This window comes from Puntigrus tetrazona, chromosome 18 (genome assembly GCF_018831695.1).
Source record: "Puntigrus tetrazona isolate hp1 chromosome 18, ASM1883169v1, whole genome shotgun sequence".
NCBI classification, from domain to species: domain Eukaryota; kingdom Metazoa; phylum Chordata; class Actinopteri; order Cypriniformes; family Cyprinidae; genus Puntigrus; species Puntigrus tetrazona.
This window is the reverse complement of record NC_056716.1, coordinates 8,620,874-8,765,052: the sequence shown is the minus strand read 5'-3', so window position 1 is coordinate 8,765,052 and position 144,179 is coordinate 8,620,874. Positions and strand designations below refer to the sequence as shown.

General features: G+C 36.9%; 1 protein-coding gene across 3 annotated transcripts; it reads left to right on the top strand.

Annotated features, from left to right (window-relative positions):
* The first annotated feature begins 39,328 nt into the window (after positions 1 to 39,328).
* On the top strand, positions 39,329 to 133,570 carry mafa (v-maf avian musculoaponeurotic fibrosarcoma oncogene homolog a (paralog a)). 3 transcript variants are annotated; one of them, XM_043265121.1, is made up of 3 exons: positions 39,329 to 40,900; positions 46,513 to 46,570; positions 133,475 to 133,570. In XM_043265121.1, the coding sequence occupies exons 1-2, from the start codon at positions 39,927 to 39,929 to the stop codon at positions 46,538 to 46,540; spliced, it is 1,002 nt and encodes a 333-aa protein (XP_043121056.1). In that variant the 5' UTR covers positions 39,329 to 39,926; the 3' UTR covers positions 46,541 to 46,570; positions 133,475 to 133,570. The 3 variants fall into 3 exon arrangements, with proteins under 3 accessions (XP_043121056.1, XP_043121055.1, XP_043121057.1); XM_043265120.1 differs by lacking the exon at positions 133,475 to 133,570 and adding an exon at positions 120,668 to 120,784; XM_043265122.1 differs by lacking the exons at positions 46,513 to 46,570; positions 133,475 to 133,570 and adding an exon at positions 41,424 to 42,556 and having other exon boundaries at positions 39,330 to 40,900.
* Positions 133,571 to 144,179: the final 10,609 nt, after the last annotated feature.

Here is a 144,179-nt window from a genome sequence, read left to right as displayed (position 1 = left end):
CAACAAAAAAAAATCAAAAAATAGGTTCCTTTACTTTCTCTGCAGAACAGAAGGCTCAGCAATAATTTTAAATGAGCTTTTACTTTGTTGCAGAATAAACTACAATATCTGCCAAATTTTATGTGCGACACTACGTCAGATTTATAGAGCAGATTGCAGCTCTGAATGATTTTATTAGTGACAAAATTACGGGCTTGAAATCTTGACAAAGTAATAAAAAACGTTCAGGGCTTAAGCCGTAGAAGCCCACCCCCTTAGCACCGCCCACTGTGCCACCCATGCACTATGAAGCAGACTATATAGTTGTTTAATTAAATTCCACTTTTTGATATGTAATAACCACACTGGTCTATAGTGCCGTTTGGATTTTTTTTTTTCTGTAGCCCTGCTCGAAAACTCTAGCTGCAGACAGAATCATTTACTCAAGAGTACAACCTTTTGTGTCTAAACCTCTTCAGCAGTAGCTGAGTTAATTTAAAGTCAGAGACCAGTGTACTTAACCTTCAAGCACATAAATGAAACTGTTTGGGGGTTGATGCTCAGTTTAGATGAAGAGAACAGGAAGCCAGAGATAAGTCCTGGCAGGCGTTCACATTGACCTTGTTTGAGCAGGCGGCTGTAATTAAGACGCTAGCTGGAAACCTGACTCCAGTGTGACGCAGCCTGAGGCTGGCTGCAGAAGTGGAGGTCGGAAAAAGAAACGCGATCCTCGTCGGCTCAGTGGCTGCACTCGATAGTGCTGCCAAGGCCGAGGTTAGCCCACTAATTCGTCCAAATGAGCGCCCTTATTCATGGTATCTTTATACATGCAGACACACTCACATAAACACACATACCAGTGTTCCCGCAGACCAGGGAGAAGTGGAGAGTTATGATGGCTTTGGTTTTCCTGGGACAGAGGAGAGTTGAGTATGATGTCGGGCCGTTATGTTGTTAGTTCCTGTGGCAAAATATTAAAGGTACAGCAATGTAGTTGAATCCAGTGCTGCTTTAACACAGCATTAAACGTCTTCTCTAATGGATTAGGACTTTAAACACTCCAGCATGCAGAAAACAGTGGAGTCTGGTACATTCCTCTTGTGTGATTTGTGGTTTGTCCACACAGGAATGGGTAATTATGTACCTATCAGGATTAGGTAATTTTAAATTATGTTCGTCTGAGGCTGAGCATTCCCTAATACCTCCTTAATTAAAGCATTATTATCTTTAGCTGTCTGCGAGGAATCTCTGTCAATACCCCAGATGGATTTATTTCTGTCTTATTTTAAGGATAAACACATTGAGGAATTCAGACAAGACACTAGTTATCCTCTTATCTCTTACAATGAATGTATAGGTTTCTGTTCATGAAGCAAAATAATTAACTCTAATGTATTGTATAAAATAATAATAATTTCCCTCTTGCAAACAAACAATTTGAGTGCTCTAGGTCTGGAATACAAAAGCATTTTTGAAGTTATGATATATTGTGTCTGTGAAAGTCTGTTATATAATGCATTCCTGAGTGATACTGTGAATTTATTTACTTACACTGACCGATCCAAGGTTTAATATTTTCTTCTTCTTCAATTTATTAGTGGTAAATATAAATTGAAGATGCCTGGATGGTTTGAAAATGCTTTAAACTCGAAAGTTATTTTATATATGCTGATTTAATTATTTTAAATTTTTTAATTAATTTATTAATATGTACTTATATACATGCAAACATAACAGGAATTTTTACTTCTTGTTTAATGAACTGTTGTATAAAAACAATACCACACTCCTAACCGTGCTGTTGGTTTACACATACATTTTGATCATTTTAACTGGCATTCAAGCAGGTGCGATCCAACATGGTTTCAGTCAATAGATTTATTTGCTCAAGCAGACTTCCAAGATTGTTGTTATAGGACCTGAATGCTTAACTGTAAAATATAGAAATTACACTGCTTTATTGATATATTCATAGATTATCATAAGAACATTCTGGACCTCTTTCGTATATATGGCTCTCTGGATGGCTAACAATTTATTTTGATTTAACTGTAGACTGTATGCTTAAAATACCTCTCTTATGGGTAATTAATGGTTAATATTTTGGCTTTGTGAGTCTCCAAAAAACAACTCGATATGCATGCAAGGTAAAAAAATGGTAACAATTTATTTTGATGCTCCCTTATGAACATTCTGTTGATAAGTAACTTATACTCTAACATATACAAAGTTTGCTGACATGTAGAGACTATCAAAAAACTGAAAAAAATATTTATTGTTATTTTATTGTTTTCACCTTATTTGCTCAACAACTCCCAAATCTCTCAACAATTAATTTTTTAATTTACATTGACATTTAGTCATTTAGCAGACGCTTTTATCCAAAGCGACGTACAAATGAGAACCCTTCCTTTGACGCTAATCTGTGTTGATTAGTCCAGTCGATCTCATTTTTGTTTCATAATGCCTGTCCTGCGTTACAGAAGAAACTGCTATTTTTGTCGCTCCAAAAGCGACACCTACTGCCAAAGAGTGACTTTGCATTTTCATTCAGACCAACATGAAAAGACCAAGAAATGGGTGGGAAATATTCTAACTGTTCATGTCGTCAATATGAAATGGCTTGGGATTAGTTTTAAAAATGTCTCATTTCAATTATTCAGAGTAATAGCCAGTCACCTGAAGGCTTAATATAGATGCATCGCCTTTAAAAACACATTTTTGTAAGTCTTCGAATGGCTTAAAGGGATAAACCTGAAATGTTGTCAGCTCACGAGTTAACCATTGTTGTGGATCATTTACACCACAATGACCCGTGAGACATGGATAAACGTTGTTAATATAACTCCAATTACATTCATCTAAAGGAAGTCATATATATCTAGGGAGAATGCCTTGAGGGTAAGTAAAACGTGGGCTAATTTTCATTTTGTGTGAACAATCAGTTTCTAAGGTAGGTTACTTACAATATGTTACCCCAGACCCTACAATATACTACAGTGACTGTGGTGTAGGTATAATACAGTCAAATAATGACAAATTAAATTAAAGCACACACCTCCAGTCATAATTTGACCTTGGATATTTTTTTTTCTTATCCAAACACAACAATTTAGCATCTTGAACTTTTTATTTTTTTATTAAATAAAGACAAATTAAATAAAGACTAATAAAAGACTTTTCAGTCTTGGTTTCAGTATTGAGGACACGGTAGCTCAGCACTCCACCATTTCCTGTTTCACAGAAATGTTTGCACCCACGTAAAATCCCTTTGTCATTCATCATTACAGCTGAAAGAAAAGAGTTTTCGTTTGAAAAGACGCAAACGGTTATTACTCAGATCAGGAAACTATGCAAGTAATTAAAAAAATGAAAATTGCTAATAATAATAAATCATTACAGTGATTTTCATTGCGTTATTGACGCCTAAAAACCTTTTTTCCCTTCCTGGATGTTGGCCCTTGGCCCCCTGACACATATGAGTGGTGATCTAGGTGGACAAATAACAGGAAAAAAAAACATGGTTACAGAAAATACTATTAAGAAGCTTGGCATGTTCTAGCGAAGAGGTTGGAGATCTCTCAACACCTTTTCTTGGCATCTCCAGAGAAGGCTTTGCCAAAATAGTCACCTAAGCATGGCACTCTTAGCAAAATATTTATAGGTACATGCCCTACCCATACAAACATCTGATAAGTGGGCCACCTCATCACAGGGCCCAGGATAACCTGCGTCCCCATTTCTAGAACAGATTTCCTGGTTACCCCTCCCCCCTTGACAATGGCTTTGAATAAACGTAGAGATGTTGTAAGGGTACATATGAACAATTCAATATTTAAGTATATCACTGCGCTATGGGTCATTGTGCTCCCTCCTGTCATGTTTCCACTACCAACTTCCCTTGGAGTGAAATCCATCCATCAGGGCTTAAGTAGCTTTCCAACAGGACATTGACCTTGAGTACCTGGCATTGATTTCCTGTGGCGTCGCACAAAAAGGGGTCGTTACCACGTTGCCTAACAGCAGGGTGTGATTGGGAACAGATTCTTCAAATCCCGATGCACAGAGCTGATGGATGGCCTTTGTCTGCAGCACATCAATTCTCACCTGCCTCAGCGGAGGTGACACCTGCGCTGAATTTATCATAATACACCAAACTGACACATCAACCTGGAAAAGACGAACCAGAATGGAATTCCTAAATAAAAACCCTCTCGGAGGACTTGGGCCTGAAACACTCAAACTCCTGTGGGATTTGTGAAGACACAAATATATGCAAATAAAGCAAAAGATAGAAAAGTAACTTTCTCTTTTTATTCTTTGTTAATTTGGCATCAAAATATTTACTCCGGTTTAATGCAATTCAAATCGTTTAATACCACATAGTCTGTGTTAATATTCTTCATTACAAATGCAGCTCTTCTGAGACGTTACTGAAATATGGTGTCTTGGTAAATTAGCGCAGACCTTACTGAGATCTTACTGAGATCTCTTTTAAAATTAGGTCTAAGTAAATCCACATCAAAGGTTGCCATTTGCTATTTCTATTTGCTGATTATAGTATAATGATTGTGTATGCATGCATACTAATAACACTGCCAATTTCATCAACCATTTCCAATCACTTTTTTTTTTTCTCCTGCCCAGTGGAGCAATGAATGAAACTAAAGGTCTACATTGTCTGTCTGTGCTTGGACAAGCTAAGTGCAGAATTAACAGCCTGTGAAGAGATGAAGAGAAAAGAGTGTTTAAACAAACAGCTTATTTCTTTCTGCCTCTCTTCGTCTGTCTCTCTTCTCTCTCAGCAAGGCAACTCAGGTATTGTCTCTATGGCGACTGTAAGGGGGCCAGGCCAGACCACAGCGCCAGGCCCCAAACCACAGCCCATTTAGAATGGAGCAGACGAGTGTTTAAGCTTTACCCACTGGCCCCTCTCCTCTTCCCTCCCCTTAACAGCACAATGCCCCCTTTCAGCCTGTGAGCGGCCCTCCATGAACCAGAGACGACCAGTCTTCACCCCCCCCCTCCATTAACCCCTACCGCTAAAGAGCTTAACACTACACGGCAGCAGCTCAAATACCGAAAAAAGCAGATGTGCTGCGGTTTCATTAGATTTGATGCTTACATCAAGGTGTTTAGTGAAATTATATTAGTCATTATATTGTCTGTCAGTTTGTCTGTCTCTTACAGCAATAAAGCAAAAAAGGGAAATCCTGACATTACCTAATCACCCCCATTCCACTTCAAACTTTTTCAATCTGTTGTTTTTCTTCTCCATAGAGCAGCAGCTTATCGAAAGTCTGTTGAAAGTCTTCCCCTCCACAATCTTGTTATTTGTTTATTTAAATTTGAATTTATTTTTAATTTAATATATTCATCCATTATCATATCACCAAATGTGAGTTCCACCAAACACTGTTTTAGGTGTGTTCTGCTTTTTTGGTGATATGATCTATCGATTGCTAAAACAAACATATTTTAGTCTGGGCTGTTCAGCAGCTCTACGGATGTGTAGTTCGACCAACATGCCCACTGCGGCTTTAATCCCTCCGTCATGTTTTGTTTGGATTGTATTCTGTGTCTACAGTGATTTTGAAAAAACGGGCTCCGCTTTGCTTTGCCCTTTGAGACACCCTCTCCAGTCTACAGAGGGGCTTTGGAGGGCTAGAAGGAAGACTTTGGTCTGGAGACCACACACACACACACGCCAGAAGTGAGCTGAAGGCCATGTTCTCTATTCAGACTGTTACCATGTTATTCCACTCCAGTGTTCAGTAATGGGATGAGCAATTCAATGGTTATGATTTTCCATATTTAATGGAAGAAATTTGTCTTGCGTTATGCGAACAACTTGGGAAACTGCACTTCATTAACGAGGTAATTGATTTAGAAGAGGGTTTTACGTTACCTTGTTAAAGTTGAATTAGTGAAATGATCATCTTCGACACGTAAAAGAAAAAAAAAACCTTTGACAATAAAAAAAATCACATTTAATATATATTCTGTTTCATAAGAGATCTTAGGAGTGTCTCAAACTGCTCACATTCGCCAAGACAACCAAATAGGAATCGAAAGATCTCGGTGTGAACTTCAACACTTCTCAAAATGATCTTATTCCCATTCATTTTATAGCTAAATCAGTTATTTGTAGTTCTCTCTAAGAATTGAAGAATATAAACATCTGAGACTGTATGAATGATTAAATGAAACACAGCAGAGATCTCAGAAATCTTCTGAGCAATGAAAGAGCAACCTCAAAACATCCTATTTTCATCTGTGCTTTGTTGCAGAATCTTTGTTGTGTATTCCTAGTTAGAGTGAATGACATATCAAAAGCAATATGAACTTTGCTGCCTTTGTCTATATATGCAGATCTTCTTCTCAAGGCTGGATGTGTCTCTTTTCTCTTAATCCTCCAGAGACGTATATCACTCCCCACCCCCCTTTCTTTTGATCCTTTCGGTCTTTCACTTCCCCTGTAATGTTTGATTGAGCGGAGCATTAGACAGGAAAAATCTATCCACAGATGTTTGCCGGACCCAGTTGTGCTCCTGATTAGCATGCTTTGATAAAGAACTGCTTTGAATGATTCTTTAAAGTATCGATTGCTGGAATACAGCGATCAGGTAGCAGAGGAATTAGGACAAAGGATGGATCCGGGATTAGGAAGGATGAACAACCTTTGATTTGGAAATACTTTGTGGAGAACAAAAGTTTGCCTAAGGGAAAGGTGTATTTGTGTTTTGCTAATTAATTCATACCAAGTTATGATTCGCAGAAATTTAATGACTGGGACATAATAAAAGTTCTTTGTTAAGGTTCATTGTTAGTTCATGTTAGCTCAAGTACGTTAATTAAAATGAACAGAAAAAAAATTATTAAATACAAAAATGTGCATTAACATTAACATTTTTATACCTATTTTTTATACATATTTTTGCACTGTTGTTTATGTCACCTGATTTAGTTTACTAATAAAACAGACTGAACATTATTGAAAAGATTTACCGAAAACTTAATTACTATAAAATTCTCTGCTCATATTGGCTTGCACGTTGACAGACTTCTCTGCAAACTAAACATTATGCAGGTTTTATTTTTATACATGTTACTAAAGCTTTGCTGTTTGTCATCCACGCCCCTTAAAAATGGAAAGTGTTCTGGGAAGGCTTATTCCACCTCACCTGATCCATAAAAATGACCTGTTGATGCAAGGAAGGACTAGTAAACAATTATCTGAAACTACCGCAAATTTAGAATAAATAAAGGAAATACATCCTTGAGGTGGCTCGATGTAACTTGTATTCAACTACTTAATGTAGTTGCTCGATATAAATAAAACCTGTTAAATAACAAGATAATAGGAAATATTCGCAAACGATTTTTTTTAGTTCCAAGGATGATGAAATTGTGAAAAAGTCCCCCAATTACCAAAACGTTCACCTCATTCAGGTATCTATAGCCAAGACATCTGTCATTATTTCCAAGACTCTGATACCTAAATATTTGTCTTCCCTTACTTCACATATCCCAGTTGGTGGGCTGGTGGAAAGCTTGGATGTGTTCACAATCAGTGCGTTAAATTATTCAGTGTGTTAATTTGTCTCGGCACATATGAAAACGCTTGAAGAGTTTGTTTGGTTAGAGGGTAAGGATATGCCCCTGACATGTTATTTTTTCAGGAGACGCCTTTGGCTTACATGTGCCGTAATATGACCACATTTGTGCTACATGTTTTTGGTGGACTAGAAAAGGGAGGGTAGAGCAGAGTCTTAGCTTGTTTACACAGTTTAGCATTACTGTTGGTCCAGCCCCATTTGGCACTCTAGGTAACCCCCCCATCTCACTTCAAGAAATAAAAAAATAAATGAACAGCTAGTGTATTACTACTGTTAAAATATACATTAAAGAAACAGCCACTCAAAAAGGAAAATTCTGTCATCATTTACTCAGCCTCATGTTGCTTGAAACTCATATGACTTGCATTCTTCTGCAGAAAAGAAGATAATTTGGATAAGGCCTTGACTCAGCGGGACTTTAAAGCATAAATGATTATTTCGTCCAACTGTCACCTTTGTCCTCAGTTCTTAATATTTAAATTACTATCATGCTAACAAGAACATGCTAACAGGTGGAGATTTGTAGTTCCAACTACATAACTGTCGAATGCCATGTTTGTGAATGTTCACTGGAACTATAGTTTTAAGAAACACGAGATCATCAAACTATGTTTAGTTATACTCTTAGTGGAGCGGGCCCTGACACAAAGAGACCTCATAGGACAAAGCTATATGTGTAGTGTGACCGTATTGGATCCTCATTTGTTTTGGAAGAATTAAAATCAATTTGTTCAGTGACCTGAAACCGCTCAATGACAGGGATCAACTGGACACGTTTGATTAGGGCCTTGTTGAGATGCCCATGTTTACAGGGAGCCTACTTACTGTATGTGTCCCCTTACCCTCCAAAGAGGGAGGCAGGTGCCACACTCGGAATTTCTGCATATAGATTCTGCAAGATCCAGCTGTAAACAGTAGCTTCCTGAAACACTTGTGTTGTGTTTAAAGAAATAGTTTTGTGAGGGCAGCTCACTGCAGGAAGCAGCCAAGGGGCATTTTCTAGGGGGCAATTGCCGCAGTAATCTTTAGTGTCCTGATAACGTTGAAAGAGGGTGGAGGGAGGATGTCACACCGGGTGAAGACTGGAATTTCCCACTGAAAAGTTTTGCTTTTCAAACACAAACAAAAGCATATATATATATATATATATATATATATATATATATATATATATATATATATATATATATATATATAATTCCTTAACCAAACCTAAACCTATCCCTTTAAGAAAACCTGTTTGCATTGTTTTACTTTCAGATAAATGTAATGGGGCTGATCCCCAGAATCCAAAAATTTAAATTTGACATCCTTGTTGGGAAATTTGCTCCCCCCCAATGTAGCATAAACAAAGCATGCAAGATTTGTTCTTCAATCAATACTGCAGTCTATATGAGTTATTTCTAATATAACATTTCAAACATCCGAAATACTTGAACCTGGGATTTCCAGTACAGACTAGTTTTGTTTTGGTTGAAAACTTGATAAGATATTGAAATATAGAGATGGATTTTTATATAGATGAAATGTATATATAAATTTGTACAATCAGATCTTCGACCAGCAGTTATAAACAGTGTTTTCCTGAAGTAGCTATTGAAATTCTATTGAAACTAATCTCTGCATATAAGCAACATTATATACTGGAAATGTTATCACTTTAACTAACTTGCAAGAGCGACTAGCTATCTTTGATTAAGATATGTAATAACAGACACTGGACTTTTTCCTCGACGTTCAAACATTTGTGCTCTTTGCTCTCCAGACAGAGTGTATTGGAAAACCAGATGCTTCGTGGCCTTACATAACGATCCCTTCCATGAACAAGAAGCCATTTGTCAAGATACCATTTAATGCAGCTCAGAAGGTAAAAGGTGATATTATGTGTTATCCTAGGTGGCTACAAAGCTTGAATGAATCTCGGTGAATAGCTCTGGGTCTGCTTCTTTCCACCTCTTTGACAGCAGAGCAGTGTGAGTTGCAGCTCTCATGAGAGTACTTCTTTACCTTCTGCTCTACGAATAAGCAGCATATTGATTAAACGGCTGGCCTTAATTGGGCTGCGATCTCTGGCCTCCAGACATATGACTGAGATGAAGGGAAATAGATACTCCTCTGCCACTTGAAAATAGCCTAATTGAACAAAATATGTACTTTCTTTTGATTTGTCACCCTTCCATTTCCTTATTTCCTCTTTAGCCTGCATTGCACACATTTATAAAACCGTATACATGGTTGTTAAACTGTATACATTTAATACTACTACTATTATTGTATTGTATTTAAGAAGAGAACGGGATTTAATCAGCCTTCACTTAAATCCTTGCATTTCACTCATGAAAATATAGCATGTGCAACGTGCACTTGACACCATGCACATGCACACGAGACAAGCAGTTGAATAATTCTGACATGTAACACAATTTGAGAACAAATGCAGTCTAATGACCCCCCCTACTTTTGAGGACTACTTCTTTTTATAAATGCTACTACAGAGATTTACTTACTGCATATTGAAACCCAGTAGATATGACCTTCAGTTTAAGATACCACAAGGAATTTTCATCATGACATGTATTATTGTTTATTATTATTATTATTTTTATTAAACATTTTGGACATAGCATTGCAGGATTTTATGTTTTATGTCTTGAGGCCTTTTTTCCATAGTATTTGAAGAAGTAAGTCTTCTGAATTGGGTCTCAGGTTGGCAGTTTTAACGTCTGGTACTGTTTGACAGGGCAATGGCCAGATTTCAATGTTCCATGACCGCTACCATCTGAAAAAGCTGTTAGCTCTTGGTGTCACTCTAGGCAATGGTGGAATCAGACATACACACTTTGCCATCTCTAAACCACAAAGTCTACCTGCTGTGGCGTCCTCTTTTTCCTTTTCTCAGACACCTCATATAAATTCAGACAGGGCCTCTGTTTACAGTATTTTAACTGCATATTTATTTTATATGTTCCTTCAGCACTGCTCTCATTTAAAGGACATTATAAAGGACACGGTTATAACAGATTTGTCTGTTTTCCACAACTGTATTGAAACAGGAGCCTCTATGTGCATATTTGAATTTTAAATTCACAGCAGGTTTTGCTCATGTATTCTTGAGGTAAAATGTGAGTGAGCATTAATGGAGATAATGTTCTATGTAGAGCATTGAGAAACAGTCATTTTTTTAATTTAAATTTTAATATTAGGATAAAATTAGGCTGCTATCTATGCAGATAGTAGACAGTGAACCAGTTCACTAGATTTAAGAAAAGAGACAATGTGTAATAACAATTTAATTATTACTAAATATTAATATCACTATTAAATGCATGCATAGAAAACAAATAATAATCTACTGATACCAGATTAATGTAAACAGGTGTGAGAAAAGTTCATTTCATCAGAAAAATCATTTACAGTGATTTCCATACTAATAGTAATAGTAATATAATAGTAATGCAATAGTAATACAGTAATACAATAGTAATACAATATTTTATAATACGGAAAAAAAAAACTTGAAAATGCCTTCTATCTTTTGTCAAATTCTTTTTGTATGTGCTGCTTATGACATATCTGTTCACATCCTAAACCATTTAAAAAAAATAGTATCAAAATATAGGTACCCCCATACTGGTGACAAGCTAGAAATGTCAGTAAAAAATGAAAAAACAAACAACTAAGAACCAAATGTTGACCACGACCACATGTCAAGTCAATCATGTTTACACACTGCCTCTGAAACTTTCATCTATTATAAAAAGGAAAAGATTTTTTTGATTTTCTCTGTTTTTGCATCTGTAGCAAGCATTTTGATAGGAAAGAATGACAAATACAAAAAAAAATCGCTTTTCACAACCGAATGCTTTTTTGTTTGTTTACAGAAATAATTTTAATGTGAATAATATGATATGAAATACCAATTTGCAAATATCAAACATACACAGTTTTTTTGTATCACTAAAAATGACTGAACGTTTTGCATTGAAAGTATTCATGTACAAGAGTGAAAACTTGGGCTAAGGAATGATTCTGCTGGACAGAAGTGCTCTCTCTGGCAGAAGTGTCCACCCGCAGACAATCTCAGCACTCCTGTACTGAAAAGACTCATTGACTTGATTGTCTCAAGCCTGCTCCCATTAGACTTGGTGGAGATGAATGCTGTTCACCCTTGATGTGTGTTAATGAGAAAGTGTTTAATAGGTTGGTTTGGCGTGGGTTGAGGAGGAGGTGGACATAGGAAAAACCTGTCAATGTGTAGTGGAAGCTGGTGGTTTTGTGACTGACAGTTGTAAATGTGTCCATGGAACACTTGAGCCATCAAGTTTACGTCCAACAGGAATCTGCAATACTAACCGAAGAAATGAAATAAAAATACTAAATTACACAGGACAATGTGGCATGCATTAAACGCTAGAAAATGTTGAAGGTGGAGAAAGAGATATATCAGTTTGAAATCGAGATGGAATACTGCAGATTTGATTTCTGAAAGCACAACAGGACCATCTGAAATTCTTATTGGTCACATCTACACTAATCTATACTAATTACTGTACTTGTGTATCTTTTTAGTTGTCATTTTACTGAATATCGATATCTAAACCAAACAACTACCTTACTAACTATTAATGAGATAAAATTAGGAATTTACTGAGGAACAATTAGTAATCAGTAGTGATTTAGTGTTCCTTATTCTAAACTATCACTGGATTATTATTAATAATATTATAATGGCTAATAATACTAATGGGTTTTTGCACAGTACTCTACATCACACTGTTTTTAAATGAAATGTTAAAAAAAGGAAAGAAAAGTATAATGTGTTTTTCCTCTGCATTCTATTCTTGCAATGCATCATATAAATGAAAGGATTTGCAGTTATTCCCTGTTCATAAATCCAGGCATCCATTAGCTGGGTTATGGAATGTAAGACTCGACCACCCCCAAGCAGTGGTATAGGTCTTAATTTGTGTTTTAAATACGAACAAAGCTCTCATGGGTTTGTGTGTCTTGTGTCTGGGACCAGAGAAATTCCAAATGATGAATCCCATTTTTGCCTACACCGAAGTCAAGCGCAATGATATTCACTTTACAATGGAACTGGCTATCATGCTGAAACAGTCCACTTTCTGATGCCACAGAACAATGCGGACCTTGTAACAATGCACAGATTTCACAGAAGTCAATGGGATCAACCTGTAATTTCATCTTCGTACATTTATTAATGCACAAAGGAAACTGAGAATGTTGGCTTGCCTGCCCCCACGACACCCATGCGAAAAAAAGGGCAGCCAAAGAAGGGGCATTTAGAATCCTTTGACCCCTTTCACTGTGAGAAAAATTCTTCATTCACAATCTGGTATTTTTTTTCCTCAGCGCTGCAATCCGATGGCTGTGTCCCTGCAGTCAGTCTAAGACTGCCATCACTGCAGCTCTTTGTCCTGATGCTTCAGCATTCCAGGAATGCCCACATGCTCTAGATGCCTACTTCTTCCTTGTTTTCACAATTATGTATCTGTTTACTTTCAAAAGAGGCTTTTCTTGCACTATGTCTTGGTCCTTGTGTCCCACGCTCTGGTGGAAACCGGGCCAGAACCTGCAATGTACCTTTGGGGGAGTGGGGTTGGGTTGGTGTAGACAAAACTTTCCCCTACCTCCATGTTTCAATATGTATGTGCCAAATAACATGTGCCTGTGCTTTGAAAGGCCAACACTTGTTTTTGTTTTTTGGTAACACTTTATCTTCATGGTCCCTTTTGAGCAGTCTGATCCAGTCAACCAATCGGATTTGAGGGATAATTTTTCAGGAAATATCTGTTTTAGGGTAGAGTAAAGTTTAGGGGTAGAGGTTGGGATAAGTCTATATATTTAAAAACAAAAAATGTTGATCCAGGATCATGTCTTACATGGCAAAATCACGGCAACCTACAAGTCATACATTTAACAATCATTAGAAAATTATTACATTGTCTGATTAATATCTTCTAACTATTTGTTTTGATGGTCTCAACAGACATTCTACTGATTATTGAGTCAATAGTCTAGTACGTCAAGTACGTCAACTTTTTTGTAATCCTAACCTACTAATCTACTAATGATCTACTAACATGAGAATTAATAGATATGTAGGTGCAGTGTTACTTAGTCAACAGAACTAAAGAGATCATCAAGTGAAACCATTTTTTTTTTTTTTGTTGTTGTTCTCAAGGAGTCAATTTGTTTGAAAATAACTTTATCAATTTCCGTTATGAGAAAACCTTACAATGCACTGGCCAGAACTCTTTGATAACACTCTCAGAAGTAATAGAAGCTTTACCAACAGTATAACCACATCCTTCATTCGAATAATTTCGTGACAGAAACAGTGATGCGGCGGAGGTCAGTGAGGTGGACTGAGTTTAGGTTTAAGTCTAGGTTCACTCTACTGACTGCAGCAATCATGTCTTGTCCACTCAATGGCTCAAAGATCTTTATCACCGGATGACGGTGATTAGCTCAGCACCAAAGCACAGAGGTAACATGACCTTGGGCTGACTGCTTAGTACCTAGCTCTTGAACAAAGACACACATAAAGTTTCTCAGAGAATAATAGATATGATATCAGAAATGATCTTCACTTTATTATCAGGTCATTTACTGGGCCTCAGCATTTGTCTTCTTTTACCTCTGCACTGTATTTAGTGTTCTGGATTGATTTATTGCATTTTTATTAGTATTTTTGGGCAGTTTGGATGAACAAATAATTCCACTTGGAGATAATTCTTCTAATTTCCTCATACATAGTACCTAGTGAGTCAAAACAACATAGAAGATACAAAAAAAAATGCCTTAAAAGCAAAATTACATGTGGTATTATTCAGAGACTATACTATTTAATTATAGAGACTATTCAAATTATATAAATGGGTCTCAAAAAGGTGTCAATGAGTTCTACATGACCTTATCCTACATCCCTAATCCTACCCAATACCTACCTAAAGTCCATGTGAACTCGAAGTTGTCGACCGATTTTACTTTCATATTGTGGTATACTTATAATAGAAACAGAATATTGACACTTATTTCTACTTTGAATTGATTGGATATAGTAAAGTAGGCGTTTCATTCAGAAATGAACACTGACAGTGGGAGGTGCGTAGTTAGGGATTGTCATGCTCATTCCCAAGCCGTCAACTGATGTCATCAGAAAAGACATGTCATTTTACAAGGGAGGATCATTTTCAGATTTGTATTAAAGATTACAAAGACAAACTATTTTATTTATTTATTTTCTGGATTGACTTGCAGTGAATGAATTGTTCACCACAAAAATAGCAACGTGAGCTAACAAAATTAATATAGTCAGTTTTGATTTCATGTTGACCTTAACAACTACCTCACTAACTATTAATAAGTAGCAATTTAGGAATTTATTGAGGAAAAACAGAATATTAATAGTGAATAAGTGTTTCCTATTCTAAAGTGTTACCAGTTCATCTTACAATGACTTAATGACATCCACGTTTTGGTTACCTAGACTTTCAATGTAGAGACTGAAACCTCTCAGGTTTAAAGATGTTTTAATGTGTCTTAGAAGATAGAAGTCTCATGTGTTTGGAACAAAATAATAGTTAACTGTCTGTTAAAATAACTAGTGGTCTTAGATGTTGTGTCCTACTGTGAATTTCCATTCCCGTAATAAGTGGGAAAATTGCAGGGATTAAGATCTATCCCATGTAGTCAGTTTTCTGTCTATTTTTGGAACTTTCTGATAAAATGGCACTTTGCTATTTTCTGATATCTTCCCTACAAGCCCTATCATTTCTCTCTTTCTCAGCTCTCCTCCACCGTTCATGTTGCTTACCATAACCAGTCTGGAACCAGCCCAAAACACTTAGTTGAGCTAAATCCAAGTTCATGTAACAAGATCGGGACTTGGAGATGCCGGCCTACCACAACAAATTGGCCTTGTGGAGCGAGTGATAAAAGCAAGAGAAAAGGAGGCTCGGTTGTGTGTTGGGATCAGAGTTCGAAGATATCGCTCTGACGTAATGTGAGAGCTCTTGTGGCTGTTGCGGGTGAAGGGGCTCATCGCATGGTTTGGCTGTGACCCAAGACCTGAGCTTCAGTGACCAACATCACGTCTGTGTCAGTTAACCTTTGCTTGATGTCATGCCTGCATCTCTCTCTTCTTCTCTTCCTCTGCAGCGGATTTTTATTGTGTAATGCTGTTTACCACAATGTGTCTTTGTTTCATATCGAATAAATTACTTTCATGCTTAGACATTATATAATTTAATTACAGTGTTCATATTTCGATAGTTAAATCCTATGTTAGCTCCTCTTTTAGCGATTGGGGGGTTTTGTGCAAATGCAACTGCAAATAAAAAAATATTAATAGAGTATTAACAGAGCGTTACTTTAAAATAAACAATCTAAGTGCGAGACTTCATTGTGCTACAGTAAAAATCAGCAAAAGAACTGCAGTATTGTAACCAAACTGACACTACAAAGTGTTACCATCAGAACATACACTACAATTACGCCCCTATTGTCAACGGGACATTTTCATATTAATGTTTTGTACTCTTTTATCTTTGTCATAATTTAGGTTTCGAGTAGCTCACTTGATAGCGCATTGAGTTATATACAATGATTTTGTGATCATGCGACCCAGAGAATGCACGCCTTCAAAAACTGTTAAGGCACTATAAATCATGAGTTAGCAATTTTTCTGTGAGAGGTAAATTTAGTGGGAGTGGATTAGGTGTGGTCATTCGCATGAATTACAACTATTAAAAAATCCAAATTACAGTAAGATCAGTGTAAAAAGTCCACGCATTGCATTTAAATAAACAATCATGGTAATAACAGTAATACATCATTTCATTGTCATTTCATGCGCGTCACACAAAATTAGGATGTGGTGGGCTAATTTCTAAACCACACGAGGGGACCCTAGATAACATTAATTTTCATGGTATAGGGTTATAGACTGTAAAATGGACGTAGTGTCCATAACGTCACCCGTAGGTTTCTGAAGAATGTTTCTGAAGCTCAAAAATCTGTATTAAAAAAACTGTATATACCAGGCTGTAAACATATTTTAAAAAATAAAGTTGGGCATTTTAATATGTGGAGTGTATTTGACTGACTTCCTTTTGGCCAGCCTCTAGTGGTCAGTTTTAATCACTTTCGTGTTTCACAAGGAGGACCGTGAGGTTGCCGCTTGATCGTATTTATACGCTTATTACGGTTGTTTTTTTTTGTTGTTGTTGTCTATTTTGGCAGCCTAAAGAAATCATTGCTATGCCAGCTGGAGTAATGCAGTTTAAACTATATATTTATTGTATTTATCAGAGAATGACAGTAAAGTAAATCCTTAAGCTTGCATATTTGTTGGCTATAATACTCAACTGTTCAAACTGTGTTCAAATGCATCCTTTAATATACTGCCATCATTTATTACACACCTATCCATGAACATAATTTTCTTTACAAATTTCCAAATATATTAAAGCAAGGTTTAAAATCGTCAATGGATCGTATGACTTCAAAAAGGAACTGGGTTGATGTTTGCAACTCTTCAGATCAATCATTTCCTTTCACAGGAAGTTGCCAGTGAGGCCAGAGTCTCATTCTGATGTGATCAGACACAGCAGTACAGACACTGTATTTAGTTAAAGCTCCCAGTTTTGCTGCCTTATTCATTACTCTTGTGATGTTTACTGAATTTTGCAAACACCACAAATCAAATATGAGTTGCAATGATATGTCCTGGAAACTCGAGGAAGGTTATGTTACAATGACAATGGTTTTGTGTTTATTACATTAGCAATAACATTAGCAATTTCAAAAGGTCATTGGTTTTAACGTGTGAGTTATCCATGAACTGATTAAAATATTCGGATTCATTTATTACTGATTAAAAAATGATCTTGGACATGGCAAATTATCCTCTATAATGATCATACAGACATTGTCAAATACATTATACTACCCATCGCCCACCTCTTGGCTGTGGTATGGTAGTGTGTTTATCCTTTGGATTTGAGAGTGTTTGTCAAGATTTGGTCTCCTTAGTTGTTGCATTTTATGTCCTCTATAAAAAAACTCTCCCCCGTGGAGACCCACATGCATGCAGTCAAAACACATTTTAAGGTAACGGCGGTTTGCTGTATATTAAAGGCAGTATGTGATGCGAGCATGACCCAGCATTCTCAAAACCCTTAAAAACGTTTTATTAACCCAAAAACACGGTCCGTGCAGCAACACTGCTTTGACGGCTTCAAAATACATAGTTTTCACTCCTTCAAGCATATTTCCTTCTGATCAAACAAGTGTCTGATTTGTAAATTAATGTTGAATAGCACAGTTAAATAATATGGTTACACTTTATTTCAGCTGCCCACGTTAAGCGCTGGACTAACTATAGTAGCTTTGCAAGTATATTCCAGCTAGCTCTTATTAATTTGAAACTATATGCCAAGTTGACGTGTATTTACCTATTGTTATTACAATGGGACCACCAAAGAAAGTGTTAGTAGATATTAAGCAGACAGTCTACTAATAACTGATGGTTGATATGTACTTACAAATTTACTATAGCTAACACGGTAGTGCATTTCATTTGTGCATGTCAGTATACACAATTCACTTATTCATAAATTGACGAAAAATGTAATTATGTGTAATTTAATTTAAGTTCATTTACTAAATCTGATACGTGAGACCTACATAATGTGATTTAACTGAGATTACTTGATTATAAGTCATTTAAGGGGCACACATTTTCTTATCTTTTAACAAAGTGAGCACAAAGACAATGAGCCACTAATAGCGTTCAGTCCAGAAAACTGCCCACTGACCATATTTGCCAGACCACAGCAATGCTTAAATAAAGTACAAAACAAAGCCATCAAAAGCCTGTATGATAGTCAAACCAACAAAAACAAGACCCTTTCAAACTAACCAGGGAAACCTCCAGATACGGTTTGAAGGAATCAGACACAATACCATTGCGTATCTTATATGGAAGATTGCAGCGGCTGCTTTCAAGACTGTCTTCAAGACTGAACGAATCACTGTGTGGCTCAGGGATGCAGAAAGCGCTGAGGGTGCTTTCACAGAATTATACACACAACAATAAGTGTAATAAATAAATCAGTACAGTATGTTTTGTAGCATTTCAGTGTCAAAACGTATTCTGGTGGTTATAAAGTGGCTCATTCTGGTTATTGTATCACTGTATGTGAAAAGAGAAAATTGTATATACAACAATGAAACCGCTAGAAGCAACTGCACTGCCTTAATAGAAGACAGAAGAGTCTTCATTTTCATTTACAGTGGCCCTATCAGATAGCTCATCATTTCTATGAACTGCAGTTTCCATGTTGAACATCCCCACATTTTGTGTTAAAACTAAATAAATGAATTCAAGACACATTGTAACTGCAACACACAAACTGCAGTGTAAATGCAATGTTGATTCACTTTATCACAATATCCTATACATTTGTTATGTTCTTTGTTAGCACGTTTGGTTTAAAGCAAATACTTTAGGTATATTATTTGGAGATTATGCACAGACAAATGGAACTTCGTGTCTCCATGCAGCAAACTGCATGTAATTATTGCGGTGCTGTTGAGCGGTAATGAGAGAATGGAAGCTTCCAGAAGTGCAGTTTGTGCTCTCCAGATGCTATAAATGATTAATACGCTGCACCGCTTTGGATAGAAGCCACAGACTATATGACTTAAATTAAATGGTTAGTGCTAGTAAAATGTTTACAGCCCTTCATATGGTAAAAAGGATTTTTTCATCCTTTTTTCTTCCCTGTTTTCTTTTTAGTATAAATAATGTGTTGCATCATGTACATCAGGCACTTTTTTGTATGTTTAAGAGCTGGCATAGACACGTGGCTTCCCACAATAAACGCTTGTTGATTAACCAGTATCCTACAGTGTTTGGGGTGGGGCTAAAGGTCCTTGCGCACCGAGCCCAAAACTTTTGTATGCATTTTTTAATTATTTTTTTGTATTCATCATCCTTTCCTATCAAAATGATTTTTACAGATGCCCAGGTAAAAAAAGAAAAGAAAAGAAGAACCAACTTCCATAATGTAATTAAAATGTACTATTATATGAAAGATGGTTTCAAGTGTGCTATAAGTGGTAACTAAATAAATTTTTTAAAACAAAGATAGTATGTTAAAATTCATAATGTCTCAAAATAGCACAGTTAAGTACATTTAGATAATCTTATAGTTATTTTAAGACGTACTAATGAATCATTTTTAATATATTAAGTACAAAATTAGTGCGCAAAAATAGAGCACTTTAAGTCATCTGAAATATGAGCGCATGATATTTTTTTTTAAACCATATAAAATATCCATAAGCATAAAAATAAATAACACTTGATTTTAATGGTCCTAAAACAGACATAACTGTAAGTAACTGCATCTATGTCAAAGTACTTATTATACTAATACTCCAATGTGAATTAGTTGATGTGTAGTTACAAATGAAGGAGTCAGGTGAAGTAGTTGCAAAGTTACTTATAATTAGTAGAACATTAAAAAAATCATGTGTGACCACTATAAACAAACAAATGAATGAATGAATGAATGCATATTGTTTAAAGTCCATAAAATGTAGGATCAAATCAAATCCAATGTTTGCCAGATCTCCGTTTTCCAAACAGCCTTGCTCTAGAAACAATGCTATGCATATAAAGTATCAGGCTCATGAATTAGGCATGTTGCATTATTCACGATCATCTATATTCTGTCTTATATTTATTTATTTATTTATTGAACTTGTATAAAAATGTATTTAGATGTTACTATGTGAAATAGATTTTCAAGTGACATATTTAACTAACAAAACATTATGTTTAGTAGTTTATACAGTTGAATAGTTTAGTACATATACACATTATTTGATCCAAAGACATAAAATAAATGAAAAACCTATTTGGGAAAAAAACAAAAATAAATACAATTAAATAAATAAATAATAATAATAATTATAAAACAATGGAATAAATTGCCCCCTTTTCTTGCCCCCATCAAAGTGTTTCTGATTATAGGGCAGAGTGCATAACTGCAGTAACCCGCGGCGTTTAGGTGCAAGTTAGTATAGGGTGGCTGTTAGGTGGCAGTTGTGCAGCAGTCCTGAGAGCAGGTGTACTCTAACTAGACCTCCTCCACACATTGAATGATCTCTTTGTTTCTCCTGCCTCCCCTCCACTTCTCTCTCAGTGAGTCAGCCAAGAAGGTGTGTATTACCGGCACATCCCATCAAAACTGCTATTTTACTCCTGAGAACAGAAGAGTATAGGTGTTACAGACATAGACACACACACATACACACACCATACAGGCCGCAGTCACTCAACATCAGAACATCTTCTGGTCCGAATGTGATGATGTGGCAAATCAAAGACAAACGGGACAAATTTGACACGTTGCCAAATATCTGGACTGCATTTTGACTTGTAAAGAAAAAAAAAAATCCATGAACTGTTAACCGAATGTCAGTCGCAGGGTTTCAGTAACCAGACAGGATCCGAGAAATGATGCACTGCAGGCTAGACATCCTGTCATCTAGCACTAAACGTCTACTCTGTAGTCTGTGTATATCATAGACTCTCAACCGATACAAAAGTGTGCAGTGGATCACAGAGGATATGCACTCTGGTTTATTTGTTAGGAATGTACAGAGGTGTTTTCTATGTGTAACTCACTTCCTCCGAGTTGCTTTGAAAGACATCTCATGGTTTCAATATATGCTCTGTTGAGTGTTTTCTCTTGCTTTGCTTAACCTCGTTCATGTTCTAGAAATGATGTACAACTGTCCTATAGACCACATTAAAGGAATCTCAATATACATTTACATTTACCTCCGAAACAAAGTATAAGTCCATTTATAATGTAAGACAACATGGTTTCACACCAGTAGCTACACAATTTACATTTATCAAAAACAATATATACATCTCAAGAACAGGACCACCTACACAGACACAGATTAATGCCTGTGTCAAATGCCTCAACACTTTTGCCCAATTACTGAAGCACGCTATTGAATTGAAATATACTAACAGGAACACTTAGTTCTTAGTTGTGGAAAAATATCATCTGCATTCCTTCAGAAGGCTTCTCACATTTGTGAAGTGCCAGCAAGTGAATAGTGTCAGCAAGGCATAATTAATTGTCACAAGCTTTGCGAACATGTTTTTATTAATGTGGGTTGATGAACATTGGCGATGAATATTGTAAAATCATAATGGCACACCACAAAAGTAACCATGCTAATTCTAACGCTTGGTGTCAACTGCATAAAGACTTCACAATCTCCCTACTTATGGATTGTGTCAGGTCCAATCTAGTTTAGAACTGCCTCATTCTAACCTCATCGCTTTGCATTATGCTGATTCATTAAACAACGCATGCTAAAATGTGCCACTTAAACAGCATTTTGCACTGCAGGAACCATTTCGTAGTACCCAAACTAATTGTGGAACTACCCATTTTTTGGCGTGTTTGCGCAACAGGACCTAGAAATGATTTTAGTTACAGCTGCTCCATTTGGAGGAAGTAAATTAGCTCTAAAAAGTCTAAAAAAGAAAGTCTAGGAACAGTCATTTATTTAAGTGTAAGCTGATTGGCTTAACTCATACAAAAATGCCCTTACCATAATTTAAACCACCATTTAAACATATACTGAGTATAAATTGAAATCAACTTATTTCTTGTTTAAACAAAATTTACCGGAAGACTAAGGCTGAGAGAAACATAAAACACAGTAGACAATGACATGTAGCACTGCTAGTTGATGCTGGAGATTCTTAGACTTCCTTCCCGTGTTTTCAGTCGTTTGATGTATATGTCTACATTGAATGTCTATTATTGTGAAACCCTGAGAAGCAAAAAAAAACATAGCTCCGACTACAGTGTCTTCCATCCTCCTGTTGTTAACTTTGTTCTTCTTTGTTTCCTTTGTTGAACGCCAAGCACATATAATGTCACTGTCGACCGGATTTACTTTCTAGTACCCACTCTGGGTGCAAATGCAACCCTTTAAATGGAGAAATACTTTGAGCAAAATCATCCCAGTACTAGTTCTGGAACTAAATTTGGTGCGAAAGGCCCAGATTTCCTTTTTCTTACCCTTTGTATGTATGTATGTATGCATATATTTATTTATTTGTTTATTTATGTTTTCCAAATGAGCTATAAGAAAGCTCAGAGACTCATATCTTGTCCTGTCCTTGTGGCTGCACGGATCTTGCTTGCTGTTATTGACCACTCTGGGATAATAACACTACTGCCTTGCACAGCACCTCAACCCTCAGTAAAACCCCTTCTCTCCCCTTCCTTTAATTTGATGGCCCTTTAACAGAATTTAAAAGCAATTAGTGCTTTATTCCTTGGTCAGTAGATGGAGAGATGACACACCTGTGGGCAACTTTTTAATTTGCTGATGTGCTGACTGTTTATCGCAGTGGGAGACTTTGATATACTGAGCTGAAGCAAATCCTGTTAATAACTCTACAATCACAGAAGAACATCCCCCAGTGACCACCTCCATTTTAATCCGCGCTTTAACAGAAGAACCTTGCGAAAGCTCTGTAACAAATTATTAGCGGTGACGTCTGCCTACAGACAAAGCCCTCTTTCCCATGTAGGTGGGGGAGGGCAAAGCAATAAGAGGTGAGGAGAGTGAACAAGATGCAAGAGACTGGATAGTTTAATTAAACATGTCTGAAGCTAACCATTTGGTGGAAGACTAATTGAAGACCTATTTTGACACTGATTTTTCCAAAGACCACAACTTATTGCTCATAGTTTGACTTTTCCTTTTGTTTACCCAAAAGTCAAAATTCTGCCATCACGTTGTGTCATGTTGTCCCAAGCTCCAAATATGATACAAAGCCCTATAAAAGTAGTTCACAATACATGACACAGTGTTTAGTGGACATGTTCTGACAAGCTTGTGAGGGCAATGCAATTTCAACACTATAGACTTTGTCTTACTCCTCCCTCTCCTTCCCTGATAATATCCCACCACTCTCCACTGTATTCATCTAACAAAGAGCAAAGAGTCCAAAACTGTCTTCAGTTTACAGTTCCTTTTGTTATTGCTTTGGTTAAAGTAATAGGCTTCAATGCTCTAGGGTGTTATCTGGTGAGTCTTATGTTCAAGTTCACTATAATTAAGACATGTCCAGCAGGGTTTACATGTACACGCTTGACTCTCTCAGCCTTAGGGGAATAGATTTATGTGTTATCCTGTGGGTGGAGGCCTGACCCTGCATGATCTCTGACCTCTCAGTATATGTCAGCTCCAGTTTCTTTGCTGATCTTTTTGCAAGCCGAACTGAGGAGCACTTTCGTTTCGTGTAATGAATCAAGGCCGAAGAAAAAACGTGACAAATAACTTGTGCTTGGGTAATATAACAATACATAAATATGTGTTTTTCACATGAGTTATGTGTCATGTGCCTGTCTACCTTATACTGACTCTCTCTCCATATACTGTGGAAAATTATTAAAATAAATAACGTTAAAAAAGGGTAACTTGGTGTTAGCAGTTACTGTATCAAAACAAGAAATTAGCTCTTGTTTTATATCTTGTTTGACTGAGACTTTAATACCTACCATCAGACTTCAGGAGCATTTGCTTTTGATTTCACCGGCTGAAACAGGACAAAGACAGTAGTTCCAGATTTCCCTCCGTAAACTCTCTGAGGCTTTGCTGTCAACATGCACACCTGAGTAAGGATACCTAAAGGTATAATCAAGTTTTTTGTGAACATGGCTCACCTGTTCTGTAAAGAAACAGGTCACCTTTTGATTTTTTTTTTTTTTTTTACAAATTGGGTGTCAAATGCAGGTGTTTGCAACTAAATGAATAATACCACCTGAAAAGTGTTTTCAATTTTACAAGATTATTTCCCCTGTATAGTCTTGTTTGTGTGCAATTTTTAGCGAGACACGAAATGCGTATGTTATGTAGTCAAAAAGACAAATGGCGAAAAATATCAAATGGGTATGGCATAGCAAAACAAAAGAGTAATCCTAGGGCAAGCTGGGTTCTTCAATCGCCAAAATTAATCCAGGGGTGAAGCAATGAGAGATAATCCACAAACAGGAAATAATCCAGGCGAGGTGCAAACACAATCCAAATGACAAGACAAAAGATGAATCCAAGATACACAGGCAAGAACCTAAGCACAGTAAAACAGGCTAGGCAACACTTTGACTAGAATAGGCAAAAATTAGAAGAGCCTCCATAATGTAGCTATCAGCTATTACAGTGATATGCACTAAACAATACTCAGCATTGAGTGGGAAAATGTCCAAGGTGTATATAAGTGTGTATAGTGTGTGTAACTGAATACAGGTGTAATCAGTCTGTACAAACGAAGTATGGGAAATTACATTGCCTTGGCACAGCCTGATGTACAGTAAACAGATACTTGGCTCACAAAATGTCTGGTGCAGAATAGAATGAGAGCTCATTGATGGCCTCGTTAGCCAGGATAGGATAGGGTGAGAGTTCTGCATCACCATACCTGAAGCTGAGGCGAGCACCACCGCCACCTCAGAAGTAGTAGTGGTCATTTTAGAAAATTCTATGGCAGTGTATGCAGTCCAAACGCAATACAAAGTGACCCCCATCAAGTGGAGGGCTTCAGACAGGAGAATCAGTTCACAAACAGGAGGGCTGGTGTGAGTAATTCCGAAGAAACCAGCCTTGTGAACAGACAGCATTGGCTTTTCTGTAACACTAGATGCTAGGTGGTGAACGTAAAGGACTGAAGAAGATCTGGGTGTATTAGACAGGATGTAACGAAACTCTATATAAGATATGACATGACCTTGGCAGATCAGCGATGATTTGACATGACTGGCAGGGCTGACTGGTAAGAAATCATGTAGATTAGTAATGCCATGACTTGACCGGAACCATGAGGAACAATGGTGATTTGACCTGACTCGTGAACATTATCCGTTTTTTTGACTGGGCTCATGAAGCTCAACAGTGATTTGACTTCACTCATGACAATCAGCTTTGACCTGACCTGGCTCATGATTGGTAGCTGAGACAAAACGGGACGCTGTGGTGTCCACCATCTTGTAATCAGGCTCTGTTGTTACTGCCATCTTGTGAGTGGAATCGAGTGCATCAGTAGTGAATGCGGTGTCGCGATCCTCTGAGACACCCACAGTGCTCCGTAAAGTATCTATCAGCAATCACACTGATATATGCAAAACAATACTCAGCACTGAGTGGGAGAAAGTCCAAGGATTATATAGCGTGAGTCTGATTGGGAGCAGCTGTTTAATCGGGTGAGACTGTGTAATTGAATGCAGGTGTAATCAATCTGTACAATGGAGGATAGGAAATTAAGTCCAACAGTGGTGTAGTGCAAGAGCCAAAGGCAGTGACCTATGGTGGTCAGTGAACAGAAGTTCATAATCCGGATTCGTGACAGCGTACCAACAATTACAGATCACTGCAGATTTCAAAAGAAATGAACACTAGAGACAGTAAAACTCTGAAACCTCTTATTCCTTTTCACAGAAATGTAGAGTTACCATTAATGATTTTCACACAATTACTTGAAGAGTATCAGGTAACTTCAAAGCATGTTGAAGCGCCATGCACCGGATGTTTTGAATGAGTCGGACATTGTGGTGTATGAAAGAAAAAAAAAAATCAATACTGTCCAGTTTACTCTACAGACTGGTCATTTTGTGTCACTTCAACTTGATTATTTGCCCCACTCACCCGACTCAACAACCTCCATCTGTTTTTATGTGCACAACAAGCAATGTAACATTATTGCAGTCAAAATTAATTTTTCTAGCCCACATTTTTCTCTCTGAAATATTTTTACTTTTGGACTAAAACTGTAGATGCTTATTATAAACTGTGATTTTGCCAAGTAGGACATGTTTGGTCCGTCTTGTCCTAAGCCCAAACGTAACTATTAACTTTACCTAAAATCAGAAGCAAAACTGTAGATGTTGTAAGAAGCCCATAGGCCTACCCCTCTGATTGGCTGATAGAAACATTGTTCCACGACCAGCAAAGAAGTGGCTGCATTTCACAGTTTTTAAATTGTATTCTTTTTTAACATCTTTTGCCATTTTCCATCTTACCACGTGTCTCCAGCCCATAGCGTGTCAGTGGTGGTATGGCACATGGCCGGGATGCATTTTCAGTCTGTTAATGAGTCTAACAGCTTTCTGGAGTGAGACCAGGACACAACAGGAAAAACCCTGGCTGTCACCACCACTGCCTTCTCTGGCAAGAGCAAAAAGGAAATAAATTCATGTAGCGATTACTTTTCATGGTCCTCAGAAGTACTGTTGCCTCTTTGGGGTTGGGGGGGATGGAGTGGACCGATTGAATCCAAAACATGGCAGGCGTATGCATACTGAGTGAGTTTTATTTAAAAAATCCATATAGGAACATAAATAAAAAGTCAGTTTTGAGTGCTGCAGGGATGACATATTTTGTAGGATTGAATTAGCATTTAGTTATTCCGGTTTCACATTTTTTTATCAAGCGGTTGCTAACAGCTAAATGAGACTACCCAGGTTGTTTGAAACTTTAAAAGTCATCAACCCTGACAGCTAAACTCATCTCCTCACTAGTCTGCTTTTAAATACTGTGTATAATCACATTCTCGCAAACTATTCTAACTCAAACTTTCAGGGAAATTGTCATCGGAATCTTTGTGATGGCGATACTTACAGCACATCTTGTGACTCTAGAATATTCATTTAATGTTTAGTTTTCCATTTTTGGTTAGAGTATTTAGTGTGCAAAGTTTGAATCAGTTTTGTTTTTTCTTTAATAACTCCTAAATACCTGCTCGTTAATAGTTAGTAAGGTAGTTGTTAAGTTTAGGTATTTGGCAGAATTAGGGACGTAGAATGTATAGAATGCAGAATATATACTTTATATATATGTTATAATACTAATCAACAGCACATACATTAATCATAAGTGTTACTGAAAAAACAAGCCTTAATTATAGATTTATATTTGTCCTATTAGGAATTCTCAACTCCGCAATTGACTTTAGATGGTTGCTTACATTGGTTGAAATAGACTATGATTCAAAAAATACTGACATTGAACCTAAACACTAGCTATGCTAGCTTAAGTCCATGTGCCGTTGTGTTAATTTTTTGTGTTGAATTCTAAAGGTTGCTATAAGAGAGTAAGTAGTTGGAAAAACTCCTTTTCTACTTTTTCTACCTTTCTACATTGAAAAGTATGTTATGGGTCCGTGTGTATAGTCACAACTAATCTCTTGCAGATGTATTTCTACATTACATCTGGAATAATTCACAGCAAACTGAATTACATCCAGTGTTTTTCCCCACAGAATGGCTGTGCAGGCCATTAACACATAATTATGTTGTGTAAATATATCTGCATGTACCTAATACAAGCTTTTGGCCGGTGGTTGAACATTCAATCTTTTTTTTTACTTTAGCTTTAACTACTCAATGCAACATTACAGTTTGTTTAATACCAAATGACTTTGTTGTAGTTTTTAACTGGATAAAAAGACTCAAAAGCAGACTACATTCTACACTGGATTTTATTTATTTTCTTATTTAATTATTTCAGGGTCAATCACAGTTAACACAGCAATAACCTTCCCTTCCTCTCTGACATAATGGCACATTTCATTATCGAAGAACAAGTGGAAATGTCTTCACAATTTATTGAGTTAACTATGATAATATGATTTGAACGCTACTCTGGGAGGAGATTGCAGGGGTGACAAGGCCAGCAATCAGAGTTCCCTTGTTTTCGAACAGTCGGGGCTTTTGTCTGTCATGTGTAGGTGTTTTGGACAGGCCCATATGGCTCGGTTCTGTAATTGTGTCCAGGAATGCTGGCTGGTTTACGGTGCATATCTCAGACCACTGGAGATCATTGTTCAAGTTAGCCGGAGGATTTAGGCTCCTTGGCTGCTCCAAAGACGTGCCTGACATTGTGACACTGAAACTTGGTGTCTTAATTTCCTTAACCACACAAGAAAACACACACAGAGACTTTACACTTCACTTATCAGAGTCAGTGGGTTTAAGGACAAAAACTGAGAATTTTTTGTATTATTGTTATTATTATTATTATTATTATTTTAAGAGATTTCTACTTGTGAGTGGGAGAATATGTATATACTCAACGATAAAATGCACCTGTCTTCAATTTTTAAACTCAAAACATGCTCTGCGAATGCATATCAATGTGACATAAATGTGACAAAAAATAAATACATACACGCATAAATGTATATATATATATATATATATATATATATATATATATATATATATATATATATATATGTGTGTGTGTGTGTGTGTGTGTGTGCAGTCATATATATTTGTTATTATTATTATTATTTTGATTGATTGAGTTTTTTTAATTAGGAATTTTAGAAGAAACACCAGCATTTATGTTTTAAAGCTTAACTGAGAATTTCTGACTGATAAAAGTAAAACCTCCATTGAGAAGCTTCATATCATAATAGGTGAAAACTCTGATAAAAGATTATTGCGACACATCGATTTGCAACCAGTTTCAGTTTCTTACTCACAAATATATCACTTATTAAAGTCATTCTTAGAAAACCAAGAAAGTCAGCTTTAAATTATTTAATTTTTTTTAATTATTTTTTTGTATTGAGGCTATATATTATCCATGCTGTAAAACGTTTTCTGAAGCACCTCATTTAAGCACATGTAAAATAATGTGGCACACACTGACATTGGCCCCAGACGACTCCAGGTTCTCAGAAACTTTGACCATTTTAACGGACATCCGCCCACCCGCCCAGACACGAGGTGCATTTTCCTTCTTATCTGATCATGAACACATCCTCCACTAACAGATCACTCAGATCAGTCTTTTTTTCTAATCTTTCTAACCTACTAATTGTCTTGGGCTTTTTTTTCTTCCTTCATTACCAAGTCTTCTTACAAAGGACTAAAAACCACTAAAAAGATTGTCCTGTGCTGAACTGTTGGAAAAAAAATATCACAAATTGGTCGCTTTGTGAGTAAATGATACAAAGCAACCAACTTTAACCAGTTCATGATAACTAATAAAGTTACCTAACATTAACATTTGGTCATTTGTGCCAAGTTTCCTTTAAACGAGCATAGGACACTTGTTTACAGATTTGTTCATTTTTCATATTTCTTTTTTTAAACGTATAACTGAGAATACTGTCTTTCTTTGAAGAATAAACGAGCAAACTATGAGCAAAATATTTTACTCTTTTGCAAGCTGTTATATTCCAATGCTTTTTTTTGTTTTCGGCCTGTTGCGATTCTACACTGTCTCTCTCTGTCACAGTCTCATGGATGCCTTATTGTTTGACATGATGCCTCATTACCGAGCAGAGAATGGTTAAAAAGCCGTGTCTATACTAGACCAACCCAGATAGAGGCCCTTACAGCCCTTCTGTGGCTTCTACTGGGCCCCAGATTACACAAACAGGATTGGCAGATGCAAACATACATTCACTCACCCCAACCAAGATGGACAGATAGATAGAGAACGAACTCAGAGGGAAAGGGTTTGAGCGTACTGCACGAATGCCCACTGCACTAATCTGCTGGAATGTCTGGAGAAGGCCCTTGGGGAAAGCAGATGTTCTCTGGTTCTTCATAGAGAAATGGGGGGAGGGAGATTCCTCATAATGTATGGTGCAGGTGTCCTGAATTTTTAAAATGGGAATTTCCACAGCGAACCACAAGAATTCAGCTGGAGTCCACTTGAATTCACCAGATTCTGCATCGTGGGTGCATTTCTTACACAAAAGGAAATGTGTCGCATTTTGAGTTCACGCCCGTGTTAACAACTGCTACGTTCATTCATTCTGCCATTTTCAATTTTCTTACAGTGTAGTTAAAATATAGGTTTTATCAGTTAACTAGCATGAGTAATACTAGAATATTAGCCATTTATATACATATACACACACACACACACACACACGCACACACATCACATGTAATCACACGCAACAACCAATCAACAACTTTATCGTTTTAAAATTGAAAAATTAATATGATCAAAGGCTAGATCGTTTTTAAACTAATTTATTTCATAAAAAATACAATGTTTTAAAATAACACAACCCTTGAAATGTTCATCTTTAGTTAGCATACAAAAGAAGGCTCTCTCAGTCACTGCTATCGGTAGACAATCTCTGTCCAAATAATGAATGTAATAATTACATGTGGATGAAAACTGTAAATCATTAAATGACCCAACACAGGAGGTTATTTTTAAAGGATGATTCATCACTGTTCTCTTGGGGTGTGCGAGGAAAGGTCAGAGGATGTCTCATTATGTGTGGTGTATGTGTTTATGAGTTGGCATGTCATGTGCGCGCACAAATTTGTGTATTACTGGTGCAAAACATACATATCAAATTGCAATAACTACATTTTAACTTGGTCAACAAACAAACATGCGAGCCCAAACTGACCTTGACAACATTCATTGATTCATTCATTCCAGAATTACTCGACAAGTATAAAACATTTCATGACAGAAACAATACAAAGATACGATGATACAATAACGACTTTCAGAATGCTTTAATATATCTGGCTGGATCGAGAATTATTACAGATGTTTACCTCGACTACAGATGCGCAACTTACTAAACAGGCACCGTGGTGAGAATCTCCTGGAAAGCAAATGAGAAAGCAGACGATTACAAACTGCAGTCATTGCTGGGTAGCAAACAGCTAGTCATCTTTATAGTATTCAGATACACACAATTCCTGCACACAAAACCACTATAAGTTTATCAGTGAAACATATCTGAATTACTGACATTACAGATCCACTTGTGTAGGCATGCCATGACTGAATCAAAGGTGCGCTTTCTTGTGGTAAATGAAAACTGCTCTACTTTGGTCTCCCTAAATATATTTTCATCTAGCATGGCTTTGTCTGCATTTCAGCTGCATGGTGTTTTTCAAACTGATTTCGGAGATATAAATTAATGCAGGGCTACCAAGTCAACACATGCATAGTAGTTTTGTGAAAAATTTGATACTTGCTGAAAAATTCCTCCAATCATAATTCTCCCTTGTGCACTTTTAAAAAAAAAAAAAAGTAATGGCCTCATTTCTAAAGCAAAAACAGAAATAATTGAATGTAAATGCGTTGTAAACCCTTGATCTAAATGGCTGTATTCAGTCCAATGCGACCATTTACATAATAATTCACGCTGAAATTTGTTCCGCGTGAGTGTTTCAAACAGGATAGATTTGATATATCAGAATCTTTTCTTATTTTTGAATCTTAAAAGTGCGATTAAACCGGTTAACTGCGGTCTGCAACCTCTTGACTCCTCTGTGGCCTCAAATGTTTCGTGTCTGTTGATGGTTTTCTCATGGCTGTGTCATATTGATGGTTTACCGCTGCTTGTTTTGCGATGTGTTAAAAGAGCACAAGCTAAGGTCACGGTCACAGCTTTGAATCACGGGGTCAAACTGCTGTTATGTCTAGTCGGTGCGTTTTAACAATCAAAACCTCCCAAAATGGATGCCGATAATAGCATAAAATACCCAGCATAATGCCAGCCCTCTGGTTTTGGCCTCTGCTGCGGTCTCCCAGGTTGCCCGGGCAGTGGATGATAAATGGATTAATGTAATTACTCACAGCACTGCCCACATTCTGGAAGGCGGGTGAAAATTGAGATTCCACAAGGGCCCTTTTGCTTATCTGAGTGTAGGAACATCCGACTTGGCTCCTCTGTAAACTCTAAGGGAAGATCTTTGATTCATAATGGCATGTTTTTGTCACAGGGTGGTCTTACATTTCCAATTTTAACCGGTGTCAAGTGAATTATAGTGGATGTTTAGAGAAGAACTGAGGCTCTGGAAGGATTTTAGGACACCTTTGGGAATAACTCAATAAATGAAACGGTTTTAAACCTTTTCACTTGGAGCATTATAACAATTTATGGTTAACTCGGTTGTAAAACAAGATTCATAGCGTAAGAGGATACGTATGTCTAAATATTCGGGCTTATTTCCACAGTCTAATTAGATTGCTGCCGTGCGTTTCATAGAAAGATATCATCGAGAAAATAAGCTATGAATATAAGCATAAAGACTCTAAGGTAATTAAATGATTTGTAAAGAAGAAAAAGAAAATAGCTATTTTAGCTAATTAATTCTGGTTAAAGTATTAAATTATGGCATCTATTAGATTCTTAAGCTGCATGAAGACTAAATTGCTACAAATCATACAAATAAGCAAATAGTGGAAGAGTGCATTTGTTCCTGAATGCTGAGGAGATAAGTTAATTTTGCGAATAGTCATTTGGCATTAAAAAGCAAAATGTTTTATTTTCTGGAGGGTTGAAACATCTCTTGTGCCTTTCCCTGCTTTTCCAGAGTCTCTTTAACTTACTACAGGTAAGTCATTAAACTCTATTTCATAAAGTTCTCAATATAACATTAATAGATCACCCATCCTTTACGCTCCACCATGTTTCTCCAAACCCCTTTGTGACTTTTGACAAAAAAAAAAACACTTCTGGTTTGGATGACTTGACATGGTACTTCACATGCAATATGCTGCAAAACATGTTTTTACAAAACCAGAGCGGTTCAAGTGACCGCAACTGAGCGGATTTTTTTCTCTGTTTCTGTCATATATGATCATGGAGATAGTCCGTTTGAACATCACATCCTCTTCACTGTGCATGCAAGAATAGTTTCAGGCTCTGTCACGAGTGTCACGTCCTCGCTCACGTACTTGTTTTCCAACTTCCTCTACTAGTTTGTCTCTCTCTCACTTGAAATGATCACATATATGTTCACACAGGTCAACCCACATCACACATATAGGTCAGAACAGAAGCTTTGCAGATTTAGATCACAGAGTTTTAGAAACGGTGTCATTCATAGCCATTCTTGCTTGAGATTTTGATAATTTCTAGTTTTATTTAATACAATTTCAATTGTGCCTTCCACTAATATTGTAACACTCCCGGGGTAAATATGAGTAATAAAAAAAATATATATATATATATATATATATATATATATATATATATATATATATATATATATATATATATATATATATATATATATATAATTTTATAGGTGTCTCTCACATTGTCCCACAGAAATAAAAATAGTGTACGTTAGTGTACAATGGTGTATAGTAATAATTCTATTTAGTGTCCATTTCATTCATTTAACATATTTAATATCGGGGACAACCAAGTTATTTGGCATATAAATTTTTTTTAATGGAACAGTTATTTTCCCTAGTAATTAGTTACTTTAATAATAATGTAACTTAATTATTAAATCAGCTGCTGCTTGTGAGAAGTAACTATTAACTATAACTAATTACTTTTTTAAAGTAACATGCCCTTTTTTAAAGCTGGTGGCCATCAAGAACTAGAGAAAGCATTTATTTCACAATGATACCTCCTCCCCCGTTATCAGTAGTTTTATTTTAATTATAGGGTAGAATTTTTGTTGTTATTGTTTTTGAATGAAATATCAAACAGAATGATAACAATTATTTTTACAGCCGCCTTTGTTCATATATATACCAAGGTATATACTGTATAAATGATGCACTACAGGCGATAATACAAACCCTTTTTATGAGATTAAGTAAGGATTTAAATTTGAGCAATAGATATTGTAAGAGTATTTTTTTATTTGCTTATTATTTTTATGGTTTCGTTATCTCGCTTTTCTAAATCAGTGAGTGGAACCAGAGCACAACCGAACAGCATGAGATTACCTGCAGATTAATCAAAGTCAGTTTGAGCAATGCAGTTAGCCAAATAACGCTTATAGATTTATCTGTCCACTGAACAGTTATTTTGAAGGAAATCAATCTTCGTCTGAAGATCTGAGCTCTGAGCTCTGTTTATTTATGATGAGAAATGAGGTTAAAGTTCAAAGTAAACCTTTCGATCAATGTGAGTTGTAGCTGGTGGAATTTTTTACTGTAAGTCAATTTAGCTACGGACACAACTAAAGTTTAAAAAACTAGAGGTCAGTGACCTTATCCATGTGCCTGTAATGTATAGCCTCATTAGGATAACTTCATAATGTCACACAGTGTCTCACAGACAGAAATGCATGCATCATCATCATCATCATCATCATGTACGATACTCACTGTGGAGCTGTGAAGCGGTATTTTCACATTTGGTCAGCAGTTCATCGTCTACAAGACAACAGGGATGTCTTTTATTTGGTTAGACCTATCTGAAAAAGTTCATTAAAATGATCCGAATGATTCAAATGTTAAAGGAACAACATACTGGTCTCCAAAAAGTTATATATGATACCATGCGGGTTTCAAATCAAAATGTACGCTGTAAAACAATCATCGTGATTTTAAAGGCTACAGTAAAAAACTGGTAAACCAGAATTCACTGCATTGCATTTCAGATTTTGCTTGTGTTTGATGTTTTTTTCTTTGAAATAACTTAACTGGGTTGGTATATTAATAGTATATCAGCTGATGAAATTGCTGTATTTAACTGTACATTTAAACTGTAAAACCTAAAATGTCGTTACCGTATTTTTTACCGTATTTTTTTATCTGCATGCTTTATATGACACTTTTGGAAATTTATCAATAATGAATATTTTTATATTAGTGTACTAATATGTAAATATCGTGTCTTGTGTATTTATGTACCTATGTTTTATTATTATTATTATTTTTATTATTTTGCTAGTGATATTAGTTTCTCTTTTATGCGTTCCACATAAAGATTAAAGAGGACAAAAAGCTCTAATGTGGAAATAAAGTAAATAAATTTGACATTTTATAAATATAGACAAAAGAGAGTGCATATGTGTGAACTGAGCAGGTTCTGTTTGTTCAGGAGTTATTTTTAATACATTTCAAAATATATTCCACCTCGTAACCCAAGTTTTTATTATCATTATACTCACGACAGACAGAGACTGAAGCGCCTCGCTGCCGTGGGCACTAAAAAGGTTATACAAAAGCTTTTCATATTTAAACTTCTCACAGTCTTTCATAACTGCTGAATCAGGTCTATTGATGTAGAACCTTTGACTGGTGCTCCTTTATGTATTCTTTTGTAGCACACTTTTTTTTTTTTTTTAAGTATACCTGCATCTGTTGCATCTTCAAAATATGATTTCATACACGTGAAATATGAAGTTATATAAAGTAATTGAAGTGTCGATGTGAAATCTTTACTGAGCTTACAGCACGGAACATCAGCATATCTTCACTGCATACAATTTAAAACGGTCTACTTATCTCAAAGATGCCTTAAATATGCAGAATGCAGTGAATGCAGGATGACGATTCTGTCCACAAACTACACTGCAGTAAAGCCTCGTGTCATTTGGTATTCGATTGGTGAGCTGTAATTGTAAAAATATCAAAAGGTCCATTAGGTAAACCCTTTAACTCTCTGAAGTCATTAAGATTACAGTATTTTTGACAGTTTGTAGTTCTCGGGGACAAATGGAGACGTATAGCAGCTCTGCATGGTCGTAATCAATGACGCCTTTATTGCTCCGTTCTGATTCTACAGTACTGCTTTAGAGGTGTATGCTAGTGTAGTAACCTGAGAAATACAATGGCAAAAAAATAAATATATATATATACATACATACATACATATACACAAACACACACACACACATACATACAGCAAAACATCTTATCAATGTTATAAATGTTGAGTTCTGCATTTGTGCAGTGCACTAAACGCGTAAAAATCCGACTGGTTATTAACCCAGACTAGAGTTTGGAAAAGACTTGGATTTAACCTAATGGCATGACATGGGTGAGCAGTGACCATAAAAGATAATAAAGCAGCCCATCGGGATACACTAAATCCTTTATCTGTACTCAGAGAAGTGATGCACATGCTCACTGCACACAGAAGCAGATTGTACCATTTTCATCAGACGAACTACTCCTGTAGTGATAGTTTTTTAGACTGACATCGCTGGCTTTCGTACGATTTCACTGTTATACACAATGGAGTTTATTTGGCTCTGTTTTGGATTAACGTGTCAAATGAAGATATACATAAATAAATCTGAACAAAAGCAATATGAGCATTCGTTCACGACCTGCCACACTCGGGCTAATATTCCGGCTCTTTACCCACTTGCTCTTAAATTGAAGCGCTAACTTTATTCATTTTATGAATCTTTTTTTTTTTCCCCTCTTATAAGTGTGGAAAGACTCGATTTTTCTCAATTTCACATGTAACTGTTCCACCCTATCCATCCTATTTTCGAACTGATTGGGCTTTTGTAGACTGCAGTGGAATGACTTTGAGTCAGATACTCTTCTTGAAGTCCTTGATGCTTATCGTTTTTAATTTTCTCACCATATGACATAATTGAGATTACAGTAATTTGACAAATTTTTTTTTTTTTTTTTTTGCATCTGTGGTGGAAGTGTGCGGTAAGCACACAGTGTGGGTGTTTGAAAAGAAGTACAAAATACACTATCCATGCGTAAAGTAAATACAAGCAATGCGGAATTTGAAATGAAATCATTTGAGGTTACACTATATTCATCCGTGCACTTTGCTTCAAAATGCATCTATTTATTTATTTAGAGATTTGCAGAGTGCAGCTGGCTATTTCTGAAATAATAATAATATAAATCAGAAGAAAGTAATATTATTCTGATCGCAATCTGTTATTCTATGTATGTAACATTCTATATGCTCATTGGAATCACTGGACACAATTATTACAGTTTGGTCCGATATCTTGATCTACTTGCTGTATTATATTCATTTGATTGATTGAATTAACACATTCGATTATGCTGTGTCATTCAGCATTTTCACTTTCAATAAAAAAGAATACGTGAAATGACTAAAATCACTAATTAGAACAGAATGCAAAAACTAAAAAGCAAAATGTCATTCTAATATGACGCTGCATTGTTATGAGGCACAATATTTGCCAAACTTGTAAATTCGTGAAAATACGTATTATAATGTAAATAAAGTTGAACAAACTTCGCAACTGCTCCGTCGGAGCGTATGAAGAGCAAATGCAAATACAGTCCACATACACATACAGTAAGAGCTATTGATGTAATCATTCACGGCCAGCGGTCAGAGAGATCATTACACTCGTCTCAGTCCATCCTCTAAAAATACCAAGGATCCAAAGCATGAGATTATAGACTTTGCCAGAAAAGATACTGAGTAAATGATTATAGGCTTTTGTGCAGTGCATGAAACGGTGGGTGCAGAGTCAAGCCTAAGACAAGTCACACGAGTGCAACTCATTCGTGGATTTGAAATTCAGTTTTTTTTTTTTGTTTCTATTCTGCAGAGCGTGGCACTGAGCGGTTCATTTAGATCCTGAAAAGACGAGAATGTAAGAATCGTGCAAATTGAAGATCATTAATTAATCAGACAGGTATATTATGCAAAGCAAAAATGACTTTATAATGTGCTCCCTGCTAAGTGAATACTTGAAGAAAAGGGAAAGAAAAAAAAGTCGCTAAGAAATACTGCCGAAATCGACCCCTGACCTCCAGTAAAAGAGCAATGAATGGAAGAGTAGTTTAATATATGACTAGATGAGGCAGATCTCACAGAGCTGATAAACAGGTTTTATAGCTGTTCTCTTGATCTATGCTTGAATCATTTGGTTGATCACTGAACTACAGTCTAATGTATTTCAAGTCTGATATTAGGGTACAAAATGCGCAATTGTTAACTTAGGATCTATTTTTATTTTTTTTTGCTTTTTCCCCCCCCACCCTTCGACTGTCAATCCTGAAAAGAATATATAGCCTCTCGTAGTACATGAAATCACGCAAATACAGTTGTTTTAGCACAACTACAAATATTATTTTTCTGTGTATTGTTCAAGCCGTGAGGAAATCTATGCCTTTCATTCACATCTACGTAAACGTGAATAGAAAGTTTCGGTTTCCAATAGGTCTGATTAAATTACACGAAGGCTTGGTATATCCCCCACCTCCCCCAACACACACACACACACACACACACATTTGTTGACTTATATTGTATAATAGTGAATGAGTTATAAGTGCTATAAAATAACTACTAAAACAAAACTTAATTTACATTATTTGTACAGTGTCAACAAAATGTCATTTGAAGGGTGAGGGTTTGTCAGATTAAGTTGACTTCTGTAATAATTTTTTTTTACCAAAACTACGTTCTGGTTAAATAAGTACCTACATCCACGCACGCACGCACACACACACACACACACACACACACACACACACACACACACACAATTCTCTTTTTATCCAAGAGGTGGCACTGTTGAGTTTTCAAAAGGCTCTTTTACCCAAGAACGTCCCCGAGTTTAATTATTTGCAAACAATTGTATTAACTCCAATGATTTAATTACCGCTATAACAGCAATAACGTTATGCAATAGCATACTGTTTATGTGTCGTGCGTTACATTTTACATGCTAATTCAGGCGCAACAACCATTTAAGTTAGACGTTTAGCATTTATTTCAGGATTACGCTGAAATATAATTTGTCATCCCACTGCTGTATAATATTAAAAAGTAAAATAAATAAATAAATAAATTAATTAATTATATTAAAATAAACTCCACGGAAACGCGCGCACGTCCAGACGCTCGTGTCACTAAAGTGATAGAACTGAACGTTTTGAAAAAAAAAAAAAAAAGCGAAGGGCTAAAGAGTTAAACGTTCGAAGTCCGTTCGGCTCGTTCCTCCACGGCGTTTCCAAAATGACAGTCAGCTGACGAGAAAAGTTTTGGTTTCCGAACTCGTATGTTAACGAGCTCTGAGATCCAGAGACCCCATTGGCTCGATCCGAACCTTACGTCACGGCGGCTATAAAACTCAGCAATGCTTTTAAACTGTACTGTAGTGTGTCGACTTTAAAAACACTCTCGGCTCGGTCTGTGTCAGCGGCATTTAGCGCGCTTCTTTTACGTTCCACTCACCCGTTTGACCACGATGATGTCTGCTCGCGAGGAGTCACCAAAGTGTTAAATGTTTGAAATCCGAGGCCGCCGAAATTCACTTGTAAAAAGAGGAGAAAGAGATCCGATGCATCTTTGTAATAGACTGTGCCTACGAGAGCTCATAATCTGGAGTTAGGACAAGCAGTGCAAAGTCTTGTGCGGTCCGTATTTTCCTGCAAAGAGTAAAGCATTTAAACATCATCAAGCTGGCTCACTCTCTCCCGACCCAGCCCGCTTTGACAGCTGCTCTTCACCCGCTCTGGAGGACGGTCAGCAGCAAGAGGATGGCATCAGAGCTGGCACTGAGCAGCTCCGACCTGCCCACCAGTCCCCTGGCCATGGAATATGTTAATGACTTCGATCTGATGAAGTTTGAGGTGAAGAAAGAGCCACTGGAGCCCGATCGCAGCATCAGCCAGTGCAGCCGCCTGATCGCCGGGGGCTCCCTGTCTTCCACCCCGATGAGCACGCCCTGCAGCTCGGTTCCCCCTTCCCCAAGCTTCTCGGCGCCCAGTCCCGGCTCCGGGAGCGAGCAGAAGGCGCACCTGGAGGATTTCTACTGGATGACCGGCTATCAGCAGCAGCTCAACCCGGAGGCGTTGGGCTTCAGTCCCGAGGACGCGGTTGAAGCGCTGATCAGCAGCACACATCAGCTCCAGAGCTTCGACGGCTATGCTAGAGGGCAGCAATTCGGCAGCGCGGCCGGCGCGGGAGGCGCCATGGCCGGGGAGGAGATGGGATCCGCCGCCGCGGTGGTGTCCGCAGTCATCGCCGCCGCTGCAGCGCAGAACGGGGCGCCTCACCACCACCACCACCATCACCACCACAGCCACCACCAGCAGCACCAAACCCCAGGGGTCCAGTCCAGCAACAACTCCTCGGCCACCCACCACCAGCACTCCCACATGGATGACCGCTTCTCGGACGAGCAACTCGTTACCATGTCCGTGCGGGAGCTCAACCGGCAGCTGCGCGGCGTCAGCAAAGAGGAGGTGATCCGGCTCAAACAGAAGAGGAGAACCCTCAAAAACAGGGGCTATGCCCAGTCGTGCCGCTACAAGAGGGTCCAGCAGAGGCACGTACTGGAGGGCGAGAAGACACAGCTCATGCAGCAGGTGGACCACCTCAAACAAGAGATCTCCAGACTGGTGCGCGAGCGAGACGCGTACAAAGAGAAGTACGAGAAGCTCGTGAGCAGCGGCTTCCGAGAAAACTCGTCGAGCAGCGACAACAACCCCTCGTCCCCGGAGTTTTTCATGTGAGTTTCATAAAAAAAAAAAGCCTAAAAAAGAAATCAATAAAGTTTTTAAAAGTTTTTTTTTTTGCTTTCAGTTTTGGGGGTTGTTAGATCAAGACTGAATATTTTTAAAGAACTGAAGTCTTGAGTTTTGGAGGCTCGTTGTACAACCGAATTGAATATACGCATTTATATTATTCTCTAAAGCAGTTCATATTTTGACGTGTATGCATACTGATATTTCAATGCGTATGCATATGTGCTCATGATATTGACCTTCATTCACGTTTGCATTTTTTTTTTTTTGCCAAATATTAAAGTTAGCTATTTTTTTTTTACATATATATATATATTTTTTTGCTCTTTTGCCAAAGTCCAAGGATCCCCCACCCCTTCATTATCATCTCATGCCCTCTGCTTGCTGTTTTGTGACTTTACATGAGAAAATATTGACTATATAAAGAGACATGTCATTGAAGTGCCTGCATGCTGGACATGTACGGTCTTTTTCGTTTGTTCTTTATTCCCCTTCTGTTTTTTTAAGTGCTTGAAAATGAACTTCTACTTGGAAGAGAACTTCTGCTCGGCATGGCGTTCATACATTTCTTTCATTTCTCGATCACTTTTTTGGAATACGGACTAAAAAAGTGAAAGGAGCATCATGTCATCACCCTCCCCATGAAAAAGTTGATCCGTGCGGTTGATTCTGTGTTGAGAGCCAACTGGAAGCAGTGTTTTTCGAGGGAGCGAACAAGGACCCGGTTTCTAAAAGGAATTCTCCCTCTGGGACTTAAACAGTGTTGTTGCTAAAAGCGGTTTGTGTATTTAATGTCAAACCTTTGCATTTTGATCATTCTGAAATGAACTGCTTTTCTTTTCTTCTTCTTTTTTTTTTTGTTGCGTCGTATAAGAACAGTTAGAGGTAGCCCATGCCACAGGTTGACATGGAGAAGGTGACTTAGCGTTTAGATGTTGCCTGTTTCTTTTTGCTAGAAGTTTTGGGGAAGGCTCCGAGTTTGCGTACAGCTGGATTTTTATCATGCGTAACTTGAGCTTTTTCGCAGCATGTACTCGCAATGGAAACAACAGTTCGACGGTTGTAGTTCCTGTTGTAGCCTGCCATTTACTGCATTTTAAAACCAAAGTATTAAAGTGGAATTTTAAGTCGACGTGAAAAATCAAGCATTCGAAAAAAAATGTCTGATATAAAATCTGACCTATCTGGAATGAGTTGCACTAAATGTAGCTTGTAGCAAATTATATATAACGTATTGGAATCTATCTAGAACGCTAATTTAAAAGGCACCCGTCATGGCTTTGCTGAAAACTAAAGGATGTAATCTTATTTAGATATATGTCAAGCAGGACTCGATTCTCTATTTCTTTCTTTCTTTCTTTCTTTGTTAATAAATTCATTATTTACATGGCAATAATGTAGTAATCGATATTAAAATGTCTGGACATTGTTTTATGGTCAGGGATTGATACCCTGCTTGTATAAAATCAGGATATACCGTTCATCAATAAATTCTTAAAACTGTTAATTATTTTTTTTTTCCATATATATTTTGCTGTGCAAAATTCTTTTACCCACTAACCATATGTGATGTTCATATATGCTTATCTTCATTTCGTACGATTATGATATGCAATAAAATGCAATTTGGGCCACTTAAAGTCTGCTCTCTCTGGATGTCGTTTGTTAACGTTTTATTTCTTTATTTTTATTAGTTGTCCAAATCTCAATTCTCGTCAGCAGCCTGTTTTTATTGGTCTTATCCGGTGCATGCGTTGCGCAAAACGTGTCGGTCGTCTTAAAAATAGACCGTCTAGCGCAAGATTGAGACTGAAACTATGTAAACAGCATTTGCTCTTATCATATAGTCGTTTGGCTCAAAAGACAACTTGGTTAACACCACACAGTGCTGATTTTCCCAAGATGCATGGCAATTTTACTACAAACACTGTCTCGTGCATCCAGAAGTATTCTCTGGGAAAAAGACTACGGGATCGCAGGGCTATTAGCACGTACCGTTCGATAGAGTTTAAATAATGAATTTTATGGCAGACGGTTCTGGAACATTCCAAAGTTCTCAATGCAGTGGACTTTGCTTCGTGTTTAGAAGGAGGTTATAGCTCCACTGGAGGTGTCATCTTTCTGCGGTAACTCACGAGATGAACTGTGGATTCATTTATGAAAGCTATCCATTTTAAAGGGGCGCAGCTTGCGTGTGCTGTGTTGGAACAGACACAGGACAGCACAGAGCAGCTCTCGAAACTGTTAGGACAGGTCTTGGGTTACAAAAATAAGAGAGTCGTTTAAATGCAAAAGCTGGTTATGTATGCGCCTAAAACATACATGTTTAAAAGAGGTCAGAGCTGTTTGAGAGCAGGTACTAGGGGTTCTCAATTGGTGAGATGTAGGTCTGTTCTGATGGTGCCGCAGATAGCATGGAAAATTCTGCGATGAATCTGAATAATAATAATAATAATAATGGTCTATATATATATATATATATATATATATATATATATATATATATATATATATATATATAATTAATTGCCCACCTAAATTTAGACACATTTACAAATTTGTTTATTTTTTATTAAATATATATTTTAAGTCATCCTTTTCAGTTTGTTACGTTAACAATTTGGATATTGCTGGGCATAAAAAAGCATGCAGCTCTGATTAAGCTACATCAGATAAATCGATTTTTTTAGGACATTTCGCATACCTCTGCACGATAAACAATTTAGGTTAAGCGTTATAATGTTCAATTCTGAGGCAAAATTCGTTAAGAAACACTTAGACTAGTGAATATGTTTTTGGAGGTCAGAGAAAGCATTCACGTCCTGTATATGTGTGCATGAAAAAAAAATATAACAATTCTAAGAAAACACAGGCATACAGAATTGTTTCACACAAAGAAAGGTCCAATCACGGATACATTTAATCTTCATCGGGATTAACAGTTTTTGGTTGGTTTTGAGATTTTTTTCTTTAATTAGTAGTAGTTTTGTGAAGGAGACGGCTTTGTCGTCCTTCTCTCCCGAAACAAGAGCTGTGGAGGAGAGAGCAGGAGATTGGGCGAGAGGATAGCTGGAGAGTTAAAGTGATTTTCCCAGTGATTAATCGCTCAGAAAGGGGCCGACTTTAGCCGTGCAAAAAATTATAAATCATGAATTTGTATAGCTGCAGCTGTGTCCAAACTGGGCTTTTAGCGTGCATGCAAAAACGGCAATTTGTAACACATCTCTCTCTTATGTGCACGCATTTTACAACACTGAATTGGCCGAACCCTAGAATTAAACTGCACTTCAACTTGACATTCTTATCATTCAATCTGCTTTCTTTCGTTTGAAATGTGTTAACGTTACACGCTTAAAACTTGCTTAAAATCCTGACGTTAGAGCCGGCCTGTTATGAACCTCGTGTTTATTTATTACTTCCATCGTTACTTCATAAGGAAGAAAAAAGTACCAGTTAACTGAATCAATGAATGTTGAACTCTTACTGAGCGGGTATAGGTTTTAGTGAAGGTGTATTTCGAGTGTATGTGTATACAGACGGGGTCAGTAAGCGAGATGTACTGTAGGAACACGCACAGTCGTTACAGAGATCTTTACCCTCAGGGGAGACCTTATTCATTTCCTGTGCCAGACCTTAAGTCGAACGCATGTGCACATAGGTGTAACACTCTTCTTATGGATCCACAGGTTTCGTCCATTTTCCCTTCCAGTTAGATAACGACAACAGCTTTGCTCAACACATTCGTCCACAGATTTTGCATCGTTTTGATCGGTTGACTTAATGTAATCACACGGTCGTCAATGCCCATGTATATTGCAGGCTGTACTGAAGCTTTATTAAAATTTAGTGTACGTGTCACGTCGTGTGCGCTAAATATACATAACGTCATGATAGCTAGCTAGATAGCTCGACATATAGATAGATAGATAGATAGATAGATAGATAGATAGATAGATAGATAGATAGATAGATAGATAGATAGATAGATAGATAGGTCAGTTTGGAAGTCTTTTGGCTTGTAAGTGATGCGGCTAAACTTGAGCTTTCGGAAAGATGTGCACACACTTTGAAACTGTGTGTCAGAGTATTGGGGTTTTCCAGCAATGCACAGACGATGATGCACGTACGATACAGAGAGAAAATGAGACATCTTTGCATTAAAAAAGAATTTACTTAGTCTTTTATTTGGCGATGGCAATGCGCAATGAACATCAGTTTATATAAATATCACCTTAATTCAATATAATACATTTGACAGCTCCCTTTTTTTTGAAAAGTGTTGACAAGTGTGTTGATAATTAGTCAGAAACGTGCATGTAGAGAGAGAATATTTCCATTTTCTGGATGATGTGTAAAATCGTCCGTAATCTAATTTCTTAGTTGATAAGGAACATTGCAACACACGTAAATAATCGATATTTATGTTTGCAGTGTATCTAACAAATGTAGCGTCGAGTCTCTGATATGAATACTATGATATTTGTAGCATTCATTAAATTAATAAGGGGTTCATTTGCTTAATTGATTCATTTTATCTACAGCCAGCATTACTGTTGGTGATATTACATCTTATCTACAAGTTTTTCTCAGCTAATTTAGCCATTTAGGCGAGTAAGAAAAAAAAAAAACTGTGAAATTCAGTTCCTCTTCATAATGTATGGCACTCACACGTGGTTCATGCGTTTCTGTGAAACATCTGCGTGTTGGATTACCGTAACATTTTGAAATTTTTTCTTTCATTCACTTTTTTTTTTTCCTCATCCTGTTCCTGGGTAAAGGTTGCAGTTTGTGTGTTTCTTCATCTTTAATGTATTACAGGGTTGACATAGCCTCACAATTTTAGATTATTTAACTTTTTTATGTTTCCTTTCTGTTTTTGAGACGAGCTCCTAAACTCTGTTTTAAATCAAAGTAGTGGAATTTAATAAAATGTTAATGACTATGCATTCACACAACATACACCGAACTGTCACACCTTTGACAAAAAAAAAAAAAAAAACGAGTAGTGTAAAAAATAGGTAATTCTGTGTCTTGAATGAGTTTAAATGTAGACTGCACGGTGGAAAATAACTATTATGTAATTACTATGATAACTATTAGACTACGTGGCATATGTGTACATTGAACCAAATCCAACCCCCCCACCCACACACACACACACACACACACACACACAACATCAATGTTCTCTCCTAAAAAAATTAGGTGTCAATTTCCAGCAGTAATAAAAACAAAATGACATGCTTCATGGAAAAGCTTAGACTGAAAAATAAATATTGAAGAATAAATTGTGTCTTCTGTAATTTCGTTATAGACACACACCTCGGTGGAACCTATTCATCAGAAAAATAGTAAAAATAATATACTGAGTTTTTTTTTTTTTACCAAGTATGACAAATTTGCAGTTTTTATGTCTCTGGCTGTTTATCTCTGACAGTATTACATAATATAATAGTGCTCAATAATATCATTTCAGTTTATAGTGCAATGTCTCTATAAATATCACAATAAAAAGGTCTGACATCATGATAAAGTCACAGTTTCCCCTTAGTTTGTGGTGTACTATGACATATCTTTCTTTCTCTTTCACTGTCAGGTCTTCCAGAAAGTTCCTTCATCTGTGACTGTGAACCTCCGAGCCTGGCCTTGATGAGGTAAAACAATTTCACCTGCATCTCTGACATACAACACAATAAAGGTAATATAAATGCGTACAATAGCTGAGCAGTGTGGAGAAAAAAAGTGCATATATGTAAATAATAAAATGCAATGATCTTTTATATGAATCCCAAAGTGCTTTAATATAAAGTGCACTTTTAATAACATTTAGTACACTTTACAGTGAGGCTGGTGCTTCCTGAAGTTCCGTACAAAATATTTTTTTTTCCCACTTTACACCCAGTGAAAAGCAAGTGTAAATTCACCTTCCCATAGGCCGAGTTCTCAGTGTTGGGGTGATGGATTTCTGAATGCCCAGTTGAAGCGCAATCCATCTTTCTCCAGGCTCAGTGTGTACTCTAGTACATTAGGACTACACCAATGACATCTCAGTGGAGCTCCTCATGCACCTCGCTCTTGGGTAGAGGCTGCTCTCTGAGCTGTCAGAGATTAAGGTGTTCGCGCGGTACATTGCTGATTCATAAAAGTGCATTTAGTGTCCAAGGTTCTCCATATTCACCGTGGCCTGGCCAACCATGATTGATTCAAAGACACTATGACTTCTAGAACAAGACTAAAGGTCAGAGATCTTGTGTCCTCTGTGTTGGGTTAAAATGCATACATATTATCTATAGATAGATAGATAGATAGATATTAGAAAATGGATAATCTGAATGGATGAGTCATATTGAAAAGCTGCTCTACATTGTAATGTGCAGCAGTGCTCAGGTCTTCCTGTCAGTTTTTTTACACACGCATTCAATTAAAAATGACAAAAAAGGCCCAATAAATAAATACATTATTAAACAAAAAAAAGCAGCACATTTGGAATGATTCAATAAACGACACAGTACCAAAGAGTTACATTGTTTCTACTTAGGAATGATTTAGTCATAGTTGTCTTTGCATATTAAGGTGGGATAAGATCAATTATTTGATTAAAACAAAAACTTCACCTTTATATGATTAACAAGGTAAAGAGATCTCCTCGTTGTTCTTGAATCTTTGTCAGGAGGTCCGGTGAAGGTTTACCCTTTAGTTTCCCATCCCCTCGTATCCAATGTCCATTTAGCATGCTTCCTTTCCTCTGTCTCCCTCATACTAATCTGCATAATGAGGATGAGATGTTAATGTCATGCCGCCCTTCCCATAATGCTCTGTGTTCCCGTCCCCATTGTCTTTAAGTAGAGCACAGGATCAGGGCTGGCCAGGCTCCAGCCTCACTTAACTTCGCCAGGGAAAAATGAGACGGAGCTGTCGGAGATGACAAGGACAAATCAGCGTTCAATGAAGTGCTTTAAGTGCTGTTGTTTCCAACAGCCATTGGAGCGGCTGTGAATTAGTTGCCCTTTAAAGGCGGCCGAGGAAATGTGCTGGATAAACACTTAGGAATGACAGGACACGGAGAACACAGGAATGAAAAACATGATGATAGGTGTCCTCCATAAACCTGCTCTGTTATCGCACACAATTGTGGGTTATGAAGGCATCTTAGATTGGATGTTACTCAAACATCGGTCTCGGACCCGTCTTTCTATCTCATTATAATTATAAAGTTTTAGAGGATTTGGACATTTGGTCTGAGACCAGCATAGTTGAATGTCTTTCTGGTAAACGTTGTTTCTGACTTTGCATATATGAGAAAGCACAAGTGGACAATGTGTAGGCTTTTTCATGTAAGCGTTTGAAATAAGAATGATGCTTGTCTTTAGCGGGGGAATTTTGTTTTCCACATGACTCAGCCTCCAGCGTATTGTAGGTGTGGTTTTTCCATAGGTGCATGACAGGGCGTCCAAACTCGTTCCTGGAGTACCACTGTCTTGAAGAAATGTTCTCCAACTTGCCTCAGTACACCTGCCTAAAAGTTTCTAGAATGTCTAGTAAGTAATTAACTGGTTCAGGTGTGTTTAATTGAGGTTACTTGTCTTGAGCAAGACTGGACACCTTTTGTCTATGATAGTGTCTTGTAAACAGTCCTAACTTTAAAAATACAGTTAACATGCACTTTAAAACCATATTGCAGTGATTGCATTTTAAGAATGATATTGAAGCCCCGGTCTCTTTGTTTGGATGTTTAGGGTGGTGTTGTAGTTTGAAGTCCAAATGAGAAAACAGAGACTATGAAAAAATGGTCTCAACACTGGTTTAGGGACTGATAATGATAGCTAGCTGTCAGTGAAATGTAATATGATTTGGACATTCGGTGCAGTTGCTAGTTGAAAAGTATAATTTTTGGGTAATTTTTTGTTGGTGTAAAAGGGAAACTGTTTTGCTGCAAGTTGCGTTATAGTAGGATTTTTCATTTTGTGCGAGTGTGTGTTTTTACGCAAACAACTTCTGTTAACCTACATAAAAAGACGCACACTCTGATGCGGGTTGAAGAAAGTATGCCCCCTGGGCTGCCCTGACTCCTTCATTGCACATGGCAATAGTTCAGACACCAGTGGGGGGACAAAGGACACAGTAACTGCTGAGGTAGGAGAAAACGACCAAATCCCTGAGAGGACAGTGTTAGCACACACACACCCATACCCGTGTCGGGGTGTTGTGAGCACAACATCGACCACACGGAGGGCCAAGCGAGGCGTGACTGGCGGTTGAGATTGGTCAGTCTCGCTGATGGAGTGTCATCTACCAATGGTGGTGCCAAAAATGCCATATATCACACCCGACACACTTCTGTATTTTTGCAACACCCCTGACTACCAGCATAACAGCTCTGATCATTTCTAAATTTGGGGCGCTTGTTTAAGTAAGAATTGAACCTGTTACTGCATCCGATGAGTTTCACCGACCACCCCTCAATATAATGCCCATGCCAAAAATACGTCATATTTAATAAATGCTAATTTATTTCGATGTTATATTGTGAGTGAAACTGAATCTATAAACACACTGCAGTCACTTCCTCTTGCACATTTTTGCTTTACTTTAATTGCTCATAAAAAAGGCTCAGTCAGAAATGCCAGTTTTGTAGTTTCTGCTTATTTTAACAGCCTGCTGTTTAATTAATTGGACTGTATGAAATAATATGGATATGCACGCACACACACGCGCACACACACACACACACAGACCAGCACACACAAAAGAAAAACTAAATCTAAAATGGTAAAGCAAGATTTAGAGACGCATACACTGTAGATTTTTTCTCAGTGCCTCATAATATGAATCATTCTATGAGTTAAAAGTTTAGTTATAGTAAGGTAATAGTTTAGTAAAGTAATAGTTCAACTTAAAAAAAAAAGTGACTTAAGTCCACTGTGTTATGTGTCATCAATTGCAATTTGTCTAGCTGTTTTTGAGGGCAAGAACATATTCTATGTGCAACATTGTATCCCTTCTAATCAGAAAATTTTAAACTCATAAAATTCAAGGTTAAAAAACAAAACAACAAACATAATAATTTTTTTTTTTTTTTACTCCAAGTGTGATAAATGAACTTAAAGCCTATGCACTTGAATGCTGCTCCAGGGTTACTCTGTGTTCCAGCAGGACAAGACGACCCAGACTTGCTGTGTCCGCCCAATCTTCCAGCCACCTGCTCCAGGCAAGAGAAACTGGAGACGGAGGCTGATGGTCTATATTTAGCTGTGCAGGCAGCAGACACTGTATTTGGGCTTTAAGGTTAAAAATATGGATATCTATGTACAGTCAGGCCAGAGTACAGTACGATGCACTGAATAGCGTCTTTACCCCGAGTCTATTTTAGCTTACTGCTTCTGATCTGCAGCTTCTGATCTGTGTGTGTGTGTGTGTGTGTGTGTGTGTGTGTGTGTTGTGTAGCACAACCTCGCTTCCTTTTTTAAAGGTAACTGGACTCAAGAGAGGGAGTGTAAAGTGACTTTTTTTTTCTTTAAAACAGCAAAGTACACTGAATTTTGAAATTGTGTAATAGAGAGGATGTCATTTTAGCTTGAAGCCATTGGTTCCTCAGGGAAATTGAAGTTTTAGGGCTTACAAACACACACACACACACGCTTTTTTATGCTATTTAAATGTTAACATCAGAGTATAGTTTAAAATGCTTTTTTGGACTGAATCCTTATTTGGTAACACCATATTGTAAAGTTACACCTATTAGTTTCTTATTAGCATGTGTATTCCTTGAATATTAGTCATTTATTAGTTCTAATTAAACACGTATTAATGCATTGTTCTACATAAACTTAACAGCTACCTTACTAACTATTAATATGCAGCAAAATTAAGATTTTTTTGAGGGAAAGGTCATTGTCAATAGTTAACAAGTATTACCTATTCTAAAGTGCTACCAATTATTCTAAACCTTGTCAGAACAGCTGAAAAATATCAATAGACTAACATTACACAATTACAAAAATGTGAGTAAGAAATGCAGCATGTCACTTTGTATTATTACATAGTAATGATAGAGTCATTACTATGTAATAATACAAAGTGACATGCTGCATCGCTTACTCACATTTTTGTAATTGTGTAATGTTACATCAGTAGCAACATCAGTGTTTTAGGATAAAAATACTTGGATCTATAATATGAAGGTAATATGTACGTGAATAATGTAATATGAAAAGAAAGTATGTGTGCCGTTTGAATAAACCTTTGCTTTCTTATTTTGGGTATAATTAAAAATACATACAGAAATCAGTAAACAATTATGTACAGATACATTTTTCGTTGTTGTTTGTTATTGTTATAACTACTATTGTTATTATAACTTTTGTTGTGGTTTAAAGAAAGAAAGAAAGAAAGAAAGATAGTCGAGTCCTGCTTGACATTATATATAAAGAAACTTTGCAACTTAACATGTATTTGGTATGAGCTAAACTTGCTGAATTGCAGAATTCAGCGAAATGTATTCAAGGAGAAGTTTCATCTCCGTTTCCCCCAGCACTGCCCGCGGTCGACCCTCTTCCTCTGCCTCTCTACTTCCATCATTTGCTTGTTAGTATTATTCTGTGTGTCTAATTAAACTAGCTCTTCGTAAGTGCTGTTTTACCGAAGGCATCTAGCACAGTATCTGCTCTTTTCTGCGCAGTATCCTCACGTGCCTTTTGTTTGGGTAATTATTGCGCTCTTTTTTTTTTAAGGTCATGACTATTTCCTGCCAAAAGTTGAAATGTGAGGTCATTATAGAGTTTTCCAGAACCCGTCCGCCTGCAGGGTAATGGGACGCAATTAGAGAGATGTAGTCATGAACCTTCAGCAGTGGGTTAGACAGGCGCTCTGTGGCATGTGTTATAAAGCTGTGGTCTACCACCTTTTAGAGAGTTTAATTCATTTCACAAACTCATTATATGGAGGTGAATCTGGACAGAAAATAATACGCTCCGAAACGCTGGCAAATTGTAATTGTAATTTTAGGGAAGTTGCTTTTTTTCCCCCATTATTTCAAAGGTTTTTAAATGAACCGATTTCATTTTATATAATATAATTATTATATTAACTAACTGTGAGATGGAACAAACAAAAACTTTAGTTGTAACTTTAAAATAAAAAATTACCATTACCACATCAAACCTGGAAAAGTAAGCAGTTGAATTATTTAACTAGTCTGCATTGACTGAAATATCTTGATTCATGTGAATTATAAAATGAAGTCCTGGTACAAACAAACAAACAAACAAAACAAAAAACAACTAACAAATAAAAAACACAGTAAGGTAATATTAACAGCCACTATCATTTAGTTACAAGTAATTTTCTATATTGTGGTGAGTTGCATAACAATGAGTATGTAACGGAAGTTATGCTGTTAAAATAAAAATCTACATGCAGATAAAAAAAATAACATAATATTGTTCTCTTATGAAAAGCTCTTGCTGAAAAGCAGGCAAGGAATGGAAGAGAAGAGAGAGAGAGAGAGAGAGAGACAGAGAGAGAGAGTCAGAGAGAGAGAGACTGCAAAATTGTTTATATGTTTAATACTGTCTAATTGTATTCATTGTGAAAAGTAATACTAGATACTAGACGTTTTTGTGATAATATCGATGGCAGCCAAATAAATATATAAATGGATGGCTCCGATAGAGAGAGAGAGAGAGAGAGAGAGAGAGAGAGAGAGAGAGAGAGAGAGAGAGAGAGAGAGAGAGAAAACTATGCTGTAAATGGTGAGCCAGCAATGCAGAGCAAGAATTTCTGTTGAAAATGTCATTTCATAACTTTCCATGGTTAAAGTGTGGTTTGCAGATGAGGAAACCTGCACATTTTTCGGAATGAATTAAATTGTTTTGACACAAACTTGTCTACACCGTGATTAGTATGTAAATTACATTTAAAGAGAATGTGACTAAAGATAACATACAGGAGTGTGTTGTCATTGAATTTAGCGCCATCTGTTTTACCTAACAAGGGAGGCAGGCATGAATGAAGAGAGAGAGAGAGAGAGAGAGAGACAGAGAGAGAGAGAGAGAGAGAGAGAGAGAGAGAGAGAGAGAGAGAGAGAGAGAGAGAGAGAGAGAGAGAGAGAGAGAGAGAGAGAGAGAGAGAGAGAGAGAGAGAGAGAGAGAGAGAGAGAGAGAGAGAGAGAGAGAGAGAGAGAGAGAGAGAGAGAGAGAGAGAGAGAGAGAGAGAGAGAGAGAGAGAGAGAGAGAGAGAGAGAGAGAGAGAGAGAGAGAGAGAGAGAGAGAGAGAGAGAGAGAGAGAGAGAGAGAGAGAGAGAGAGAGAGAGAGAGAGAGAGAGAGAGAGAGAGAGAGAGAGAGAGAGAGAGAGAGAGAGAGAGAGAGAGAGAGAGAGAGAGAGAGAGAGAGAGAGAGAGAGAGAGAGAGAGAGAGAGAGAGAGAGAGAGAGAGAGAGAGAGAGAGAGAGAGAGAGAGAGAGAGAGAGAGAGAGAGAGAGAGAGAGAGAGAGAGAGAGAGAGAGAGAGAGAGAGAGAGAGAGAGAGAGAGAGAGAGAGAGAGAGAGAGAGAGAGAGAGAGAGAGAGAGACAGAGAGAGAGAGAGAGAGAGAGAGACAGAGAGAGAGAGAGAGAGAGAGAGAGAGAGAGAGAGAGAGAGAGAGAGAGAGAGAGAGAGAGAGAGAGAGAGAGAGAGAGAGAGAGAGAGAGAGAGAGAGAGAGAGAGAGAGAGAGAGAGAGAGAGAGAGAGAGAGAGAGAGAGAGAGAGAGAGAGAGAGAGACAGAGAGAGAGAGACAGAGAGAGAGAGAGAGAGAGAGAGAGAGAGAGAGAGAGAGAGAGAGAGAGAGAGAGACAGAGAGAGAGAGAGAGAGAGAGAGAGAGAGAGAGAGAGAGAGAGAGAGAGAGAGAGAGAGAGAGAGAGAGAGAGAGACAGAGAGAGAGAGAGACTGTTTTCTGTTTATTTGCATCTTTTTGACAAAAATAAAAGAATAATAATAAAAAAAAAACATAGCTGCAGGAATACAGTATCTCACATTCATTCATACAGCCTGGTGGTAATGCGTCAGACCTCATAAATGGCTTTCATCTACTGTCTTTTGCCTAAGTGCACCTTACTTACAGCCCACATTTAATGTTTCCAGCACAAACATATCTATTTTTAATAACTACCACCAGGTAATGGCCCCTCGGATCACAGTCTCTATTGCTCAGCGATTCATATGTAAGCAAATAACAGGCTTTGTGTTTTAAAGGGCAGTAACTAGAATAGTGTACAAACACAGCAACAAAGCATGTTAATGCCATGTAATTATTTATACATATGTACAGATATATATATTTCCGAATTAGTTGTACACTTTTTTTTTTTTAAGCATTAGATATTATTTTAAGCAACCACTTCTATAAACCGAGCTAAAAAAAATTATAATAATAAATATATTGATATAATAAACAACAATAAATAACTAAACAAAAGCACACGTCCACATACTTTAAAACTGCATGGAAATGTTAAATTACAGTATTAGTAGACAGTCAACTAAATAACTTATTAACGCTTTATTTTAATGGCTCCACGAGAAATAACATGCTAACTATGAGATACTTTGCAAGTACATGTCAGCTTATCCTACGAAACCTATTCTAACAGTCTACTCTGAGAGTAAGTGGACATGTAGTTGTACATTAATGAGAATTAGTTGACATGTAGTTACAAAGTAGTTACAAAGTCACTTATAGTTAGAAGAATGTCTAAAGTGGACGATCAAAATGAAGTGTAACTAAAAAAAAAAAAAAAAGATTGGCCCATGTTCAAAAACAGCCTAATGCATACGGGTTGAGAGAACTTTAAATAATTTAGAGCTACTTCGAAGAATTTCGGACAATGCATAATTCCTATCCTTTAGTTTTGTAGGTTTCTCTTTTATTGAAGGTATGGGTAACTTTTGATCGAAACTTGTAATTAATTGCATAGACAAATAAATAAATGAATAAATATATAAATACAATAATGATAAAGGTTCTAAATTAAAGATTAAAAATAAAGGTTAAAGCAAGCACATAATACTTAGGACAGTAACCATAGCCACAAATATGTGAGAAGTATAAAAAGGAAGGTAGCGATTGTATTTGCTTAACGATGTTCTTGTAAGTCAGTTTGCCTAAAATTTATTTAATTCTGTGTTGCAAGTGAGCAATGCCTCTCCAAGGAGTCCTGTGGTTTGATTCATTACAGGGTTTGTTCAGTCTCTCAGCAAAATTTCTCAATCCTTTCCACCCACGGGTTTTATCATCCAGAGCAGAATGAGTGTGTCCCTGTATCCCATATCCTTTCCCTATCTCTCTCTCCCTCTCTCTCTATGTGTGTGTGTGTGTGTGTGTGTGTGTGTGTGGTAGGGTAAGCCCTGCAGCGCCACTATAATTGCTCTAATCAAAGGTCTTAATCAGTCATTTGTGTCCTTTCTACTGTCTGCTATAGCAGCAGCTGTTGCGGCTAGGAAAGGGTGACCTCCACTCAGGACCAGATACTGTAATGTATAACAAATCCTTCTACAGTAAGTGTGATGCTGCGTGGTTCTATCTAGTGACCGTCATTAGCCCATTGTAGAAGGTTAAATAACAGGAAACACCGTTTACAACATTTAGCATTCACCAGGATTTGATTGTATCAGTTAGAACAAACTCCCTAAGGTGTGGTACATAAATGGTCTCATTTTGTATGTGACTCCAAATGGCCAACTTACCAGTATGAGGTGTTATCACATAAACAATATGACTACAGTGCATTCACATGGGGCGGCGGCATCAACAGTTCTTATTCAATTTGAATGGTGACGTCATGCATTGTCAAATTGCATCGCTCCACAAGTTGAAAAAGTGCCAACACAGGTCTCAGCCAATCATGCAAATGATTGGTATTCATGCAAATACCTTAGCCAAGACACTAGCCAATGTAACACAGGGGGAAAAATGTGATTGGCTGTTGTCGCAATATGGCCAGGTCAACACCAAACTTCAGACATGCTGTCTGTTAAATGTTGACACCTATGCCATGTGAATGTACTGTTACAGACAGTCTGTAATAATAATTTCTGAAATGATTAGGTGTTCTTTTCAGTAGCATAAAGCAGATACGACAGATTTGGTGGTGGTATGCCAATAATTTGTCTATATTAAATGGTAAACCTGCTAAAATTGTTCTGGTTGCCTAAATGGTGTTTACATCAATATTAGTGGAACTTTGCATAGGGAATTTTATTTTATTACTTTTGTTTTGTTTTGTCATCTTTAAAGTGGTCATTGAACATGAATGTTTGTTGGAAGGGTGTGTACACTTTCTCAAATCAGACAGTTCTGAGATGCCTGTGATGTAGTTCAGCACAGGCCCCTCCCACGATAAGATTGACAAGACCATCTTACCATAGACCTGTCCTGAGTGAGCTGTCACCAGTCTGCCATTGTGTTGCAGGGGAAGACAAGAATGTCTCAGATTTAGGAGTTTTGTTGTTAAATGTAATAATCAATATAGCAGTCCTCATTTACTCCCAAAATTTAAGCCGAAAACAGAGCAAATTTTGACAAGGTTTTTGTTTTTATATTAACATTAAGAATTTTTAACCAAAGTGTACTATAACCTTTTCATTAAGACTATAAAGAATCATATCAACTCGTGGAAAATGGCCATCCGATGACCTTTTTAAATTGTATCTTGTTGTAATGTCAGTTTGATTACACCTCACAAATATGCGAATAAGCCAAAATTGCCCCCGTAATAATTACTTCAGACACCCCTCTTCAATCATGTGCTGGCTTTGATTAATTATATCCATGCATGCAAGTTATATTCTGCAACAATGTTTGCCCTAGTACTGTGTTTCCATGTTGCAGGGCTATTAAGCATTTTGCATCTATACGTCACGAAGAAGAAGAAAAGTGAACAGCGGGGTAGTTGGAGTCAGTGTGTCTGCCTCAAGTTTTTTAGGCCAGACATAACTAGTGTTTACAAGGCTCAGTGGCTCTTTGCTGTTAAATGATTGGTATGTGTATGTGTGTATGTGTTGGTAAAAGACGGAGGGGGAATATATAATGTCTTTGCTCTCTCTTTCTCTCTCTCTCGATCTCTCATTTCATAGTAATGGTTTACTAGCCAAAAGAATGCACTTTCCGTGTTTAATTATAGGTTAGCCTTGCTGTCACCCTTCTGAAAAGCCATTACTGGAGGGATTCAGTTATAAAGACCCGTCAGAAGTTATTCCCCATGAGCAGGACAGGGCTTATGTTTGCAGAGAAAGACAGAGTCCTTCACTCCAAACTTTTAATGGCTTGTTCTCTGTGTATGTTGGTTAGCCTCACTATGGAGTGTGGCTTTGGAGTCATGCAACCAGTGTAAGTTCTGATACAATCTCTGCTTTTTAATGGCTCTCATGTGCTCCGTTTGGGTCACAAACTCAGATGGGTCATTGAGGAGGCAGGCTTTACTGGGAGCAAAATAATGCATGCTAAAAACCTGGCCACAAATCGGGACATTTACATGTGGTATGCAGTATGAAAAATGCAACTGTTTGCACGCCCTCGGAATTGCAAAACAACTCATTTCCCTTTGTCTTGTTGAGCACTGAGAACCGACATAAAAAGAAAGTAAAATAAGAATTAAGTCAGAATGACCACTTGTCTACTAAATAGCATGACACATTTCTCTTTGAGTATGCATGAAATTTGGTTTGATAAACATTCTTAGGCTTTATGAAACTATAAAAGGAAACTTTAAAGGTAAATTTTGTCTTGAAAAAGCATCATGTAAATTGCATTTGAGTGTGTGTATTTCAAAACTTTATCCCATGCCCTCAGATCACTTTGAAAATGCAGAGTATTTGCATTGTCTTTAAAGCTTGAACTACAGCACAGTTATGTTTACAGCTTGCACATGTTTACATGTCAACTATTTGACAGTTATGGAGATGTATGGAGGAACAAAAGATAGATAATTTGATTCAAACACTTGGGATGAATAACAGAGAGGATGGTAAAGCTCTTTAATAGGTTTGATTTGTAGGACCATCAGTGACGGGGAAATAGTAGCAAAATAGTAGAATAATAGAAGCAAAATCCATATAATTAGTAATCAATTTTAGGTGAAAATAGAACCAACTCTCCTTCACTTTATTTATAGCTTTAACATGAAGATATCCGAATCATACAAGAACATTAAACGCAAAAGAACATAATTCACATAAATGTCACACTTGAATAAACAAACAACAAAGAGGCGATCTACAAAAAAGGCCACAGCTGACTTTACTTTTTACAGTTCAGTTCTTACATGTTGTAAGATTGTACTCTTTGACTGTAAGTGCCCTGTTGTTGCTGGAGAAAAATTGGAAATGCTGGAACTAGATGATGTAAAAATGTAAATATTCTGGTAATTCTATAGCTGAACAGTATCTGTTAAGTTTACCAATGCTTTCTTTAACATGGTTTAATGAATATCTGCAAACAGCATCGCAAATTAGTTTTGTTGCGTATATAAGCAAATGCTCGTAGGTAGAGCATGTGTAAGGTTTTACCATGGAATTGGACAACTTTAAAAATGTTTTGTCCACCAAAACATTTTTAGCCAGCTGAAAACGCAAGGTACTCTGAACACCTTTGTGGTGCTGTGTTTTCAGTTGAACACTTAGGTTGCTATGATACGGGATATCAACTAAAGTTATATAACAGACATATCTAAAATGAAATGTTTATCAATTTTTTTTTCCTTATTCATAACAATATAGTTTGGTACTTCCATCTGGTCAAAACATAAATATTCAGAGAGCAATAATATTTACTTCACCATTGTTGTTCAGTGATAGTACAAGTGGGGAGTGATATTTTGTCTGTGTGGTATTAGCCCGCCCCTTCTCTATTGTGATTGGTTAGCTGACTAAAAAGTGAGAGTGGTGAGCATTGTTTTTTACCCAAATTTGTGAGTGTGCAATGCTTAGCATGAGAAAAATAATCAATGCCTTGTCACAAAAAAAAAAAAAAAACACAAACAAACAAAAACAACAAACAAAACAACAACAAAAAAACTAAAAAAGGCTAACAAAATACTAATAAATACTTTATCAAAAAAAAAGAAAAGACTGTGGCATTAGCTCAAATATCAGCATATTTATTTTTACAGGTTTTTACCATAATGTTCATTGGATTCGTACAAGATTCTGTTCAGCTTATGAATGCAATGGCCAGTCAGAGCTGTTCAGAATAGTCAACGCTTAAAAGAAAAAAAGAAGTTTTGTTTCATACACTGTATACATATGTAACTGAGTAACTGAGTACCAGGAAATTTCCTTTCAGTCAGTCATGTTCAAAGTTAAATTAGGCGGTCCTATGGGAAATGCCACAACTCAAACTGTGTTACTTAAAATTGAAGACACAAGTGCTGACAAGCAAGTATTTGAACTGTCTAGGCGAGAAATGGTAATAATTGGGCACATTGTGGAGCATAGGATATCTGAGGTATTAGGTGCCAAGTATGGCCAAGGGGTGAATTGATAGGATAATAACCCCAACCTGAAGGGAGCTACAATACTTCTCCACCAAGTCTGAGACTGCAGGGCAACAGAAGAAACCAGAGTTCACCAACAAGGAACTCACTGGAAAAACAAGTGCACATAAACTCATCCGAGGAATGGCGCCACAAGCAAGTCATCAAGCCAATACTCCCTGCAATTACTTGACTGCACTCAACACACGGGAGGAAACTGGCTCAACACAAAGATGATAAAATCTTGCAAAGGTGTTTGGTGTTGCCCAGCCAGTGGCTTTGCAAACAGCATGATTGCCAGAGAGGCACCATGCATTAGCACCCAGGAGGAGGTGACACTGTGAATAGAATGAGCTCTTACTCTTAGGGTGCACTGCTCCCCCATCGCTTGATACAACAAGGTGTTGGCATGCACCAACCAATGAGCCAATCTCTGTTTGGGGACAACCATCCCCATCTGCTGTCCTCAGCAGATGCAAACAACAGTGCAAATAAATTTACAAAATGCAGATGGAACACATAAATACATAAACCAGACCAAACTCAAGGAACAATTCTTTGACCGAGAATGCCTGCAGGCCCCCTTCCCTTTTAATTGAGGTGAACGCCAACAGGAGTAGAGTTTTGCGATACTATAACTTCAGCTCTATTAAGCGAAGTGACTCAAAGGGGGCTCTCCACAGTCCTGCCAGAACCATGGAAAGATTGCAAGAAAGGATATAGTTTGGCCTGGAAGGATTTAGTTTTATCACACTCCTCAGAAACCAGACAATCTGGTTATGCTTCCAGAATGTACCATTCACTGCATTGTGATGTGCCACTATGGCAGCAGCATACACTTTTAAGGTGGAGGGGGACAGCCTCCGCTCCAAATTTTCCTGCTGGAAGGAAAGCACCATGCTAACCTTGCATCTCTGTGGATCCTCCCTACGAGAGGAACACTAGTCCTGCCTCATAGAGGCGGCTCTAGCTGATAGTATTTATCACAGTCTGTGAAAGGCCAGAGAGGTCTACCGCACATCATTCAGATGCCTCACATGCAGGTTCCATAAATCAGTGCGCGGGATCCAAATTGGAAGATACCTTCTTTCACCAGAGAGAAGACAGGCAAGAAGCATGAGGTCCAAAAACCAGGTTCAGTTTGGCTAAAATGATACAACCAACAGGACCTGCTCCTCATCCTGCCTGATCTTGCACAGGGTATGTGCAAAGAGGTTCACCCTGGGAAAAGGCACACTTGGATAGACACCAGGGTCAGCTAAATGCCAGTGTGTCCATGCCAAGAGGAGCCTCAGTCAGGGAATAAAACATCCAAAAATGGGAGGACTGCTAGGAAGTGATCAGATCAACCTGGGCTTCCCCGAATGTACTCCAAATCAGCTGAACCACCTGGAGATGGAGTCTCCCTTCTCCAGGAAGATTGAGCTGTCATGTGTGCATCAGCTGCACAATTTAGCTGTCCTGGAACAAATCGGCAGTGATTTGAACCGCATCTGATGCTGAATTCCATCTTGATGTCGAATGCTTGACAGAATTAACCTAGGACTTCAACCTAGCAAGTGCCTCGTCCTGAAGAAAAGGTGAGTGGTTTAGAACAGCTCTTACCTAATCCTCCCAATCCAAGATAGCAAGAGGACTGAGGAAGAGAGGTGTACTTTAGCTAGTTTCTTCTGTGTAGCAATATCTTGTGCCGAGATTGACTGTGAGGAAGCAAGGTGAATCTTTACAACCCAAGGAATCAAACTAGGTACAGCCAGAGGGAAGCCTCTTTATAAATGGGTACAACCTTAGCAAAGCCATAAACATCATGCACTCACCATGTGGGTATGAAACATCCATGAACACTGTCTTGGTATGGTTACGGCCCAGGCATGTAAGACTAAAATCTTACCCGTTCTTGGACGTAAAGAAACTACCACACCCAGAAGCATATGGTTGGAAAGGTATTTCCTCAGATGGGGAATGGCTTGGCATGCAAATTCCTTTTCTTGTAAATCTCATGTGACTGGGGGTCCCAAGTGAGACCAATAACATCAGTGTTGACGTAAAGTTATAAGTAACTGCCTGAAAGGGAACTCCATACTTATGTAGTGACTATTATGCTTTCCACACATAGTCACATAAAATATTTTATACTAGTTATGTATTGATACAGCTTTGCCAGTTATTCAAAATGCTGTCAAAGTGTCACAGTGTGGTTGCGGGAAGGAGCACTCAACTAGAATATAACTCTTAACAGCTTTTAATCTTCCACAAAAGAGTAAATAGCAATACGGACAGGCAAGCAGGTAGACAGACTGGAACCACACGCATACATAGACGAGACTGGACCATTTAACATAGAACAAACAGGAACTTATATAGGACAAAATAAATGACATAACTAAACACACCTGAACAAAATAAGACAATTAACTAAAGACAAAAAGTAGGGAAAACAGAACACATGGAACATGAAAAAACAACAGCAAATAGTCCAAATACATGACACAATGACAATAGCGTGGTATGATCTCTCCCAACTAAATGCTGTAAAATATACATGGAAATCTAATTGATTTAGTATATTACTATAACATTAAATTAAACAACTGAGGCCAACTATTATATCAAACTTCTGTATATATTTTTATGTGTAATAGTCACACTCAAATCAATACTCAATTGTTTGTATACTCACTTGTTGAAATATTTAAACATTTTTACTCCACAAATCTAAAGACAAATAGACATATGAATTACCAATATAATAATTGAATTGGGATCATTTTAACCCATAATTAACAATAAATAGGCTCCTTATCAGTGTTTTTTAGTCTATTTATTTATTTTTTGGAATTACACATGAAACTTAACTCTGTGAGTGTGTGTTTAATTCCATTGAGCAAAAGCATTTCAAAAGCTCTTTTAAACAATAGGTCAATATCTTCTATCGGCAATACCACTTATTAGCTGATACGATAGCTTTTAGTCACATTTTGTGTTTTGTCATTGTCAGTTTTGGATTCCGAGTAGATGTATTATGTGCATGTGAAAAGGCTATTTGAATATATACTCCCCTGCAGGGATATGGAGTTTACTTTTAGACATTTCCCTCAGTACTGTTTTCTGTATGTGTGCAATTATTAGCACACTTCATCTCCTATTTTCTCTCTTAAGAAGTTTCTTCTGCAAGTATTTGACAGCCTGTCTCTCCTCAGATCGACTCTTCCATGAAAACCTCCCATCAACCTCACACTCCACATTCATGTATGCTCTCGCACAGAAAAACCCACACTCTGCAGTGCAGTGCTCTTAAGGCTCTCAAACACTTCAGTGTTGTTCTTTGGCTAATGTTTACAAATCCCTCCTAATTCCAGCCGAGTCGCCGCACACAAGCACAGAAAAGATTTGTTTCAGCCTCACAGTCAGAGGCCTGCCGCAGTTCAGCAGGGAAGAGAATAAACAAACAACCAGAGAAGGGAGCAAGAGAGAGACAGACAGACACAGACCGCATAAAATGTTTAGAATGATCTAAATCAAGAGATGGAGTGAAAGGAAACACATTCTGTAAATGAATGTTACATATGTGTGTGTGTGTGTGTGGTTTCCTTCAGTGATTAAAGTTTTTGAATAGGACTAGTAAGTAATTATATCCAGCTTTATTTATAAAAAATGCAATCAAATAATAATAATAATAATAATAACAATAATAATAGTGATGTGAAGAGATAAATGTGGAGTAATTAGAATTTCACATTCATTTATAAGTGATCTAATGGCATTTGTCTTCTACAAGCAAAACCTTCCTTTCTGAACTCACACATAATTCATTTTCTAAGAATGTAGTGATCTCATTAGCGTTTGTAGGTTCTCACATAGTGTACGGTTTTTGTTGTTAAGTAAGTACTTAAGCATAACAAACAATTTACTATAGATACTAATTAACTTAATGTGCAAGTAAATGTCACAAAAGTTAGTTCTACTGAAATACAACCACAAAATTCACAAACAACAACAATAAAATACAACCTCTGCACTTTGATCCTTTGAAGTTTAACCAGATAATGCTTGTGCATTATCAATATCATGCATTATTTGCAGTGCCAATTTGATTATAATGACTGATATGATAAAGCTACTTATAGTCAGTGGAATGCCTGTTTGTAGATCATCACAATAAACATACAGTATACTTGTACTCTAATGAAAGTTAGTTGACATGTAGGTGCAAAGTTACTTATTGTCAACAGAATGTTCATAAGGGGCCATCAAAATATGGTGTTACACGATCAATATTGAAAAATAATTGCTTTCTTTCAAGGTGAGATATAAATTATTTGTATAATTTGACTGTCTTTCATCTAGTAATGTTGCACAGAAATAATGTTTTCATTTGTGATTTTAGGTAGGTTTTTAATGGCAGTTAAATAATGTTGTTAAGGGATATGGAACTTTAAAGCAGACAAGAGGTTTTTTTAGCTGTGCATGAAAAGAATTAGCACATTGTTCTTTTAATTTAATACTTTTTTTAATTTATTTACATACTGTATTTAATTGCAAGAAGGATGGAGGCTTGTGGCCCTGTATAGATTATCGATCTTTGAATAACATTAAAGTCAAATTCTATTACCCACTTCTCCTCATCCCTGCCGCCCTCGTACAAATCAGAGGAGCAAAGAGTCTTACCTAAACTGGACCTTTGCAGCACATATAATCATATAATCAGGATTCGTGAAGGGGATGAATGCAAGACGGTTTTTGTGATGCCTAGTGGCCACTACAAGTATTTTGTCACGCTCTATGGATTGGTAAATGCCCCTTCAATATTTCAAGACTTTATGTTTGAGGTCCTCCAGGAGTTTCTCCATAAGTTTGTACCGGTTTACATAGATGACATCCTGATGTACTCTTGTAGTGAGGCTGAACATCGTTACCACGTTGCGGAGGTCCTGTAAAGGATCTGTATGAACTCTTCCTCAAGGCCAAGAATTGTGATTTCCATCCATTTTCTGTGCCATTCTTAGGCTACATCATTGATCACAGGGGCGGGCAGTATCCACTTCATTCACTACAGTTCTATCACCAGCCCCCTCACAAGTCTGCTTAAAAACAAGCCCAAGTCTCTGTTCTGAAACCCGGAGGCAGCAGAGAGCTGGATGGTTGAGGTGGATGCCTCAACCACTGGAGTAGGAGCACTCTTTCCTAGCTGCAGAGGAAATCACCACATCTCCATCCATTTGCCTACTTTTCCTGGAAGCTCAGGCCAGCGGAGAAGAACTATGGAATCGACAACAGAGAGCTGCTAGCCATCAAGCTTGCCCTAGAAGAATGGAGACATTGGTTGTAGGGGGCTTAATTGCAGTATCCATTTACCCATTCCCAACCGCCCATGGACACACTTAGGAGTGGACTGCATGACCAATGTGCCCCCTGTGTTCCAATACCTGTGCTCTTGTTATTGTGGATAGATTCTCCAAATTTATTGTCCGCTTCCTTTGAATGGACTCCCCATGGCCATGGAAACTGCTAAACTCTTTTTTAACCATGTATTCAGATATTATGGAATTCCTGAAGACATAGTATCAGACCGTAGACTGCAGTTCATCTTACGAGTATGGCAATACTTTTTCTCACTCCTGGGTGTGACCGAAAGCCTCTCCTCAGACTACTATTCTCAATCTAATGGAGGAAACTAGGAAGACAATTGGGCGGTTTATGCGTACCTTCTGCCATTGCCACCAGGACTCTTGGAACCAGTTCCAGGGCTGGGCAGTGTACGCCCAAAACTCCTTGTGTTAACCGGCGACTATAGAATTCACCCCACATTTCATGTTTTACTACTCAAGCCATGACCCTGTTTCTGTCTCCACAAAGCCTGGCCCAGCTGAAGAACCCCACTGATCCTAAAGAAAAGATCAATCTTCAAGTTCAAGGGGATCCTGGACTCCTGACATCATGGTGGTGGTTTAGAGTATTTGGTTGACTAGGAGGGGAACAATCCTGTGACGACATCATCAATTCTACTCTGTGTTTCCAGTTCACTCCTAGATCCTGTGACGTGTGCTCCAGTCACCTCCATGTCCAAATGGAAAAAAATTAAAATGGAAAATCAAAGTCAAGCTCAAGCCAGTCAAAGTGAAATTACTCTACTAACTGTTTACTAAACTTTTACTTCTCATTAGTCTCATTAGTCTTGAGGTGTCTCAAAATAAAACATCTGTTATTCAACTCACCTCATTATCCTGTGCACTTCCATAGCATATATATATATATATATATATATATATATATATATATATATATATATATATATATATATATATATATATATATATTAGTATAAATTAATTGGTTAATTAATCAATATTAAATTACAGGTATGTATTTAATCAAAATTAATTAAAATCAAAAATCAATTATATAAATCAAAAATAATTAAATAAAATGAATTGATCAAAATCAATTAATCAAAAAGTATCATGTTAAAAGTTTTAAACAATGCCATGAAGTCCACATGTATGATAATTGTAAAATAAATTGTTAAACATTAAATGCAAAACATATTAATTAAGCGACTACATGCATGATAATTTAAAAAAAGTTCCAAAAGCACCTAAATTGGTTATAAAAATCAGTAAAAGAAACCCAATTCTGTATGTAGAAGGAAAAACAAAATGCAAACACAAACATATGGAAATAGTAAAAAATAAGAAAGAATAACAATCAAAATATTTGATGAATGAATTTCAATCAGTAATGTTTTTAATTTTTGTTCGTTTGTAATGGATGGAGGTGTTATGTAGCTGTTCCTCTTGTCTCTAGTGATGAGCGCTTCTGTTTGTCAGCACCGTAAGTGACTGCTGCTGGTATCCGCTGCTACATTAATGTGACAATCTGCAGTCGTAAGTGTTATTAACGGTTAGCGCTGAAAATGCTTCTGTCAGTGACTTATGTATTTGTGGTCAACACTGTCTCTTCTGGGCTGTTTGTCAAATTCGCATGTGTAGTTTACACTTCACAGTACCACACGATACAGTAAATGAAGGTTAATCCTGTGTTTTTTCTCTATAGTTTTCTTTCAATGTTTTGGCAAATAAAGCTTTTGCTATTTGCATGAATTGTACATTTTACTTATATCTATCACAAAATTTTTGGCTTCTCTTCATCTTTTGTACAATCGTGTTACATCCAGCCATGCTGTATATACATTACTTGGTAACCATTTTTTGCTAAATAAGTAACGAATGCGATTTATTATAAGTTTATATTAAATGGTGCATTTTCATACATTTTAGTTTGGATTTATGCGCATAAATAGCCTTGGCAACAGAATACTTACGCAGTGTGTGTGTGTTCTGTAAATAGCAGAGTCTGAGTGGCTGTCCACTGTAAGAGTCTATTTTAGCTACACGTAGGAAAACAGGCCACTGGCCGTCTCAGCAGTCTAAACTGAACACCCTCATGCCAAATAAATAAACTATATTAATTCACTGTTCCTGCAGACTCACCCACATGTCTAAACAAACACACACACTCAGACACATGCTACTGCATGACAGCGGTCTAACAGAGGTATTTCTAGTATATCCTCTATGATGTCACTTTAGCCATGACAGGTAAAACCGATAACTTCAGCTATAAATGTTTTCTTGCAGTGGCTGATTAATTTGCAGAATGTTGTTCCTGGAGCTGTCTGTGTGGCCTCCTGCTGAGAATCCAGCAGCCTGCCTTGTCTTGTTCTGTACATGCATTGTACCAGAACATCACCAACCGACAGAAGAAAAAAAAAAAGAAAAAAGTTCATAGCATCTAATTATATGCATAGTCATTCTGGAAAATTCTGATTGATTTTGCTTCAGTTTTCTAACTTTCCGAGGTCTAAAAAAGTTGTACTTTTCGGATTATGTTTGTTTTATAACAATGGAAGTGATTAAAGTTTTGCTGGCAATAAGCCTGGTTTCTGACAACATAAGTTTTTCGCAAGCAACAATATTTCATTATGTTATAGTGAGTGTTTTACCAGTATATTCCCCAATATATTAGGATTTTCCTAGCTATTAATACACAAATTCGTATTTGAAAGGCACATTTACCCATGAAATTTGCTTGAAATTTGAGCACAGTGTCACTTCCTCCTCTCCTTTCATCCTCTGTGTTATTAATTTGTTGTTTGAAATATTCAGCTTAATAACTCACGTCATGCCCTCAGTTTATTTGAGCGTAAACGCTGTCATCCGTATCTGGTAGGACATGCTGAATTGCTTGCTCTTTTGGGTGAGCTGACGTGTGGCATGCGCTTAACAGCTCTTCAAAAGGAAAATTATTTTTTTACATGACTCCCGGCTTCATAGTATATTTGAGCAGCAGATAAATTTGCCTGCGCCTGTGCCTGTAATTACACTCTAAGCCATGTGTTTTTACAGCCTGCTTAACATAGGGAAATTATCTCCTCAAAACTAACCACAATTAATGGAGCCACTTTGCTGGTATACTTGTGCAAAAACATTGTAATGACATTTAGCAGAAAATTGCCTCTTCTTGAAATATAAGAGAGAAGATTAGGGAAAGCTCACGCCTCACTGAGTCACTCTAAGTGGCTCATTCGTTTTACCCGGAGATAAAGATTGCTATATACGTGTGTCAGGGATCTACATCTTGTTGCAATTACAATATAGTCTCAGCTTCAGATGGCACGCCCACGACCTGCCCACAATCGAGTCACTGACTGTCTAAAGTATGCTGCATACAAAAATGGCAAGAACCGACAATAATTGTCACTTTCAGTCTAATTGGCTGAGTTTCACTCAGTCTCGTAAATCAGGCCATCAGGAAACATACTCGTTTTTACAAGGTGTCAGCTAGATACAAGGAGTGCTTTTGAGGTAGAACTAAACTACTTGTCCAAATCAGTATTAGCAATATTTTTATAGCTGCTATCAATCTGTACTTACTTATTTTGATGGACACCCCTACTAAAGGTAACGTTGAAATAGTCTACAATAGAGAGAAACTTTTCACAAATGCATTTTGTGATAACAAAATTGCTATGTCACATCACAGCACATATATATATATATATACATTCTGTCATCTCATCAGATGACTTCTACTTGTTCTGTAGTATATTAGAACAAGCTGTACAATTTGATCCCAATGAGCCAACATAGATTTGTGAGGTATCTCAAGTGAAACAGGCTTTTGGCAGGCACTGGCTATGCTATTAGTGAGCACTAACAATCTTATTATTAGAAAAGAAATGGTGCGTCACACAACTCAAGTATTATGGCATTAGCACCATTTGAGTTTGACAGCTGGAAGGATAAACTTTCACTTTTTTGCAGTTTATGGACAGTGAACTGCAGAGTCTAAAAGGCTTTTGAGTACTTGCAAGCTCTTGATGTTAATTTAGAGCTGCAGCCTTAAACACGTCTCCTGTTTTCACTGCTGAGGTTGATTGCTACAGCACGGATCCGTTTCAACATTTTTATGAATTTTATTTAGAAAAATGATATTTTCTCACAGGAAATGTTTTGACACACATTGTTAGAGGCTAGACAGCTTTACATCCGTGTGGCATGTTGATTTCATGGGTGCCGTTAAAAAGGAAACCACCAAAGCTCTTCTGAATGGTCACATTGCCGTCTTTTTCAGGCATTTAAAGAACATTAAATCGTTGTGTCCGAATCAACATTCTGGGTTAAAATCAACGGTTAAGACAAACACCAGCAGCAAAACCCCAACTGATAATCATTTACTACCCACATAAACTGGCATCTGTTCTGGACTGCAAACTCTCGTACTTAAAAAGACTGTGAAAGTAATAAAATGCATGTACAAAAACAGAAATGGCTTTTCTATTCCTGCTATTAAACAACAAATGCGATGTCAATTTAATGTAAAAAAAAGAATCCAAATTGGAGTTTTATGGTTTTAAGTTTTAATTTGTTTAGCTTTGATGCAGTCTTTATGCTAGTGTAGGGCAATAAAATTAGCAATTTAAAAAAATATTGGTCACCCATCTTTAGAAAATTCTTATTTGAGAGAAAATCTTCCCCTGATGCCTTATGTCTCTTTAGATATGTCCCAATCAGCTTTCTGTTTTAAGAGGAAATAAGTCAACACTAGAAAGAAAACTGCGCTCATCAAACAACTTCATAGAGTCTCTAGTGATTTTCTTTTTTCAGAGTTATTTAAGGTGGTGTAGTTTGACATTTAATACTATTCTGATATGAATCATTGTTTTACCATTATGAATGTTGTTGACCCAGAATAGATATAACAGAGTTTAGAAGTGTGTCTTTTCATAGGTCAGTGCATGAATAAGCAAGTGATGTTTTTACCATTTCAAGGAGTCGTTTTCTTATGCATGTATGGAACGCGTAGTGCTCATCACTGAATTGGACCCGGGCCTCAAGCGGTCAGAGTGGGTGGAAGAGGAAATCCAAGAGTACTCAATAACCTGCGTTGCATTCGGGTGAAAACCCCCACCGGTGTGCGTCACTGTTCAAGACATTTTCCAGACTGCTCCGAATGATGAGCTTTGTCCAAGACCAAACATTTTTACTACTCTTTACTTGCTTTTAGAGATCCGGTGATGATTTAAGAGTTGTTTTATTCTTTTGCCTCCCCAAAAATATATTAACATCCTGTGAAATGAATGTGTGAAACGAAAGTGCTAATGCACTTGCGCAATTTCACTCTCTTTCATCTTATTCTTATCTATAACTAAAGCGTTCGTAACACATTGTATTCCTCGTCTTTTAACGCAGTGTTTGATTAAAACAGTCAGGACATTTATTATCAAAATTATTAATAAAAGCTGAAACGATATGTATCTATAACCGATATATGGTATAATATAATAATGTATTCAAAAATAAAACACAATTGCCGAGTCATATACAAGACTTTATTAAAACAAATAGCATTCTAGCATTTAACTCTACTGTGAGTCCAATCTTGAAGTTCTTTTGTTGTTTCCAAGAGTCTAATAAGAACCCCCAGCCCAGAGAAACGCCTCCAGATATGAACCAGTGTACTGCAGACTGTGCAGAAAATCCCACTCCCCTGTGGGGATCTTCTTTTCCAAGAGAAAATTAATATTCCATTCCCCCCAACCCCCTTGACTCCAATCGTGCTCAAAGCAGGAAGACTATATGATGTCTCTTCATATCTGCATAGGTTCATTTGTGTTTTTGTGAATATTCAAGTCCAACCGGCCATCACGAATCACTCCCACCAGGTATGTTATTTGTAACTATTATTTTTTAAATATAATAATATCATCATCATCATCATCATCATCATAATTAATACTAACTCAACTGTTAAAGCATAATTCTAGCAAGGCCAAGGTCATGCTCCATTTGCCGAGAAGACATATGCTTATGTGCTCTCTTATGCCCAAAATATATCTAAACCTTCCTGTCTGAGCAAGCTTGGTATTCACACTTGAAATCAAAAGGAAACCTCAATGAAAACCCTGCTTGTCAATTCATGATACCGGCACGCTTTTTCTGAGAATGTTTCACGGGTCTTTAAGTATGGTTAAGAGATTATGTCCCGAAGACCACAGATCAGACTGATAGCTGCTGATTACCACAGTGGCACACTCAAAACAAACAGAAAAATATGACCACCTTCGAGACATCACAGTAAAGAGTTCTCAGGGTTTGTCTTCAAGGCCTGTCAGAGCGGTCTTGGTACTCAAAGTCAAAGTCGTGACAGATTAAAAAAAAAAAAATCTAAATGATATTGTCACGCTAGTGGTTTGCGAGAGAGAGAGCACTCAATGAGGAAAAGTCAACTTAAACACTTTTAATCTTCTATGAACAAAATAATATCTTTACAGGCTGGTAGGCAGGAAGGTAGACAGGACGAAAAAAAACGCACGCATTTGAAGACGAGAACCGACGATAAAACGGAAGTAAACTGGAGCTTAAATTTACACAGGAATTGACTAAACTAATAAGACACACCTGAAGACAATCAATCAATCAATCAATCAATCAATCAATCATTTTTATTTATATAGCGCTTTTAACAACACAGGTTGCATCAAAGCACTGTACAGTATAATGACAGGGATGTATAGTGACGAGAGTGACCAATTTCTTATTAAATGATACAATTAACAGGAACGTAAGGTAGGGCACACAGACGCATGCATGGCACAAGACAAAAACAACAGATATGCAGTGGTGGCCATTATTAAAACCCTAAAAATGGTTTTACGTTACTTATTTTTTTTGCTGTAGTGTCAGTTTATATCAGTTTCCATTTCCAAACATTCATTTGATTAATGCAGGTACGTTTTTTTGAAGCATCTCAGAGATTTAGTATGTCTCTGTTTTGTTTCTCCGTGTCATTCCGGACTGAAGGATGATGATGAGATCAGATCTCTGTGTGGAGGACTGGCTGTTGTCAGACTGCTCGTGCAAGCAAAAATCTCAGTGGATTAGAGCAATTAATATTGTTTGAAAATGTAAGCTGATATTTACTGACACACTACAGCAAACAACAGAAATAACTGAATTAAAACCATTTTTTTGACTGTGAAAATACTTGTGTTCTAATAATTTTGGCCACTGCTTGTTAGATGTGCTCCTAGGTCAGCATATTTTTTTGACCATAGAACATTTCAAACCAAACAATTAGTCTTGACCGTATCCCTACCCATAAACCTAACCCTATCCATGAGTAATGCCTAAAAACAGAGAAAATTATTATAAAGCAATCGAGCACCAAACACCAGACTTCACAAAAACTATAAACTGGTTATTCGCATTTGACTGGTTAATCTCAATGTTGTTCCAGATTCAACAAAGATGTTAATCCATGTCGCACTTGGTAAAATCACGTTCTGCTTTGGCCACCACTGTACAAGAACCGTGTCATGGCTCATTAAACCATATTTGTGCTGGTTCCTAACAGAAAGGCCTAACGTTTCATCTGGTAACAGATGTAGTGTGCTAGCACAGCAAGAGGCTGTGTGGAGTAGTTTTCTCGGTGTTGGCGTGCATTTCCTTTGGGTGCTCCGGTGTGCCCCCACAAAATACATGTAGTACATGTGAATTAGATCAAATAAAATGTCCTCAGTTAGTGTGTGAATGTGTGAGTATGTGGGTAGTCATGTGATTGACTGGCAACCTGCCCACGAGTGTTTCCCTGCCTATGTCCCAGGATGCTGGGATAGGCTCCAACATCACCACGACACTTACGTAGGACAAGCAATTCAGACTTATATTCCTCACAAACAACAGTCTGAGATTATGCAACGTTTGTTTAGTTTGCATTGATTATAGCAAAGAATCGAATGAATATTGCATATAGGTTATGCATATACTAAACAATAAAGTTGTAATTTACATTACTTAAAATGTGATAATTACATTACTAACATTTTTTGTCATGCAGTTTGTATTAGTTAATCCACTACGATTTGCATGTAATCTATCCAACACTGTGCGTGACAAAGTAATCCAACTACATAGTGATTGTTCAGCACCATAGCCTAAAGCGCCTAAAAGAAATAATTTCAGAACAGAATTCTCATTTTGAAGTATGTACCTTTGTACTTAAAAAGCAAATCTGTGAGTAGAGTATGTGTTTTCAGCAAAAAAATGGGCCTTGTTTTGTGGGGCTGCTTTAAGTTTTATAACAGGATGCATTTTTTAAGAGCGTGCTTAGCTTTAATAATGCCCTCCAAATACACGAGCACTTTAGCTCCAGAAAACACGGGGGTCGGCGGAGAGCTCATGGCTGCTTTACCAATAGACACTTTCTGTGGGTTCCTTTTTCTCTTGCTTTGAATCGGATGTGTTGATTCAAATGTGTCTGTGATGTTGAAAGCAAATCAGGTAGGAGGGGGCAGAAGGGATTTTTCTGCCATTCAATAACAAAAACAGTTAACGCACACATCAAAGATTTTACTATTCCTTTGTGTCTTTTTACGTTTCTTTCAGTTTTGCTTACAAGGTCAGGTCGAACCTTTATCTTCTCTTGTTTTCTCTGTCGCTCTCTTTCAAAAAAGACATATTTATATGTGGGATGAAACTTGTTGGACCGAATACAAATGTTCTTTCTCTCTTTGATTTGTGTCAGGCCAATAGCATAGCTTTTGGGTTATGTGTCCACATAAAACTGATCTGCTGAAATGTTTACTTCACTTATCCAAGCTCTCATAAAAATACGTACTCCTGTGCAGTTTTTGTGCAACACCATTTTTACGTCTCTTACTGCTGGTTTCACAGTACAGGTTCGATAAGTGAACCTTGGCATGTTTTTATTATGTTAATATATGTGTACATTGCTGTCGATAAAGGTTAATGCTTTATCATGTTGCAAACACGTCCTTCACCAAATCGTACTCTAAACGTACCCGATAGTGTTAACAAATGCAAAACTATAAAAACGCATTTGTTGATGCAACCGCATCATTTCAACTTCCTTTTTTGTCGAACTGTAGTTACATGTTATTCAAACCGTAACTCCTCGCCTACATTTCTGTACTCCGTGAGACACCAAACCAAAACTAACGTCTGTGAAAACGGATATTTAGCTGGATATGTGCGATGCTGGCATTCAAAAGCGTCAGTTTTCAAATCTCTCAGCATATTATTATTGTTTTGAAGTCGTAAGATGACATTATTCAGGTAATCGTGTGGATATTATGCTTTATGAATTGAAATAAAGAAAAAAGAAGGAATAAAGAGTGTTCATTTCTTTTGGAAACTGCAGTGATATGTACTTATTGGTACGTATTTAGTATCTTGCTAAAAAGTGCGAAAAGGTACGTTTATGCCATGAGACCAGGTAGCGTTTAAACACGGTGATGAACATAATATTGAAAAAAAAAATTATTGAACGAATGATTGAATGACTCGGTCATTGAGACAGTGACTTGTTGCCACCTATTGGCAGTTTTAGCTTTACAAAAAAAAAAAGAAAACATATAGTATAGAGATATCTTGCCCTTAATTAGTGTTGTTTAGTTTATGTGTAAATATGATTGGTAGTTTTGTTCTTGATGTGAATAACTGTGATTCACTTCACGCTGTTTTTTTCTCACCTTTGATGTGAACACTTTCACATTTTGTCATTTTCCTTTTTGCTTTGCCTACATGTTATTAGTTCGCTATTTATTTATTTGCTTGGCCTTAAGCTTACACTTCGTTGTAGTATGATTGACATCTGACTGCAGATTCCTGTAACTCAAATGTAAAATATAGAACTCCAGAAATGTATTTGCAGATGTACAGACTGTTACTGAAAAAAAGTAAATAAATAAAATAATAATAACAATAATAATAATTACCATCATCATCATGAGTCATACAAACTTAACTGTTAAAGCATTAATTCTAGCAAGGCCAAGGTCGTGTTCCATTTGCCGAGAAGGCATATGCTCATATGCTCTTCTATGTCTAAAATATATGTAAACCTTCCTGTCTGAGCAAGCTTGGTATTCACACTTGAAATCAAAAGGAAACCTCAATGAAAACCCTGCTTGTCAATTCATGACACTGGCGCGCTTTTTTCTGAGAATGTTTTCAGACACATTTTCCTTTTTGCTTTGCTTACATGATATTAGTTTGCTATTTATTTATTTGCTTGGCCTTAAGCCTACACTTTGCTGTAGTATGACTGTCAATCTGGCTGCAGATTCCTGTAACTCAAATGTAAATTATAGAACTTCCTACTGAGACCACAACCCTTCCTTGCAAAATTAAAGACACTCTATTTACTATACCGGCAATGAAGCTTCTGCCATGACAAGTGTTTCCTCTGCACAACCAGCACAACTACCAAATAAACACATTTCTCCTCTCTGTGCGATGCACTTAATATTTCAAACAGCTGCTTAACTGACATTTGGCTTAATTAAATGGGTCTGGGCTTAAAAAAAAAAAAAAAAAAGAACATTACAGAAATACAGTTATTACTTAAAAGGAGTTTGTTGGACAAAGACTCCGGTATTATCATAATTAAACAACATCTGCAGCATATGGCAGGGTAGAGGGCACACTTGTAAATAATCAGTGTGAAAGCTTTTAAGTGCACACAAGTACACTAAGTTATCCATAAGACTGTATTCTTGAACCCTGACCATGTATGTGTGTGGGCCGTATGCGTGTATAAAGATCATGCTTTACCCACAGGAGTTTGTGAGCAGCTCTTCCGCTTTGGGAGGATCTGAAATAAAACAAAAAAGGTGGAGGGATATTTTCTATCTATCTGCAGACAACGTGACCTTTCACCCCTGAGTTTCCTCCCTGTAATTCTCTCTCCTGTTCACATGCCCACCCTCCCTCCGGTTTTCTTCTCGTAATCCATCAATGCTGCTGTTTTCTGACACATACACTCTCGCTGGCAGTCCATTACACTTGTACTAGCACTTGGCCTTACACCCCTAAACCTTTACACACTCTTATTACGGTAATCTGCAGCATCCTGACACATTCCCACACTCGCACATCTCCAGGGAAGGGTCCCGAGCTTGGGTCTCCTGCATTCAGCCCCCCACTGCGGACAGAAATAGCCTCCACAGTGGCTCATATCTAGAGATTCATTCCCTCTGGCAGGAAGTTGTGATATAGTTACAGTTATTTTTGTTGTCTGTCTGGGCAGAGTTTTTGCGGCGCACCCTGGCAAGAGGATCAATATTTGTCATAAAAAGCCTCGGCTGAGTCGTCCAGCTTTGCCCTCTGTGCCCCAGGGGACTGCTAGAAGTATGTGCGAGTCTGTGCTGGGGCGTCTTAAATTAGATACAGTTCAAACATTTCACAAGTTATGCGTTAGTGTCTCCTGCTTGCGACTGAAGACATGCTACTTTAATTACAAAATGCCACGTTTACATATTGCATTTTCTGTCTCCTTTTTTTTTGCTCCAGTCATTGTTTAGATGAGTTCTTTCGGTTAGCGTGCTCTTGAGCATTTGAAATGCTGTTTCCAGCCGATGAAACATAGATTTTCAATATGAGTTCAATATGAATAAAATGTATACGACAATCACAGAACAAAATGCAGTGCTATTTGTTCTTATTGAGTGGAACTGACTAGCATTAGACTAAAGTCCTATCTGAACGCTCATGAGACATACCACATGTGACCTCCACATGAAAAGCATAGCAGAAAGCATCAGGGAAAGATGGTTTTGCAGAAAGTTGGGAAGTGCACACAGTAAACAGTGAAATCGTGGGCCAGAAAATGGTCCTGCTGATTGCTTTGATAGAACATTATTTAAAACAAAGAGTCCTAATCCTAATCCCGGAGAGCCAATTTCCAACAAATGTAGTTGTTTAGTTGTCAAATCTTTGATTTTGCGATACTGAATATGATTTCCTGACAAACCCACCAAAAGCTTTCAAAATGGACATGATTTTGAGGGAGCCCCGTAGCAAAATTGGTGCAAAGGGCCCAGAATTTCAAGTGACTCATTTGCTGTAGCCCTAGATAAACACCTAAATCAACAAATCAAGGTTTTCAAAGACCACTGAATATTTCCATCCAAGTGTGTCAGCTCTATAGTAGCAGAATTGGACATACCTAGGTAGATGTGAGCTGGGCTTAAATGATCAGCTGTATTTCCCTCCGAAACAGTATGTTTATGGTTTATGGGGGTTTTTTTGTGTTATGTCAGACAATGAGAGCAAAGATTGTACCTCTAGAAGTACAAGAGCTTGCTACTGGGTCAATAATGGGACAACACTATACGCTACATTGCCCTAAATAAGGTGCATATTACTGCCTTAGATTATTAGACTAATGCAGTACTGTATACCTAAGTTTAAATAAGGTGTAAAAATATTTCTGTGAGGGTGCTGCCCCACTGACAAGCTACACAGGTTCATTCATTCATTCATTCATTGAATAAAGTATTATAGACATTACCTTCACTAAATGGTACATAAAACCAAAATAAATAAACTTTGAGCAAAACAGCCTCTTATTTTCCTGATTAGAAAAAGCTGAAAAGTATTGTAGATCTGAGATATACACACAGACTCACTTCATTTCCACTCTTAAACATGGCATTTAGAAGTCAGTTATCTCTATATTTACCACTAGCCTGCAGTCAGCAGCAGAAAATTAGAAACAATAGCATGTCTGTTTATTATTGTACTTCGGGCATCTGACACCCCTAGTTGAAATAATAGACCAGTCCAACAGGAAGCGACACTGATCTATAAGTCATCATTGAGGAGGCGAAGGAGGAGACTGTGGTTTCACCAAACAAGATTGTTATACAAGATCAGGAAACTTAATTTGCATTTTGTACTTTTATACTGCAAGTACTACAACACAGCCAAACCAGACCTACAGTGTGCGACCACTTTGTAAGGTATAAAGTAAACTGAAACGGTGCCTTAGTGTTGGAACTAAACAGTTTACTCAAGTTTTCAAACTCGAACGCAAGTCTGCAAAGAGTTGTATGGGTAGACAGCTGACTGGGTTTCAGAACTGATCTACAAAACTAAAGTCATGACACACTTTTACTCTCAGTCTTTGAAGTAAAATATTGTTTGCAAGTAAGAAGCAACAATGAGAAGCTAGCTTCGGCTTATGGAAAGTTCATCTAAAGAGGTTGGTCTAGCTTTTTGAATTGTGAAAGTATAATGAGATATGCATCAATGGATGCTCAGAGTCTAAAACCTGTTGCAGACAAGAACCTTTACAGCAGAGTAACATTCATGCCAACTGTTGTCTTTTAGACTGCAGAGGCATTGCAAAGTCTTTTGAAGTGCTTTTTCTCATGAACACTACTAAAAGGCCGCCTAGCTTTTTTTTCTTTCTTTCTTTACGTGGCACTCTCAATGTTCATGGTGTTAAACAATGAAATAGTTACATGTGTGTTCAGATTTTTGAGTTGTTTCTGTAAACTGAAGCAGAACAATTAACCTGTTAGACCTGTTAATTCATTGTAAACTAAAAACTACCAATGCACTCGCCATTGCTAATGCAGAGGAAGACATTTGAATATAATTTTAACCCCAAATATTAAACTCCCGTGCATAATCTATCCCCTTGCAGTTTGTGGAATGAATATGAATTACTCTAATTTGTTTGGCCTATTGGTGTATTTCTAAGCAATCGAACTTGACAAAAACACAGACTAAATCAATTAAAAAATAAAATAATAAAATAAAATAAAATATTCAAAGATTAGTGAATGAATGTTGTCTGTAAAGAGCCACAGCTCTTAGAGATTGTATCTGGGGAGCATCTCTTCTCTTTTGATGTGCTGTATTCAAACTCTCCAATTATCTTTTAGCTCTTCTCCTTTTAGCCCCCGCCTTGACCTCTGCTGTCAGCTCGCCAGATCCAGCCCCAGTCCCCTGTGTTCCTCTACAGATCCTCTGCTATTAAACATTTATACAGTATGAAAGAAAGAAAGAAAGAAAGAAAGAAAGAAAGAAAGAAAGAAAGAAAGAAATATTCAATTTGCAATTAATTAACAATAAAGAAATGAGCTTTTTTGTTTTTGTTTTGTATTTTTGGTCTTCCAAAGACATATATATATTATAAATAATATATATATATATATATATATATAAACACACACACACACACACACACACACACACACACACACACACATATATATATATATATACATATACACATATATATACACATATACATATATATATATATATATATATATATATAATTCATCTTAAGCAAACTGCAGTTTGGTGATTTTTTTTGTGTGTAAAAATTATTACATAAACAAAACACTGTGTAAACACAATACATACAAATAAAATAATAACTAAAAAGTTACCCGTGTTTGCAAATAAACTATCTCTCTCCCTCTCTCTCTCTATACATAGATCGCTTAATCATATGAATATTATTAGTTGAGGTATATGTCAGCAAATGTATTAATTTACTTTTTTTATGGTTATGGTTACGCATGGAATATATGCATATGTTCTGACATGCATCAACTTCCAGGCTTGAATATGTTGAGATGGTGAGTGATTAGCGGCCGCTTGTTAACAGTCACACTTATGTTAATGTGATTTCCCGGAACTCACAGTTTTAATGTGTGTGAGGAAGAAACAGAAAGAAGTGTGTGTGTGTGTGAGAGAGAGAGAGAGAGGAGAGAGAGAGAGAGAGAGAGCGTTTAGTTCAGTAGCATAGTCGCTACCGACAGATGTGTTAGAGGATGTGGTTTTGGGTTTTTAGATGGAGCTCTCTTCTGTCTCTGTCTCTGTCTCTCTCTTATTACTCGTTTGTTCTCACCCTCAAACACGGAAAGTCATACAGAAGCCGAGGCATTCAGAGGTAATGCTCGGAGCTCGGTACATGTAACATATGGCGAAATAAGGGTAAATAATAAATGTGATACTTGTGCAATGATTCATCTGCTGTGATTGCTGCATTTAATTTCATTTTGAGCCCTTTGACATTGTCTTTAAACACAGTAAACTCACACACGTATGTTGCACATATACCATCGATAACAGCCTACTTGGCCAACCACATCCTAAGACGTTCGTAGAATATTCAGGCTGTGGTTGACATGGCTTCTGCCTGAACTGATCTGAATTTTTTTGTTATTTAACGCTTAAAAAATCAATCACGAATAGCACTATTCCCTTCAATTTAACCGATATTTTAACCAGTTCTGCTCTCTGTCCACAATCTATATTAAGCTTCCATATTTGTATCACATTGCTGACTTATACATCAATTTATTGCACTTATTTAGTGTGCTGTTCCACGTTTGTGACCAGTTAGCATGAGCGCGTCACCAACAAACATTCACGTATACGCACATATACGTACACCAAGAATAGAAGCGAAGTCCAAGCTGTCTTTTTACAATTTTGTTGTCAGGATAGTGAACTAAATATTGTGGACAGCAGCTGTTTCTCTGTGTTCTGGCTACCATCGTTGAAGTTATTCTGTCAAAGATGCATTTTTTTAGTGTGTCCTTCAATAGACGGTGAGACTGCTGGTTTGCAGAAAGCTTGGGATAGGGGGAAGTGAAGAACATTAATGCTCTTAAGGGAATAGAGAGAGAGGGGGTGGGGTGCAAGATAGAGGGGTTTTATGAAAGTTGTATCATATCCTCAGGAGGTTCCTTCCTGTGTGTTTAACCTGCATGTGGTGACATTAAATATGCTGTGTGATGCTGTGAAACTCCCATACAGCAAAATTATCGTTTTTCTCCCACACGTTCTTAGTAATTCATGATATGTAGTTTACACACACACATATATATATAGCACAGAAAAACAAACTGTCGAAGGCGGGATAATTTTATGTGTAATGTTAAGATGTATGGTTGTTTCTTCAAAATTATGAATGTTAGTTGTTGTGGTATTATTTGCACAATGGTACGTTATTAATTTGATATGTGGTGTGTAAGAAAACGCACATTTACTCGGTTGCGGTAGGTTTATGGTTAGTAGAATAAGCTGATATATACTTGCAAAATTTCTCATAGTCATTATGCGGTATGTTGTGGACACACGAAAATAAAGTTTTAGAAGATATTAAGCAGACTGTCTACTAATGCTCTGATGACTGTTAGTTGAAATGTAACCGCAAAGTTACTTACTGTTAAAAATAAAAACGCTACATTCATTTTTATCCGTCTGGGATAAACAACGCACACTTTTAGCATCGCAAAACACAATATCCATCAGTACTGAACAAAAACATGAAAGCATTCAAAGCGCAAAATGCTGCATGTGGTACGATTTTTGTGCAAGTATTAAACAGACTACTAAGTACACTAAACATAATAAAGATGAAAATCTTTGTTCATTGTCCGGTTTTCTCTCTACCGCTTGTTTCAGCTGCCCAGCACAAATCATTCTGACTTATAAGCATATTTGCTTCTCGGATACATGGCACACACACATAAACAACAATCCACCTGCACTCAGAGCACCACAATCAGCCTTTTACTCTTTTGTTCCTAATGAAAGACTGCTGATCTATCAAAGACCCATTAATCATTGGAAACTGCAAAAAAGCCATAAGTCATAAGCATCACATGCTTTTGTACGGGTGGCTTCAGAAGTCTGCTGTGGCAGCAAAGTTGCATAAATATATATTAAGCTCCGCATTATGTTAGCACATTTGAACTTATTTATCTATCCTTCCTTCTGGACTTCTAGATGGATAGACTGGCAGTACATAGGTGCATCTGTTTTATAGCGTTTAGGCCATTATATAAGGACTTTTACCGTCTAGTTTTAACAGTTTATTATTTATAATACAGAATTTAATTAATTTAAAATCATTAAGGTATATTAAACGCTAAAAAATATATTCGGCATTTCCTGATGCATTAATCAAAATCACTCAGTATCAGTGTTCCAAGTACCACGGCTGTCTATGATCACATTCATGTATCTTGAAAAACCTGAACACTATCAGCCAATGAAGGCTGAGCACCTATGAACGGGGTTAACAGAGGCTGATCGGAATGGAATTTGGTGGGCATGTTTCACGTAAGGCCCTAAAGGCCTGTCAGAAATTTGAAAGAAATCAGCACATTGTATTTATATAGATCACCTTTTTCTGAAAAACATTAACTCAAGAACCACTGCTGGTTCTTCAAAATTACAAAATTCTTTGATTTTGCTTGACCTTAAAGAGCTTGCAGCTATATTTTTTGCTCTTTTTTTCAAAGTTATTTAAATAAAGAAGAACAACCCGATTTAGAGGGGCAGCCTTAAATTCTCTACGGCATAAAATATTTTTTTATAATATTATTATGATGGAGTCAAGCCTTTGCATATCATTTTCTTAAAGTTAACGTTTGAGTTTGCATCTGACATGCCACACGGCACTTTGTAATTCTACATTGCCAGTGCCAGTTTTTCATGAATTTTATTATTATTTTATGCGTGCTTTTTATACTTCTTGAAAGAGATTCCATAATATATATATGATTTGACAGTATAGTAAAAACAAATCTGCTGTTTAATTAAATGAGTTTCTCAACTGTTGAATAAATCTAGAACATTTAAACATTTAAAACAACAATAATAAATAAATTATTTGGATTGCTGCCCATGATCGCATCAATGATCAGTCAAATTTCCATGTGCACAGTGAAAATCAAACGTTTAGGAAAAATGCTATGGCAATTTTTTTTTTTTTGCCATCTAGTGGTTTGGAGGGGAATACGATTTTAAAAACTCTGCATACCTTTAGTCCTTTTGTATCCAAGGCAGTGTGAAAAAAACCCTGATTTTGCAACATTAGGTGCATCCATTATACACAGATTCATGTCAACAAAAATGATTTAGTTTTGTTGTGCAGAAACCTGAGGCTACATGGAACGGACCCCGATCCAGCATGAGTATTATGTAGGGTTGCAAGTGTTTCATGCTATGTAGGAACTCGACAAACACACGCCTATCCATTGTTCCATGATTCACAATCAGTCCATCAGCAGACTTCTCTGTCTGCATACAAAAGAGACATGAAGAATAAATGACTTCCTGTTAGCGGCGAACAGGCCTGGAGGTTAGAAAATGGCCATCCTGGATGTCTCCTCCAGAAAAGGGTCATGTTCCATAAGAAGAGCATCAAAGGCTCAGCACCTCAACATTTTTACAAGCCTTACTGCCACAGGGCTGACACGTGTTCTCCAGGGCTGCACGCCTGCATCCTGCAACAGTCGAGATTGTAAAAAGGGAGATTGTCGTAAAGTTTCTGCACCCTTCTAATGGCATTTAACAGGTCACAAGGACAGGAAGCACATAAAACCAAGACGCTGTATTCATCTTGAGTAATGTTTGTCCAGTCAGATGGCCTTTTAAGTGAATGCGGCTTCTTCCCAAACTAGTGTTATGGTCATTATCCTATGTTTTTATAGTAGGGCCTTCTTGTACAAATCTGACCTGGTGGTTCCTCATTCTAGATACCATCTACCTTCCTCCACTGCTTCCTTCTTCCTCAGTGAAAGGTGAACATCTCTTCCACAGGATGGAGATTTCTTCCTGCTTTCAGTTGTTTGCCTCTGTCTCAATCCTTGGCAGATATATGGGTTACAGTGTTTGTTTAGTCCGACAAGCTATTTGGCCTTGCAGAGGAAACCCTGAAAAGAGCTATCATTGTTTGGACAGATACCAGGCACCTTCAGAGGGCACACATAGTAGAACAGTTTATTCCCTTTGAGAGTATTTACGCTCAGTAGATGAACAGCTCTTGAGCAACATGAAGTCAGTTTGTACAAATCTAATTCCAATAACTGATAGCTCAACAAATATAACCTTTGTATAGAGGTGTGAAATTGTGTAGTGGATTAAGTACATCACAGCCTGGAAGATTAGCTCAGAGGTCACCCTTTAAAGGAATGCGACCCAGATACCAACTTACTTGGACCACGATTAAGTTCTTATAAATGATGGCAGAGAATTGTCTCTTTTTATTTATTTATTTTATTCTTTGTTACCTTAAAGGGTACAAAGATGCGCTATCTGATCAAACACAGGCCCCGATAGTGTTCTATTTTTTTTTTTCTATTGGCCATACAGCATAAGTTGAATTAGTTAGAACACCACGTTATACTTTGGTTTCTCTGGGAGTGTAATGAATTAATTGGAGCAGGTTAAACAGGGTTGGGTTAAGCAGAAGCGACAGCTCTCGACACAATGAGAACACGCTGAGACAGGGAGAGAAGAGTGGTGCATCTGTTGTGGGGAACACAATAACAACACACTGAGGGTTTAGCCCATGAAGTAACTAGGATGGCCTGCTAGCTTCAGGTATACTCAGCATGCATATTGCTGCTGTACTCTCATATGATGAGCAGTAAAAGTGCGAAATAGCTGTGATGCAAGTTACTTTCAAATGTCAGGGGAGAGATTACTCACAAATGATCAAAACATTACAGAGAGGGGCTGATTTTTGTTTTGATTGCTATGCTTTTGCATAGTTTCAGTCTTGCTACGTCTCTATTGCTAAAATAATTAGGTTTGTTTGTTGGTTCGCTTTGAATTATATTACCAGGGTTGCTAAAACCTTTTTTTATGCACATTATTTAGCATTTACTCATTCATACATATAGAGTACGACTGCATGATATATTAAATTTCACAAAATCCTACAACCTGCATGGTGATCAAGGCAAGAAGGTCTGTTGTTGTCATGTATATTCATATGAACTTTGACAGCATGCTTGAGGGATGTTTCTTCTTCTTCTCCTCCTCCTCCTTCTTCTCCTCATATGTTTACTGTGTATTTTCTCCTCATATATACTGATGTATTCTTGTCTGTAAATTTTGTAAATACAAAGCCAAGAATTTTGGTCACAATTTATGTTAGGTGGCCCTAACTATGTATGTGTGTGTGTGTGTGTGTGTGTGTGTGTGTGCAATATATAATTAAAAATATGTATGTACACAATAAGTGCATAGTACCATATGATTAAATGTGAGTACATAGTAGTTAAGGTCACCTAATACAAGAGGAATTGGCATATTCTTTTTGAGAATTCAGATTCCCTAACAAGTAAATCTGCATTGAACTTACAGTAGACGTACGTATATGTGCTTACTCACACTGTAAACTAAATTGTGCAGATAGCAGATAAATAATATATTGTTTATTTTTTAAATGTCTGTATATATGCATAGCATGCATTCATATTTGTTTTAAACTCAGTTTATTAATTAAGTGTACATATTAATAAGACATATTACTAAATATTTTCATCTAATTCAATTATGTTAACCAGTTTTAAACTGTGGCTTATCTTTCCAACTATTTTTACTATGTCTACAAATCGCAGACAGACTTTCAAACTTATTCATTTTTCCATCTAATTATCACACCGTGTATTTCAGTTTTTACACAGATATGAGTGATTTTAGTAATAAACACATTACTCACAAACCACGGTACATTTAATTTAAGCATTTGTTGCTGATATAAACTGATACTGCCTTACTTTTTTTTTTTTCTTCAGTCATTGTAAACAAAACAAGACTTTACTTTTGTTTCTTTTCGACAAAGAGTTGCACTTTGCATACAGTTGACATTTTATATACAATGCATCTTTTTGCTAGGAAGCGTGTTTACTATTAAGATCAAATACTATTAAGATAAAACAGGATGCATAATTGTTGTACACGAGATTATGTAATTATGACAATATGTTCAGTGCGCTGCTTAGCAAAGCACATCTTGTACCAATCATCTCAGCAGTACAAGATTGGCAGTGTGCTGCGCATGGCAAACAATTCGGAAGTCCAGACAAAGATGAAATCGAAACACCAGAGAGACGTACTAGTATTTTCCGCATTTTAACAAATAGTGGCTAAAATTCCTGTAAAGCTGTACCTGTTTAACCGCAAGTGTGTAGGATGGTGTCGCTCTGCAAGTTCCCACCCAGTGACTTATTCACACATGCTGAAATCTAAACTCCTTTTACAGTACATAATGTGTCATCCACTTATACTCCCACTAAAATGCATTCAATTTGATAATTGAACCGAATTGCTGCTGCCAACATCAAACAGCTTTGAACAATTACTCCGAAAGCATAAATTAATTTTAAATGAACCTATATTTTATTTATTTATTTTTGTTTATCTGCCGTAGAGTATATGTAGTTTCTTTTCCACAAAGAAAGAAAGAAAGAAAGAAAAAAAAAAGACTCTTTCTAATGCAGTCATTTCATGCATGAAATGTACAGGAACAGGCCGTTTCCAGGTGCCAGTCATTCTGAGATCTACGAGTGCTTTCAGGAGCATGACTGGTATCAGTGCAGTGACCTTCTGCCACCCACAGTCAGAGGAAATGATGCAACTATGGCCTCGGCTCCTAGCATTTCTCTTCCGTGTGGTTAGAGCCGCTGTGAATTGATGAGACGTGCAGCACGCATCAAGAGCATTTATCAAGGTTTGCACTTTAGCTCTACCAAAATCTGTGGGATAGAGTTCAGGGCCCTCGTTTGGTTGGTTAATCTGTTGGTTCTCTACTAAGTTTGCTTTTGCAGTTTTTGCAGTAAATATGAAGTGTCAGTCCAGCATATTTCTTTCTTTCTTTTTCTTACATAAGCTAAGAACATCTTTCATTAAACTACCTAAAAGGCATTAACTAGCTTGTTTTGGGCTGGATGCTAACCACTAGCAAAAATTAGCTGGTGATTGTAATTAACCCAGGAGGTTGCTCACCATCTAAAACACTAATATATATATATATATATATATATATATATATATATATATATATATATATATATATATATATATTGCAGAATTGTTGTATTTGCTCACCCTCCAGGATATTTATTTCATATGAGACTTCCAAGAGTCTGTGAAGTGCTGTTGTAGCAGAAACATATTTCATGGTGGATCACAGGAGAGTGTTATGCTTTAAAAGATAGAAACCTTACCACTGTCAAAGACAGAAAGACACAGAGAGAAAATCAACTAAAAGAATTCAGGGGTGTATTTTGGCAGTATTTTTTAATTGATGTTTCTGTTAGGGTGGAAGTAGCTGTCATTCTTTTATCCTTACGCCAACACAAACGTCAGCGCTGATCTGAGACCAATTCATGCAGGGTTTCCTTAATGCTCTACTTTACAGATCATACTACAAATGTAAATATTCATTGATAGGCAGATATTTTGTACAAACTTAGTTTGTTTAGGGGGGGAAAGTTTTTTCAGTGGAAGTCAATTCTCTCTAAGAATTTAAGAGGCCTTGAACTAGAAGTATCGCAGTGAACCAAAATACTATTTCTGCAGATCTCTTAAAACTAAACTATAACATACACAATTGAAATGACCACTGTCAAACATTTTTTTTGAGAAAGGGTTTTGAAGTACTCATGTGCTCCAGTTGTTGTTTTATGTGGCTTTTGTTGTGGTTTGATTCATCACTCTATATCCTGTTCATACACAGTTTTGTGTGCCATCTTGTATGTGCTCACAGTCTTACAGATGAAGAAGATTTGCTGTCCGTTTGTTCATTTTACTGTATTAGTATTATTATTGTAATTATTATTGATTAGCTTGAACAGTTTGTATTAGACTGCATCCACACAAAGCCATATTTTTCCCTGTCTGATTTTTTTTTTTTTCTCCTCGTCTCAAGAAATATTTGCGAATAGAGTTCAATTATAAAACCACAAAAATGACACAAAAAGATTTTGTATAGTGGAAAGCTCCACTAAAAACGGGGAAAAAAATGTAATCTGTATTAATGTAATCAGTTTTTTGTTCATGCTTTTGTTGCTGTTATGTGACGTAGCAGTGCCTGACTAGGAACAAGACGCAAGCTGATGACTTCGTTTCAGAAAATATACGGATTCGCTGTTCATACAAAAACGCAAGGGTGTCGCTTTCAGATTTATCCACTCTGGTACTCGGTTTGGAAAAAAAAAAAATTCACGGTTGCGGTTTCACTTTCTGGATCTATGTGGAAGAAACGCAAATACCATACAAAATTCGTGCATATACATCTAAACACGTTTCCTCTTCAGAAATTAAAATAGTTCTATATAAACAGATTATGCTTTGTGCGTTTCCAACAAATGCGCAAACTGGAACAGAGATTGTGATTGAAGTCGGATGCCAACAATTTCCACTCCCCAGTCAAAGTTTTCTGTAATCAGACTGCCCCAGATGCATTATGGGTTTCCCATTCCCTGCCTGCACCACGCTAACCGGTAAGAGAAGCTTCACTGGAGCAAAGGGAAAACTGATGATGTTCTTTAAACAAAAAAATGGAAAGAAAGAAACAATAAAATAATTATTGCTATGCTTTTAAAACAACTTTGCATAAGAGAGCTAGAAAATTCTATGGAGATATTGATAGATTTTAATGTGTAAGCGTTAACGGCTAATGTAAATGCTGGCTTGATATGCCACTCAGGCAAGAATTTATTCAAATTAGACAAATTACATATTAAGGTCTAGATCTAATAAGATCTATGTTCAAATTCTTTATGTGATCCTGTGACTCGTTTTACACTTACTTTGATCCCCACAGAGGAAGCCCTCAACTGAAGAAAGGACAATGTGTATCAGTGCCTGTGTGTCTCTGCTACTTAGAACAATATCCCTGCATCCTGTGCTAAGTGTTAGCACCCGGCCGTGCTGACTGACAGCTCTCGAACTGGGATAGTGTGTCGTCTTTTGTTGCCAGCACAGGCATAAGTGATAAACACTAGCAATTTGAGCTAGAGCGAGGCCGGCAGCAGGGCCAAAAGCCCTGAGAATGCGCACCCCGCTTCAAAACACATGCACCATCAAATATTAACAGCACCACTTTCTCTAAACTCACCGTGCAAGCTTTTCCGCTCTCCTCTGTTTACAGAAGTAGCCTGGAGTACCCTTAAAAAAAGAATTTTTGTCCAATATGGCAAGTTTGTGGGAGGTTCGTGGAACATTTATCTGCAGCTATTATTTTTATTTGGAATGCATTTACTCTTTAAATAGGCCTTCCATAGCCCTGTTCCCCTGCCCCACTGTTGTGGCAATGTAAACATGGCTGGGTAATTTGAATTCCAACAAAGTGAAGATTAGCTGCTGACCGACGGTGGCAGATGATTATTTTTAAAATAATCCTGTTTTGATATGCATCGGCTTCCAGGCAGGAATTTTCAATTAGTTTTCAAATTGCCGCATATAAACAAGTTCCAGGGTCTCCTTATCAGGAAGTGGCATGGCCACAGAATAGACGTGCGTCTGCCGCCGTGAACTGTTCACACTCCCCCACCCGCTTCTACATCTGGTCCTACAAGCGCAGAGGTCTTGCTTGTCTGGATTTCAAAGGGTCTCCTTTATCGTGCCCCAGGTTGAGAGGTTTTATGTATGTACTTTGCAAACATGGTGCGATGCACAAACATGCCCTTCCTGAATATGTTCTGCATGAGAAGTTTCACCCATTTCTACCTCTGAATAGGCAAATGTGCAGGCAGTCAGAAATCAAATGGCCACCCATGACCAAAATAATCAGACCCCAACCAGGACCCTGCAGCTGGAGATAAATGTTTAGCTGCTTGATTGTGCAATGTATAATATTAGTTCTTTCCACAACATCTTGAATACTGTCAAATTAAAATTACCATTTATATATTCAGTTGATGTTAGTATGCTTGTATCCACTGTTTATGTGTTGCTTATTCATTTGCAGCAACAAAAAAAATGTATCTTAAAAAAAAAGATGAAACTCTGATTAGTCACTGCATTAATTTAATGGTTATTGCATTAGCAAGTTTGAAAGAGTATAAGAGGTTATATTAGGCGGCCTTAACTACTATGTGCTTACATCAAAAAATAAGTACAATGTATTGTCATATTGCATTGCGAATCATATTACTGCTATGCTGGTAGAGTTTGGTGGTGAGTTACAGTGTAATGGATGGGTCAGCAATATAATTATAAATGTAATTACAGAAATGAATTACAGAATTACAGTATTTTTAAAAATATAAGTACAATGTAAAAACGCATGCACACAACCAACAAGACTATGTAAATGTAGAAAGAACACCTAGCATAAAGTGGGGCCGAGAATAGTAAATCTCTGTTTTACTCAAAGTTATGAACATTTTTATTGTACTAATGGTGTGGTTGTCAAAGTTAAATTATACTATGAATAAATTGACAATGAAGAACAATATCAAAATGATCTAATGGTTGTCAAGTATGTAAGTCCCAAATAAGTGTTTCTTTTATACTACTACTACTACTACTACTACTACTACTACTAATAATAATAATAATAATAATAATAATAATAATAATAATAATTGTGCAAGGGTTTTATTTTTAACCAAATTTGACGTATTTTTCACAAGTAGTAACTGTACAGGGCATTAGGGTCATGTGCTTCTGGTCTGATTAGAGGTGACCAGCAAGACGAGACTGCGGTCACTTGAATTACAAAACCCGCACATGATATGATACCAAGGTTGATGTCCAGTTAGTGCTGACAGTTTAAATCGATTTTGGCCAGATCACTTACCACATAAATCGTTGTGGCCAATGCGCTGCTGGCAGTAGTATTCCAAAGAAGGTGAACGGTTGATACAAGTCAACAGAAAACCCAAAACACACATTTACTATGAATTCATTGGTATAACACTTCCTTTTATCTGTTCGCGCTTTTGTTTGGCAGCCTCTTTTAATCAGCATCTATTTGCTATTTGTTGACGTCCCTGAACATCTTCAGTCATCAGTCATCGTTTATGTATTAACTACAGATTGGTTAATGAACCACAGGGAAGGCATGGAAATGTTGGTTGTTTCTCAAGTTAGATCAGTCAGTTGTCTCTAAAGAGTTTAAAGACATCTTGTGGTTCAATATGAGCAGTCACTGGCAAGCACTATAAGGCCCACAGTAAATATTGATTACTCTGTAAAGGATTATTAGGCCCGAAGGCCTTTATGACTGTAACAGACTATATTGCAATAATAAAACCTCCTATGTATCATTTTGATTTCATCTGGGATTACAGCATACAATGTGATACACTTGTACGATACACTCTCTCAGGAAAGTTCACCTGCTCACAGCGGCACTTTCGACAGATGCTGTCTATTTGGGTTATCAGAGGAACTCACAGAAATGCCTGTATTGATTTTTCCCATACCTTTTATAGACTCTGTCATCTGTCCCCTGAAACTGTACTATATTAAACTCCTAAAAAATAGGAAATGCAAATGAAGACTTCAAAATATAATGTACTGGGCCCAGAGATTCATAACTATATTTCTGTATGGAAAAGAAAGAATGTAGCCTATAATACAAGTCTTAAGTGGATAAATTGGCAAAGTGAATTACCTTTTGATACAGTCCTCATTAATCTAGTCTAATACATTCACAGAAGCGTGCAAATATCTCAGGCAAGAGTGAGCATGCTGTTAATGATAAGAACAAAGAGTGAAATCATTACTACCTTTAATGTTCCCAATCTAATTGAGACATTAATTAAAGTGGAATTTCAGCTAGGTTTTATTTATAACTGCATTTTTCATTGAACTGAAGAAAGAGGGTAATTGTGGCATTTTCTCGTGTATCCATGTTTGAAAGCTTTAACTAATGCCTTTGCCTGTGAGGTTTCGTCATTGAAATGACATTTTGTTTTATTTCATGTATTTGACCTTGTGTTGCAGCGTTGACCTACCCTTTAGAATTTGCACTTTTTTTTTTCTTTGACAAGGGCTGGGTGCGATATAAGCGTTTATATTTAAGTCTGACCACATAAGCTGTCCTACCAACATTCAGTCCCTAAACAGCACTGAACTTTTAGCCTTGGAGACAAGAAATGGTTCCACCTCCACAATAATATTTATCCTTTTCACTATCTTCACCTTTCTACTTTGATCGCCTCAAACACAGGCCCTTTTAGTCCTTGGTGTCCAAGCCCCAATAACGAAAGACACATATGCAGTCCCCTATGGCCAAAAGTGTCTCACAACGCAAGCCATCTGGAACAAGCAATGTCACGAATAGAACCTCTATGCTTAAGCTAGAAACCAACCATCTGGTTTGGCATCTCAAATGCTAGACATTGCTAAAGGATGGCAAAAGGAGATAATGGCATGAAAAGATAAAGGGTAAATATAATCTCAAATACCTTGAAGATAGATATATCTACTTGCCATTCAGCAGATTTTTATTTTCACCCGAAGCATCTTTTAGCACTAATTGCAGGCATGCAGCATCCCTGGGCTAAAACTGTTGTGCCATGTCTGAGACTGGTGTTTGAGGAAGATTGTTAGAATGAATGAACATTGGCAAGAACTGAACTTGCAATCTTTCTGTTAGCAAACACGATTATTAACCATTACATTTTTTTAGCAACCCACATACTTAGTGTTATATAAAAATACATGTGCTTAGAGTAAGATTTAAGGTGGATGTCAACCTCAACAACATTCGGTTAAAATCCAAATGCAGAGTTCAGGTGGGACATTTAATTGCAATGCTCTCTTTCAGATTTACAGATTAACTTCTACATTCATATACGACTTAAGGAAAAAACTAAATATTATTTGGAATTAAATGCATCAATGAACAGGGTACAATACGTTAAGAAAAAAGTAATAAGTAAATATAGTCTGATGCTCTCATGTATCCATGTTTGAGCGCTTTAACTAGACTAAAGCAGTCTTTAGGCAATACTATTCAGCTGAATAGAGCCAGATTTCTACACACTACAGTTTGATAGCATTACCAGACCCTGTCCTCTCATATCAGCTATACTGACCTCTCTTTCACCCTACACACACACACATACATATCCCAGACGCACGTGGCCAGGGTTACCTCCCTATGTTTTCTAGCCTACAGCCAGGAGAGACAAGGTATCCAGTGACCCTTAATATTTTATCGTTTCCTCAACATGGCCCGACCAGCTTCTCCTTAGCTAGGCGTTTCTGCTTGGCACAGTGGCTTCAGACTTCCCGCCTGTTTCCTGGTCTGGTATAGCGTTACCCTCCATCTCCATCTCCTCTGATGCTGCGCTATCGTTTCTATCTGACCCCACGATTGATCGCCAGTGGAACACCCATTTAAGCGCAACAAAAACGCATTCCGCTTCCATAATGCTCTGCGGTTAGCTGGCGTCTGCCGGTGGGGACACAGCCTCTGGCGCGGCTGATGAAGGAGGCCAAAGCTGGGGCTGAAGCCTCATTCCTTAGGTTAGGGAGTGGACAAAAACCTCCGCTGCCTTTAATCCTTTTAAGTCCACCCCACTGCATTTACACTTGAAAGAGACAGCAACGATATACTTGCAAATGTGTACAAATGTAAATATATGGAGGGGAAAAAGAAATGTTCATACGAATGTCAAATTACTTTTTAAAAAGCACACAGAACAGATAGCAGTAGTGAGGGAAGGATATAGAGCATCAAGTTCCTTGATACCTTGTTACTATTGCAGCATTTCAAAACTCCCCTGTAAGGGAGAAAAAAAAGAGAAACATATTTAGGTGCAATTTATTTTTAAAATACACACACAGTGTACAGTGAGTCCTCTGAAAGTGTAGAGTAATATAAAGTATAGGCTTTTTGTATGTGCATCGTATCAATGATTTACTTCATTGGAACATTACTTTCAAACAAAGAGTTATTCGTTTGGTTTTGTGGTTATATATATCCTCTTATGAGCTGAAGAACAGGGTAGCAAACATTTTACAGTACTGTTCCGTATATGCACAATAATAACAGGGTAATAACTAGGTAATAACTTCAGCTTATGTAATTACCTTATACGCAATACTTAGTAAGGCTTAGTAAGTATCCAAGGCTTAGTGAGTACAGTGAAAATACACAAAATTGCATATACTGTACAGTAGAATAAAGTACAACTGAAAGCAGAATTGTGCTTGCTATATTAAAATAAAGTAGTGAAGTCTACCATTTAAATGGTCAGCTTAAAAAAAAAAAGTCATAGTAAATTATTACGGCTTTCAAAAGTGTAAAATATGTGTTTCATGTACTGCTCCACATAAACATAAACAGCAGTTTACAGGAAGATAAACTACATGCATTTTTCTCTCTTTGTTTCTGTTCATCTCCCTTATTTATTTGATCGTACCTTGTTCTTCTTTAGCCTTTCTCTGTCTTGTGCTTAGGAAACCATTTAGTTTCAACATCATTGTACAGAGCTGTTCCTCTCAGAAAGCCTTTATTGCTCTTGCTTGGCAGTCTGGTGAGGAAAAGCAAGGTATCTGTTGATAGTTTGCCAAAGCTGAAAATCGCACCCAAGAGGAAAGGACCGTTAACATGATGGAGCACTATAATAAATTAGAATCTATGAGACACAGACTGAGATGAGAGTGGATGCAGATTGAGCAATCAGTACAGGGCCTGTAAAAGTACTGTTCAGGTCTAGCTTTACATGTTCAAATGATGTAACCACCCTTAATGCTGTATTGCTCATAATTATTGATGTTGCAAAAGTTTTGAGAACAAAAAATAAATAAATATGTAAAATAAATTAAATTATTTATTTTAGCCATTGGCGTCATTTTGTGCTATGGAAAAAAAAAACAACAACAACCAAAAAAAAACTTTAAACAGGGCTTGACATTAAAACTTGTCCAGGACAAGTGAATATACAACAGAAATATAAGACAGGTAGCCTGACTAATGTAACAAAATATAACTAGACAAAATAACTAGAGAATCTCTGAAAATCTGTGATGAAAGAATCTGGTTTTATTACATAAAATAATATATAACTAACAAAAATAACTAGAGAATCTCAGAAATTTTGAAAAAATCTGATTTTATTACACTGCGTGTTAACGGCGAATAGTAATGGACTATGTTAACAGTAACAGGGTTGCACCAGTTGAGGCTTATGCAGTCTGCCTGTGTGTGAGAAAGACTTATGAAGAAATAAATACAAATCAGTGAAACGGCACACACAAAGAAGCAAATATGAACAAACAAACTGCATAAGAAATGCAAAATGCTGAGTTTGTATTTACACGCACCGGCCACTTTATTAGGTACACCTTTCTAGTACCGGGTTGGACCCCCTTTTGCCTTCAGAAGTTTTGCCACTTAATCCTTTGTGGCATAGATTCAACAAGGTAATGGAAACATTCCTCAGAGAGTTTGGTCCATATTGACATGATAGCATCACGCAGTTGCTGCAGGTTTGTCTGCTGCACATTCATGATGCGAATCTCCCGTTCCACCACATCCCAAAGGTGCTCTATTGGATTGAGATCTGGTGACTGTGGAGGCCATTTGAGTACAGTGAACTCATAGTCAACCATCAGAAGATGGGTACACTGTGGTCATAAAGGGATGGACATGGTCAGCAACAATACTCAGGTAGGCTGTGGCGTTGACACAATGCTCAATTATGCAGTACTATTGGGCCTAAAGCATGCCAAGAAAATATTCACCATTATACCACCACCACCAGCCTGAACCGTTGATGCAAGGCAGGATGGATCCATGCTTTCATTCTAACTCTACCATCTGAATGTCGCAGCAGAAATCGAGACTCATCAGAGCAGGCAATGTTTTTTACAATCTTCTATTGTCTAATTTTGGTGAGACTGTGCGAACTGTAGCCTCAGTTTCCTGTTCTTAGCTGACAGGAGTGGCACCGGGTGTGGTCTTCTGCTGCTGATGCCCATCTGCCTTAAGGTTTGACGTGTTGTTCAGAGATTCTCTTCTGTATACCTTGGTGGTAACGAGTGGTTATTTGAGTTACTGTTGCCTTTTTATCAGCTCAAACCAGTCTGGCCATTCTCCTCTGACCTCTGGCATCAACCCTAGAGATGGTTGTGCGTGAAAATCCAAGTAAATCTGCAGTTTCTGAAATACTCAGACCAGTCTGGCACCAACAACCATGCCACGTTTAAAGTCACTTAAATTACCTTTCTTCCCCATTCTGATGCTCGGTTTGAACTGCAGCAGATCGTCTTGACCATGTCTACATGCCTAAAAGCAAGTTGCTGCCATGTGATTGGCTGATTAGAAATTTGAGTTAACGAGCAGTTGGACAGGTGTACCTTATAAAGTGGCCGGTGAGTGTATAGCATAAAAGCAACATCACTAAGACTAAGACTGCTGCTTTCCTGAACATCAGCAAGACTGAAAATGTGACATTGAATTTTTATTATTTTTATTTTTTTATTATATATATTTTTGGCCAACAGTTTTAATATTAATATTTAGTCACTTACATTTTAGAGAAAACATTGATTGCCGATAGTATTTCCAAAAAAATGCCACATCATGTATCTCCAAGCAGAAAAAGTTCAAGCATATGTAATGAGTGAGTGAATAATTCAATGACCCATTCAAAAGACAGTTATGTGCTTAATCGCTTGAATAAACAGTCATTTAAATGAATTGGTTAAATGAATGAATCAATGATTTACCCATTTAAACACTTGCTGCCACCTACTGGTGGTTCAAATTCATATATAAAGGTGTCATTGCAGTTTTAATAGCTTTTTATATTTGTAAAAAAAAAGACAACACTTATATTTAGTAAGGCTAGAAAAATATTGCAATAAGAATTAAATTTCACTGAACATCTGCACCCAAATGCACACTAAAGTAAACCACTTTTACAAAGACAAATAATCTAAATCTTACTGCCTGATATCTACGTTTTCTGGTAGCCTAGTGTGCTGCAACCTTTTTAACGGTCTGCCAGGCAGCAAAAGCTGTGTTTTCAAGTTCCGGGACTGCAGCAATAAGTGCTTAATAGGAACAGCTAAACACTGATGTAAAAAACTGTAAATATTCAAGTCCTTTGTTTGAAATATTTCTTGAGACACTGTGTCAGATGTGTTCACCTGTATACCCATTAAAAAAGTACTACATAAGGAGCTTGGCTGATCCTTTGGATTCCTTAGTGATTTAATTTTATTTGTTTCGTGTCCTCTCACATCTATAATGGAAGATCCTTCATGCAGTGAAGGCTCTAAATACTTTGTAAATCAAATCCAAAGCAGTACCAAGACAAACTCAAAACAGTCACCAGAATCAAAAAGCTAATGCACAATTTCTTTTTCAATATTCAAAGAATATTTCAAGTTCTGCTGGCAAAGGGTGGCCCTTGCATCTTCATATGAATATATTGCAAGTTGTTTCCTTGTAAATTAAAGTGCTAAATTATAGTAAAGCACTGTAGTATGCTACATGTCGTTAGGCAGCAGCATACAACAGCCACTTACTGTCAAGGATGCCATCATTTTAACTGGTCAGTATTTCACTTCTGAAATGCTTTCTCTATACCTGCCAATATCCGGCTATTCGGCTGCCTAATGGACATACTGTAAAGACTACCTCATTACAGCCCATTACAGGAGAAAGAAAAATTAAATGTGAATGAAGAGAGAGAGAAAGAGAGCACGAGAGAGAGAGAGAGAGTGAGAGAGAGCAACAAAAAGAGAAACAAGGAACTGAGACCAAGAAAGTGAGAACTAAATGCAGTTTGGTTCTTCAGTGTTCATATTTAGTCTACCATTACGGTTTGCAGTCGCCTTGCATGGTTTTGCTCACAGATAACCAAAACAGCTGTAAATGGCCATTAAATGATAGCATCAGTATCAAACCGTGCTGTGTAAATTGCTAAGCAAACCTTTATGCACTCTCAGATTCCTTCATGTGAGAGCATTTTAATAGTTGCATATGGCTTTCATTTAGAAAGTGCCTGGACAATCCTTTAAAAGTTAGGAACTCTGATAAACAGAGGAATGTCAAAATCCATTCAGTTACTAGGGTCATTCACAGCGTGTAAGTCAAATGGTGTCGTATTATGTAAAAAAACGATCGAATACCTTCTTTACTCATTGAATACAGTGTACACATTTTAAATACTTTTTAAAATGACAAATCTGTTCTTTAACCATTGCTTTGCCGTAAAAAGGTCAAAGTGCCGGATACTTTTTTTAAATACTTACCCTGGCAAACAGTTATATAGGTACACAGGGGTCCCACGTGTGACAGTTTCTATCATATTTGGACGATCGCCACACCAAATTAAAATTAAACTGCTTTTAAGCATCTGTTTTCAACATAGGGCCACTTCCTGTCATCTAGCCACTCATTACACAAGCGAGTCACCGTAGAAAGATGTCACTGTCACATTGTGATTTTAAGCCATTTTTAAAGCGTTTTTAATAGATTTAAAGTTATATAATGAGATTTACATTTTACTTTTGCACCATTTTGCACCCATAAAAAATCTAAATGCATTTTAACAGAGACAATTTATCTCACAGATGTGATGTGAACTACTCGTATGGTTTTTTTTTTTTAGATCTGAACAAAAAAAGGTGTCAGATCAAAGTGTTAAATGTTTTGAGGACAAAAGGAAAGTCGGAAACCCATATGCACAAACACACTGACTTTCATGCTCAGATGTTGACCCTGTCTCAGCCAATCTTCCAGCCTGCTGTAGGAAGTTCTTTGGCTCTTCCTTGACCTTTGCCAGAATAAGCCTCTTTGGGGAACAAATGTCCTACTTTGCTATGACAAGTCCAGGTCAGACCTATAGACATTGCATCACTGAATCCCCTTGCCACAGATCCCGACCACTGAGTGGCATCCTCATGTAAACGCGTTGTTGTCAAATTCATACTCCTGCCTTGTCAAAACATACGAAAACGCGGTTTAGCACCTGCAGCCTGATAAATGCATCCCAGCAGTTTTCACTGCAGCTTCTTCTTGTTGGAGCACACAGAGGGCATGTGTTGTTTACATGCATTAAGTATTTAGTATGACCTTAATATGAATAATGTATAAACTTACACATTTATATATTCTAAATAATACAAATAACTGTGCGTAACATGATATTTATGTTTTAATGTCTAGGCATATGCTATGAAAAAAAAAACAAAAACGTTAATCTTGCAATTTAATGTACATTGTTCATAATTGTTGCGTGTTTAACAATTAATGCATCACACTACTGTAGGCATACATTATATAGCCAAGGGAACGCATGCAACAATGCACAAGGGACAACACATAATAAAATAAAAAAGCAGCTTCATCCAATATTAAAAGCCAATATTAACACATTACTGTGATCCAGATGTTACACTGCCATTGCCAGAATCCAATTACTCACTCTCAGGGGGAGGGTACAGTGGGTAGGACAGGGTAGAGCTAGTGGCGGCTATTGATTTGCCCGTCAGCACAAAGACCTGTGGTGGCTCTGTCTTTGACCGCACTCATGCCTGTGCTGTGCATGTAATGGGGATGAATGGGAGGACAGACGGAGATCTGTATCGTCAGCCTTTTATAAGAACCCAGTTTCTGACATCCCAGTGTTGAATCGGAGAAATAATTAGGAAAATAAATATGTTTAAAGCTGTCATGATTAAAAAGAAAGCTTTAAAAATATTTCTATTTTTATGTATTTATTTATTTCTCTGCCTCCTTTTTACATTTCTACTAGAGTATCAGCTCTCCCATTGGTCCTCACCATTTTGTACGTTGCGCTCACGTTAAAGGGGACCTATCATGTGCCTTTTTACAAGAGGTCTGCGATGTCCCCTGAGTGTGTTTGTGATGTTTTATACAGATCATTTTAAAATTGCAACTTTTAAGGTGTAAGCTAAAAGGTGCCATTTTTAAAAGCAAATCAGAAAAGGGCAGCAATACTGGTGCTAGCCTTTGCAAATAAACATTTGACTATTTGTACAAGCCTGTTATCTTTACCAAAAAAGCCTCAGTTTTAAAAGTCATCTGACTGTACTATGTATAACAAATGATCGTTTATAAATTACACAGACGAGGAGCACGGCATGATAAAAATTATCGACAGCTGGTCTCATGGTGCCATTGCGTGCTATTACAAACTTTCCCACATGTGCTTATGAGCTTCACATTGCTTTCATATGCAATTTGAACTAATACATTCCTACTTACAATCATTACAGTAGCATGTGAAGGAAGCATCAGTAAAAACAGGCATTAGCTAATCATTGGCGCAGACTGCCAAGTAGCTCTTTCAGAAAGGCAGTTTGTAAAACAAACGTGTGATACTTTGTCTAGAGTTGACGTCTGTGCCCAAAGTGTTGGTATTGATCCCTAAACATATAGAGAGGGCTTTACCGATTTTTTACAAGATATTTCCTTCGGAAATGAAATTTAACCACAGTGTCCTCAGCAGCTCAGATGTATGTCTGTGGAGACTCTTATGTTTATTGGTCCATCCTAACACACAACACTTGTAATGCCTTTTTAGCGCTGACATTGTATCTCCAGCAGCTAACATTACAGCAAAAAAAAACAAAAAAACAGTAATGGCGGAATACAGCTTCTAACTCAGGCCTGTATCTGTGCTAATAGGGCTAACAGATATGCATTAGGCATTTTCAGTGACATGTAATAAGGCATGTAATGAGAGAGAGAGAGAGAGAGAGAGAGAGAGAGAGAGAGAGAGAGAGAGAGAGATTTTATTATTATTATTATTATTATTTTAATAATCTCTCTTCAAACAAGCAGTGTTGTCTTTCTCCCTTACTACATGTCACTGAAGGGAAAATGTCTTATAGCATATGCCATGTAAGATATTAGCTCTCTGAACTGTCCAGAGGAGCCATAACTCATAATTTATGAGGCCTAACTGTCTGTCACTCCAAGAGGATGATTTCTTCATAGCAGGAGATGTCATATTTTAAGATGTTTAGCATAATCTTTTAACATAAACATTATGTTGCTATCATGAAATCACTGACATTTTCTTCTGGATGTTAATAATATTTTTTGGATATTGCACATTCTTAAATGTAAGCCTTCTATAATTCTTAATGAATACTATATGCCTGTTCCTACAACTGCATTTTAGTTCATGTAGTACACTAAAAGCAAGTTGCTTTTTAAAAAAAAATAATATGCTAAATTCACATATTTCTGGCACACTTATATAGCTGGTTTATTTTATTTTATTTTCAATTGTATTATGGTTAGTTTTGTATTTTTTTAAAACCTCCTTGTTCATATGGCTAAGGAGCAAGATTACAGTGGCTCTGGTGCTCAAACCTTTAACTATGCTAAATGTCACAGAATGTCACAATGAAGCATGGAATGAGACCAGACTTGCCGCGGGTTAGTCCCTTTGTTTCCCTTTCTTTTTTGATATCAGTGTGTGCTTTGGGGATCTGGTTGGTGTGGTATCACCTTTACCATTTTTTGTAATTCACATCTACTGCTGTAAATAGAAAGGCCTTAAAATAAATAAATAAGTAAAGGTATTATAAAATGAAATGCAAGCTCTTGGGAAATTGCGGCTGAGCATTTTGTGTGAACAGGAATCAGAATGCCAAAAATTGTGATCCTGAAATCAAGACCATTGAAACAATATCCAGCAAAACTGCTACTGAATATACATAACCTTAACTTAAAGGGATTATCAGGTGACCATATTCAAGTTAACATGATTCTTTACGAACCTATATATATATATACTTAGGTTAAAATTTCTGATTGAAGAGTGACTAAAATAATAATAAAATAATAAGAAATTGTACCAAATAACGGACGGATTCATTAGATATGTACTAGGAAGGATGTCATTTTTTATTTGAAACCAATTTGAAACTACTACAGAGCAGTGGTGAGTCTGTGGTTAGAATGCCCTTCGCTTTGCGTAACATAAATGGATTTTATTCATTGTAATGGAGGTAAATTTAATTTGATGTTAAAATATGTGATCTAATGTCAGTACTGTTTGTTTATGGGGAGGTTTTGGCAGCGTTTAGCTACGAGTGATGTGCAAGGTTGCAGTCTGAAGTTCGTAGTTCCCCCTGCGAACAGCAGCCCGTCACCAGCTCAGATTTCGGGGTCGTGACGACATGTACATTAGCGCTATTTTGGGAATCAGTGATCACAGAGAACGTCTGAAGACACTTAAAATAAAATGCTACTTTTAAGTGTTACTTTTATATAAAATGCTTGTTAATGAGTTTAAATGTGTGTACAGGTAATATTGTAAACTATGTTGCATTCCTGTAAGTAAATTGAATTTGTCTTGTATTTTGTCCATTTTATGTGTTTTTATAATTACTTTTAAACAATAGTTGACTTAAATTAAACAACCCAGCTCGGTGGGTAACACGCAACCAGCTTTTTCTAATATTTGCAAAACACTGGGTTGCCAAATTAACCAAATTGTGTTTTTATTTTTAACCCAGTATTTTTTAGAGAGTATTTATTTGAATACCACTTTATTTTGATAGTCCACTTTAGAAATAACAGTAAGTAACTTTACAGCTACGTGTCATGTGGTAATCATTAGAGTATTTGTAGGCCGCCTGCTATCTAACACGTTATTTGGATGGGTCCACAACATATAAAATGCAATGAGAGGCTTTGCAACTTTGCTTGAGAATATTTCTGCTAACCTAACCTAAGCAGTGTGTTGTTTTTTGCCCCCCATCACCCCCTGTCTATGAGAAACCAGAACTGTTAGCAATCAGGTGATTAACTGAACAATTTGCTTCTCTTGATTGAATCGTGTTCAGTGTGAAAGGACCTTAATCATATAACCTTAACAGTAAATTAATATCCTGTATTTCTTTTTCTTTTTTTTAAATTTTGAAAAAAGACTGCGTGTCAGTCAAGGTAGCAGTAAACCGTTAGCTGCTCCGGTCATGTTCTATTGACCTGGAGAACCTAGCAGGACACTAAGCAATGAGTTCACCATCCTAGATCTTACAGATTATGCCCTGGTGGTGATGATGATGATGATGATGGAGGTGTTCAAGTTTGTGAATGGTGCCTAGGTTGGCATTTTTGTCACAGTTAATTTTTACGATTCACTCATAACACGTGACAGAAAAGCGTTTGTCGCCACCAACATCATGCAAAATAAAGAATGGCCTCTATGATATTTTTTTTTTTTCCTTTGCACACTTTCCTTTGCGTAGGTAATACGTGAAATCTTGCCACAGGGCTACATTTATGTACCAAACTTTAGAAGTCAGTTCAATCGATCTATTCTTCTAGTCATCGGAATGAGAAACGGAATAAATTGCCTTTCTAGATTTTTGAGGATGTTGCAGACTTCTCCAGCGGTCTTTGTCATGCAGAACAACCTTGGCATGTTTATCATGTGAGCTCTGGTGATCTGGCATCTGATGCTGGCGAGGGCATGTAAATGAATGAGGGGAAATGACGGCAGTTTACCGCACGTTCCATAGTAATTTCACAGCTGTCATCCCCCGTGAGAGTAGCTCACCTTTACACGAGAGAACATCCAAACACACTCTCGCAAAGCCTCGGGCCTCTCTTAAGGATTAAAGGAACAGCTCACCCTAAAAAGAACAATCTGCCACGATTGACTTACCCTCGCGTCACTCAGAACCTCAGTGGCAGAGTGTCTAAAGTTAAATAAACTGACGCTTATGTGTTTCAATTAAATAGAGCTATTCTTAAATTGGTCAAAACAATCACCACTTAACTAAGTTTTACTGTAATACTGTAATAATGCTAAAAATAATAATAAATAAAAATAAATGGGAAATTGTCACATGCCTTCTCTGTTATTTCTATTTCTATTTCTGTGTTTTAATTAAACATTTTAAGTTAAGGAAACTCACTTTTTTTCCTGCAACATATGCAAATGTAATTTGGTGAATTTGCTCAGAATTAATTTGTTAAATTGTGCATTGCAGACATTCCCAAACCAGAGTTTAGGCAAATTCATGCTGCCTGCTTCCATGTATTTCACTGTCAGGCTTGTGTGTGTGTGTGTGTGTGTGAGTGTGTGTGTTTTATTCCATATCGCGTTTCTTTCTGTCTTCCATTTTTCTACTTTAAAGGACGACGATCTTGCTAAAGTAGCGTGCCGTGATTTTTTATTTGACACCAAACATATATTTGTGTAAAGTTCATGTTAATTAGCTACTTCTCTTTGCTAAAGTTCACCTCAGTTGCAACAGATGCGCACTGCCCTCAGACATGCTGTGGTAATTTGTCAAATCTGGTGCTGTATTTAGTACATGCACGAAAGAGCAACCGCATGAGATGCATGTTCGTTTGCATGTCAAGATATTACAGTCTGTAGAACCTCTTCAAAAAGATTCCTCCAATATTTTGTTCCTAATAAGATAACAATGATAAATATTTAAAACGTGACCATTGCGAAATGTAAAACTAAATTAAAATGGATTAGGTTTATGCTTATTATCTATTTATTTATTTTGTCAATTACAAAAGCATATTAAAATATATTACATTTAGTCACAAGTCATTACTAATATACAGTATATATATATATATATATATATATATATATATATATATATATATATTTTTTATTATTATTATTTACCATTACTACTTTTAGCACAGTTGGGTTTAGATATGTACTTAGTAAGTCAATTCTCATTGTCCTGAAGTAGAGGTCACAGACCAAGTCACACGAGGTTGGAGAGATAAACAGGACGGCGCTCGTGTCCGCTGATCGCCCCTGAAAGGTGTTTGTATCGGACCTGACCATTTGGGACACTTTTACATGGACAGATCAAACTTCAGAAATGAAATCCAGCAGGTCACCTTTAGGATATTTATTTTTTTCTTATTTGTGCATGTAAATTGAACCTGCCATGATAGGACACAGTCTAAAATTAACTTATGTACTGTATGTTAGCATACAGAAGCTCTGCAAAACACAGAAAAAAATTATATCTATCTATCTATCTATCTATCTATATATATATATATATATATATATATATATATATATATATATATATATATATATATATATATATATATATATATATATATATATATATATATATATATAATATCAGTTTGAACAGAATTTCTTTTAATGTTTTAAACTTTTTTTCTTTTTTTCTATAGAGGACAATGGAAGCATAAAAAAAATAATAACAATGATATGTAAGTGCTATATACTAAATATATATACTAAATAAAAAGAAAAAGAATATAATAGAAATAGAAGCAGGCTAGTTACTTTTTGTTAATAGTAAAAATGTAGTTTTTTTTCTTTTTAACAAGCAGTTAGTAAATTAACAGAGCGCAAGTCTAAAAGGAGCGTTTTTTGTTGTTTATTTTATTTTATTTATTCATTATTATGATTTTTTTTAAAGAATACAACCAGAACTACAATAGAGAGTGCTAGAGTTAGAGGGTCAAGTAAAGATATAAGTCACGCACTTTAGGCCAATTCTTGAAGACGGTTAAGGACTGTTATATAAATACCATTTATGCAAAATAGTTCAAATAAATAAATACATTTTTGTATACCTTGTTTTCAAAATGTACACAGTTTGCAAATGAAAGAACAAATAAATAAATGTAGTTTGTCCAAAAATGTGATAGTTACTGAATTCCAAATATATTTGAAGTGTCTTGGGTGTACAAATATATTGTGGCGTTTGTGCAAGTGTAAGTTTTTATTTATTTTCATAACATTTTTTTTTTTTTTTTTTTTTTTCTAAAGTGCCTGTACTACGTACTAAATGAGATGTAATTAAGCAATGATTCGCATTCACAGACTTCTGATATTTTTCGTACTCAGTTCAGATTTGCTCAGAACAAATATGACAGAATATCTTCAAACGAACAGCTGCTTAACTCGCTCGAGCATCAAGCATCCCTTATCATGACACAGTTGTGTAATCAAACACCTCTGTCACCGGCGGCGCATTTCTGGGGAACTCTAAGTGGCACTTATTTGCACACAAGCGGCCTTTGATGGTGCAGAAACTGTTTGCGCATTGAGCGTCGCCCTTTAACGACACGTCTCACCGCTATTTGCATAATATCCGTCAAACAGTTGAGTGTCTAACGAGTAGCGTGTCACGCAAAACCTTAAAAGAGCGTCTCTTGTTCACTTCTGTCCTTCATATCCGTGCACGGTATGTGAGTTTCAAGCCTCTTATGACGCATTTGTGCCGGTACGGCACAACCTGCGCCTGCTTTTTTGCAGATGGCAACAAAAAAAAAAAACTTCTTATCGCAGCATTTGTTAGGGACAGAAAAAGAGTTCCCCCCCTTATGCGATTATGTGTTTGTTTATTTATTTTTCCGCTGAACGCAGCTGCTCGGGCCCCTCCATGCAGAAACGCCCAATATGGCTCCACGGCTGTACACGAGGCTGGGGGCCAAGAAGGGCAATTTTTTGGAGAAAGGCACCGGTGGAGTATCACTCGCGATGGCTCCCAGTGGGCATAATTTTCAAACAGCCCCCTTCCATTCACTTTCATCTTTTCTTCTTCCTCCACCTCTTTGCGCGTTGCGGTGTGTGTGTTTGCTGACATGAGCACTCAGGCGAGCTGGTAGCAGCTCTCATAGTGCTGCATCTGTTATCGAACAGTCGCTCGTACGCGCGGCGGCAGGAAAACTCAATTGGAACCTCAGTAGCGTCGTGGATGTGAGCTGAGCGTAATTCACTATCGCGGAGGAATGCGCCGCATTCACGGCCTGCTGCAGATTTGCCCCGGTAAAACACACCTGCCACTCACAGCCGCTCACTGCCGATTGCTTTAGCAGCGGTGCAGAGAGAAACGCGAGATGCTGCATCTCTAAAGCGGCGTGCATTTTTAAGTTTGGAGTTGGTTAAGGCACATATACATAAAGTAGCCTAAATATATGCGGTCATTTTAGTTTGCGATTCGATACGTGGCACGGTCTTAATGCTCGAATGCGTTCTTAGGGAGGTTTGTGGAATATGTAGTGTGCTAATAGACAAACACTTATTTGTAAAGATAGTACACATTCTTAAGGGCACTTAAAACATGCGCTATATAATAATGTAATTAAGCGCTTAAATTGCCATTAAAGCACTTTTTAAATGTATTTCTCACTGTCTTTAACTAAAGGCTTATTGCAAATTGTGTTAGTTATGGATTTCTACACTTTTCTTTTTTTTTTTCTAATTCCTGTTTTTATGTATTATTATGTTATTTGATTTTATTTTAGGTTTTGTTGAGATTTTAAGTACACTCTGATACAATATAAGTATGAATAAATTGAAATATGAAACACTTACGAGTCAAACTTAAGCAGGTCAAAATGTTCACATTTACTTTCAAGTAGTCTTTTTTTTTTTTTTTTTTTTTTTAAGTAAACATTTCAAATGACATTTTGAGGCTTTTGCATCTTAACTCTTCAAATGTTTTCCTCAAATACACATTGATGACCACAAGTGAAATATAAATATATATATATATATATATATATATATATATATATATATATATATATATATATATATATATATGTGTATATATATATATATATATATATATATATATATATATATATATATATATATATATGCATCATGCAAGTACTATTTGCTGAATGTTGTCTTAAAAAGAAAGTCATAACAGATTAATATGTAGTCAGTCACCCTCTATCATTCTTGTTCCAATGCACATGCTAATAATCAAAACAGATTAAATCACTTCGCTCAGAGACCACAACACACTACGGTCAATCCATCAAACAACACAAACGTAAATCTGATATTGTTGTTCTAACACCTTTAATAACATACGTCTGAATATTGCTGTGTGCGCTGGAGCGATTTATTGGTTCAAAAAAAAAAAAAAAAAAAAATGCTATCAGACTCCCATAAGGAAGCAGATCCTGGTCGTCCGCCAATAATCCCGTTAACAGCATTGTTCAAACTCATTACGCATCCTGAAACAAAATAATAATCGCAAATCTACAAAGTCAAAATTTCTCTGAATAACGCCGCCAGTTAAGTTCTCTTCTTCCATCGTAAATCGAAGCGTAAGCTGCTTTCGCACGGTCCGCTGTGCGCTGCGTGTTAATGTTTGCCAAGTGAATTATGAATACACAGAGGTGCGGTGCTAGTGCTAGCTGATCTATGCTGAAGCTTCAGTTCATTCACTTGAAGGAAATGACATGGATAGCAGCCCGAGATGACACCTCATATTCTCGGCGTGTTTTAAAAACAGTCTTTAAATCCCTCAAACATTTAGCTGAACAAACATTTCTCACTCTCTATAACTAAATGCTTATACGCTTTACTTTGTTTATGGGAACATTTTAATTGTGCTTTTTTTATATATATATAATTCCTTAATATTTTGGCTTTGTTTTTATTCATTTCAATTATTATTTAATTATTATTTATTCTTATTTTTCTTTCTTTCTTTTCTTTTCTTTACTTTCCAGGACCCCTCATTACGATTACATTGCAATAGTAATAAAGACATTTCCGAAAGCAGGTTTTTGTCTAGAAGTAAACGTACAATGTCAAATTCATCTTTGTTGAAAGCGAGTTTCGGGTTTGAACGCTGGCGATTTGCATAACTTGTGAATGACTTCTTTCCTCAAATCTATTTATGCAGTCTCCTTCTCTTCTCCTTTCATTTCCTAAAAACCCAAGCTCTGGACAAGCCAAAATATGTGCTACTTGGTATTGGCTGCTTTAGTTCCCTAACAATAACTGCTTTAACAATTCTAAATCTAAAATTGCATTTAAATGCAGCATTCCTTTTTTTTTTCAGGTAAATAACTGACGTTTGACGTTATACAGTAATCATGTAAAGGTTTTACAAACGGTAAACAGGTGACAGCAACAACAGCAAAAAAAAAAAAAACTTGCTCAGACACAGTCTTTCCTGAGTAAGGACATAAGGACTTTGTGGGTGTGTGCGCGCGCATGCGTGTGTGTGTGTGTGTGTGTGTGTGTTTGAAGTGCATATGGAAAGGATCATTAGGAGGAGTGGTGAATCGTTTGGTATAAATCGAGTCATTAGGTATCCATTTGTGGCAGAGTAGCTTCCATATGACAGAGTGGGGTGGCAGGTCCTCTCTCTGCGCCAGACGGCTTCTGTTCTGCTCTCACATAAACAGACAAACAGATTGGCTCGTTTGCATTTCTCTGCTGGGAGACAGTTTGGCAACAGTTTATAGAAAACCTTTAACTTTTACTCTCTCTCTCTTTTTATTCACCACATTTCACACATTCTGCTTTAAATTTAAAGGTTCAGAGCTTGTCTAGAGCTTGTCTAGAATGGGATTTTCTGGAATTTTTTAAAAGCGTTCTTGAGGTGTTCTCAACAGCCTTGAGGTGTGCTCTGGGATACCTTTTTAACCGAACACTTGTAATTAATGTAACGTCTTCGCGGAAATGCTTATGATAACACAATAGCTTTTTGCCTGTACATATCCAGCATTTTTAGCTTATTCAGCTTGTCTAAACACTTGACTGTTAGCTGTAGTATATTATAGCTTGTAACACCAAAAGATGAGTGTATATCACATTCTGTATGCAGTAAGCCTTCCGTTCTGCACACAGACTTCTGTTCACACTCTTCATGCTGAAATTCATCTTCTGCTCTCTATTTTGGTCCATTAGCAGAGGCAGGGCGACCACTCAACTGATGCCCGAAATGACATTAATTATGACCGCAGACAGAAATAAGCACTTATAGACAATCACGCTGTCAGCAATATAATCTCAGCCCTCTCGTGGCCAAAGGCACATTCAGTTTATTCTATATATCGCTATGTCAGTTTGACCAACGTTCGCAGCACGTGTCCAAGCGCGCAGTTCACAGGAAAATTCTCCTCGGAGGCTGTATCATGTTGCCCAAACGACCTGTGGCTGTCGCTTCCGCGCATCTGTGCCCCTGTGTGCCCCCTCACGCGCTTGGTTTTGGCTGACTCTGTCACGCGTTGGCTGTAGATGTGTGAGATAGAGGAGAGCATCGACAGTGAGATAATTACCCGCCAATCACCAGATTTGGATAGACGGTGTGAGAAAAGAAAGAGAGCGGAGGTGACTGACAAGCCAATAACATGCACCTGAAACGACACGCCGCGGTGCAGCTGCAGTTTAACACGCCGTTCTGCTCTGGCAGAGCGTGGATGTGTGTTTGTTTGCTGAACACTTTACTGTGTCAAAGCAGCGTCTGTTCTGATATCACCCCTCGACGGTGAAACAGAGAGGCCGCGAGCAAAGCGTTTGGCTTCGTATCAAAACTCCCCGCTTGAACGCCGTGCCGCCGAGAGGCCAAGCATGTGTTTTTTATTACGATTTTATTATTATATATTAAAATACCAAATCCAGGTTCAAGAACTCGAGATCTGTTTTTCTTTGAGAGGTGGGGCGGTTTTGCTTCTTCCATTTCACGCGCGTGTGTACGTGTTTGTGCAATGCACTGTAAAAGACAGGCCTTCTTTGAGATTCTTACGAATGTTAGAAATTACAGTCATCGACGCACACTGATAATAACCAGATGTTGTCAATAGCGCTTTATTCGCTTTGTGAAATACTTTCAAATATTATTCACACACTTAACACGGTTAAGAACTATTTAGAGAGAGGGGGAAAATAATTCACGGAGACATTAAGTGCTAATTTCCATGTCTAGAACCTGGGTGGAACAAATTATGCCCTGTTCATGCTGTAAAAACTTTCTTGGTCTCTGTAGAACGATTTGGACCAGAGAAAAACAACAAGGGTGGGCCTCCCGGTTTAAACCGAAACAAAATTAAATATTTATCTAAACATATCTAAATCTCCAGGTGTCTACAAAATGACTGTTTTTCTTTACATTCCATTCACGATGTGTTGATAGGCCTATTTTTATTTATTTATGTATTTTTAAACTGCTTAACTAATTAACCCCTCGGTTATTAAATCCATAAATTACTGTGATTGAGTTAGGTAAAATGAAGGACATTTTAACAAAGATTACTGTACAGCAGTGGCAGTGAAGAACTTGAAACGAGATGCAACGCTTGCAAATAATGCAATAAAATAAATGCAAAATTGCATTGCCAACACTAAGGACTCATTTAATGGGTTAAAAGTAAATATACTTAAAAGTATATTTAAAATAGTTTAATCCTAAGACAAGGGACTCTTAAAAGTTGCACTCTGTCTTTTTAAATACTACTGTAAGAATCACTTTATAACGCACAACGAACAGCGAGATCTTGAAAGAAAGAGGAGTGCTCAAGATAAGCGTTTGATGGAGGAACAGATGGCTGTTAGCACAACTCTCTCCACTTGTTTCACTGGTGTTCACTGGTTGACTGATGCTAACCATCCTCAGCAAAACATTCCACAGACAGACTGGGTGAGAGAAACAACTCCTCAGTCAACAGAAAGAGAACAAGGAGGAGTAGAAGGAAAAGCTTTTTTAACGAGTGAAAGAAAGTGCTGCAGGAACTTATTTGTGATAAATTATTCGAAGTTATCCAATTATCCAAGCTGCTTCTTCACTTCGTCTAATTCTACAATAACTGAAATTTTAGATTTCCGGAAGAAGATGTTATTTATTGATTTAATGAGCTAAACGCAGTGGTGGAAAGTGTACTTAAGTAAAAATAAAATAATTTACTCCAGTACTAAAAAATAATAAAAAAGTTTTAAACACTTACATGTTTTTACTAAATATTAATATTATTTATACGGTATTTCCCATTTCAGGAGATAATTAAATTGGGGTTTAAAATCAGAACATGACTCTGCTGACTGGCAGTCAAAGCAAAGTGCTGTTTAATCGTCCCTCCCTCGCTGCTGAACCGGGCTTTTGATTTGTTTTGCACCCGAGTCAGACCTGTCTGTTATTGGCTGAAGGCACAGGGCTCCATCGCAGCAGTTTGAAAAGTGTCCATCAAGCACAGCAGCTCCTCTGCTCTTTTTTTTGTTTTTGTACTTTTGGTAACCTCAAGTAAAAGTACCTCGATTTAATTATACTCAAGAAAGTAGAAAAAAAAATGTACTCAGGTACTGTAACAAAAGTATTTAAATAATTAATTTCCTATACTAGAGTATACTAGAGTGGGAAATATTTTAGAAAACGTCATTAATCACAGGTCTAAATTCATCTTAAAATGAACAAATTTTGCATTGGCTGCTGTTCTGTGTTCACTAACAACAAACAAAGGCATAATTTATCCGTATTGTCAAATAACACAATTTATTTGATTTACAAGGTCCAAATGACGGAATCCCTAAGAGGCAATGCATTATTCTAGCATTATTAAATTCTGGTCATGAGAATACAAGACAGACAAAAAAAAAATAATAACACAAGGCCTCTTAGGGCTTCTGTATCAAATTGTATAAGCCCTGCCATAAAAGAGTGAAAAGAACTGACCATAAGAGAGAAAGTTTCAAGAGAAAAGAGAAAGCCCAGTTTTTTGTCATTCTGACAGCTGTTAATTTAGAAAGAAAAACTTTATTGAGTCCAGATGGCCACAGTCAGCAAGAGAGAGAGAGAACAGAATAATCTTGCCTCAGTATGTGTATGTATCCTTTTGACTGGAATTTAAATGAGCAGAATTCAAATGGTTGTTAATTCAGCATTCTTACCAGTGTGATTAGTGTTGCGTTATAATGCTATATAATTACACAAGTAAACTGTTCCTGAGTTGATTGTGGAACAGGTAATGAGTAGAAATGCTTAAGCATTGATTAGCAACTCATGTAAAAAGATCATGAAGAAAAGATCTGAAGATCCAGAGAAAAGCCCCTATGCCTTAAAAACCAAATAGATCTCAAGATTTAACCCCATCTAACCTCATGAAGAACCACCTCCTACATACATTAGTTTACATAACACTTTTTTTTACAACACCCCTTAATATATCAGCTCCTAAAGAATGAGCAATACAAAACTGTGAATCATATATTTTACTGTAATGGTGGGCTGAATTATAGCTCTGCATTTAACCCATTCAAGTGCACGCAAACAGCAGTGAGTAGTGAACACACACACACACACGCACACACACATTGCGAACACACAGCCGGAGCAGTGGGCAGCCAGTGGTTACAAGTCTACGTTGTAAATATATCTGGTGTATGTTGCAGTACATTGCATGTAGCATATACTATTTATTATGTACTATAAATGTAGTGTATACTATGAATTATTGCAATTCATGTATACTGTATAATTAAATGTTGGTAAAACATAATACATGTCTTGGATACTGTATGTATACTGCAGGAATTTATTATTCAGCATTAGTTATTTATTTAATTAGTCTTCACTGAAAGGGACTTCTTCAACTGTGCTGTTGCATGGCATAGTTACAGCCAAGTTGTGCAGAGGGCAGTTGACATTAAATGTTATTGTGGGTGGCAAAATTCGGCAAATTGGTGTAAAACTAGTAAATAAGCAACGATTAAACGTCTTTTAACTTGTGTCTGTACTTGTCCAAGTTCCAGCTGGTTAGGACAAACATCATTAAAATGATTAACATTAATTCAATTCCGGTCTCACTTACATAGGTTAATAGTGTTGTAAACACTCATCTGTTCTGTTTGCCTGTGCTTGGATTAAAGACAATATTGATTACTTTTTTTGGATATTGCCCGTTTGCAACACAATGTAAGAGAAGGCCAGACCAAGAATGGATTTGCCAGCACTGCCATTGCCTAAAAGGGGTTAACATTTTTGGACTTTTCTGTTGAGTTCTGCCATCTCACTGTCACCTGCCCCTACAACGATGTCTCAGAGCCTGACCCTAATAATGCTTCTGACCATGGAGTACATGTAGAGTGTGAGGGCATGGAGGAAGGCACCAACCAAAAAGTCCAGAATTGTCTGTCGTCCCAATGGCTCTGTCCAACACTTCAGAAAATTCAGAATCTTCAGAACCTCCTATGTCTCCTGAGTCTCCAAGGGTCCCACCCTACACATGCTGTACTGTTTTCTCTCCCAGTCTTCCTCTCCTGCCTCCTTTCCCTAAATTAGCCAGATCCTCAGCCCTGCTTCCACTGGTTCTTGTCAGCCCCTCAGCTCACTCTCAGTCAACGCCATCTGGGCGCCTTGTCTTAGCACGGGACTTTCAGTCTCCAGCTTTGTTTGGACATAATGATTTCCTGTTCCAGGACTCCACCTTAGCCCTCAAACCCATCTGCTCCTACTTGGGTCCTTGCTTTTTTATCTCCACAAAGGAGGTGGGTTCATCCTATGGGTCCACATAGTTCCCTCATCCTTCTGGCACCACCTAGGTCAGTCTGCAGTGCTCCTCCACTACAATATTCTCCTCTGGCTTTGCCTAGTCCCTCAGAGTCCCTCTGGCTCTGCCTGGCTCCACATTCCCTCTGGTTCCTCCTTGGTTTTCAGTTGCTCCGGCTATATCAAGCGACCAACAGTATCACAATGGCTCTTCGACTCTTCATCTCTACCTTAGACAAATCCGTCACTGGTTATGTCTCCATTAGTTGGCTATCTGGTGTCGTCAGCCTCACTTCCACCAACGCTCCTCTCTCTGTTGACTCTACAGTGGGCTATGATCTTTGCTCTGCTTCCAGTCCTCCATCGCTGGGTAATGCCATTTCTCTGCCTGCTTCTTTTGCCATCACTTTGACATCTCCGCGCTCCCCTCTTAGGCCCCTTCTCATCTGTTTATTCGTTGTTTTTGCGGCATAAGTTTGTGCTTTCTGAGGGGGGTGGGTGGAGGTCTTTTTTTCAGTTTAATTGACTTTTATCTTGTATTCTTTAGTTCCTATCTCCCTTGGTTCATTTTCCTCATTTGTGGATATACTGATACAATTAGTTATTTAGTTTCATCTATATTTCTTTAATTTAGTTTGGTGTCGGTACTTAAATTCATCCTTTTCCTTTGTTCAGTGTCCAATCTCATTAAAGTTTATTGTGTTGTATACTCCCATCTGCCTTTTGAATTTACGGCTGTGGATTACTATTTCAGATTATGACTGTCTGCAACACATTGTGACAGTATGAATAATAATAAAAATTATTATTTAAATTCTCTAGCTGAGAAAGATTGTTGCATTTTATTTGTTTGTCATTTACTAGATATTTTTACTCGAACTCTTACTGTCAACAGACTGCAGCGATTTTCTGGATTTAGCTCTTTGACTGCTGAGGTCAGGATTGCATGTCGGGCAATAGTACTTCTTGACATTGGTTGTTGCTGCGAGATTTACTCCATCTCTTCCCTCCAACGAACACTAACACACATGTTCACGCTGCCCTTGCCTCTTGGCCTGCCAGTGCGATTACAGTGAGTGTTCAGTGAGCTCAGCAGAGCAGAGCAGGACGTATTATAAATGTTTCATTACAGCCACACACTGCTGTCTCCTCTTCGAGGGTTACCATAACACACACACACACTTTTTGTCTTTTGCTTCTTTATCTGTCAAGCTGTCTTTTTGTCTTTATCTTTAAGTCCTTGTAGTGTATTTTTTTTGAGTGCCTTTCTTTCTTTCTTTCTTTTCTTTCTTTCTTTCTTTCTTTCTTTCTTTCTTTCTTTCTTTCTTTCTTTCTTTCGTTCTTTCTTTCGGTGTACTGAAATCAAATGTATGGCCTTGGTTGTTGTTAGTGTTAGTATATATATATATATATATATATATATATATATATATATATATATATATATATATATATGCACTGATTTCTAATAAATAAATACATGTATAAATGATACATAGCATGTACTTTTAGCATGTTTACCTATATTCAAGGGAACATTTGGTCAAATAGAGCAAGATAACAATGCCACATTGCCACATTTTTACTTGTTACAGCATGCTCAGCTAAAATTAGTTCACACATTCGTGCATATGGTTAGGTATCTACATTAACATGACATTTGAGTGTTTCCTTGATGAGAATTGCATTTCACAAACGGTCGGATTGTGGCTGAATCATATGTGACTCATGTGTCCACTGACACATTTACTAGAATCTAACATGGGAAATTAAGGTGAACTTAGTTTCATTATGAAATATAGAAACTGTGACCAAAAACCTTTGAATTCATGTGGTCATATAGATATATTTTCAAAAATGATACATACTACATAAAATAATAATGTTCAACAAAATTGTAAGTTATGGATGGATTGCACTAGCAGACCAACCAGCACTTAATATGGAGAATTCTATTAATATGTGGTTCTGATTGAGCAATCTGTCTCTAAAGCAACAGTCACAGGCTGTGCGGATAAGGAACAGCAGTAGACGTCTCGAGAACCTTACTTTTAAAAGCAGGAAGAAAATAAGTGCAGGGTTCCCTCTTTTCTTGAAACTTGCCATATTTAGCAATATTGCTCAAGTGTCCAAATACATTTTATATTACTGTACATCAATGTATGCACACACACACACACACACACACACATACACATACATACTTGCATTTGTGGTTTAGGGGGACCCCTACATTACATAGGCGTAATGGTTTTTATACTGTATATACCATATTTTCCGTCACCCTATACCTAAACCCTTACAGAAAACTACTGGCAATTTTGAATTTCATAAAACACTGTTTAGGTTTTTTTTTTTTTTTTTTTTTAAGCCTTTTATTTTATGGGGACACAGCAAGTGTCCTCATAAACTATTTTTACATTGTTGCACACATTATACACATTTGTGTCCACATGAACCACAAAACACTCACAAACACCGCCGCCATATATTTCTTCAAAGTGCATTGGGTGTTGGATTATTTTATTCACAGGGGGGGATGTTCTGTCGAAGTTCACTGAAACTAAAGCGTTAGAAGAAAATCTTAAATTCTAAGGGCATGAAGTGCTTTTCACCCACACACAGTCTCCAGTATGGCAGAATTAAAACTACACCCAGAGAAAGTGTCATTCTAACAGAAGGTCATCTGTAATTTTCCAGACAACTCAATACTTCTCTTCCATTGAACATTCAGCTACTTCCTTGTATCATTTGGGTGCAAAGCTCCGAAACTCTGCGATAACATGAACATTACTTTGTTTAGAGCTCCTAAAAGTGAGCAGCAAGCACCTGGGACGTGTAAAATGTGCAAGTGCTTTTGGTCGCACATTCAAAATATCTTGTTTCACACACTTTTTTTCTTTTTCCGGGTGTGTGCTCTACAAGAGCATTTGAAACTGTCTATTTGCATTGGAGGTGCGGTGCATCCGTTCATGGTGATCGCAGGGACTACCCCTTTCAAATTGACCAATGACTTTTTTTTCTGAAATGTTTTGGAATTTAAGTTGAAAACGTATTTATATGCTTGAACATGCATTTAAAAATTTGCACAAAAACACCAGTAAGAACACTCTGGACTTGAGCCTAAGGATGGCTGTAGTTGCAGGGCTGTCATACTGTATACATAATATACTATAGATGGCCACACAGCCCATGTGTGCCAGAGGGCCCTTGAAATGTTCTATAATAACTGTGTATACCATAACCCAAAGACAGTTCTCATAAAATTTACACTGGCAGTCAAGTCTGACAAATAAAATTTATTTAAGCACATAGATGCTATAGGAATTTAAAACAAGAAAAAAAAAAATATCGATTGATCTATCTTTTTTTTAATTATGTATCTTTTTTTATATTATTATTCCAAATGGAAAAGGCACATGCTTTGTGGAGTGACCCATGTTGGGAGACAGTAAAGGACCGAAGTAATGCTAGAAGTAATGCATTTTAAATTTATATTTATATAAAATATATTAATATAATTATATACATGTAAATATTTGATAATTATATTTATTCGTAATTAAAGTTACTCTAATTTATTTATTATTAATTACTATTTTTTATAGGTTTAACATGTTTCAGTGCAGTTACATTAGTCTTAGATCAATGCTTTGTCTGTCGACAAAAATAGTCCCTCCATTGATTCATTTTAAAGCATCACCAAGATGCATAATATTCTCTGCAAGACTGTCTCTCTTCCCAAATCTGGTAAAAAGCATACAATTGACTTAAGGGAAATGTTTTGTAGAGGTATCAGGCGCCACTTTTCTTGTCAATAGATGACCCCGCTAGGACTCCAGTCAGTTGATATCCCAGAGTCCTCTGGTGTAGCGTCAGACAAGCGGCCACTCCGCAAACGACTCAGGCCAGGTGTAACAGTTTCAGCTAATTGCCTCATTAATGATTAAGAACCTCCAGCCTGCTCTAGCACTTCGCTTTGTGGGGGCAAATTGTTCTGATTGGTTTTATGCTGTCAATTATTGATGAGACAGCAAGCTCAGATGCTAGCACCTGCGTTAGAAGCTTCTCAGAGAGCCATCTCCTCCATTACACTGCACTCTTCATTGCTAGTGATAAAAACAAAATTCCCACTTTAATGGTAATATCCTGTCCATGGGTCACATTGAAAAGCTTGAATTTGTAGTCACAGAGGACACTAACTGAGTTCAGTGTTACATAGATACCTCTGTAGATGAATACACTCTGTACATGGAAGCTATTTTGAACGCCTCATATTAAGTTTCAGATCTGGGCCTGCTCTGAGATATGCATGTTCACAAAAGCATTAGGGCTAAAAGAAGTTCGCTAACCTCAGCTCGTTTCTAACTTTGAAGAGATACATTTAAACGTTTTCCCTGTGGATAACATGGGTGATTAGAACTGTTGGTTACCTTTGACACTGGGATATAATGGTGCATCTGTTAGAGAAGGACAGACATAACCTTCTGTGGTTCTTAAGTGCCATTGAAACTCATTGTCTACTTTCACCGAACAAAACAATTGTCCACTACTGGGCTTTGTCTCATATCCTACTGAATGGTCAAAATAAATGGCATTTTTAGGCAGAAAAACAGGCTCCTATGCAAAGGCTGTCAGTTGAAGGTGGTTAAATTGTACTGATGTCTGAGTCAACAGTTCAGTCCTAGTTTTATGGAATATGTTCCAAAAAAGTACTAAATTAAACAACAATATTTTTTTTCATATGAAATAACACTAGCTAGTGGTTAGCAAGCTACCATATGTGAAATAAAAAAATCTGTATAAATACTTGACGTCACGTTGAGCCATATAAAGTTGACATTTGGTTATTTGAAACTTTGGTCACTTATTTTAAGGTATGTTTTGTTTTGTTTTGCAGATTTTCAGACACTTCACATTATTGCCATTTTATTCGCTTTTAAGACACGCTATAAGCAATACCAGATTTTTTATGATAAACATTTTGATTGTGTTGCTTGGCATGCAGACCCACATTCAGAATGAGAGACAGGCAGCAGTAACATGCAGCTCTCAGTGGATGCTGATAGATTAGATCGAGTGTCAACTTTGCTCAACCACACATACCATGCAGTTTTCAAATATGTCTAAATTACTTGATTAGCCGTATCAGGTGTGTTTAATTAGAGTTGCACCTAAACTTTGCAGGACTCTGGCCCTCCACTGGAGTAGAAGTGTGCATATCTTGTAAGTGGTACACAGGTGTGCATATGCAACTAAAACATGGTTGACAGCTGTTAACGAACATTCAGCAAAAACAAACTGTGATACTACATACAATTTCTATTTGACATTAAACAAAAACATAAGCTGTTCCCTTTTGTTTTCAAAGCACAATGTAAAATTTTAATTGCTATTTAATTAGTAATGCTAAATCCAGCATGGGTTTTCACTGTGTGTAGGATGATCAACCAAATCTCCTGGTGCTCTTATGAAAACCAGGCTGAAAAAACGTATGTGTACTCCTGTGTATAAAGCAGCCGGTGATTATTATACTGTGGGGCTGTTCAAACCAGACAGGAGATTAACAAACCGGTGTGTGTTGCACGCATTCATTCATACCCTCTTGCAACTTGATTGATTCGTATGGGACTTTTTTTGTACACTAAAAGCTTGTTTTCTTAAAGTAGCAGTTACTGTACATGCAGTGCAAACATAAGAGTTTTTGCTTAATGGCCCACCCACATGCAGGAAAGTGTGGAGAAGCATGAATCATCCAGCTGTAGCCTTCATCATTCCCAGACGTGCCTTTTGGATGCAATATGATTGAATTCAAAGCATACAGTGTTTAGACTATAATACTGTTATGAACTATAGTCGCAGCTATGCTTTAAAGCTTACTATTTTAACTACGCAGTTTATTCATTTGTTTGTTTAAAATGCCTAATGGTAAGATAGACTAGACTATTTGTATACATTTCATTTTAATTAATTATTTAAATTGAAATTGGACCAAACATGTCTTGCTCATCTTCTTTGTTTACCTAATGTCTCTTAGCAACACCTGTGTTTTTTTAGATGATTTTTAGATATGATTTTTAGTGTTCATTTTGGATACTTTCCATTAGTACGATTTATTTTGAACACGATTATTTTTTTTTTTTCTGAAGGTCCACTTTAGACATTCTACTAACTACCATACCTTTGTAACTACATGCCAACTAATTCTCATTCATTTGCAGCTACATGTCTATAACTCTCAGAGTAGATTGTTATATATAATAAATTGATGTAGCTGCAAAGTTGCTTACTGTAGAATGTCTAAAGTGGACTATCAATATATAGTGTTACCCATTATTCAATATCAGAAAGAAATATCTGCCAATCATCTAAAACTGATGCTATAAATTAATTGGATTTTAGGACTATTACTAATGGAGAAATACAAGTACTTTTAAAAATTAGAGCAGAAATGCAATAGATGGGTGTAAAGATGTTTTGTAGGACACAATAAAAATGATAATGCATGTGTAAACTGCTTTTGGCATTCACAGTGATTTTTGTTTGAGAGGTGTTTGTGAAGGATTTTAGGTAGTGGCCATTAATCACAATGCTGATGAGTGTTCTCCAGTGGTGTGGATTTAATTGAATCTGAAAATGGCTCTACCCCAAGCGGTGACCGCTGTCGCTCCTAATCTTGGTGTAGATGATGGCCCACTCACACTCACAGGGTGGTCACCCTACTTTTTGGTTTCTTCTGAACAAACGAAAACCTAAACAGCCGTGACTCATTTTACATCACTGGCAATCTCACTCCATAGAGTGTCTCATGTGTCCCACGCACACAATTACTCATCTATGTCTCTTCCTCTCTTCTTCCTTCTTTTTACTCTCCTTACTTTCCCCTGCTGCAGATATCCTGGTGGCAGTTGATGAGACGACTCTCAGCACAAGGCCTTCCGCAAAGCACAAGACCTCAAACTCTCTGAAGACGATGCAACGAGAATCGCATCCATAATTCCCTTCTTCCCTGGCACTGTTCTTAAGGAGCCGAGTCCTTTGATAAGATTCCTTTTTCTTCAGCTGCACCTGCAGCTTCTTTTTTTCTACAAATAAACATATCAAATGGAAGAAAGAATGGAAACGTGACAGCAAACCTTAAAGCTGAAAATGGCCAGTCTTGCGGAAAGGATGTTATTCTGCTGTTGGAAACACTCTTTCTGTGCAGGTGAAAAGGAAAAAAAAACAACAACAAAAAAACAGTGCATGTTGCGATTAGTGATCAGCAGACATTGCTTCGCGAGGGGGCCACACTCAGCATCTTTGTAGTTGACTTTCTCCCAATATTGTAATTATCGCGAGCTGGTATAGGCTATACTTCAATTACTTTGTTAGTTAATTAGAAACTGGCAAGAATTCTTATTTTATTAATTTTTTTCTCCTTCATTTTTTTCCTATCAATCCCAATGTTATTTATGTATCTGATAGTTTCATTAAAGCTTGTGAATCTATAGCAATACAGCAAATTGGAGCAAAACTTGGAAGTGAAAATGAACTAGTTCTCTGTCAAGCAAAGTAACGGTAGTTTTATTTCTGACAGTAAATATTTGCACCATGTACACATCTAATGATCACTCTATGATTGTCCAAACCTAGGTTTGGGAGGAGTCTAAACATTCAATCCTGTCGAGCATCAATACAAGTGTATAAGTAGCGGCCATTGTGCTGTCCCAGAGGGAATTCTTCCAACATCCTTCTGCCTCCCCTTCTCTATGTTTATTTCCTTCAGCTCTCCTTCAAACCATACAATTATAGTGGGATTCTAACTCAGAACTCAAGTTGGGATGACTTAAGGGCCTGACGATAGAGGGGGCCCCAGAAGGGGAAACGCGATCGCAAAAAGGAAGGCACCAAACAAGCATATACTAGTGCTGTCAAAGGATTAATAATGATTATAGTAATAATAATGAAATAAAGTTTTATTATGTATTATTTATTATGTATATATAAATATATACAAACACATACAGTATATATTTTGGAAATATTTACATGTATTTGTATGTCTAGATTTATATTCATAAATGTATATTATAAATACATTTTAATATCTAAAAATATTTTTTCTGAAATATATACATGCATGTGTTTTTATATATACATAATAAAAATATAATCATTTGACAGCACGGATAATAATAATAATAATATTAATAATCACATATCAGTTTAATTTATTATAGGAGTATGATACGGACACCTTAACTTTTGGAGTTTTCCTTTCTTTCTTTCTTTCTTTTTTTCTTAACTCTCATCCTTTTGCATGTGAAAAAAATAAAAGAGCTTTTGTGTGGCCCTCTATTACCCTATGACTGACCCATTACCCTGCATTAGCAGGATGTGGGTGATTTTGGACCTCCTGGAGGAGAATCCTCCAAAAACAATCTGAATTCACTCATCTCTGGGACAGTGGCCAGTGCTGGGGAATGGATGACCATCCTTGCCTTTCTGAGTTTAAGCAACGGAGCCCAATTTTGTAAAGAATTAGGTTGGAGTGTACACGAGCATTACAAAAAAAACTTGGCTGGTTTCTGCAGACGTGGTGTGTTTGAAGACGCATGAAGTGCACGCAAACACGTAGACAACTTTCCAAGGACCTTCATCGTCACCAACACCTTCTCCTTCCTTTTTGTGAATTGCATATCTTTCAAAGACCAACCCAGCCAATCCACTAGCATGTCCACACACACCACACGAATATACACTTCGACTGAACTGATGATGCTTTGGCTGGGACCACAGCTTACTTAAATGATGGAGGAGATTGGAAAAAGTTTTGGTTGTGTATATAATGTAAACTATTACCAGTAGCTATCTGCATGCTGATGCATAGCTGAAAGAGTACTGAAAAGATTGGTCAAAGGCAAAACTGCATTCTAGATTTCATGTAGCTCTCCTAACAGCACATAGGGAAATGTGAAGTGGGGCATTCCAATTAACCAGTAGCACACAAAATGGTGTGGGGCAGCTTGCCAAAAGCCATCTATTTTTCTTGTGTCACAAGGAATTTATACATCTCAATGAGTCACTTGCTAGTGCCAGCTAGTTTGCTTTGAGAGTGAATGTTCGGTCTCCACAATGGACTGCAGGGAATCAACAAACTGGAGGTGTTCTAATTCACAGCTTTGACCATTCTACATCACGAAAAAACATCCATGATTCACACCTGTACCTTACTATACCGGACATGATTAATACAGCCCAATTTTTGATTTACAAAAGATCCATATTCTTATGATGATTACAATACATGACAGTTCATATCATTTTACACATACTGTTTTCATTTGAGTGGCGTGAAAAAATACCATAAAATCAGTCCAGCTTGAATTCTATCATTATGGCATTTATTAAATAATTTCTAAAGATTTATTTTTTACATTTATATATATTTTATCTTATGGTCACCTATAATAGCTAAATTATCTGTAACTCTACGACATCACTAGTAATGTTTAAGTTATTTTTTTGATTACCAAGTGAACAAAAAATGAAACATGCTTTCAAAAAAAAAAGAAAAGGGGAAAATTTTATTATTTTATTATTAAAATTTTATTACTAATATTTAGTATTGCTTTCAAAGTGCTATGCTATGTATGTATATAATGTGGCACTGTAGCTAAACATCACGTAAACAGACAGGCTACATAATGGTATTGTTCACTGTGCAAACAATAGGCTGTTAGTATAAGAAGTAGATTAAAATGATGGATATCCTGATGCCAGGGAAGGGATTCTAGATGTATTGTCCAAATTCAGATTGGACTATACATCTAAATATCCCCACCCCATGCTCTCTCTATCACTGCACGAGCCCAGATCACTCCATTGCACACTCATACACAAACATGCACAGCCCTTCCATTTAATCAAGCATCGGGCCACTCCTCTCTCCTTCACAGACATGCAAGCTGTCAGGCCAGAGCAGCTCATTAATCTCCAGCCAGGAAAGCAAGAGCAAGTGGGGGAATCAGGCCGAGAAGTTTTTTTTTTCTTTTATGTAGAAAAGAGGGGTCAAGATAATAAGGGCTTTCCCAATGACAGGCAAGACATAAGAGATATTGTAAGAGTCTCCAAAATTGCACCAGTTTGGTTCAGGGGTTCCAAAAAAATAAAGTTGCTTTTTTCCCCTCTCTCTCTGAGCATGCAGAAAATAGAAAGGAAAAACCTCACCGTTTTACCTATGCCAGTGCCTTTAAGGATTAAAATCATTGATTATTCGTAACAACGGAGCTGATTTTTAGCACTTGAAACAGTAGACTGTGACTCCAATCACAGCTCGCACAGTATTACCATATTGTGCAATACCGTCTAGCATTTTGGATTAATGTGACATTGTAAGCTTGGGTTATCATCTTATTTTACACAACTGTGATCTATAAGATGATTAGCAGATATCATCAGGTTAATCAGTTAGAGATACGTTTCAGTTTGCAGGAATGTGATCTGATGTTAATTGTATATGCTTCAGTCATACACAAACATTCTCATGCCATGTTTGTTTGAGAAATTGATTTTCTGTAATAAGCCTTTATAAGTTGTAGTTTGAACTGTAAAGATTATGGCCTGCTTCAGGGGGTCAAAGTGATTACTCATGCAGACCATTATGTAGTACCAACTGCTCCATGGTGATGGATCCTTCCAAATCTCTTGTCTTAATGAACACCCTCAAAACTTATGTATATGTTAAATGAAACAAGTAAATACAACAAAAAAACAATGTATATAGTAAGTAGACACTCAGTAGGGATGTGCAGAACTTTGTGAACAGGGCACAGACCACTTAATGACTAATTGAACCTGTTTTCCTGTTTTATACCAGGCCCAAGACCTGCTAACTTTTCTGTTTTTGATATATTGATATGTTGCTGAAATCATGACTGCTGAGTAGAAACCCAAGTTAGCCAAACGGAATTCAAAAAAGAGCACTCAATCTTTGAGGCTGTTAACCCTTTAAAGATGGGAAGATGGGATAAATCATCCAGAAGCTTTAAGAAACTGAAGCAGTAATCATCTAAATGCTTAATGTAAGCAAATGTAAATGCTCATCCTTCTATGTCTGTCTCAAAGAGGTACAAGCTTTTTCCAGGAAGTATAATTGGATGATTCTTTTTAGGAGGGCTTCTCTCAAAATATCAAGAAGCAAATAAAAAGTAAAATGAAGTAAGTGATAAATTGTCTGGGGACTGGAGACAGGTGGATTTCAGCTTGTGCCATTTCAGTAAGCAGCCTGACACCTTAATTCCGTTGATGTTCTCAGTGCCTGCTCATTGAGAGATTCAACTTTTCCTTTAACATAAAAAGGAGGATGTCTTATGCTGTAAAGAGTCATCCTACTCTTTACGCCAAAGGAGAAGTCACAATATAAAATGTTTTCTTTTCCAAATTACAAAATGCAAAGCACAGCTCATTCCAGAACGCCTGGTCCAGAATACTAGTTGCTGTGCATCTTTGTAAACACCAACCCCCTATGGAGACCAATCTCATCCTAAAGAAACTAATGAAATCTAGCATATTTTCAGCCACCAGAGGTCAAGCTATAATTTTCATTTTTTAAGCACTGACGCTTGGGCACAATTAAAAATCATTGCTCCTGTTGTAAAGCTGTCTCTCCAGGGGCCCGCTCTTTCAGCCAAGGTTAATTAGTGTTTTCCCATTATTCCAATTTTAGTGTTAAAAGTGTATATTACACAGAGGTCTGTAGTCTGGCTTTGATGAGGTATAGATGGGTGCAGGTCATATCCTAAGGGCAATGTAAGCTGAGAAACAGCCATTGTGTCACTGGTTTGGAACACCACTTGACTGGAGTGACCCATGCCACCAATAAGTTTTATTGGATATCACATCACCATGCCCCTTTACAAACATACAACCTTTGATTCTCCCATGGAGACTGGCAAATTATTGTAAATCTGGTAAGGAAAGGTTGAGGAAATGTTGAGGTGAAAAGAGGTTGAGATGAATTGCATGTTCATCATAAAGCCTGTCAATAAAAAAGCAAAACATTGGCTTTGCTTTTTGCAATAATTAAACCCCTTGTGGAATTTGCCATTGACTAATGTTACAGCATTATCTCAAGGGTTTGTTAATCAGTGTCTTCCATATACAAATGTGCTGCACTCTAATGCAATCTTCTAGACTATTTGTTCTCTGGGATATATGTAAACTGTATCTCTATGAAATCTTCATTTATCCTACTTTTGGAGACATAGAGCCATATTGTCCTTTTTGAGTATGTTTTATATGCTAATACTAGTTAGAGCAATACCTTACAATCCAGGGTCTAGCAGATCACAGAAAGGAAGCCCTTGTCCATATGTCTTCTACGATGATTGGAGATGGTATGTGTTGTTCTGGTTGACATGTTCCAGACAAGGAGGCAGAATCCTCTATATCAGTGCTCTTAGGGGTTTGGCTTTTGGTTTGAAGGTTTCATTCACTCTCTTTCACATGCATGTCCTGTGTGTCCTTTGAACTGCATCAAGCAACCTTTCCATCTTTGCAAAAATAGAACAAAAGCCAAATAAAGAAGCAAAACAAAGCAGGAAAAAGGGAAAAGCACTCTTTCATGCAGGTAATTGTAAATAAGTGTATGAATATGACACAACTATGCATGTTGATACATTAGCAATTTGTTCAGGTACTTTTTTTATTTATTTTTTTGTAATCCATCCAAAACTGTAAAATGGCATGTATGGGAAAAACATTAAAACAGCACTGAAATGACCGTGTGGGAGAAGGAAGGAGGGTAAATCAGGCAGTGTTTTTTACATAATGATTAATTTATTTAATTTGAATGTATTGATAAATGACTGGATGAGTGATTATCTGTTTTAGTTTATCAACATTCTGTCAAATGAAGTAAAACGAGTTTGAGTCAAAACAAAATCTAATGTCTGTTATTTATTCTTCTGGGTTTTGGAATGTTGGAGGTCTACAAGAAGCCATTCAAACATGTGATACATCTTGTAATTTTGGATCAGTAGTTGTAATCGTCCTTTAATGTGGTTCAAATCAAGCCAGATACCCTTGGACTGCCTTGTTTATTTTTTGCCAAACATACTAATGTCTTTGTTTGCTTGTTTGATTTTTTAATAAATTAATAAACTAAAATAAAAATATCTTACAACTTATAAAAATCCTTAGGGTCTTCAAAGTCCATTTTCATAACATCAACATTTAAATCATCATGTATTTGGCAATACGTTCAAAGCATTAGAAAGCTGAGACTTCATATGAGACACAAAAATGGGAATTCATCCCAACAGACTCTTCTCCTATATCCAATGACAGTATGTGAGGATTTTTATTAAAATATTGACAATTGTGTATATATGTTTTAATTGCATAATTACTGGGGCTTAAGAATGTGCATTGCCTCAATCATAACCATGCCTGATATCTTTCATGAATGAAGTGAAAATCTGTCACCTATTTTTTTGTTTTTCTTTATATTATTCTGATTTTATTTGTATTATTTTGTTTATTTATTTATGATTGGGAGAGGGGTTAGTTGTGATTATAACAAAACAGAAATGGAACGTTTTAAAAATATGTCACAAATTATTTAGGTTTAATAAACAATTATTGTAAAAATAAACTGTCTTTTTATGATTCTGTTTTAATAAACTGTGCAGTAAAATACAAAGTGCAATAAAAGTCTCGCACTTACATGCGCAACACTGGCACTGAAAGAACAGTTGAAACGCAGCCTTATGATGACCATTGTTTTGCACATATGTTGAACATATTCCTGTATCAGCAGCAGCATTCTTCTTCCAATCAGATTTTAAGGACACAGAAAGAGGCAATATTTCTTAGACATTAATGTTATTCTGTGAGCAACAAATTATGGTAGTTTGGAAAAGGGCAGGCCCAAGCCTTTATGGGGCCCTCAGTAGAATTTTATTTGGGGCCCCTCAGTGCCACCAAAATGACAAAAGCTTGTTTATTTATACAAATATAACACACCCAAGATAAATTTTTTGTTGTAGTGTTACTTACATTATATTGTTTGCCTTCTATGTTTTTACTTTATTGTAGCAGTTGCAAACTTACAAGTGTGGTCAGGTGTTAATTTGCACTTAACCAGCAGGCAATGCATTCACAGAACATAAATATTAATCAAAGTAGTAATTGTATTACAAGTTGTATGGTTTTGTAATAAATTTTAAATAGTAGAGAGCGTCTGTAAAAACAACATCTCTTGATCTATATTTAGCTAATTGAGGCATAATGATATTGGAATATAACAGCACCCAAAAAGGTAGGCTAAGTTCTGTCTCTATACAGTTCAATGTAAATAACGGAATGACCACAGTTATCTAACGATGGCCCTCCCACAAAATCCCCATGTTTTTGAGACCCCCCACAATGTGACCGATTTAAGCCTTTGACGTGCTACGTTTTAGCCGGCTCTGAGCTAGAGAGAGACAAGCTCAGAAAAATAACTCGAAGTGACATGGAAAAAATAAAAAGAGGTGTATAGCTTATGTAGCTATTTAATATTGTGATTTCATATGATTACCATTGCCCATCAACATAATGTGTCACAAATTGAATAAATAAAATTTAATTTTCTGTAGGCTACTCTCGGGGGCCCTCAGGTGGCCACAGGGCGCTTAGTTTGCTAATGCCCTGGGTCGGTTTAACATATCCAAGGTTTAGTACAATCATGGTGACCACAACCATACACACATCTGCTGCCCAATTAAAGACAACAGTCTGGTGCTTTGATTTTGGGCATATTTCTAAGTTTAGTGCATATGTGCGTTTCAGCTGCCACCTGCAGTGGGCCAAACCTCAACTTCAGTAAGTCTTTTAAAATACCTTCTGTTATGCACACACACACACATTTGCCATCACCTTAACAAATAAGGACATCACTCTTGCATATCACCATGTTTTACAAAAACCTTCACATTTGACCTTGACTGATCACAGCCAGTGATGGTCGAGCAGACTGAAGGACAAAACAAACACACACAGAGACTCTTTCTGCAATGGTTCTATTGACAGGACCCAGTGAAGCAGACAGGCAAAAAGCCGCTGGACAAGAAACTTTGGAGCATCAGACATTACCCTCTCAAACAACAGTCCACTTACTACAAAAAACCATGCTGTGGAGGAAAGCTATAACCAGGTGGTGAATCTGAATCAGCAAGGCATATATTTATACAATGGAGTGAACCTTAGGAAGCTAAGAATGTGACTGCGCCATTGTGCAGCTAATCACAGCCCTCCATCCTGTTTGTTAATGATTGTGTGAAGGTTATCAGACTCAAGAGCTATTAATTAAAAGCTTATTTTGTGTAGCCAGAAATACTGAGATAAATGTGTTTGTGAGTTTAAAGTACTTTAAGGACATGTTCAATTGGATCAATTTGAAACATCACTAACAAAGCCAATTCAAGTTATCAACTTGATGTCAGCTGTAATCTGTTATTAGTGTTTGATCGATTGATCGATTGATTGATTGGTTAAAAGCATTGTTGTAAGGAACTACTAATAAAAGAGTGCAAAAAGAAAGCATCTTAGTTAAGTATATTTTAATGAACTTATAGATAGCCTTGTAATTAAGCTCTCTATCGGTAATGTAAGTTTATTTTATATTATAAAACATGTTTACCATATCACACTAGCAACTGATATATATAATGCCAACAACGTGTAATTTTTGTTACATTATGTATTTAATAATATCATTGTTTCCAATATGTCAGAACAAGAGCTTGAAATTTGCACATATATTTACATGTAGTCATTTAATAGATGTTTTAATCAAGAGTTACTTACAAATGACAACAATAGAAACAATCAAACCAACAAAAAATTTATAAAAAAAGATGGCTAAAGACTCGATTGCTTAGATTGAGTTGGGCAAATCATTCCACCTGCAGGGAACAGTTAAGGTGAAAGTCTGTGAAAGTGATTTTGTATACTAAACTATAGTGCACTGTTTGCTTGCAGAGCACAAGTTTCTGGAAGGTACACAAGTCTGAAACAGTGAATTTAGGTAAATGGGTGCAGAGCCAGGGGTTCTTGTGAAGTTTGAAGTCACATTAATTCTGGTTTAGTTGTAGAGGTTTGATAGAAATGGCTGCCAGACCTTCCAAGAAACCACTGCAATAATACAGACTGGACAGAACGAGAGCTTGAACCAAGAGTTCATGTAGAATATTCCCAAAAAGAAAGTGCGGTAATCTCCTAATGTAGTATAAGGCAAATCTACAGTACCTGGCAGTTCTAACAATGTAGTATGTGAACGTCAGCTGAACATCAATCAGAACTTCAATGGTCTTATAGAGAAACTATGATGAAGTGATGGGCTGGCTGAAACCACAAGCAATTTTGTCTGGGCAAGGTTAAATTGACAGTAATAATCCTTCATCTAGCAGGAAATGTTTGTTGCACATGCTTAGACGTGAGCAGCTATCAGTGGATCATCAGAATGGAACTGGATGTAGAACATAGCATCATCAGCATAGCAGTGATATGAGAAGCCATGTTTCTGAAAGAAAAAGAAGCTATTTATGCCATGTAGACAGAGAAGAGAATTGGTCCAAGAACCTTAAAACTCAGTAGCTAGATGTTGCAACTTGGACACCTCCCTCATCTAAGATACTTACCACTATAGTGTGGATCCTGAGAAGCCTTGTTGCAAAAGGTTGACAGGAAGATCTTGTGGTTAACCGTGTCAACAGCAGCAGTAAAATTCAGCAAAGCTATAAAAAAAGGAAAAATATGGCACCTGCTCAGATGACAACATTTTTGGATGTGATTTTTTAGGCAGTGCTGCAATCCACATTTATCCATACAGAGGTGCAAGGTCAATGCTGTTTATTTGTAAAACATTACGGGGACCAAAAGTTAAATATATTAGTTTCAGCTAAATAAATAATACCAGAAAAAAATTGTTATTGTGACTGCAGGCTGCATTACTTTTCAGTAAACGCCAATGTGACATGCCGTAATTAGCAACTCTCCAGTTACTCTCTTCCTGTCATGTCTTGCATTCTGGCAATACATGCGCATACTCTGTCTGATTACTATTTAGTCGATGAACTGGTATATCATGGAAGAGAGATCTTTTTAGCCACTACAGTTCCCACCAGCACAGATAAACAAAGCATGAGTGACATTCTCTCATCAGTCAAGGTACTGCCACGCCTCCTTGCCAGATAACATCAAGTGTGCATGTCAATTGCCAAGTGCTGTCTGTCACACTTCAGTGATAACACAACAGCAGGAGTGTGTTTGTGTATGTGTGTGTGTGTGTGTGTGTGTGTGAAGTGCACAGTCTCTGCTGGTGGTTTAGCAGAAAGCACTTGAGTATAAAATGGTTCTGGTCTCTAAGATTAGAGCCTCATTCAATGATTGTATTGTATGTACTGTTTAAACAGCTGTGTTCCTGGTAATGGATATCTTTGTAAAGAGCATGCAATGCTTTAGGCAATAAATTAAATTAAACTGATGGAATCATCTGTAAAACTTTCTACTGAAGACACATATTTAAAATACATACGTTTATGGTTCCACTTTATATTAATTGGTCCCAATATCTATGTATTTACATAGTAATTAAACGTGTACATGGTATGTAACTACAGTGTAAGTTAACATTGGTATATAGCATCTAAACCTGTGATCGTTCTATAAGTACACACATGCAACAACACAGTGAATGGTATGTATATGTACAAATGTGTAACAGGTCATTGGTAACAATTTTTTTCAGTAATGAAAGCACAAATGTGTAACGGGACTAACATGGCAGTGGACGGTAAGTTAGGCTTTGCATATCAATTGTGGTTGGTGTCCAGAATGTTACACTTTATATTAAGTGGACACAGCTGATATAAAGTGGGATGAAGGTTATTTTAAGGCATTACAATGAATGCATAATGCATTATAAGAAACCTTATATGTTATATGTATTTATGCTTTGATTTGCAGAAACAGTGTATCTTTCCATTGAATCTAACACAGAACTGAGTATGTGTGTCCTGCGGTCCAAATGGTTTTTGAATAAAGTCATTATTTCGATTTTTCATGCTGATTAATGACAATTTTATTTTTTTATGTGTAGTAACCCTTTAATAATACCCTTATAAATGTTTTATAAATATGAGCTTTATAGTGTTACAGAATCATTAAATACATCAAAGTAGCTCACTAGTTTAATACAGATGATCCTTTTCCAACCTTCAAAAATGTCCAGATTAAAAATTTTGAGAATTGTGATACTTAACCTGCATTAACCTGTCTGTCCATCAATCACAAGAATGATACTACTGTTTAATAAAGTTAATAAAGGATCAAGACTGCCACATTTTGTGTAAGTACGTCCTATAAGGAAATGCATTAGAATTTCTAGTAGCATTAGAAATTGGTTTAGTTTTAGTCTTACAATATATTTGCAATAAACAATGAACTAGCATTTAACACCAAGCATATCATTGTTGGAGTTGTAATAAATGACTCCATGCAGAATGGCCTCCTGGCTTAATTTAAACTCAAACTCAACTCACTGAGCCAACAATGAATTAATGAAGATTGTTATAATGTGAGACAATTCTGAGGTTGAATCTTTGAAAGAAACAATTTATTTGAATCAGTTTAAGCTGCATGCTGACACAAGACATGATTAAATACCAGCATCCTTAAGGATTGTTGTTGTTTACTTTCGTTTGGTGTCAGCTGCTGCTGCAGCTGCAGATGATGATTAAAATTATTGAAGCAACATTACAATAATGCTTTCTCATCAGTGAGCTGCAGTGTGGTGATATTTATGTCCACAGTCTTTTATTCACAGGGATTTTACTTCACTACAAACTAAGAAGGACAGAGAAAGATTTTTAACCGTGAAAACTATATTAAAACAATTTTGTTTCTCAAAACACATTTTGAGAGCTCAACTAAATTTATCTTAAAACTCACCCATCATTCATTTTATTTGGTAGCCTTGCAACAATGCCACATTATATCTCATCTTATGTCAGAAGTGTGACATCACTCACTTACTTCGAAGCTATGAGGATACTTTTGTGCGTAAATAAATCAATAATAATATAATTTATTCCCAGAACATAATCAACGCAATGAGCATTGTTTACATTCCGCATGTGCATGTTTTCGTGGAACATAATCAATGTTTTTTAGGTTCTGTAGAAAGCATGTGCATGCTGAATGTAAACAACGCTCATAGTGTTGATTATTGTTTTCTAATTTATTATGTAACATTTAACATAATAAAGGACATCACAAAATAAAATGTTATCCAAAAGAAATATAACTGTAATTTGTTACTGAGAAGAGCAAAAGTGTAGATAATTACTTTATGAAAATGTTAAATATTACAAAGGGGGTTACGAATGAATATTTTCATAATATATTTTCATATTTCATATTGATTGACTCAATATTTCTGTCAAAGATCTGCCAGGCTCCACCACCACCCAATCATAGCACACACCCTCACTCTCGAGTGCTAATCAGTCACACCTGCACCTAATTCATCCAGCAATCAACCACCACATAAATGATCACAGCACTCTGCACACAGAGTCCAGTCTGCAAATCTAAGTGGACACAGCATCTCTCTCCTAAGGGTTTGCTTACTATTCTTACCTGATATACCCTGTGATTATCTTCTGTTCCAGTGTCTCCAGAGCCTCCTGTCGTCATCTGTGTTTATGTGGTGTGTGCTGCAACGATTCCCAGAATGCTTCAAGATACAAAGAATCCAGTCACATACTCTCTCATCATTCTACATACCAATCTGCTAAAATCTGGACTCACCTTTATCCATTGCCTCATTGCTCATATCTCATCTGTGCTTTAAATAAACATTGTTATATCTTACTTACCCCTGTGTCAGTCTGCTTCTGTGGCAGTTTCAGGAGTATTTGATAACGATTTTATTTTCTATTTGTGTTTCTGTATATTAACTTTTATTTTTTTCTTTAAAAGGTGTCATTGTATTCCCACAGGTTGATACGATTCTTTAGGGTCATAATAAAATGCCTATGACATGATTTTCAGTAGTAGTTTATTTATTTTTTACCCTTTTAAAATCAGCTTTGTTTTCATCAAAACATTTTAGTGTGTGTTGCTTTAAATGCTAATGAGCTCCTCTGACCCCACCCCTCTATTCTATGGGGTGACAATGTCAATTTCATGAAACTATTTACTTTTTAGTTTCAACTCACTTACTAGCACATGCTAGGAAAGCTATCGTCAGGAGGGCCTGTGCAGAAATACATCATTATTTTTAGCATTGTAGGATGGATGTGTGCTGGCGTCTTATAGGTTGCTCAGAGAGCAATGAAATTTTCCCCCTTTCCTTGTAAAGAAATTGTACCCACTCATCTGCCCTTCCAGATTGAAAGAGCACAAACCTGACTGTGTTGATTCTCATTATGTCCCAGCTCAGCAGCTCCTCCAGCCTCTTGATTAGCCATGCTGTACAAGCTGCTGTCTGGAGCAGGATTGTGATTGTCCATGAAGTTTGTCCATGAAGCATCCATCCCCAAAAGTCCTGCACTATTTCATGCTCCCCATGGTCCTTACTTAGATCAAAATGATCCCAAAGGCTACTGTAAATAGAATGTAGTATATTGAGCACCGCAAAACTATTCCCTTGCCAAGTTTCTACCAGCTGGTTGAGTAATCACATAATGAATGGCAGATCTTCAAATTTGCAAAACAGCTAATGTTTATAACACCTGCAGGCACATAGAAGAAGTCCGGGGCAAAATCAATCAACTGATGTGGGACAGAGCCATGGGTGTTCTCCAAATAAAGCCAATCAACATGATGACCCTTCATGTTCTTTTTTGTTGGCTAGATCTTGTCCCAGATTGTTGTGGCATGCTTTGAACACCCTACGAAACCTGGGTCAAAAGGTGTTGTTGGAAAAGCTGGTTGTGGCAAATGACCAGGAGACAGAGGATGCTGACTACCTGTGCTGAGTAAAATGTTTTCTTATATACACCCCAAGGTCTTCTTTTTGCATTGCCAACAAACCACTCAACGATATTCAAGCAGTCTCTTGCATCCTTGAAAGGGTCTTTATGAATCTTAAATGCTGGCTCTCTTTCATCATCTTCCGCTTTCTAATGTGCATTGCTTTTCTAAGTTAAGCCAGCTGACTCTTGATTTGATTCCACAGGACTTTACAACCTTCTTCTCACATTTTGCTGTCTTTCTCCCCTGCCTTTTGCTGAGCTCTTCACTCTTTTACAAGCTTCTGCTCACGGCTTTGGGCTTTGGTGTCTTTCTCCTTGCTTCACCAAATCTCTGAAGGCATTCATTATAGATGATCTTACAAAAGAGACAAATGTTGCTCTTTTGAGTTCCTTTCAGGAAATTATTTGTGAGCATTAGTTCCAAGTCATCATCCAGCTTACTCCATGCTGTTTCATTCTTTGTCTTTGGCCCCAGAATTGGCTTCTTCCTTCCTGGTTTTCTTTCTTTCCTTTCATTTTCTCCTACCAGGACCTTTCTGAGAGTTTTAGAACTCACCTGGCAAGTTGTGTTTTAGAGTTCTGATGTACTGTAACTGTCTGCCACATTAGGCATAGTAGCTCAGTGGTGCCAACCTAGCTCTGTGCCATTCTTGCCTCATCTGCGAATGCAATGAGATTGCAATTTCTAGCAAGGACACTTCATTTTGTGCTTTGATTAATTAACTATATAGTATGTATGTATGTATATATAGTTAAGTAATTTTAATTTTAATTGTATGTTAAACTGAATATTCTAAAAAGCAGCCTATTTTGCAAAAGCTTGCCTACTTTGCAAGATAAATTAATGGTATAAAATCTCTTATATGTAAATGACCATGGAAAAAAAAACTTTTAACAAGCACAGGATTGGATGTCTATTATCACTGCTGTGAATAAAGATAAATGTATACAAAATTAATTACAATACTGTAAAAAAAAGTAATTATGTTTACAAAACTTAAACTTTTAGTATATTTATTTTCAGGCATTATGTTGTAGCAATGTGGTTAAAAAGGTGATTTGTTGCTTTAGAACAGTGGTTTTCAAACCTGTCCTGAAGGCACCCTCGCCCTGCACATTTTATATGTTTCCCTTATCACATATACCCAGGTCTTGCAGTCTGTACTGACACTGAGCTGATGAGGTAGAATCAGATGTGTTTGATGAGGGGAGACAAAAAACGTGCAACGCGAGGCTTGCTTCCAGGAAAGATTTGAAAACCACTGCTCTAGAATCACATCAACACGTTTTTTTGTTTTGAAGCAGTGAGTATTTAAAATTTGACAAATTGGCCCCAATGATTTTCATTGAGAAAGCGCACTATGTCTCAGTACAGATATACAGAGAGCAGCACATGAACTATGCATTTTATTTCGTGAAGCCGCATTCTATTTTAAGAGCTTAGAAAAGACAGAACAACACCCACACAAATGACAAATTTTTTCCGATATAGAGGGTAAAAGCCTTCTCACACTGAAACAAAAGAGACTGACTAAAATCAAACATGTAGTAAAACCAGTTCAAAGCACTTTTGCATTTGTTCTTTACTTCATTGTTTAAGATATGAGTCATTAAAACATATCAGAAGTATGATAAAAAAAGTGCCAAAAGCGTAGGAGGATGTCTCCGTTCTCACTTAATTTTATATTTTCCCACAATTGATTTGTTTGGTGTTATGTAAGCGAAAGTTACATTCTTTATGTAGTAGCTGTCGTTTAGAGAGAAAAAAATATTAAGAATGTGACATCTGTGACAAAGTTTAAACATTTTAAGAAAACTTATAGTGTAGATAGACTGCCGCTTGCTTTATAAACCTTATCACTACCAAGGCTATGACACTGAAAATTACTAACAAAGCTTTGTGAATTATTTTATTATTATTATTATTTTATTTTATATTTAATTATGTATTTGTCTTGCTGTTGAGTCTTTTTAAATTTTTCTTTCTTGTACTGATCATGCTTCATGTTGAATGTACCATTAGAATAAAAACAAAAATAAAAAAAACTTAAACTATATATATATATATATATATATATATATATATATATATATATTATATATATATATATATATATAGGCCATGATATACATTCAAGTGAGATCAAAGTAAAGCGAAACTTTTGAAATCTGTGTCTCATAGCCACAGTATTTTCACACCAGACATGTACAATGGGGCTTTCGATTGGTTGCCCCGTCCAACTGCTTTTTCTCACTACACAAACGAGCTGAACTTCAGGACCTCCTTTTCCAAGAAATAGATCAGTCTGCTGACAACATTACGCACATTGTAATTCAATGATTATGTAAATATGTCAAGCGAGACCATTCGTCATTAAAAAGAGTGACATTATATGACTTTTATAAAATGAATAACCAACCACATAGAGGAATAAGCATGAAGGACTTAATTCAATCAGTTTCATTTCACATTCTAATTTAGGTTAAAGTTTGCCATCTCTTATTTAAAAATGTACACGAAAAAAGACAGAAAAGTCAAAAGATGAACTCAGTATTGACAATGTTACGTAGTAATATGGGATTACAAATTCAATAATATGTTTAAGATATGCTAAACCTATTCACTGGCATAGCATCACATAAGAAAACTAAAGTAAAATACATTGTATTTATCATTTATGGTAAAGATGATGACATCAGATGAACGATTCTGAAATAACGTCTTGTAGGAAGAGGTTCCTGTCAGTTCCTGTCCTCTTATTGTAAGTCAAATGATCCTGATTACTGAGATTCTCACCTTTTGTTTGTAATGGTTCTTAGTGCCTCAGCCCCAGTATTTGAGTAGTAATGCAAGTTTTTGTTGTTGTTGTTTTTTTTGGTTTATCAGTTTTTGGGGGTTATTACTGCATACTGTTTTATAATGTACTATAAGACTGAGGTGAATATAATTGGCACTATTTGGATTAAGTAGTAGAAATAGCAGAATATCCTGATATTTTAACATGTAAATAAAATCTATTCGCACTTGGTGCAAATATCATATCACTAAAAAAATGCAGCAAATTTTACCAAGTGTCAATAACTAAAATATAACTAACTATAACTATAAATAAAACTATAATAAAATATAAATATTTTCAACTTAGTTTAAGTAGAATCTAATTGATAATGCACTTAGTGTAATTAGAATCTATTTACATTTAGTAAAATAGCCCCTGCCATATATATAAAAAAAAAGTTTAAAGGCTGATATGTGCGGTTTGTCATTTTATAATTTTATATTTATTATATAATTTTTGAACTTGGCAAAAAAACTTTAACTGTTGCTTAAAAGTTGTTGTTTAAAAGGGTCATATGATGTTGCTTTGTGTATTTGGTGTAATACAATATGTTTATGCTGTTTAAATAGCAAATAACACATTATTTTCATATACTTTCCATTATTGTTTTTTCTAAGACCCGCCTTCCAAAACGGTCAATATTCTAAAGAGTGGTGGATTGTGATTGGCCAAATATCACAAGCATTTAAGGAAATGTTACATCCCCTACCACAACATTATGCCGTATCCGACGCAAGACACAAAAGCAATAAATAATGCATTTTTGCATTCAGTGGGGACATAATTATTGATTTTAATGACCTACTGTCTTTTACGCATCATGTTGTGTCGCACCATGTATACATAACACCATGTCTGCATTTGTAATCAGAGATTACAACAAGCATTACTTTACACTGCTCAAAACTGAAACATTTGAATAATAAGAAGCTTACCTAAAGGTTATGAGTCAGAAGCACCAGACTGTCCTTGCATAGTTGAAATTGCTTCACTTTATAGCCTCTGCAAGTTTTAGAAATCAGTCCTCTTTAAATGTGCAGAACACATTTTAATATTTGGGTTGAACTGTTCTATTAAATACAACTTAAGCACAGATTTTTAGTGTCAATCTTTTGAAAGCACAAAGTAGTTTTCACCACGAAACACAGCATCTCCAGAAGATGGCACTGGCAGCAACACTACAGTGAGAATAATAGCTCCCTCTTCTTTTTTTCGCTTAAACATTTTGCTGAGGTTACAAATACAAATAAGCCCACTCTGTCGTATAGAAAAATGGGGGCATGTTTAAACAAGCTGTTTTAGGGGGTGTGTGGACAGGTCAAACTTTATAAAGAATATATCTTTGGTTTGAAGACTATAGTAACGTTAGGATCTTATCTATGTCCTAACAGTTTGTAACACTCTGAAGAGAAAGTTAAAATCGCATAATATGACACCTTTAAGTTGACATTTTTACAGTAATTTTAACAACTAGGATGTTGTCATTAGACATTACATTACAAATTGCTGATATTTCAATATTCCAATCAGAAGTGCCAATTTAAAGAAGAATTTTAAGTACTAATGAGTATTATTTGCACTATACCCCCTCTTATAGCAGGTCTGGAGTTTGCAGGTAGGGTATATCATACCGTAAGCATCCCATTTGACCTCCATCTTTGATAAGTCTAACATGACCACAATAATGTCTAAAACAAATAATATGTATTAAAATAGATTTGAATGAGATTCAAATAAGTTTTATAGCCTGAGCCCATTCCACATACAGTATTGCTGTTTCATTATTTCTTGCTCTTTTAAGCCTACAGTATGCAATAATCCTCTCCTACATGTATCTCTTTTTCTATCTCTTTTCTTACATTTTGTCTTACATGTTGCATGTATGACCTCATCCTGCAAAAGGTGGCAGAAAACCTATGATGTTCATCTAAGACTAAGCTGGCCCTGTTTGTTGGCAGAATTAGTAAGGCTCCATTAACCATATAACTTTGAGGCAACCTCAATGCTTTTTCTATCTTTAAACAGCACAGAAATGGAAAGGGGTGTAAAATGTACTTTGTAAAAAGTGACTTTTGATGCCAGAAATGCAACGGATTAAAGTTATAACTGAAGCTGGAATCTGAATGCTTGACATATGAAAACTAAGCTCATTGGTTCTTGGACGTCAAAAACACTTTTGAGTTTAAAAATGTAAGAGGTCTTAAACAAGAAGTTAAAACAAAATTATAATGAGTAAAATATATATTTTTTCCTTACGCAAAAGTACTCAAGTATTTTACACACCTGCAAATTGAAAACCTCATTTGGTTTATTTATTTATTTATTTATTTTTCTGAGTAGTAGTTTACTGAGTAGTTATTGTAAAGGTACATGCAGAAGAACATTGGCAATTAAGCAACAAAGCAATTAAGCAATTAAATCAAGCAATTAAGAATTATATACAATGGTGGCCGAAATTGTTAGAACACGTGGCATATTTAAGAGATTTTGGCTGTTGCTAAACTATTGCTGGAACTACCTGCACGGAATACTGGAACATTGAAAATTGTTGAACTGGTTGCCTTAAAGTCCAGACCTCAACCAAATCAAGGAGAATTTGGGCAAGTTGGAAAATAAAATGGACAGCTTTTTTGTACATTTAAAGGAAAACCTCTGGCTTGAGCTGCAGAAGGCATGGGATCCCATTAGTGTTAAAGATCTCTTATATTGACACTATGCCAGAGAGATAAAAAAAAAAAACAGTAGGACTTACTTCATCTGCTATTTTTGTGTTCAGAGCACCCATCTGCATGTGTCATGAACATTATGAAAGAAAGTATCTTTTGGAGGCAAAGGCAAAAGTCAATAACTTCAAAACTGTGTGATATTCTGACAATTTTGGCCACCACTGTATATATAATAGACAATACTGTAGCAAAAGAGAGAGAGAGAGAGAGAGAGAGAGAGAGAGAGAGAGAGAGAGAGAGAGAGAGAGAGAGAGAGAGAGAGAGAGAGAGAGAGAGAGAGAGAATCAATCAAAGGAACATAGGAGATCAGTAAAGGCAAGACTGCCAAACAAAGGAACCTCTGGGACCAATGAAGCTGAAACCATGTAATCCACCAAGATCACCAAACTTCCACTAACTTACAGTGAGCATATCAACAATGTTTGCATGTCATATAATGTAATTGAGAGATTTTAGCAATATAATGACTAAAACTGTAGCTTATGTAAATGCAATACTGCGATCACATTGAAGTAAAAACCTGTAACAAGCTTTGGTGAAAAAGTGAAAGGTAAGCAGTCAATGTGTGATTTTCCCAAATAATATAGACTCCTTTTAGAAACACATAGAAATGTGACAAAAAACACTGTAAATGCTAAAAAAGACCTCAGCAACCACAGAAATTCCCTGGCAACAACTGTGGTGTGGAGGTGATTATGGGCAGGCAGGTAACTTTTGTATTTTGCTATGAAAATGCAAATATTAATTTCTATGTGCCAATGTTGTTGAATTTTTGGCAATTAACATGTTCCACTTAACAAACATTATGTTTTGGCAGCTACTCTGTCATAGAATTTGCCAGTGACATGGTTATATGCACTATATTAAAAGTTGCTTTGGTAGGAAATAATGTGCAAAAGAAAATGTCAATGTTTGTAACTGCTTCCTGGGGTTTCTGACACAACGCAGGCCTATTTTTCCTGCTGGAAGCCAAAGATTTCTGCATTAAAGGACAGCAAGACCATTTTCTTCAACAAGGTGGTGTCTACAAAGCTCGGTGGATTTCAGGTGATGTCTCCTTCTGTCACCACACTGAGCCTTAGTTCCTCATTAGGGAGCAGATCCTGAGCCAGGATACGCTTCGCAGCCTCCTGCCTCCAATTAGCTCATCTAATGGTTGTCACAACCATCCAGATCAACTTTTATGTTTAAATAAAATGCTGGAGGGCCCTGCCATTCTTCATCACACATATAGTATACAATGACTTAAATTCCGGACCCCCACCCCCCCACCACCACTTAAATCTGTCCAAGAATAGTACTGGGTGACGCACCTTCTCTATGGAGGTAGAAAGGACCAAAGTGCAGCAAGACAAAAATATAAGCATCCAGCACAGGCATAGGTTCATGTGAAACATGCTCGCATATTCAAATATTTCAGTGTTGTCTAGTGCTGCTTTGACTGAAAGTGAGATTTAAATCTGTGGTGATGCCGTCAGGCTCATGTAGTCCATACAAGGACAGATGTTTGACCTGACAGCGGTGTAGTTAGTCTCTGTGCCTCTTTTAGCAGCAGGGTTCATGATCAGAGGTCAGGGAGTTACAGCCTGTCTCTGTAAAGGATCCAGGAGCTGTCAGACCAGACAATGTCCTGCTTTAGACTGATGTGGTCCAGGGTCAGGAAAAGGGACATCCTCTCTTCATCAGGGATGAGATGATGAAAGGAGGGGGTGGTGATAGTTTACAAATCCTCCTGTCAATCCTGTCAGATGTATTTCAGCACTCAGACAGAGGAGGAAGAAGGGCATGATAGTGTAAATGCATTTATGATGCCTAAAACTGTTGGCTGAACATGCATTCATATAACAAATACGCTAGAAGAATATAACACTTTTATGTTTGCAAATAATGGTGACCTTTTTGTAGGTGGAGCCTTTATTCTGACAATTCAAAGATTATATCTCACAATTCCGATAAGAAAAATTGACTCTCTGTTCTCTCTTTTTAATGAACAAATTTGCTGTTGATAAGGTTAAATCAAGTTACAAAGTCTGAAACTTGAGATATAAAGTTTAAATGTAAAGGTAAAATGTTATATGCTTGAATAGTATTTCATGCTCAGGCAAATATATGTACCCTATGGACTGCATAAGTGAATATTATGTAGACTAATTGTTAAAATCAAATGTATGCTTTAAAAGTAGAGTAATTATAGCATTTGCATTCTTAAAGGCACAACAATAAATTTCTATTTACTTTTATTTTATTTTCTACTACTGTGACGCTTCTACAAATTATTCACACAAATTTGAAAATTTAGATATATACTAAATGTTGCAGGTATTTAGATATATTGCAAAAATATTGGTATTGTTGAAGATGCTGGTTTGTGTAGATGTCTTCACTTTCACATTATTTATTTAAAAATTTAGTCTTAATGCCATGTGTTTTGTTTCCGCTCGGGGAAATTATTACATTATTGAAAATGTGAGTAAACCACAATCATAAGAAGCCTTATTAGTGCCTTTATTCTTACTGTCAACGTTTGATTTATAAGCACCATCAAAGAAAACATGCTGTGCAACTCTTCATCTGTTCTTTATTTTAACTTTACCTTGCATGTAGTGTGTGAAGTAAGGACATAACCCTGGTTTGACAGCTCTCTCTCTCTCTCTCACGAGGACTGCCTGTCAGGTGTGCGATGTTTGACATGTGAACACAGCAAGGGTTTATCGGGCCCATTTGACAAGGCAGACTCCCTGAACATGTTTACATTATCCCTGCATGCTGATGAAGGTCAGAATTAAACAATAAAGATACGCACATTTTAATCCTCTGAAAGGGTGGGTCACATAAACAAAGACACTTTACACTTTACCACACGTTTTTTCTGAACAACAAAAAAAAAAATGCCACCAAATTCTGAATTAATTTCAATTTATGTGCTTCTATGGAACTGCAAAAAATAATGGTATGATCAGAATGGAGCACAAGGTTACTGTTCAGTGTATACTTTTCTGTATTTTTATTTATTGTTTTATCAAATGTATAACAATGCAATATGCAGACATATTTTAATTCATTTTCTATCAAATGTATGGTAACTTCACCAGTCCAAATAGTGAGAAAGACATCTCACAGACATTGAGAAAAAAAAAGATGTTTATGATATCCAAATATAAATTCAGTACTTCAGACTCAGTGTTTTTTTGCAGTAAATGGTGTGTTATTTCATGGACTCTTACCTTAACTGTTCCTTGCTGGTGGAATGACCTGCCCAACTTAATCCGAGCAGCTGTGTTTTCAGGAAACAGCTAAAGACACATCTCTTCCATCTTTATTTGACCCTATATTTTTTTATGTTGTAAAACAACTATTCTTAAAAACAAACAAGCAAACTAACACAAGCTTCTCTATTAATTTGTATTCTGTTTCTTTTTTAATTTATATTACAATTAACAAAAATATTTTTCTCTGTAATATTCATATATTCTCTAGTTGTTTTATTTATTATAAAAACATCACTCTCTTACACAAGCTCTCTATTCTATTTTATTTTATCTTTTGTTTTTTTCATACATAATAAAACAAACAAGCAAAAACTTGACTCTCACCCTCTAACCTCTCTATTCTTTTTGTATCATTCTGTCTACACATATTTTTTATATATATAACTTGATCCTCTAATGCTAGTTCTCTCTATTCTATTCTATTCTATTCTAACTAATTTGACTTTATTTATTTTTATTTTTTGATACATATAAAAAAATCACTAGGGGCAGGATTGAACAGTACAGTAGGTATATAAAGTGTGCATCCTTGAAAAGCAACAGATCCTTTTGTTGTTGTTTT

What these genes read in the sequence shown, in the direction of transcription:
- mafa (XM_043265121.1), top strand. Translation starts at nt 39,927, where the DNA reads ATGGCATCAGAGCTGGCACTGAGCAGCTCCGACCTGCCCACCAGTCCC. An exon ending in TCGTCCCCGGAGTTTTTCAT is followed by an intron (nt 40,901 to 46,512) that starts GTGAGTTTCATA and finishes TTTCACTGTCAG; the next exon opens with GTCTTCCAGAAAGTTCCTTC.